We start from the raw sequence: 144,179 nt of genomic DNA on the forward strand, positions 1-144,179 counted from the left end.
TCCGTTCAGGTGACTCGACAATCCATTGCACTCGTCGCGATGAGTGCTAGACCGTAAGCTAGTCCCATCACCGTCAGTGGCATTTATTGAGTGCTTACTGTGTGCAGAGAGGAAAAAAGGAGTGCTAAGTACACTAAGGGCTTGGCAGAGGCCAGTACAACAGAGTTAGTTAACACGTTCCCTGTCTGCAGAGCAAGTCTCTAGACTTGTGCTCATTAATCATTGGGCAGTTGCATCTGCCAACTCAGCTGTGGTGTATTCTTCTGAGCACATAGCGTTCTGCACACGGTGAGAGCTCAGTCCACACCATCGATTGATGGTGAGTATTTTTTTTTCCCCAGTGTGCCTTATGTAGGAGTGAAAAAAGTTGGATAAGACCATTGGCAAGAGAGTGAGGCAGACATTGGGGTTGGTGGTCTAAGGGCCGGCTGAACTAAGGCCGGATGGGAATCAAAGTTTTCCAGCAGAGATAAAAATAAAGAAACGGGAGCCTAGAGAGCCGGTCAGTGAATGGCATTTATCGAGCCCCCCGACCGTATACCGAGCACGTCAGAAGCAAAGGACGTGTCCCTGCCTTCGAAGGGGTTACGATAGAATGGAAATCGAGCGAAGGGTTGAAAGGCTGGGCTGAGGAGAAGCAAAGAGAAGTAGGTGACAGAAGTGGATTCAGGTTGGGGTGAAAGGCAGAGACAAGCGGGGGTGGCGGGCCAACCGCCAGAGCAGAATCCAGCTGGGCGTCGGGGGAGGAGGAGAGAGAAGGGTTGAAACGAAATTCCCATAAATGCTTCACAACATCTTGCCTAGATACTCGGTCATCATCATCAATCGTATTTGTTGAGCGTTTACTATGTGCAGAGCACTGTACTAAGCGCTTGGGAAGTACAAATTGGCAACATACAGAGACAGTCCCTACCCAACAGTGGGCTCACAGTCTAAAAGATAGAAGTCAGATAGGTCATGCCAAAAAAAAAATAAAAAGGTCTGAATCTCTCTGTTGACCTAAGCCGAGAATTTTGAGATGGCTCAGATTCGGTTCCGCTCCGGATGCCCGGCGGAGTTGAAGCTCGCGGCACCCTGATCTGATCAAATGATCTGGCAAATCCAGCACGAACGGATGGTTCATGCACACCGCGCCCATCTCCCCTTCCCCTTGTTTCCAGCCAAGTCATGAAGGGAAGAGGGGCGGATGGGTCCCCAGACGAGGGCCTGAGCGTGTCTCTCCCCTGATTTTCCCGGAAGACCACAGACGAGACTCAGCCCCGTCTAAAAGACCTTTAGAGGAGGGAATCCCATAGCCTGCTTTGGGTAATCCATTCTCATGTTTAACAGTCCTCAGGAAAGTGTTTCCTTGTCTCTCCAAAGCCCCACATGTTGGAATTTAGGCCCGTTTACCCTTGTTCTGTCCGTAGTGAAAGTGGAGAAAAATTGATCACTATCATCTTTCTTCCCCTTTGCAGCAGGCGGCTAGCCACTTGGGAATTTCCGTGAGCCCAAAGATAGGCAGGCAGACAGATAGAGATGTAATCAATAGGCCGAAGGTTGACTGAAAATACCCAAGTATAGGAAATGCTCGGGGCTTCAGTATCCAGAAGTAAGTGTCAAAGGGAAAAATCTATAATAATAGTAATAATAATGGCATTTATTAAGCGCGTACTATGTGCAAAGCACTGTTCTAAGCGCTGGGGAGGTTACAAGGCAATCAGGTTGTCCCAGGGGGCTCACAGTCCTAATCCCCATTTTACAGAAGAGGGAACTGAGGCCCAGAGAAGTGAAGCCCAAGTCACACAGCTGACAGTTGGCAGAGTCGGGATTCAAACCTATGACCTGTGACTCCAAAGCCCGGGCTCTTTCCACTAAAATCTATGGAAGTGTCTCATTTTTAAACTCCTTTTTCAAAAATGTTGGCATTCCAACTTTTTTTCCATTTGTCTTGAAGACAACTGTGATTGTTTCCCCCTGATTTTCAGACTCAAAAGTATTTTAGATCCCCAGCACCTCCCATTTCCCCTCTCTGTAATTTATTGTAATGTTTCTCTCCCTGACTACACGATGAGCAGGAATCATGTCACCTAGCCGTATTGAATTGTACTCTCCCAAGTGCAGTTCTGCTCAGTGGAAAGAGCCCGGGCTTTGGAGTCAGAGGTCATGGGTTCAAATCCCGGCTCCGCCAATCGTCAGCTGTGTGACTTTGGGCAAGTCACTTCACTTCTCTGGGCCTCAGTTCCCTCATCTGTCAAATGGGGATGAATCCTGTGAGCCCCACACGGGACAACCTGATTACCTTGTACCTCCCCAGCGCTTAGAACAGTGCTTTGCACATAGTAAGCGCTTAATAAATACCATTATTATTATTATTAGTAGTAGTAGTAGTAGAGTGCTTGGCACACAGTAAACACTCAGTAAATCCCATTGAGTTAGTAGATTCAGCCTATGTAGAAAGCTTCAGTACCTCGCAAGAACTCACTTTGGTGGCAAATTTGAGATCTCTTCCATAGACAAGATGCTCATGAAGTTAGTCATTCCTTCCACACCGGCCGTCTCCATCGCTTTTTCAGCACGAGATCATCCCAGATCCTTTTCCAACTCCAAATCTCTTCTCGGCTCCCTCATTTAAAATCTTGAGAACATTGGAAAAACTCCCAGCCCATGCCCTCGGTTCTGCTTTAGTTCTCATTTCTCAGTTGTAGCCGAAATGCCCAAGCTTTCACTGTGCATTTTGGTTAGAATGCCATCAGGAGATTAGGGAATGTTTTCCGGTAACGCGAGGCGGTTTGGTGATGATGTAGCCTGGTATTGGAAGACGTGAGAGTGAGCTGGGTGTGCTCATTTATTACAACTTCCCTTTATGCATTCGAGGGTCCTCTACCCTACCCAAATTTTCCAGGTCATTAGTCAATAAATTGTATTTGTTGAGCATTTGCTGTGTGTAGAGCACTGTACTAAGCGCTTGGGAGACTGCAATGTAGGTCGTTATGTTTAGATTTACCAAATTTGGCACTCTTCGTTTGACCATTGGACATTTGATGTTCGTTCCACACCCCACCCCCGCAAACCACAGTGCTTATGTGCATCTCTTTAAATTATCATCATCATCATCAATCGTATTTATTGAGCACTTACTGTGTGCTTAGCACTGTACTAAGCGCTTGGGAAGTACAAATTGGCAACATATAGAGACAGTCCCTGCCCAACAGTGGGCTCACAGTCTAAAAGGGGGAGACAGAGAACAAAACCAAACATACTAGCAAAATAAAATAAATAGAATAGATATGTATAAGCAAAATAAATAAATAAATAAATAGAGTAATAAATATGTACAAACATCTATACATATATACAGGTGCTGTGGGGAAGGGAAGGAGGTAAAATGGGGGAATGGAGAGGGGGACGAGGGGGAGAGGAGGGAAGGGGCTCAGTCTGGGAAGGCCTCCTGGAGGTGGTGAGCTCTCAGTAGGGCCTTGAAGGGAGGAAGATTATTTAAATTATGCACTGTAAGTTATTTGTTCACATTATTGTACATCGCCCCCCTTCTAGACCGTGAGCCCGTTGTTGGGTAGGGATTGTCTCTATCTGTTGCCAAATTGTACTTTCCACGCCCTTAGTACAGTGCTCTGCACACAGGAAGCGCTCAATGAATATGATTGAATGAATGAATGAATGACTGTAAGATCATTGTGGGCAGGGAAACGGGTCTGCTAACTCCGTTGCATTTTGCTCTCCCAAGCGCTCAGTACAGTGCTCTGGGCATAATGAGCACTCAGTATATACGATTGATTGATTTATCGATCTCACCTCCCAGAAACCATCCCAAATCAGAGACAGACACTGAGAGACCTAGACCGAGTCTGCGAGAAACTCTTGAGGAGGAGGAAGGGGCCACACAGCACCTGCCCCTCTCCAGCTGCTCCTTCGCTCCCAAAGTCCCCAAATAGTAAAAATCAAAAGACATTGGTCTGGAGGGACAGATCGGGGAGACCAAGGGCTGAGAGGGAGGGGGAACAGGAAAGGCACGGACCGGGAATTGGGGAGTTGATGCCAGTCGGTTCTTATTGAGCGCTTACCGTGTGCAGAGCTCTGTCCTAAGTGCTAGTGGACACAGTAAACACTCAGTAAATCCCATTGAGTTAGTAGATTCAGCCTATCTAAAAAGCTTCAGTACCTCACAAGAACTCACTTTGGTGGCAAATTTGAGATCTCTTCCATAGACAAGTTGCTCATGAAGTTAGTCATTCCTTCCACGCCGGCCGTCTCCATCGCTTTTTCAGCACGAGATCGTCCCAGATCCTTTTCCAACTCCAAATCTCTTCTCGGCTCCCTCATTTAAAACCTTGAGAACATCGGAAAAACTTCCAGCCCATGCCCTCGGTTCTGCTTTAGTTCTCATTTCTCAGTTGTAGCCGAAATGGCCAAGCGTTCACTGTGCACTGTGTCAGTTTAACAGTAGAAAGACACATTCCCTGCCCACAACAAGCTGACAGTCCAGAGGGGAAGACGGGCATTAATATAAATAAATAAATTGCAGGTATGTACAGTTGGTGTGGTTATCTCCACCTTATCTTATGCGCTTGACATTAATATAAATAAATAAATTGCAGGTATGTACAGTTGGTGTGGTTATCTCCAACTTACCTTAGGCGCTTGACATCCCAAAATCACATCCCAGGTGATAAGCTGAAATGGGATATACATTCAGAGACTTCAGAAGTGTCCTTCGTTGTCGTTGGGACACTTAGTTGTAAGATAAGGGTGTTTGTCGACGTCTCCAAAATCATTTGGTACTTTAGATTAGCGAGTGGGAGGGAATGTGTCTACCAACTCTGTATCGCAGCCTCCCAATCATTTAGTACAGTGCTCTGCACACAGTAAATGCCTAATAAATAGAAAAGCCTAATAGAGAATAGAGAGAAGCCTAATAGAGAAGCAGCGTGACTCAGTGGAAAGAGCATGGGCTTTGGAGTCACAGGTCATGGGTTCGAACCCCGGCTCCGCCACTTGTCAGCTGTGTGACTCTGGGCAAGTCACTTCACTTCTCTGGGCCTCAGTTCCCTCATCTGTTAAATGGGGATTAAGACTGTGAGCCTCCTGTGGGACAACCTGATCACCTTGTAACTTCCCCAGTGCTTAGAACAGTGCTTGGCACATAGTAAGCACTTAAATGCAATCATTATTATTATCATTATTATTAATAAATACCATAGACTGGTAGTTTGTGTCATAAAACATCGGTCAACCTAGTCTAGAAACAAAATGTCATCTTCATTTCTCTCTGCTCACCAACTGAAGGCGGAGGGGTGAAACCCGAATCTATAATGGTGGTTTTGCAATTTTGAATTAGGCCTCTTCTGATTTATCTTGGTTCTCGAGTCAGTGCACGCTACTTCATTTTTCAGATTCTCCAGTTTACCCCGAGGTTCAGAAATCTCAGAATCCTTTTTCGAGAGCAGCTGCTACAGCTGTTCTAAGTATGCGAGATTCTAGAGCACATTGTCAGCTGCGAAGTAGGATAAACAGGAAAACTGGAATAGGGCCTCTTAAATTTCATTACATATGCGATCAAACTATTCATGTCACTGGGAGAGTGCCTGTGGTTGAGTCAACTCAGTTCCAGACCACAGTACTAAAGCAACAAAGCCGCTTTCTAATTATACTCAATTTCTGGAAATCTTACCTGAAAATCTGTTGAGTTGAAGATATGCAATGTAGATTTCCCTCAGTCCTCCCTCCCCCTTGATGCCCGCTCTTGGGGCTTCTGAAGATGGTATCAAACAGTCTTAACCCGCAGGATTATGTAAGTGGGAGGAAGATACCCTTTTTTTTTTTTTGGTTTTAGAACATCTGAAAACTTACACTTTCCTTCCAAGTTGCAGTGGCTGAATTGCCATATTGCCTGCTTTGGCGAGTTCTCCAGCGCTTAGAACAGTGCTCGGCACATAGTAAGCGCTTAACAAATGCCATCATTATTATTATTCTTTAACCTCTGATAATTAGAATGTCAGAAGAACCAGGGAGAGTTTTAGAACATACTTCAGTTTCCTATATTGAGATACGTCAAAGACTATCTCTTTTACAAATCACCCTATGGTTAAGGAGCTCGACATAGTTTAAAACCACATTTTCTTAAATCTCTCTACAGAGCACTACCCAACTTGCTTCTAAAAACCCTTATTTTTCACTAGCGTGTCTGCCCTCCCCGACAGGGATTGTGTCTCTGGCTTCTGTTTTCCCCTCCCCGCAAGCGCTCAGTACAGTGCATTCTGCCAAATTGGTAAATAATAATAATAATGGTATTTGTTAAGCGCTTACTATGTGCAAAGCACTGTTCTAGGTAAATAGCATTACTATTATTAGCCTTACCTGATTAATCCTGTCACTTTCCTGTCCATACCTGTCATCTTAGCTACCTCCCTACTTACCTTTGAAAGTTTTTGTGTGGATTTCTGAAATTTGCCTATGGCAGTCTCTGGGTACTTCTATAATTTGTTATGCACGAGAGTGTCTGTGTCCCTAGTTAAATTGTAGCCTTCTTAAGGACAGGCAGCGTGGCCGGTGGAAAGAGCGCAGGCTTTGGAGTCAGAGGTCATGGGTTCAAATCCCGGCTCTGCCAATTGTCAGCTGTGTGACTTTGGGCAAGTCACTTCACTTCTCTGGGCCTCAGTTCCCTCATCTGTAAAATGGGGAGGAAGACTGTGAGCCCCCCGTGGGACAACCTGATTCATTCATTCATTCAATCGTATTTATTGAGCGCTTACTGTGTGCAGAGCACTGTACTAAGCGCTTGGGAAGTCCAAGTTGGCAACACATAGAGACGGTCCCTACCCAACAGTGGGCTCCCAGTCTAGAAGGGGGAGACAGAGAACAAAACAAAACATATTAACAAAATAAAATAAATAGAATATGTACAAGTAAAATAGAGTAATAAATCATCAATCATATTTATTAAGCACTTACTGTGGGCAGAGCACTGTACTAAGCGCTTGGGAAGTACAAGTTGGCAACACATAGAGACGGTCCCTACCCAACAGTGGGCTCACAGTCTAGAAGGGGGAGACAGAGAACAAAACCAAACATATTAACAAAATAAAATAAATAGAATATGTACAGGTAAGATAAATAGAGTAATAAATACATGCAAAAGATCACTATGGCTTAATTATGAAGTAGGATTTGTGCCCTGCCAAGCACAAAATGAGAGTCAAAGGTCATAGTGGAGAAGCAGATCACCTTGTAACCTCCCCAGTGCTTAGAATAGTACTTTGCACATAGTAAGCGCTTAATAAATTGCCATCATCATTATTATTATGGTGTCTTATTTATTCTTCGTTGCAATTCTCAGTACCTGCCATAGTGATGTGCACAGAATAGGCGCTCAGTTAATGTGACTGATGGCAGTGAAGTGTGATGAGTTAAAAAATGTCAAGTGAAAAAGTAGTTCCCGAAAGTGGGGGAAAAATATGTTGCAAGAGAAAACCCTGCGGTATACATTTTTCCAGGGATGATGCAATTTTTGGCCTGTTCCAGTGACTTAGCACTGAAACTAACTCTGGTAACCCAGCCCCATGTAAGGGTAAGAGTGAGAGGGGTGATTAGGCTGAAGGAGAAGAAAATAAAAAAAATTCTGGGAGTGGAGCAGATCCCATGGGTCCATGTTGGGGAAAGACTCTCCCGTCCGGAATGAGGGCTGGACCTCAGATCTGAGATTTTAAGGCCTGGTGAAGGGTATTGAAGAATATCTCAGGGCGAGCCGAGAAGAACTCAGATCAGTGAATCAGTAGGATTGATTATGTGCAGAGCACTGCGCAGAGCCCTTGGGCAGTGGAGTTAGTCGACAAGGTCCCTGGCCTGACTGAGTCCCTTCCTTCCTCTCCCCCTCGTCCCCCTCTCCATCCCCCCCATCTTACCTCCTTCCCTCCCCCACAGCACCTGTATATATGTATATATGTTTGTACATGTTTATTACTCTATTTATTTATTTATTTTACTTGTACGTATCTATTCTATTTATTTTATTTTGTTAGTATGTTTGGTTTTGTTCTCTGTCTCCCCCTTTTAGACTGTGAGCCCACTGTTGGGTAGGGACTGTCTCTGTATGTTGCCAATTTGTGCTTCCCAAGAGCTTAGTACAGTGCTCTGCACACAGTAAGCGCTCAGTAAATACGATTGATGATGATGATGGAGGAGGAATAGTGGGGAAGGTTGAATTTAGAAAGGTAATGGCCAGCGTGTGGAATCCTGTTGTTCAGCAAATATGTGAATAAAATGGTGCCACTCACTGATTTGGAAATGCGACTTTCAGCCCTATCTTTAATGGGCGTTTATGCACAGATGAGAGAAGCAGCGTGGCCTAGTGGATAGAGCATGGGCTTTGGAGTCAGAAGGACCTGGGTTCTAATCCTCACTGCTCCATTTGTCTGCGGTGTGACCTTGGGCGAGTCACTTCACTTCTGTGCCTGTTTCCTCATCTGTAAAATGGGGATTAAGACCGCGAAAGCCACGTGGGACAGGGACTATGTCCAACCTGATTAGCTTGTATCTACAGTCCCTGGCTCGTAGTCAGCACTTAACAAATACCATAAAAAAAAGAAGAGCATTATTAATCATTAATTCTTTTTGGAGTGTCCACTAGCTCGGGAAGCAACAGGCTAGTGGAAAGAGAGAGCGTGGGCCTGGGAATCAGAGGAACTCGGTCCTAATCCTGGCTCTGCCCCTTGTCTGCCGTGTGACCTTGGGCAACTCACTTACCTTTTCTGTGCCTCAGTCTCCTCTTCTGTAAAACGGGGATGTGAAATTCCGTAAAACCTGTTCTCCCTCCTACTTAGACTGTGAGCCCAGTGTGGGACCTGATGATGATCCTGTATCAATCCCAGCGCTTACTACCGTGCTTGGCATGTAGTAAGTGCCTAACAAATACCGCAATTATTCTTTTTGTATTATTATCTCTATTAACCTTTTAGTTGTGGTTTTTTTGGTTTGGGTTTTTTTTTTTTAATGGTACTTAAGAGCTTACTATGTGCCAGGCACTGTACTATGCGCTAGGGTAGATACAAGCTAATCAGGTTAGACACATAGTCTTATTGCCCATTTTACAGATGAGGGAACTGAAGCCCAGCGAAGTGACTTGCCCAAGGTCACACAGCAGACACGTGCCGGATCCGGGATTAGAACCCAGCTTCTTTTGACTAGCTACTACTGTTAGACAATCACATGCTGTAGCCGAATAGCTATGAAAGAAATTATGACTGATATCAGCTGGGATTCCAGGAATTTGGATCATATTTTTTACCTCTTCTACTGTACAGGGGATGCCGTAATTGGACACATGTTAAAATGATACATCCTGTGGCCTTCTAATGCACTAGGGATCTAGCCTCTTGATAATCCCACCGGGAATCCTGTTTCCCACACTCTTTATCTCCAGAAACATCTTCTGCTGTCCATTTCACTGCATAGAATATGGCTTATGAGACAGCTGCAGAAATGGATTGGCCCACAAAATTTATTACAGCGCAGAGTTTCCCCCCGCCATGTCACCAAGGCCCTAAGGAGCAGCATCGTGTGACAAAAAGAATAGCATGGCCACTTGTTTTCTAAGGGAAAGTTTCTAATCACAGCTCCACCACTTGCCCGCTGTGAGACCTTGGGCAAAGCACTCAACATCTCTGTGCCTTAGTTGCCTCAGGTATAAAATGGGGACTCAGTAGTTGTTCTCCCTCTTCCTCAGACACCGAGTCCCTTGTGGATCAAGGACTGTCTGACCGGATTATCCTGTACCTACCTCAGTGCTGAGTACCGTACTTCATCATCAATCGTATTTATTGAGCGCTTACTGCGTGCAGAGCACTGTACTAAGCGCTTGGGAAGTACAAGTTGGCAACATATAGAGACAGTCCCTACCCAATAGTGGGCTCACAGTCTAAAAAACTTGCCATAGTAAGTGCTGAACAAATGCCACGGTCATTGCTATTATTCCTGTTGTATGAAATTAAAATTTACTACCTCAAAGGCCAATTTTATTTGAGGCCTGCTGTAATTTTTCTCAAACCAGGGAAATATTTGGTACCTACCTCATTTTGCAGATAATAATGATGGCATTTATTAAGCGCTTACTACGTGCAAAGCACTGTCCTAAATGCTGGGGAGGTTACAAGGAGATCAGGTTGTCCCGCGGGGGGCTCACAGTCTTAATCCCCATTTTACAGATGAGGGAACTGAGGCACTGGGAAGTTAAGTGACTTGCCCAAAGTCACACTTCTGACAATTGGCAGAGCCGGGATTCGAACCCATAAAAATGAACTACAGTAGTTAAACATATGTTGTATATATGTTAGACTGTGAGCCCACTGTTGGGTAGGGACTGTCTCTAGATGTTGCCAATTTGTACTTCCCAAGTGCTTAGTACAGTGCTCTGCACATAGTAAGTGCTCAATAAATACGATTGATGATGATGATGATGATTACTCTATTTTACTTGTACGTATCTATTCTATTTATTTTATTTTGTTAATTTGTTTTGTTCTCTGTCTCCCCCTTCTAAACTGTGAGCCCACTGTTGGGTAGGGACCGTCTCTATATGTTGCCAACTTGGACTTCCCAAGGGCTTAGTACAGTACAGCACACAGCACACAGTAAGCGCTCAATAAATACAATCGAATGAATATGCTTTTGTGAAAACGTGCGTTGTGACTCCTTGTTTAGATTGTAATTGTGGGGGCAAATATAAAAGAACTTTCTTTTTTTTACTTTAATCTTTATTTGCTTGCTAGTGTATGAGGTTATCAAGAGGCCATCCCCGACTAAGCCCTCATTACCCCTACTCCCTCTCCCTTCTGTGTCACCCTTGCACTTGGATTTGTACCCTTTATTCACCCCATCCTGTTAATGTCTGCTACTAAACCTGGTGTATTGTCTTTTCCCAGGCCGTTAGTACAATACTTGCACCCAGTAAGTAAGTGCTCAACAAATAGGAACGATTACGAAATAATTCTTGTGGTGTTGGATTCTGGTTAAATCCTGCATTAAGAAAAAAATGTGTTTTACTGATTACCTGATACCATTCTGTGTTCACCGGCATTCCTTATGACAACACACATAAGACAGTCTTTTAGACTGTGAGCCCACTGTTGGGTAGGGACTGTCTCTATATGTTGCCAATTTGTACTTCCCAAGCGCTTAGTACAGTGCTCTGCACATAGTAAGTGCTCAATAAATACAATTGATGATTATGATGATGACCGGCTTGTTGGGGGAAGTGCGGTCCCTGATTCCTAACAGTGTTCTAGTCAAAATGTATAGTGAAATCGTGCATTATGAGAGCACCTAGTGATCAAGCCCGCTGTGCGAGGGAATGTGTCTGTTTATATTGTACTCTCCCAAGAGCTTAGTACAGTGCTTTGCACACAGTAAGCGCTCGATAAATACGAGTGAATGAATATTTTTGGCGGGAGGAGTGCAGAAGCAAAACATGACCAATTGGCATCCAGTGGGCCTGATTGTCATAAGCACATACATATCTGCATATATTTCTGTATATATGTATATATGTTTGTACATATTTATTACTCTATTTATTTATCTGGTACATATCTATTCTATTTATTTTATTTTGTTAGTATGTTTGGTTTTGTTCTCTGTCTCCCCCTTTTAGACTGTGAGCCCACTGTTGGGTAGGGACCATCTCTGTATGTTGCCAATTTGTACTTCCCAAGCGCTTAGTACAGTGCTCTGCACATAGTAAGCGCTCAATAAATACGATTGATGATGATGATGATGATATGTTGCCAATTTGTACTTCCCAAGTGCTTAGTACAGTGCTCTGCCCATAGTAAGCGCTCAATAAATACGATTGATGATGATGATGATGATATTTCAAACACAGACTTTTCAGACTCTACCTCGTATAATCAAACTACTCTGTGTTCAGTCAATCAATCAGTGGTATTTATTGAGTGCTTTCGATGCGCAGAATATTCTGCCAAGCACTTGGGAGAGTACAGTGTAACAGAGGTGGTAGACACATTCCCTGCCCACGAGGAGCTTACAGGCTAGGTTTTTCCCTCTACTGTTGGCACAAATGAACCAAAATCCACAGATTACGTTTTCCCCCATTTTGGTTGTTTTGCTGTTTGCTTCTAATATTTGTAAGCAGGATTGTTAACAATTCATTAGAGTTTATTAATGAATGTTATTTAGGAGAAGCAGCGTGGCTCAATGGAAAGAGCACGGGCTTGGGAGTCAGAGGTCGTGAGTTCAAATCCCGGCTCCGCCAATTGTCAGCTGTGTGACTTTGGGCAAGTCACTTCACTTCTCTGGGCCTCAGTTACCTCATCTGTAAAGTGGGGATTAAGACTGTGAGCCCCCTGTGGGACAACCTGATCGCCTTGTATCCTCCCCAGTGCTTAGAAGCCCACTGTTGGGTAGGGACTGTCTCTATATGTTGCTAGTTTGTACTTCCCAAGCGCTTAGTACAGTGCTCTGCACATAGAAAGCGCTCAATAAATACGATTGATGATGATGATAGTAAGCACTTAACAAATGCCGTCTTTATTATTATTATTACTGAGCACTTACTGGATGAAGAGCACTGCAGTGTACTCACCGGTTGGTAGAACACACCAGAATCGGTTGACATAATCACTGCTCACAGGGGCTGACAGTCTAAAGGAGGAGGAAAACATTAATCAATCAATCAATTGTATTTATTGAGCGCTTACTGTGTGCAGAGCACTGTACTAAGCGCTTGGGAAGTACAAGTTGGCAACATATAGAGACAGTCCCTACCCAACAGTGGGCTCACAGTCTAAAAATAAAATAGAAATATAATATTAATATAAATAAAATAACCACAGATACGTTCACAGGTGCTGTGGGGTCAGGGGGGGCTGACTACCAGTTGCCCAAAGGGGCAGCGCTTAGAACAGTGCATTGCACATAGTAAGCACTTAACAAATGCCATCATCATCATCATCATCATCTATAGATCCATGTGCACAGAATAGGCAGAAGAGCGAGGGAGTTGGGGGGAATAAAGGGCTTAATTGCAGAAGACCTCTCGGAGGAGATGTGATCTTAGGCTTTGAAGGTGGGGTTTGTTTGGGTGGGAACATGTAGTTTTGATAACAAATCGTCGTTTTTCCAGAAATCATTTTCCCCATTTTGTAAGTCTAACACTGCCTAATAACTTTTAAACCCTCCCTCCATGAAAAGAGAAACAGATAACTGCTGCAAAATTGACGGTAGAGGTTCTTAAACCACTTCCTGCTGCATCCTCTTCTCCACTATCTCTCTGGCAATAACCACACTTTTGTGGGACAGAAACTTCTAAGGAGGAAAGCTATGTGGCTGTGGGCACCGACTTTTTTGCTCTTCCACAGTTTCCCATAGCCAGATCATTTCCCCTTTGTCAGAAATGTAGATAATTAGCCTTTTCTCTCTTTCTCTCTTGCCTCTTCCTCCTCACTCACTCCCCCTCCATTCCCTCATTCTATTATAAGGATATAAATGAGGGATTTCTCCTCCACACCTCTTTAATAAAGTAGAGTTTCTTTTCTTCAGCAGTACTTTTCTTCTCATTGTGTGTGGGTTTTTTTTAGATGCACAAAGAAACCATTTAGGAACACTAATCATATTTATTGAGCACCTGTTGTGTGCAAAGTTCTGCACTAAGTCCTGGGGGGAAAAAATACACTTGTGGGAATTGGCTATGGAGTTTAGCTCCTAGGGGTTCACAATCTGAGCGTAATTGGAGGTGAAGGGAGATCGGTGACCAGATGAGACATGGAGAAGCAATGTGGTGTAGTGGAAAGAGCATCCGTCAGAGGAACTGGGTTCTAATTCTGGTCCCACCACTTGTCTGCTGTGTGACCTTAGGCAAGTCACTTAGTTTCTCTGAGCCTCAGTCACCTCATCTGTAAAATGGCACGTAAGGCTGTGAGCCCTATAATAATAGTGGTATTTGTTAAGTGCTCTGTGCCAGGAACTGTTCTAGGCGCTGGGGTGGATACAAGCAAATCGGGTGGGACACAGTCCCTGTCCCACATGGGGCTCACCGTCTCAATCCCCATTTTACAGAGAGAAGCAGCATGGCCCAGTGGAAAGAGCCCGGGCTTTGGAGTCAGAGGTCATGGGTTCAAATCCCGGCCCCGCCGCTTGTCAGCTGTGTGACTTGGGGCAAGTCACTTCACTTCTCTAGGCTTCAGTTCCCTCATCTGGAAAATAGGGATTAAGACCGTGAGCCCCCCATGGGACAACCTGATCCCCTTGTCACCTCCCCGGCGCTTAGAACGCACATAGTAAGCGTTTAATAAATGCCAATATTAATTAATTAATTAATGAGGTCACTGAGGCCCAGTGAATTGACTTGCCCAAGGTCACACAGCAGACAAGTGGCAGAGCCCGGAGTAGAGCCCATGACCTTCTGTCTCCCAAGCCCGTGCACCATGCACTGTGCCGTGATGTGGGACGGGGACTGTATCCAACCTGATTAACTCGTATCTACCGCAGTGCTTAGTTCAGTGCCTGGCACATTGTAAGAGCTTAACAAATATCTTAAAAAAAAAAAAAGGGAAAAAAAACACGAAAGCAACACAGAGGGCAAGGGCAATGATAAATGATGATGGCGGCATTTATTAAGCGCTCACTATGTGCAAAGCACTGTTCTAAGCACTGAGCACTGTTCTAAGCGCTGATAAATGCAATATAATAACCGCTGAGTAGCCTACTGAGGGCTGACTTATGAAATGGGGGTTAGACACAGTGCTGTTGCGTCTGAGAGATTCTCATCTCCGATCACAGGCCCTGTGCGGCCAACTACTGCCACCCTTTTTCCCCTCCCCGCCAGCCGCCCTAAGGGGATTTTGGAGCCTCAGGCAATTTCTTTTTTAATTGTCGTCATCTGATTAGCCAGTGCTCCTCTACTTCATCAGCCTCCTCACTGACCTCCCTGCCTCTTCTCTCTCCCAACTCCAGTCCGCGTTTAAATGTCCAGTGCATTCATTCATTCAATCGTATTTATTAAGCGCTTACTGTGTGCAGAGCACTGTACTAAGCGCTTGGGAAGTACAAGTTGGCAACATACAGAGACGGTCCCTACCGAACAGCGGGCTCACAGTCTAGACAGCTGTGTGACTTTGAGCAATTCACTTGACTTCTCTGGGCCTCAGTTCACTCATTCATTCATTCATTCAATCGTATTTATTGAGCGCTTACTGTGTGCAGAGCACTGTACTATGCTCTTGGCAAGTACAAGTTGGCAACATACAGAGACGGTCCCTACCCAACAGCGGGCTCACAGTCTAGTCAGCTGTGTGACTTTGGGCAAGTGACTTGACTTCTCTGGGCCTCAGTTCATTCATTCAATTGTATTTACTAAGCGCTTACTATGTGCAGAGCACTGTACTATGCGCTTGGGAAGTACAAGTTGGCAACATACAGAGACAGTCCCTACCCAACAGCGGGCTCACAGTCTAGACGGCTGTGTGACTTTGGACAAGTCACTTGACTTCTCTGGGCCTCAGTTCATTCATTCATTCAGTCATATTTATTGAGCGCTTACTGTGTGCAGAGCACTGGACTATGCGCTTGGGAAGTACAAGTTGGCAACATACAGAGACGGTCCCTACCCAACAGCGGGCTCACAGTCTAGAACTCTACTTCCCTCATCTGTTAAATGTGGATTCATTCAGTTGTATTTATTGAGCGCTTACTGTGTGCAGAGCACTGGACTATGCGCTTGGGAAGTACAAGTTGGCAACATACATGACGCTCCTATCCTCAAAAACCTCCAGATCTCCAGGGATGGCCCATCTGTTTCCACATCAACCAGAAACTCTTTACCATTGGCTTTAAATCAATCAATCAGTTGTATTTATTGAGCGCTTACTGTGTGCAGAGCACTGTACTAAGCGCTTGGGAAGTACAAGCTGGCAACATAGACAGTCCCTCCCCAACAGTGGGCTCACAGTCTAGAAGGGGGAGACAGAGAACAAAACCAAACATACTAACAAAATAAAATAAATAGAATAGATAGGTACAAGTAAAATAAATAAATAGAGTAATAAATACGTACAAACATATATACATATATACAGGTGCTGTGGGGAAGGGAAGGAGGTAAGATGGGGGGATGGAGAGGGGGAGAGGAAGGAAGGGGCACTCAGTCAGCTCTCCACCCCCCACCTTTTTTTTTTTTTAATAGTATCTGTTAAGCATTTACTATGTGCCAGGCACTGTACTGAGCACTGGGGTAGATACAAATTACCTTGCTGATTTTCTTAATATAGCCCAGCCGGCTCAATTTGCTCCTCCGAAGCCAACCTACTCCCTGTACCTCTGTCTCGCTGCCAATTCCTTGCACACCTCTTCCCTCTGAACTGGATCGTCCTGCCCCTTGGTGTAGACCATTACTCTCCCCACCTTGAAAACCTTGTTAAAATCCCATCTCCTCCAAAGGGCCCTTCCCCTATTAAGCCCTTTTTTCCCCTACTTCCCTTCCTCTACCTTCTACATCACGTAGGGGCCTGGATCTACTCATCATCAATCATCATCAATTGTATTTATTGAGCGCTTACTGTGTGCAGAGCACTGTACTAAGCGCTTGGGATGTACAAATTGGCAACACATAGAGACAGTCCCTACCCAACAGTGGGCTCACAGTCTAAAAGACTCCCTTTAAACACTCCCTTTAAACACTCAATATTCACTCCACCCTCAGCCCCGCAGCACTTTAGAGGCACATATCTGTAATTTATATATTTACGCTAATTTATGTCTCGCCCCTGTAGACTGTGGGCAGGGAGCGTGCCTAACCAATTGTGTAGTATTGTACTCTCCCAAGCACTTAGTGCTCTGCACACTGTGTCCAACCCGATCTACCCCAAATAAGAAGCAGCGGAAATCAATCAATCGTATTCATTGAGCGCTTACTGTGTGCAGAGCACTGTACTAAGCGCTTGGGAAGTACAAGTCGGCAACATATAGAGACAGTCCCTACCCAACAGTGGGCTCACGGTCTAGCGGAAAGAGCCCGGGCTCTGGAGTCAGAGTTCATGGGTTCAAATCCCGGCCCTGCCAACTGTCAGCTGTGTGACTTTGGGTACGTCACTTCATTTCTCTGTGCCTCAGTTACCTCATCTGGAAAATGGGGATCAAAACTGTGAGCCCCCCGTGGGACAACCTGATCACCTTGTAACCTCCCCAGCGCTTAGAACAGTGCTTTGCACATAGCAAGCGCTTAACAAATGCCATCATTATTATTTTTAGACTATGAGCCCGGTGTTACGTAGGGACCGTCTCTATATGTTGCCAACTTGGGCTTCCCAAGCGCTTAGTACAGTGCTGTGCACACAGTAAGTGCTCAATAAATATGATTGAATGAATGGTGAATAATAATTATTAATGATAATAATATCTTCCCACCCAAACCCTGTCCTCCCCCTGACTCTCCCATCACTGTAGACGGCACCACCACCTTTCCTGTCTCACAAGCCCATAACCTTGGTGTTTCTGTCATTCAACCCATGTGGTCAATCCATCACCAAGTCCTGTCGTTGCCACCTTCACAGCATCGCTAAAGTCCAACCTTTCGTCTCCATCTAAGCTGCTACCGCATCCCAGTCCCGCATGGAGCTCACGATCTCGATCCCCATTTTACAGATGAGGTAACTGAGGCACAGAGAAATTAAGCGACTTGCCCAAGACCACCCAGCAAACGAGGTGGAGCCGGGATTTAGAGCCCTTGACCTTCCAACTCCCAGGCCCATGCCCTAGCCAACTACGCCACACTTAGTACGGTGCCTGGCACATAATAAGCGCTTAACAAATACCACAATTTTTTTATCATTAGTAAACACTCAGTAAATATCCTTTGTGATTGATTGCAGTGGAGTGCTATATTGGGAGTCAACCGTATGCAGATCAATCAATCAATCATATTGATTGAGCGCTTACTGTGTGCAGAGCACTGTACTAAGCGCTTGGGAAGTACAAGTTGGCAACATATAGAGACAGTCATCATCATCATCATCATCAGTCGTATTTATTGAGCGCTTACTGTGCGCAGAGCACTGTACTAAGCACTTGGGAAGTACAAGTTGGCAACATATAGAGACAGTCCCTACCCAACAGTGGGCTTACATTTTAAGAGGGGGAGATAGAGAACAAAACCAAAGATACTAACAAAATAAAGTAAATAGATTAGATATGTACAAGTAAAATAAATAAATAGAGTAATAAATCTGTACAAACATATATACATATATACAGGTGCTGTGGGGAAGGGAAGGAGGTAAGATGAGGGGGATGGAGAGGGGGACGAGGGGGAGATCGAGTTTGGCTTTCCAAAACCCTACCACCATCCTCAGCAGAGAAGTGGGTTTCGAGAGTTCCTTTAATGTCCTAAATCAATGTCAATCGTATTTATTGAGCGCTTACTGTGTGCAGAGCACTGTACTAAGCGCTTGGGAAGTCCAAGTTGGCAACATATAGAGACAGTCCCTACCCAACAGTGGGCTCACAGTCTAAAAGGGGGAGACAGAGAACAAAACCAAACATACTAACAAAATAAAATAAATAGAATAGATATGTACAAGTAAAATTCATAAATAAATAGAGTAATAAATATGTACAAACATATATACATATGTACAGCTGCTGTGGGGAAGGGAAGGAGGGAAGGAGGTAGGGATGGCAAAAATGGAAAGGCTGTAGTGAAAGTAGGGAAGCTCTTTCCTTAGTATACCATTATACTATATTGCTTTCTTACCTGTAATTTCTATCAAGAAAGGAATGGTTCTTTTTCAGGTAAAAGCTGTGTAAGAAATGAGAGATAAGGAGGCCATAGGTGTTGCAAACCTTAGCCCAACAGTACAAGACAGACTTTTTGTGTGCAAAATATGGCCAGGTCTGGGGGTTCCGTATTGACCTTTCCAGCCAGCGGGGCTCAGTGGAAAGAGCCCGGGCTTGGGAGCCAGAGGTCATGGGTTCTAATCTCAGCTCCGTCACTTGTCAGCTGTGTGACTTTGGGCAAGCCACTCAACTTCTCTGCGCCTCAGTTCCCTCATCTGTAAAATGGGGGTTAAGACTGTGAGCCCCACGTGGGACAACCTTGAGTACTTTGTATCCCCCCAGCGCTCAAAACAGTGCTTGGCACATAATAAGTGCCTAACAAATACCAACGTAATTATTATTATTATCATTCATTGATGACTTTCACAGTCAGTGGTGTCTTCAAATGTGAAGAACAACTCGTATACACACTCTTTCTCTCCCCCTCCCCACACACACGCACACACACACACTTTCCCCCTCACCCCCTTAATATGATCATCATCAATCGTATTTATTGAGCGCTTACTATGTGCAGAGCACTGTACTAAGCGCTTGGGAAGTACAAATTGGCAACATATAGAGACAGTCCCTACCCAACAGTGGGCTCATATTTTAGTGTCTGTGTCTTCCTCAACCCCCCCACAAACACACAAACACACACACACACATACCCCACCCCCTACCCCCAGCTTGTGAGCTTCTTGAGGTCATGGATCATGTCTATTACCACTTCTGTTATTTTTCCAAGCATTTGGTACAGTGCTCTTCACGGAATAAATTCATTCATTCCATCGTACTTATTGAGCGCTTACTGTTTGCAGAGGAGAGTACAGTATAACAATAAACAGATAGATTCCCTGCGCACAACAACTTTAGTAAACACTACTGATTGAGAACAGTCTAGTAAACATATCTAGTAAACAGTCCCGTAAACACTAGTGATTGATTGAGAGTAATAATAATGATGATGGCATTTATTAAGTGCTTACTATGTGCAAAGCACTGTTTTAAGCTTTGGGGAGATTACAAGGTGATGAGGTTGTCCCACAGGGGGCTCACAGTCTTAATCCCCATTTTACAGATGAGAGAACTGAGGCACAGAAAAGTTGAGTGACTTGCTGGCCTAGCAGAAAGAGTACAGTCCTGGGAGTCAGAAGGACCTGGGTTCTGATCTGTATATATGTATATATGTTTGTACATATTTATTACTCTATTTATTTTACTTGTACATATTTATTCTATTTATTTTATTTTGTTAGTATGTTTGGTTTTGTTCTCTGTCTCCCCCTTTTAGACTGTGAGCCCACTGTTGGGTAGGGACTGTCTCTATATGTTGCCAACTTGTACTTCCCAAGCGCATAGTACAGTGCTCTGCACACAGTAAGCACTCAATAAATACGATTGATTGATTGATTGATCCCGGCTCTGCCACTTGTCTGCTGTGTGACCTTGGGCAAGTCTTGGTTTTAGAGTCTTTTGCTAATCTTTTCACTTCACTTCTCTGTGCCTGTTTCCTCATCTGTCCTCCCTCCTGCTTAAAGTGTGATCCCCATGGGGGACGGGATTGTGTCTGACCTGCTTATCTTTTGTCTGCCCCAGTGCTTAGTGCAGGGCTCGATATATAGTATGCACTTAACAAATGCCATAATTATTATTCGTAGTTTTCCTGAGAAGCAGCATGACGTCGTGGAGAGAGCATGGGCCTGGGACTCATTCATTCATTCAGTCGTATTTATTGAGCGCTTACTGGGTGCAGAGCACTGGACTAAGCACTTGGGAAGTACAAGTTGGCCACATATTCATTCATTCATTCAATCGTAATTTATTGAGCACTTGCTGTGTGCAGAGCACTGGACTAAGCACTTGGGAAGTACAAGTTGGCCACATATTCATTCATTCATTCAGTCATAATTTATTGAGCGCTTGCTGTGTGCAGAGCACTGTACTAAGCACTTGGGAAGTACAAGTTGGCCACATATTCATTCATTCATTCATTCAATCGTAATTTATTGAGCACTTGCTGCATGCAGAGCACTGTACTAAGCGCTTGGGAAGTACAAGTTGGCCACATATTCATTCATTCATTCAGTCGTAATTTATTGAGCGCTTGCTGTGTGCAGAGCACTGTACTAAGCGCTTGGGAAGTCCAAGTTGGCAACCTATAGAGACGGTCCCTACCCAACAGCGGGCTCACAGTGTAGAAGGGGGAGACAGACAACAAAACAATACATATTAACAAAATAAAATAAATAGAATAGTAAATATGTATAAGTAAAATAGACTAATAAATCTGTACAAAATATATACAGGTGCTGTGGGGACGGGAAGGAGATAGGGCAGGGGGGATGGGGAGTCAGAAGGTCTGGGTTCTAATCTCGGCTCCACCACTCATCTGCTGCGTGACCTTAGGCAAGTCCTTTCATACTTGGTTTTAGAGTCTTTTACTTATCTTTTTACTTCATCATCATCATCAATCGTATTTATTGAGCGCTTACTGTGTGCAGAGCACTGTACTAAGCGCTTGGGAAGTCCAAGTTGGCAACATATAGAGACAGTCCCTCCCCAGCAGTGGGCTCACAGTCTAAAAGGGGGAGACAAAGAACAAAACCAAACATACTAACAAAATAAAATAAATAGAATAGATATGTACAAGTAAAATAAATAAATAGAGTAATAAATATGTACAAACATATTTACATATATACATATTACTTAGCTTCTTTTTGCCTCAGTCACCTCATCTGTAAAATGGGGTTTGGGACTGTGAGCCCCACATGGGACAGGGACCGTGTCCAACCCGATTTGCTCGTATTCCCCCCAGCGCTTAGTAAGTGCCCGGCACATAGTAAGCGCTTAACAAATACCGTAATTATTGTTACTACTTGACTTCTCCGGGCCTCAGTTACCTTATCTGTAAAGTGGACATTAAGACTGTGATCCCCATGTGAGACAGGGACTGTGTCCAACCAGATTTGTTTGTAGCCACCCCAGCGCTTAGAACAGTGCCTGGCGCATAGTGAGCGTTTAACAAATGCCACAGTTATTATTACTCATTTTTGGTAATAGAGAAGAGAAGGACGTAAATGAGATATTTTTAAACAAGGCAAGCTTCATGTATTTTTTTAAAAAATTTGCTTTCAATTAGTTTTTCAGTCCATATTTAGAATTTATTTGTGGAAAAATCTTGGTTTGGAATACGAACTGCCTTCAACATGGGTATAGAATTCAGCATTGTAGTGTTGATGGAGATTGGAAGCCAGCTGCAATCTTCAGGTTTAGACTGTGTCATGGAATACGGAGAGCTGTGGTTTAAACTGAATGTTATCAATGAAATATTTAGTAGCAACTGTTATTTTAGAAGAAATGCTTTAGATAATTACAGTTATCTTCTAATACGCACACACCCAGCTGTCAGCTTTTTCCTTTTTCTGCCATTTTTTTTAAGAGACTGAAACCTTTGGAACGGAAATCGGAAAATTTAAGGATATGGTGAAGTATTGAAAATTGTATTTTACTTTAAATAATCCCAACAGACCCCAATATGCCTCCAGAAAGCTTCAAAATGTTAACTCGGGGGATTAAAACGAAACAAAAACAATAGTATACTTTATCCAAAAAACTGTCTGATATAAATAATCGTGATAATTGTGATGTTTGTTAAGTACTTACTATGTGCCAAGTGCTGCATTAAGTCCTGGAGTTAATATGTTTTGTTTTGTTCTCTGTCTCCCCCTTCTAGACTGTGAGCCCACTGTTGGGTAGGGACCGTCTCTATATGTTGCCAACTTGTACTTCCCAAGCGCTTAGTACAGTGCTCCGCACACAGTAAGCGCTCAATAAATACGATTGATTGATTGATATAAGCAAATCAGCTTGGACACAGTCCCTGTCCCACTTGGGACAGGAAAGCAGCGTGGTTCAGTGGAAAGAGCCCGGGCTTTGGAGTCAGAGGTCATGGGTTCGAATCCCGACTCCACCACATGTCTGCTGTGTGATCTTGGGCAAGTCACTTTACTTCTCTGGGCCTCAGTTACCTCATCTGTAAACTGGGGATTAAGACTGTGAGCCCCACGTGGGACAACCTGATCACCCTGTATCCTCCCCAGCGCTTAGAACAGTGCTTTGCACATAGTAAGCGCTTAACAAATGCCAATTATTATTATTATTATTATTATTATTACTTGGGGTTCACAGTCTTAATGCAGATGAAGTAACTGAGGCACAGAGAGGTTAAGTGACTTGCTTAAGGTCACACAGCAGACAAGTGGAGGAGCTGGGTTTAGAACCCAGGTCCTTCTGACTCCGAGGCCTGTGCTCTATCCACTGGGCCACACTGCTAAATGATCCAAACTAATTTAAGTTTATGTTAAATAATTTTAAAAGGACAAATTTGCAGGGTTCCGTAGATTCCTGAAGAGGTGAAATTTTTAAAATGGAGATTTTGAGACTAAATGAAGGACTAAGGGTTGTAACCTTTGTTTTGTATAAATCTGTTCCTTCTTTGCTTTTGCAGATTTTAATCCCTTTTGTGGTAAAATTTAATTAAGGCACTTCATAAATGTGTTGTGAGAATTAGCTAATATTTAGCTGAGCCCCTTCCTTCCTCTCCCCCTCGTCCCCCCTCCATCCCCCCATCTTACCTCCTTCCCTTCCCCACAGCACCTGTATATATGTATATATGTTTGTACATATTTATTACTCTACTTATTTATTTATTTTATTTGTACATATCTATTCTATTTCATTTTGTTAGTATGGTTTTGTTCTCTGTCTCCCCCTTTTAGACTGTGAGCCCACTGTTGGGTAGGGACTGTCTCTATATGTTGCCAACTTGTACTTCCCAAGCGCTTAGTACAGTGCTTTGCACACAGTAAGCGCTCAATAAATACGATTGATTGATTGATTGATTGAGTGAGTGATTTATCAACTGCTTTTTTTAGAATTTATTGTGTTCCTAGTGTGTGCAAGGACACTGCTCTACCCAGTTCAGAGAGTAAAATAATCAGTCAAACAGTGGTATTTATTAAATGCTTACAGTATGCGGTATACTAAGCAATTGTGAAAATACAACACAACTGTGTTGGTAGATGTGAGATTAAGGATAGGGGAAATAGGAGAAATAGTAGAACATTGGCATATCTATTGTGGGGCTACGGTGAGTATCAGAGTTTTTAAAGGGTACACAGTCCAATCCATAGTCAGTGCAGATAGGAGGACAGATGGGAGAAATAAAGAGATTAATCTGGGAAGGCCCTTTGGAGGAGGTGTGATTTTTAGGAAGGTTATGAAGCTGGGGAGAGTGGTGGGTTGTCAAATATGAAGGGGGAGGGAATTCCAGGACCCAGGGAGAACCCGGGCAAGGGATCGGTGGTGGGCTAGAGGACATTGAGATACAGAGAAATGATTTGGTGAAGCTGTTTACTATCATTTGCGTGCCCCCTTCATTCTTTCAGTCATATTTATTGAGCGCTTACTGTGTGCCGAGCACCGTACTAAGCGCTTGGGAAGTACAAGTCGACAACATACAGAGACGGTCCCTGCCCAGCAATGGGCTCTGGGTGCTGTTGAACACATGCATTTGTATGTAGCAATTCCCAAATCATCATCATCATCAGTTGTATTTATTGAGCGCTTACTGTGTGCAGAGCACTGTACTAAGCGCTTGGGAAGTCCAAGTTGGCACCATATAGAGACAGTCCCTACCCAACAGTGGGCTCACAGTCTAAAAGGGGGAGACAGAGAACAAAACCAAACATACTAACAAAATAAAATAAATAGAACAGATATGTACAAGTAAAATAAATAAATAAATAGAATAATAAATAAATGACTATCTCTGGACTTAACTTTGAGGAGCAGTGTGGCCTAGTGGAAAGAGCGTGGGCTTTGGAGTCAGAGGTCATGGGTTCAAATCCCGGCTCCGCCAGTTGTCAGCTGTGTGACTTTGGGCAAGTCTTATCTGTGCTTGAGTTCCCTCATCCGTGAAATGGGGATTAATCAATCAATCAATTGTATTTATTGAGCGCTTACCGTGTGCAGAGCACTATACTAAGCGCTTGGGAAGTACAAGCTGGCCATATAGACACAGTCCCTACCCAACAGTGGGCTCACAGTCTAGGATTAAGACTGTGAGCCCCCCGTGGGACAACCTGATCACCTTGTGTCCTCCCCAGCGCTTAGAACAGTGCTTGGCACATAGTAAGCACTTAATAAATGTCATTATTATTATTATTATGCTTGACAGTTCGTTGAGTTGAAAGAATTTCCCAGAGGAACAGAATTACATTCTAACCCTTCATCCAGGCCCCTCCCAAGCTCTGATCTGGCCAGCTGTGCCGACCTGAAGTAGACTCAGAATCTAAGTGAACTTTTCAGGGCAGCCGTATTTGCTTAGTGATTCTCAGTATTCAGGTCAACTGATTCATTCATTCATTCATTCAATCGTATTTATTGAGCGCTTACTATGTGCAGAGCACTGTACTAAACGCTTGGGAAGTACAAGGTGGCAACGTATAGAGGCGGTCCCTACCCAACAACGAGCTCCCAGTCTAGAAGGGGGAGACAGACTACAAAACAAAACATGTGGACAGGTGTCAAGTCATCAGAAGGAGGCCTTCCCAGATTGAGCCCCCTCCTTCCTCTCCCCCTCACCCCCCTCTCCATCCCCCCCACCTTACCTCCTTCCCTTCCCCACAGCACCTGTATATATGTATATATGTTTGTACGTATTTATTACTCTATTTATTTTACTAGTACATATCTATTCTATTTATTTTATTTTGTTAATGCGTTTGGTTTTGTTCTCTGTCTCCCCCTTCTAGACTGTGAGCCCCCTGTTGTGTAGGGACCATCTCTATGTGTTGCCAACTTGTACTTCCCAAGTGCTTAGTACAGTGCTCTGCACACGGTAAGCGCTCAATAAATATGACTGATTGATCGATTGATGATTAACAAAATAAATAGAATAGTAAATATGCTCAAGTAAAATAGAGTAATAAATCTGTACAAGCATATATACAGGTGCCGTGGGGAGGGGAAGGAGGTAGGGCAGGGGGGGTGGGGAGGAGGAGAGGTGTCAGAAGTCTGTGAAACCATATAGCGCTGGGGTGGGTACAAGCAAATTGAGTTAGGCACATTCCCTGGCCCACCTAGGGCTCACAGTCTCAATCCTCATTTTACAGGTGAGGTAACTGAGGCCCAGAGAAGCCAAGCGACTTGGCCGGCGTCACAGAGCAGGCAAGCGACAGAGCCGGGATTAGCAGCCTTGACCTTCTGACTCCCAGGCTGTGCTCTATCCACTTCACAGGCACCATGCTGCTTACCGTGTGCCACTGTGATAGGTCACACCCTGGCCAGGCTAAGGAGCTTAGCTCTCCAACACTGGAGTGGCTGTCAGCAGGGGAGAAACATTAACACTTCCCATATCTGGAAGTGTCTGGAGCCGGGTGAGTGATAAAGCCGGAAAATTAGACCCGGAATGAGAAAAGGGCAATGGGTTTTGTCCCAGGGTCTTTTTTCCTCCGCAGTATGGTCAACAGAAGCAAAGAGGATCGGGAAGTAGCAGGGTATATCTGGGGAAGGGGCTCCACGAACTCTTGGTAGGAGGTTGGAGCTCTGTCACACCGATGTGGCGAGTCACCAGAGTCAGGGACGCCCACTCTGTCGGCCCTTGTGTGGTGCCGAGTGACCGATTGGACCGCCTCGTTGGAGCTAGAAGGAATGAGGATTCCAGGAACTTGACCCGGGAACATGAAAGAAAGCCCTTTTGGGGTGGTTTGAGAGGTAGCCCCTTGGCTGTTACTCGAGAGGAAGCCCATTTGGGGTGATTTGAGAGGTAGCTCTCGTGGCTCAGTGGAAAGAGCACGGACTTTGGAGTCAGAGTTCAGGGGTTCAAATCCAGCCTCCACCAATTGTCAGCTGGGTGACTTTGGGCAAGTCATTTAACTTCTCTGTGCCTCAGTTACCTCATCTGTAAAATGGGGATTAACACTGTGAGCCCCCCGTGGGGCAACCTGATCACCTTGTAACCTCCCCAGCGCTTAGAACAGTGCTTTGCACATAGTAAGCGCTTAACAAATACCATTATTATTATTATTATTATTTTTATTAAAATAAGCCCATTTGGGGTGGTTTGTGAGGTGTCTCCTTCCCACTTTTACCAGCGCTAGAAGTTGGGTACCGTGCCGATCAGTGTACTTATTGCTTATGATCCCAGCTCCCCCACTTGTCAGCTGTGTGACTTTGGGCAAGTCACTTCACTTCTCTGGGCCTCAGTTCCCTCATCCGTAAAATGGGGATTAAGACTGTGAGCCCCTTGTGGGACAACCTGATTACCTTGTATCTACCCCAGCGCTTAGAACAGTGCTTTGCACATAGTAAGCGCTTAACAAATACCAACATTATTATTATTATTAGGAGTAGCTCTGTTCCTGAGGGTTACCTATCGCGGGTTCTTCGGGCTATCTCCTTAATAAACCTGCTTCCGTTACCCATAGCCCTCGAGTCTGTGAATCCATTTCCAGTCCGACGCGTGAGCTCCCGAGTTACCCGGTGTCTGGTTCCGCCAGGTGACGGCCAGGCACTGTACTAAGCGCTGGGGTAGATAGATACAAGGCAATCAGGTTGGACACAGTGCGGGTCCCACATGGGGCTCCCAGGTGGTAACTGAGGCACAGAGAAGTTAAATTCATTCATTCATTCAATCGTATTTATTGAGCGCTTACCGTGTGCGGAGCACTGTACTAAGCGCTTGGGAAGTACAAGTTGGCAACATATAGAGACGGTCCCTACCCAACAGTGGGCTCGCAGTGTAGAAAGTTAAATGATGTGTCCAAGGTCACACAGCAGACAGGCGGCGGAGCCGGGATCAGAGCCAGATCCTTCTGATTCCCGGGCCCATGCTCTATCCACTAAGCCATGCTATTTGTCTACAGTTGACAAATTGGTATTTAAGTGCCATCGAATATTTATTAAATATTGAAAATTCATGAACTATCACATACCGTTGATTAGTATTTATTGAGCACTGACTGTGTGCAGAGAACTGGAATAAGTGCTTGATAGCGTTGGAAGACCCGGTCCCTTCCCACGAGGAGCTTATAGTCTATAATAATAATAATAATAATGGCATTTGTTAAGCTCTATGTGCAAAGCACCGTTCTAAGCACTGGGGAGGATACAAGACGATCAGGTTATATTCACAAGGGGCTCACAGTCTTAATCCCCATTTTACAGGTGAGGTAACTGAGGCCCAGGGAAGTGAAGTGACTTGCCCAAAGTCACCCAGCTGACAAGCAGTGGAGCCGGGATTAGAACCAGTGACCTCTAGGCCTTGTCAACTGTAAGCTTTATGTACGTGTCTTGTACCTAACGCCAAAGGACAAGACATAGTCACAGCCATCTGGAGGAGATACAGAAAGCAAAACTGTTTGGAACTGTACAAAAGCCCTTGAGGACCTACAATTAAGCCAGCACATTGTAGGATAGAGATTAGGGCTGGGAGACTTTCCCAAAATGTTTCTAGGGATTACTTAACATTTTTTAGCACTGAATATTTTCACAGTGAGCATATTTTACAGTGTGAATTCCAATAAGAATAATACTAATGGCACTTATTAAGCGCTTACTATGTGCAAAGCACTGTTCTAAGTGCTGGGGAGGTTACAAGGTGATCAGGTGGTCCCATGGGGAGCTCGCAGTCTTAATCCCCATTTTTACAGATGAGGTAACTGAGTCACAGAGAAGTTAAGTGACTTGCCCAAAGCCAGGATTTGAACATGTGACCTCTGACTCCCAAGCCCGGGCTCTTTCCACCGAGCCACGCTGCTTAGGAATTACGCCTGCGTCCAATCTGATTATCCTGTAGCGACTGTAGTAGGGTTTAGCACAAGGCTCTGGCCATAATAGCTTAATAAATGCCATAATTAAAATGAATCTTAGTCTTTGTTAAAGGATAAAGTCTTGAGTGACAACGTGGCCTAGTGGACAGAGCGCAGGACCGTGAGCCCTTGTGGGGCAGAGGCCGTGTCCCTTAATAATAATAATAATAATAATGGCATTTGTTAAGCGCTTACTATGTGCAGAGCACTGTTCTAAGCGCTGGGGGTGGATACAAGGTGATCAAGTTGTCCCACGTGGGGCTCACAGTCTTCACCCCCATTTTACAGACGAGGGAACTGAGGCCCAGAGAAGTTAAGTGCCTTGCCCAAGATCACACAGCAGACATGTGGCGGAGCCGGGATTCGGACCCATGACCTCTGACTCCAAAGCCCGGGCTCTTTTCCACTAAGCCACGCTGCTTCTCTTGTGCTTATGTTGTCTCTACTGCAGTATTCCTTAGGAAGTCCTTGGCACAAAGTAAATGCTTAATAAATTATTATTATTATTATTATGATAATATCACATACCTACCCCAGCGGTGTAGTCACACAGAAGGGTGCGTCTTCAAGACGTACCCTAATTATTACTCACAGCCAAACCTCCTCCCTACGAGAACGTCTATTGTTTGGGATATTCCCGAGTGCCTCTCTGCACATCATCTTGCTTTCTCTCGTGCATCTCCACTTCATATCACCAGAATGCAGCTAGCATGTGAGAAACTGAAATTAGAGGAAACAAGATATATTATGGAAATAGTCATCTGCGAATGACTCACAGATCTTTATCGCTCGGTGACTGTTGGTCCTAATTGTAGAGTCTGCAGTTCTTTGCCACTCTACCAACTTGACTTCCTGAGCCACTCGACGTATTTACTCAGACTGAGCCTATCCGTGTGTCATTTTTCCCCTGATTCGTGCTTCTTCGCCTTCAGCTAGCCCTCGTGACTCTTCGGATCCAAAGAAAGATTTTATTTCTCATAATGCAGTAGTTTGACACTGCTAGTTTGTACACTGGTTGAGTTTTATCGTAGGAGAAGAAAACGAGGTAGGTGATTATCACCAGAAGGATGGCATTATGTCCTTGCTAAAAAAAAAAAAATTAAAGTTTTTTTAAATCCAGTTTCCACACTACTGTATGCCTAGAAAATGACGCAGCAGTCCAACTCAAGTAGTTTTTAAACCTAACTACCTAAACAAGTACTAGACTAACTGATAGACTGTGAGCCCACTGTTGGGTAGGGACTGTCTCTATATGTTGCCAACTTGTACTTCCCAAGCGCCTAGTACAGTACTCTGCACACAGTAAGCGCTCAATAAATACGATCGATGATGATGATGTAGAAGTGTATAAATAGAAAGGAAAATGGTTTTTCAGAGCTCAATCCTTGAGATTTTGCTTTGTTTAAGGACATCAGAGAAAAAAAATGTTTCACAATAACAGATGTTAATGCATAAAATGGGTGTGGTCGACAGTGGACGTTAGAGAGTAAGCTAAAATAAAATGAAGTTTTAACGTAGTGAGCATGCTGTGCTTTGTATCCACTTGTAAAAATGCCAGTATATCAATAGATATGGTCTCAGGGAAAAGAATGCTGCAGGAGACTACATTAATAGCCTCTAAGAAAGGAAATCAGTTCAAGGACACAAGCTGGGATTGGGACAAAAGGGGAAAAAACAAGGGTGGAGAGAAAAAACTAGACAGAAATAATGGCAAGGAATTAGGAAAAAAAAACACTCCCTGAGACAGTATGCATGCTTTGAGCTGACTTGTTGGTTTTTAAACCACATCCTAGTATTCAGGCCGTTTGGATCGGTGTATTAAGCTCCGATGCCCACAAAAATTCTGCCAGGCCAGAATAGTGCCTGCCTGACATGGGAACGTAGTGAGGCAAGTTTGTAACAAACTTGATCTGGTCAGCTTCCAGATTGGACCCAGATTTCAGGCAGGATCCCAAGGGATGCCAGAGATCCCGGGAGAGGCCAGGTTTGTTGCTCCGGCCCCCTGGCCATTTGGCATGCCCCGTTCCAATGTACCCCGGTGTTCCCAAAGCCGTCTCTGGTTATCCCACGAGGGAATGTAAGCCCCTGATGGGAACTTGTTCCTTGTCTGAGCTATCCACGTTGGGCAGTGGATTAAAATTAAACCGGGCGTGAATCGTACCGTGGTACGGAATACTCAGTTCTGCCGGTACAGTTTGCCAAAGCGTTAAAGGGAACGGAGGGCAACTCTCTTGATTATGTGCCCATACTTGGGGCAATTTGTACACCTACTAGCTGTACACCTCCTGACTTCAAAAAAAAAAAAGGAATGCAGCTTCTGAAGGAACCAAAATTATAACCGGAAAAAGTTCCTTAAAGTACATGAAATTCTCAGTGCTTTCCAGAAGCAGAACTAAAATGTGGTATTTGAGCGTTCTTGTGTTTCTGAAATCCTGTTAAGTTATTCATATACTGTTATAAGTGGTTCCAGAATGCTACTTTGTGTGCCTCCCTTCATCACCGTTCCTTCCCCTGGTGCGTACCGCTCCCCTCCTCAATAACTCTTCATAAGTTAAGCGCTTAGTACAGTGCTCTGCACACAGTAAGCGCTCAATAAATACGATTGATTGATGATAAGTTAATGCTGAGCCCACTTTCAAGTCTTCCAGTGTTTAATTAAACACGTTGAAATTTCACAAACCTCTTCAGCTGCTCACAGTGAGAATCAGGGATCACTAACATATGTCTGCAGAATGAATGAATGAATCAATCAATCAATCAGGGGTAGACTGTAAGCTTGTTGTGAGCAGGGAGTGTGTCTGTTGTATGGCACTCTCCCAAGTGCTTAGTACAGTGCTCTGCACACAGTAAGTGCTCAATAAATACTGTTGACTATTAACATTGAACATTTGGGTGCAGAACGTTGTATTAATCTCTCGGAAGAATACTGTATGGCAGAATTGGAAGACACAATCCCTGCCCTCAAGGAGCTTACAGTCCAGTGGAACTGTCTTATTAAACTTGGGGCAAAAATCCGCCATATGGGGAACTTCTCTTTCCCAGTTTACAGAGCTCTGGTTAGTAATGAATAAAATTGCAATTGCAGGATTAAAAAAAAAATCAGATGTCCAATTCAAAGTAGGTATTTGGTATTTAGTATTTACTTTTCAGATTTTGGCAATGCCTTCAGACTTTTTGTCCCTTTAGATTCTTCCTCTTTCCAATATCTTCCTCCCCAAAGAGATGGTATGTTTCTTTGACAGACTACTGAGCTTTTTTCTAGTGAATCTCACCCCTTTGCCCTATGAAGTGTATGTCTGTCATTTCTCAGGGTTCATTCATTCATTCAATCATATTTATTGAGCGCTTACAGTGTGCAGAGCACTGTACTAAGTGCTTGGGAAGTACAAGTTGGCAACATATAGAGACGGTCCCTACCCAACAGTGGGCTCACAGTCTAGAAGAGATTTAGAAGGGTTTTAATCGCCTCTCCCCTCCTGTAGACTGTGAGCCCGCTGTGGGCAGGGATTGTCTCTCTTTATCACTGTATTGTACTTTCCAAGCATTCAGTACAGTGCTCTGCACACAGTAAGTGCTCAGTAAATACGATTGACTGAATGAAGCATGTGGGTATATGGGGGTATGTTGCGGGGGGAATGTGGGGAGGAGGAGAGGGGCAAGTGAGGATGTTTGCCAGGCTTCATCTTTTTTTTTTAATGGCATTTATTAAGCGCTTACTATGTGCAAAGCACTGTTCTAAGCGCTGTGGAGGATACAGGGTGATCAGGTTGTCCCACGTGGGGCTCACAGTCTTAATTCCCATTTTACAGATGAGGTAACTGAGGCACAGAGAAGTGAAGTGACTTGCCCAGAGTCACACGGCTGACAAGTGGCGGAGCGGGATTTGAACCCTTGACCTCTGACTCCTGAGCCCTTGCTCTTTCCACTGAGCCACGTTGCTTCTCAGGAGCATCTTAGGCTCCGTATCCTTTAGACTACAATTCTCCAAACCGGGTGGCCACCAGATCAGACCATAGGGTGGTCTCTTTCTTTGCCCCGTTCATCTTCTAGACTGTGAGCCCACTGTTGGGTAGGGACCGTCTCTATATGTTGCCAACTTGGGCTTCCCAAGCGCTTAGTACAGTGCTCTGCACACAGTAAGTGCTCAATAAATACGATTGATTGATTGATCAGGGTCATTCTTAGCCTCTCTGCTGACTGGAGCCGTTGAGACTGTGCCCTTACTGCTCTTCATCCCTTTTGCATTGACAGTGAGCAATCGCAACAGGTAGCTCCACTGTTTGTTTAGTTAGGTATGCTGTTTATTTAGTGCTTAGCTTTCATCATTTGCAGATGTTGGAAGGAGTATTATTACTTACGAAGCACAGAGGTTGGATATACATCAGTAAAATTAAAGCCCAAGGAAGACTCCAGTTTCTAAAATGTAAACTCAATTTTTATTTGTCAAAAAGGTCCTCCAAATTATACTGTATTTTCCACACCCAGATATCTTTGTAAAAACACTAGTTGATTAATGATGTTACTTGTTCATTCATTCATTCAGTCAGTTCAGTCAGTAGTATTTATTGAGCGCTTACCGTGTGCAGAGCACTGTACCAAGCGCTTAGAAAGTACAGTAGATGGAGAAGCAGCGTGGCTTAGTGGGAAGAGCACAGGCTTGGGACTCAGAGGTCGTGAGTTCTAATCCCAGCTCCACCACTTGTCTGCTGTGTGACTTTGGGCAAGTCACTTAACTTCTCTGTGCCTGTTACCTCATCTGTAAAGCGGGGATTAAGACTGTGAGCCCCTTGTGGGACAACCTGATAACTTTGTATCTACCCCAGCGCTTAGAGCAGTGCTTGGCACATAGTAAGCGCTTAACAAATACCATCGTCATTATTACAATTAAGCAATAAAGAGAGACAATCCCTGCCCACACCGGGCTTACTATCTAGAAGTCTGCAGTTTTGAGACAGACATCAAACAAGCAAATAGGCATCAGTGTAAATAAATAGAATTACAGATATATACATGTCAAAGCAAGTAAGCAGACATTAATAGAATTATAGATATGTACATATATACATAAGTGCTGTGTAAGGGGAGGGAGCAAGTCGAGGCGACGCAGAGGGTGGGGGAGCTGAGGAAAAGGGGGTCTTAATCTGGGAAGGCCTGTTGGAGGAGGTGAGCCTTCAGTAGGGCTTTGAAGGGGGGGAGTGTAATTGTTTGGCGGGTTTGAGGAGGGAGAGATATTCCAGGCCAGAAGGCAGGAGGAGATGCGAACCTGGAGGGAGTGAGGGAGGGACAACAGGGGAGGAAATAGAGATTTGGGTGCATTCCACCTAGAGATGATAGTTGCAGCCATGGGAGTGAATGAGTTCACCAAGGGAGTTAGCATAGATGGAGAACAGAAGGGGACCAAGAACTGACCCATGGGGAACCTCGACAGCTGGGGGACGGGATGGGGAGGAGGAGCCCGCGAAGGAGACTGAGAATGGACGGTCAGGGGGCTAAGAGGAGAAGAATGGCCAGAGAGATGAGAGGAGAAAAGCGCTTACTAAGTGTCAAGCACTGTTCTAAGCGCTGGGGTAGATACGAGCTAATCGGGTTGGACAGAGTCCCTGTCCCACATGGGGCTCGTAGTCTTCATCCCCATTTTGCAGAGGAGGTAACTGAGGCCCAGGGAAGTGAAGTGATTTTTCCAAGATCACACAGCAGACAAGTGGACTGGTTCCCGGGTCCTTCCAACTCCCAGGCACGTGCTCTATCCACTGGGCCGTGCTGCTTCCCTTTCTTCCCACCCTCCGAGCTCCCTGGACAGTCTTTTTGGTGTCACCTACTCCATTCCCTCCCTTTCCCTTTCTTCCCACCCTCTAAGCTCCCTGGACAGTCTTTTTGGTGTCACCTACTCCATTCCCACCCTTTCCCCCTTCCCTTCCCTCTTCTGTATTTGTTGGGTTCAAATTCTTGAGGCGGCTGGGTGTCTCTCCCGTCAGTTCTACTTCTGCCCTTTCCTCCGGTTTCAGCTGTCCTCTCCAGGTAACTGTAACCTTTCTCCCCACGTTAATTGCATTTTATTGTCCTCTTGCATGCTTTGCTTCCAGGCCCCTGTTCAGCCTTACGGAAAGCAGCTAACTGTAAAATAGTAAGAGTGATAGTAGAATCAGAACAGTCAGAATTCCTCAAAAGTCTCCATTGGTTCCTCCGTCCTTGTGGTATATGATGAAGGCCCTCAACCGCCGTTAGTTGGTTCCCTGTTAACACATCTAACTGTCCTGTCTAGTTGTCAGCGTGGCTCAGTGGAAGGAGCGCGGGCTTGGGAGCCAGAGGTCCTGGGTTCTAATCCCGGCTCCGCCACTTGTCAGCTGGGTGACTTAGGGTAAGTCACTTCACTTCTCTGAGCCTCAGTTCCCTCATCTGGAAAATGGGGATTAAGACTGTGAGCCCCATGTGGGGCAACCTGATCACCTTGTATCTCCCCCAGCGCTTAGAACAATGCTTGGCACATAGCAAGCGCTTAACAAATACCAAAATTATTACTATTATTGTTGTCCCCCAATTCATGATCTACACTTTTTCCAAACAAATCTTCTCATCATTTCTTACTTACAAATTTCTTTTATCTGACCTGTTCCTTGAACTCTCTCTCCCCCCTTACCTTCACCCCAGCTCCTGGTGTGCCATCTCAATCAGTGGTATTTATTGAACACTTACTTGTACTTCCCAAGCGCTTAGTACAGTGCTCTGCACACAGTAAGCGCTCAATAAATATGATTGATTGATTGATTGATACTGTGTGCAAAGCATTATACTAAACACTTGGGAGAATAATAATAATGATGGCATTTGTTAAGCCCTTACTATGTGCAAAGCACTGTTCTAAGTACAATACAGTGGAGTTGGTAGACATATTCCCTGTCCTCACATTCAGTGGATTACTATTGCTGATGGTGGGAAGCAGAGTGACCTAGTGGAAAAAGCATAGGGCTGGAAGTCAGAGGACCTGGGTTCCAATCCTGACTCTGCCTGGTGTTTGTTGATTCATTCAATTGTATTTATCGAGGGCTAACTTTGTGCAGAGCACTGTAATAAGCACTTGGAAGAGTACAATGCAACAGTAAACAGAATTAATTGCCCCCAAAGAGATTGCAGTTTAGAGGGGGAGAGACAGACATCAGTACAATTAAATAAATGACAGATAAGTACATAAGGGCGAAGAACAAAGGGAGCGAGTCAGGGCAGTGCAGAAGGGAGTGAGAGATGAGGAAAGGGAAGTCTGGGAAGGCCTCCTGGAGGAGATGTGCCTTCAATAAGTCATTGTCGGATTTGCGGAGGGGAGGGTGTTTCAGGCCAGAGGCAGGACGTGGGCCAGGGGTCGGCAGGGAGACAGGTGAGATTGAGGCGCAGTGAGAATAATAATAATAATAATGGCATTTATTAAGCGCTTACTATGTGCAAAGCACTGTTCTAAGCGCCGGGGAGGTTACAAGGTGATCAGGTTGTCCCACGAGGGGCTCACAATCTTAATCCCCATTTTACAGATGAGGTAACTGAGGCACAGGGAAGTGAAGTGACTTGCCCAAAGTCACACAGCTGACAACTGGCGAAGTCGGGATTCGAACCCAGGAACTCTGACTCCAAAGCCCGGGTTCTTTCCATTGAGCCACGCTGCTTGCGCAAGCCACTTGACTTCTCTGTGCCTCTATTTCCATAACTGTAAAATGGGGGTTCACTACGACCGTGAGCCCCACGTGGGACAGGGACTCTGACCACCCTGATTAACCTGTTCTACCCCAGTGCTTAGAACAGTGCTTGATGCACAAGTAGTGCTTAACAAGTACCATAAAAAGGAACTTATTGTCTGGAGCGCTCACCGTCTCCCACCAGTTTCACCAGACCATGGTAGATACAAGCTAATCAGGTTGGACAAGGTTCCTGTCCCACATGGGGCTCAGTTTTAATTCCCATTTTACAGACGAGGTAACTGAACCACAGAGTAGTAAAGTGACTTGCCCAAGGTCACACAGAAAAAAAAAGGTGTCTAAAAAGCTCATTGCTCCACAGGGCATTCCCTAATGGTCCTTTCCGACATCCCAGGTCAGGGGTGCTTCAGGACACACACATTTATCTATCATTGACTGATTTTATAATAATAATAGTTTTTACAATTACTAATTCTATCTAGTTTCATACTCTTAAGAAGTGAATATTGTTCAATATATATTTGCTTGTCTTCTTGCCATTCCTGCTCTTGAGGTGTTCTCTGTTGGCCCTTTCCCATTTGGATCTGTGACCTCTGTACATTTGATATTCACCTCACCCCCAACTCTGCAGCGCTGGTGTACATGTCTTTAATATATATGTAATATATATTATATATGTGTAATATATGTGTAATATATATTATATATGTGATATATTACACATTATTTATATTAATGTCTGTCTCCCCCTCAAGACTGTAAGCTCATGGGCAGGGAACATGTCTACTAATTCTATTGTATTGTAGTCTCCCAAGCACATAGGACAGTGCTTTGCACAGTGTAAGCACTTAAGTACAGTGCTTTGCACACACTAAGCACTCAGTACAGTCGAATGAATAAATAAATACCATTGATCGATTGTTGTTGTACTCTCCCAAGCGCTTAGTATAGTGTCCTGCACAATCCTGCAACTGGTCTTTGGAGTGATTGACTTGGCATCTAGTAGGAGGTCTCCAGGCCCCAGCTGGAACCTGTCTAGCAGGCAGCCAATCAATCGGTAGTATACATAATCTTTATTATATATAATAGATATAATTTATTTATAATTAAATAAATAATTATTTATTTATTTATTTTACTTGTACATATCTATTCTGTTTATTTTATTCTGTTAGTATGTTTGGTTTTGTTCTCTGTCTCCCCCTTTTAGACTGTGAGCCCACTGTTGGGTAGGGACCGTCTCTATATGTTGCCAACTTGTACTTCCCAAGTGCTTAGTCCAGTGCTCTGCACACAGTAAGCGCTCAATAAATACGACTGATGATGATGATGGTAGTATTTATTGACTGCTCTTTGTGTACGCAGAGTTTGGGGGAAATGCAGTAGAGTTAGAAGACCTCATCCACTGCCCTCAGGGAGTTTACAGTCCAGAAACAAAATCACCGAAAGGAGGAAGAAGGTCGGAAAGATGGACGGGAGGATGAGTGAGGGCTTAAATATGGGGCACGCAAGTCAGCGTGTACAAGAAATGCTGCAAGTGATTGTGAGTGTAGGAGGGCGGAGGTTTTGGTTGGGAGGATCTGACCTAGGGAGAAAGAAAACTCACCGGAGAAGGCTTTGAGGTGGGATTTCAGAGAGAAAGAGAGATTTCTAGTGACACAATCCAGATAGTGTCTGAGCAGGGCTTCACTCACAGTAAGCGCTCAGTAAATGCCATTGATTGATGGATGGACCTGATGATCTTTTATCTACACAGCGCTTGGCACAAAGTAATCGTTACATCAGCTCCTCCACATGGGGTCTTGGTTCCAAAGTCAAAGGACGAAGGCTCATCTGTTGTTCTCGCTGGTGAACGATCATCATCAAGTCTTCAGTTAATACTATTTCCGAGCAGCAGCATGTCGTCACGCGTAAAATCGTGACTTTGAAATTGCAAACACTGTTAGGGTAAGGATCGTGACCTTCTGTTAGCTGTTCCACGATATTCTTGGCACGTGTTCTGTGGCCAAATATTATTTTGATGTACTGTTTGTCAAGGCACGCATGTACCCCAGGGCCCTTAATAGATAACTGGAATGAAAAGAGACTTGCTAATTATACCAGAGGAATTTTAGTTTCCAATATCCCTGGGATGCGAGTTGGCCTTTCCGTTCTGGAGAGGTATTCTGTGGCCTTGCTCCGGATTCAGAGCCAGATGAATGAACTGTAATAACCCAGCCAATCTGCCAGAGCACCATGAGAGAATGAAATCTCCTGGTCAGCAATCAGGGCTTTGTAGAGCCCTGCAATTGAACGGGAAAGGAAATGGGGTGCCTCAGTCAGCGGGATTGATTGATTGGTCCCAGGGTATTTATTCATTCAGTCGTATTTATTGAACACTTACTGTGTGCAGAGCACCGTACTGAGCACTTGGGAAGTACAATTTGGCAACATGTAGAGATGGTCCCTACCCAACAGCGGGCTCACAGTCTAGAAGGGGGTGACAGACAACAAAAGTAGACAGGTGTCAATACCGTCAGAATAGATAAATAGAATTATAGATGTGTACACATCATTAGTGAAGTAGAGTAATAAATATATACAAATATACACAAGTGCTGTGGGGAGGGGAAGAGGGTAGAGCAGAGGGGGGGGGGAGTGGGGGCAATGGGGAGGGGCGGAGGAGCAGAGGAACAGGGAGGGCTCAGTGTGGGAAGGCCTCCTGGAGGAGGTGAGCTCTCAGTAGGGCTTTGAAGGGAGGAAGAGAGCTAGCTTGGCGGATGGGCAGAGGGAGGGCATTCCAGGCCCGGGGGATGACGTGGGCCAGGGGTGGATGGCGGGACAGGCGAGAACGAGGCACAGTGAGGAGGTTAGCGGCGGAGGAGCGGAGGGTGCGAGGTGGGCTGTAGAAGGAGAGAAGGGAGGTGAGGTAGGAGGGGGCGAGGTGATGGAGAGCTTTGAAGCCGAGGGTGAGGAATTTTTGCTCATACGAAGGTTGACAGGCAACCACTGGAGATTTTTGAGGAGGGGAGTGACATGCCCAGAGCACTTCTGTACAAAGATAATCCGGGTAGCAGGGTGAGGTGTAGACCGAAGCGGGGAGAGACAGGAGGATGGGAAATCAGAAAGGAGGCCGATGCAGTAATCCAGTTGGGATAGGATGAGATATTGAACCATTAAAGTAGCGGTCTGGATGGAGAGGAAAGGGCAAATCTTGATGTTGTGAAGCTGAGACCGGCAGGTTTTGGTGACAGATTGGATGTTTGGGGTGAATGAGAGAGCGGAGTCAACCATGACACCAAGGTTGTGGGCTTGTGAGATGGGAAGGATGGTAGTGCTGTCAACAGAGATGGGAAAGTCAGGGAGAGGACAGGGTTTTGGAGGGAAGATAAGGAGCTCAGTCTTTGACATGTTGAGCTTTAGGTGGCAGGCGGACATCCAGGTGGAGATGTGCTGAAGGCAGGAGGAGATACGAACCTGGAGGGAGGGAGAGAGAACAGGGGAGGAGATGTAGATAATAATAATAATAATGGCATTTATTAAGCGCTTACTATGTGCAAAGCACTGTTCTGAGTGCTGGGGAGGTTACAAGGTGATCACGTTGTCCCACGAGGGGCTCACAGTCTTAATCCCTATTTTACAGATAAGGTCACTGAGGCACAGAGAAGTTAAGTGACTTGCCCAAAGTCACCCAGCTGACAATCGGCGAAGCCGGGATTTGAACCCATGACTTCCGACTCCAAAGCCCATGCTCTTTCCATTGAGCCACGCTGGGTGTCATCTGCTTAGAGGTGGCAGTTGAAGCCGTGGGAGAGAATGAGTATACCAAGGAAGCGAGTATAGATTCATTCATTCATTCATTCAGTTGTATTTATTGAGCGCTTACTGTGTGCAGAGCACTGTACTAAGCGCTTGGGAAGTAGAAGTTGGCAACATATAATGTGAAGGGTATGTAAAGCATAGCAGGGGGTATTAGGTATCTTTCATGGAACCAGTGTAATTAGTCAATCGGTGGTATTTATTGAGTATTTATTGTGCAGGGCACTGTACTAAGCACTTGGGAGAGTACAATTCAACAGATTTAGGAGATGCCTTCCCTGCCCACAAGAAGCCTAGAGTCTAGAGGATACAGGTGTCCCATTTGACCTTGGTCCGGAACATTCATTCATTCAGTCAGTCGTATTTATTGAGCACTTACTGTGTGCAGAGCACTGTACTAAGCGCTTGGGAAGTACAAGTCGGCAACATATAGAGACGGTCCCTACCCAACAACGGGCTCACAGTCTAGAAGGGGGCTCACAGGCTAGAAGGGAAAACATTTGGGCAAGTACTCATACCGGATTGCAGCCTAAAGAAAGAAAAGCAAGTTTAGTGACCCTGCCAAGAGTTTAGAAGTTTGCCCTGTCTCTCTGTGAGTAGTAGGTTATATTTGAAATATGTATATATGTATATATGTTAGTACATATTTATTACTATTTATTTATTTATTTTACTTGTACATATTCTATTTAATTTATTTTGTTAGTATGTTTGGTTTTGTTCTCTGTCTCCCCCTTTTAGACCGTGAGCCCACTGTTGGGTAGGGACCGTCTCTATATGTTGCCAACTTGTACTTCCCAAGCGCTTACTACAGTGCTGTGCCCACAGTAAGCGCTCAATAAATATGATCGATTGATTTGAAATGCCTAATTCTAAGTTCTCTTTTGTGCCCACTCCCAGAATGTTTCTGCCATCCGCGTAAGTCCGTACAGCAGCAGTCTCCCTTTTTCTCCAGATGCTCTCTCTTACTGATGGAGTGTTTGGGAATGAGTGCTGGATTTGAAGGCTTTTTTACTTGGTTTCCTGTCTCTTCTGCTCAGTGGAAGGCGCTGGGGCTCGGTAACACTGATTCCCCAAAATGGGATGGGGAATGATTTCCCAAAAAGAAAACCAAAGTTAACGGTTTGCAGTCTGAAGAGCCTCATTTTCAATTCTCCTTCAAGTCTGCCAGTTCTCTCAATAGCCGGAGGTCAGCCAACTGAGCCTAGTTTATTGCATTTCGGATTTACTCTGGAGCAGTCCGTGCAGTCCTGACGGTGATTAACCGATCGACGGTATTTATCGACCACTTGATGTGTGCAGAGCACTGTTCTAAGCGTTTGGGAAAGTAATAATAATGATGATGGCATTTAGTAAGCGCTTACTTTGTGCAAAGCACCGTTCTAAGCGCTGGGGAAGTTACAAGGTGATCAGGTTGTCCCACGGGGGGGCTCACAGTCTTAATCCCCATTTTCCAGATGAGGGAACTGAGGCCCAGAGAAGTTAAGAGACTTTCCCAAAGTCACACAGCTAATTGGCGGAGCTGGGGTTTGAACCCATGACCTCTGACTCCAAAGCCCGGGCTTGTTCCACTGAGCCGCACTGCTTCTCTAAGTACTGTACAACAGAATTGGTGGACACAGTCCCTGCCCCCAAGGAGCTTACAGTCTACAGGGGAAGACAGGCTTTAAAATCGATCAGGGGTAGGATAAATACCTCCTTCCCTTCCCCACAGCACCTGTATATATGTATATATGGTTGTACATATTTATTACTCTATTTATTTATTTATTTATTTATTTTACTTGTACATTTCTATCCTACTTATTTTATTTTGTTGGTATGTTTGGTTCTGTTCTCTGTCTCCCCCTTTTAGACTGTGAGCCCACTGTTGGGCAGGGACTGTCTCTATGTGATGCCAATTTGTACTTCCCAAGTGCTTAGTACAGTGCTCTGCACATAGTAAGCGCTCAATAAATACGATTGATTGATTGATAAATAGTGGAGTGCAGGAGTATTTAAGGCAGTACCGTGGGCCTGATCTGAGCATCAGAGTGCATAAAGAGAAGCAGCGTGGCTCAGTGGAAAGAGCCCGGGCTTTGGAGTCAGAGGTCATGGGTTTGAATCCTGGCTCCGCCACATGTCTGCTGTGTGACCTTGGGCAAGTCACTTAACTTCTCTGAGCCTGTTACCTCATCTGTAAAATGGGGATTAAGACTGTGAGCCCCACGTGGGACAACCTGATCACTTTGTACCCCCCCCCCCCCCGCTTAGAACAGTGCTTTGCACATAGTAAGCGCTTAACAAATGCCAACATTATTATTATTATTATAAAGGGGGTACACACCAAGTACATGGTCGAGCGGAGGAGAAGTGGGGATAGGGTCGCAAGTGATCACTGGAAGAAGCAGTATGGCCTACTGGATACAGCACGGCCTGGGAGTCGGAAGGACCCAGGTTCGAATCCCTGCTCTGCCACTTGTCTGCTGTGTGACCTCGGGCAAGCCACTTCTCTGTCAAATGGGGATTAAGACTGTGAGCCCCATGTGGGACAGGGACTGTGTTCAACCTGATTACTTTGTATGTATCCCAGCGCTTACTGTGTGCCAGGCACTGTACTAAGTGCCTAACAAGTACCATTTAAAAAGATGACCTTTTCAAGTGGCCCTAGAGAAGTAGCGTGACCTAATTCCTTCATTCATTCATTCATTCATTCAATCGTATTTATTGAGCACTTACTGTGTGCAGAGCACTGTACTAAGCTCTTGGGAAGTACAAGTTGGAAACATATAGAGATGGTCCCTACCCAGTCAATCAATCAATCAATCAATAGTATTTATTGAGCGCTCACCGTGTGCCAGGCACTGTACTAATTGCCTAACAAGTACCATTAAAAAAAACGATCTTTTCAAGTGGCCCTAGAGAAGTAGCGTGACCTCATTCATTCATTCAATCGTATTTATTGAGCACGTACTGTGTGCAGAGCACTGTACTAAGCACTTGGGAAGTACAAGTTGGCAACATATAGAGATGGTCCCTACCCAGTCAATCAATCAATCAATAGTATTTATTGAGCGCTTACTGTGTGCAGAGCACTGTACTAAGCGCTTGGGAAGTACAAGTTGGCAACATATAGAGACAGTCCCTTCCCAACAGTGGGCTCACAGTCTAGAAGGGGGAGACAGAGAACAGAACCAAACATATTAACAAAATAAAATAAATACAATAGATAAGTACAAGTAAAATAAATAAATAGGGCTCACAGTCTAGAAGGGGGAGACAGAGAACGAAACAAAACATATTAACAGAATAAAATAAATAGAATAAATATGTACAAGTAAAATAAATAAATAATGGAGAAGCAGCATAGCTCAGTGGAAAGAGCCCGGGCTTTGAAGTCAGAGGTCAGAGGTTCAAATCCCGGCTCCACCAATTGTCAGCTGTGTGACTTTGGGCAAGTCACTTCACTTCTCTGTGCCTCAGTTACCTCATCTGTAAAATGGGAAATAAGACTGTGAGCCCCCTGTGGGACAACCTGATCACCTTGTAACCTCCCCAGTGCTTAGAACAGTGCCTTGCACATAGTAAGCACTTAGTAAATGCCATCATTGTTATTAATGGACAGAGCACCGGCCTGGGAGTCTGAAGGACCTGGGTTCTAATCCCGTCTCCACCGTGTGTCTGCCATGTGACCTTGGGCAAGTCATGCACTTTTCTGTGCCTCGGTTATCTTGTTTGTAAAAGGGGGATTAAGACTGTGAGCCCCATGTGGGGCATGGATTGATTACCCTGTATCTGCTCTGGCACTGAGAACAGTGCCTGAAATATAGTAAGTGTTTAAAAAATACCATTAAAAAAAAGACAAATTATATGTATTCTTTATAAGCTACCCTGCCTTTTCACCCATCCCGTGTCTGCCTCGAAAATACTTCTTTATGTAATTTTATGATTCCTTTTGTATGTCACAGCAGCACCCTGGTTTTGAATGAGTGATTTACATTCATTGTATTCTGTGTTGGGTTGCAAGCCAAATTGTTTTCCTCATATAGACTTTACCGTAAGAAAAATCATGAAAAGATGTAGGGGAGGGAAATATCAGTGTAAACACATATCGGATGTTATGCGATACTTTTCTTACTACTAGGTTTTTCAAGTCCTTCACAACCCTTACTTTAGTCTCACTAAAGGCATACCCCACAATGTAGCCAGATTATGCTCCCTGAAATCAATCAATCGTATTTATTGAGCACTTACTGTGTGCAGAGCACTGTACTAAGCGCTTGGGAAATATGGTTATGTCATTGGGGAGGTATTCCTTAGCTATAACTGTTATCAATTAGAATCCTTCCAAAACCTCTGGAGAAGTAACATGAAATTCCTTCAAATAGAGCCTTTATTGAAGTAATTCAGATTATAACCTCACAGTATTATATGCAGGAAGAGTTGAGGTATGATTCTGAGTGTTGGCAGGAAGCTGCACACGGAGAAATGTATTCTGTGGTAGTGGTTTTTCAACTTGAGGGAAGAACTTGGCCAACTTGGGTTGAATAGCGGCAGCCTTTCTTAAAGCATTTTATAGCAGGCTCACGTCTCCTGAACCCTAATCAATCAATCAATCGTATTTATTGAGCGCTTACTATATGCAGAGCACTGTACTAAGCGCTTGGGAAGTACAAATTGGCAACATATAGAGACAGTCCGTACCCAACAGTGGGCTCACAGTCTAAAAGGGGGAGACAGAGAACAAAACCAAACATACTAACAAATAAAATAAATAGAATAGATATGTACAAGTAAAATAAATAAATAAATAAATAGAGTAATAAATATGTACAAACATATATACATATATACAGGTGCTGTGGGGAAGGGAAGGAGGTAAGATGGGGGGGATGGAGAGGGGGACGAGGTGAACTCCTCTGTCCGTTATAGTGTTCAGTCACCTTTTTGTTTGCCTCCCACCCTTCGATTGTGGACTCGAGGGCCTGGCATATGTGTTTTGTAACTGGTTTGTTGCTTCCAAACGCTTCGGCAGGGTGCTTAACTCTCAGGAGCTCAGTAAATGTTACTGATTGATCCACTTCCCTGAGAATAAATGGCAGACTCTGTAATCCCAAGATTTTGGCCGGCAGGGAAGAAACCATAACTACTTCAACCATTTCGGCAGCTGACGATGATGCATTTGAATTGGCCAAACTCAGCGAGGTCCTCGCTGGACACCGATTCCTCTGAATGAGGTGCAGTTAGACTAACCCTTTGACAGCTGCATCACCCAATTCTAAATTGCCATCTCTTTCGCCCAGTAATCTCTTTGGATATCCGCTCAGGGGTCTTTTCAGTGATTTCCAGTTGACACAACCCTTGGTCAGAATTTCTTCCAAGGTCGTCATCATCATCAGTCGTATTTATTGAGCACTTACTGTGTGCAGAGCACTGTACTAGGCGCTTGGGAAGTACAAATTGGCAACATATAGAGACAGTCCCTACCCAACAGCGGGCTCACAGTCTAAAAGGGGAAGACAGAGAACAAAACCAAACATGCTAACAAAATAAAATAAATAGAATAGGTCCATTCATCGTCGATAACTTGATCTCAGCCGAGGCGACGAGGAATTTACCAGACGGTCTGCAGTGCCGAGGCGGACTATTGAGGCCGGTAGGCCGTGACAATCACGGGCATTTATTGGGCACTCTCTGAGTGGTAAGAGCTTTAATCAATCAATCGTATTTATTGAGCGCTTACCGTGTGCAGAGCACCGTACTAAGCTTTAATGCGGTGGTCGGGCGACTTCAGGGGTATCAAGGATCGTATCAGGTTGGGTAGATAGAGATTATTTACAGAGCATGAAATAGGTCATCGAACTGTAGATATCGTTTCTCTGCACAGTTAGATCTTGAGATGCCTGTACCTTAGGATTTACCTGTAACGTTAAGGACAAATAAGCCATTTTATGATAGTTCTGTTGTACTCTCCCAGGCGTTTAGTACAGTGATCTTATCAGGTGGGTAGACAAAGAAACGTCGAGAAGCAGCGTGGCATAGTGGAAAAGAGCCCGGGCTTGGGAGTCAGAGGTCATGCGTTCTAATCCTGGCTCCGCCGCTTGTCAGCCGTGTGACTCTGGGCAAGTCACTTCACTTCTCTGGGCCTCAGTTACCTCATCTGTAAAATGGGGATTAAGACTGTGAGCCCAGCTTGGGACAACCTGATAACCTTGTATCTACCCCCCCCCCCCCATCTTACCTCCTTCCCTTCCCCACAGCACCTGTATATATGTATATATGTTTGTACATATTTATTACTCTATTTATTTATTTATTTTACTTGTACATATCTATTCTATTTATTTTATTTTGTTAGTATGTTTAGTTTTGTTCTCTGTCTCCCCCTTTTAGACTGTGAGCCCACTGTTGGGTAGGGACTGTCTCTATATGTTGCAAACTTCTACTTCCCAAGCGCTTAATACAGTGCTCTGCACACAGTAAGCACTCAATAAATACGATTGATGATGGTGATACCCCAGCGCTCAGAACAGTGCGTGGCACATAGTACGGGCTTAACAAATACCATCTTTATTATTAGACAAAGATTATTTACAGTGCATGGGATAGGTTATTGAGCTGTAGAGATCATTTCTCTAAACAGTTGGATCTCGAGGTGGCTGTTCCTTAGGATTTATCTGTAACATTAAGGACAAATAATCTATTTTATGATAGTTCTGTTGTACTCTCCCAGGCGCTTGGTACAGTGCTTTGTACACGGTAGATGCTCAAAAAATACCATTGTTATGTTTGGTTTTGTTCTCTGTCTCCCCCTTCTAGCCTGTGAGCCCACTGTTGGGTAGGGACCATCTCTATATGTTGCCAGCTTGTACTTCCCAAGCGCTTAGTACAGTGCTCTGCACACAGTAAGCACTCAATAAATACGGTTGGTTGATTGATTAGATAGGTGATGAGCTGTGAGAAATCAGGTGGTAATGGAAAGCCAGGTCTCCCCCAAAGGGCTGTTGTGTCCACTGGGCTTAGTTGTCTTGAATGTGTGACTTTTTGCAAGCGTAATTATTCAATCCCTTTCAAACCTATTTTTATCCCTTATCACCCACCATTGTTTCTATGCATTTTGAGTTTAGTACTGCTACGGCACTTAATACCATCCAGGAAGACGTGGGGGCAAAATTATGGGAACGATTCAAGGTGGGTGGTGATAGTTTTTGTTTTCCTCATCCTCATTTCTCTGTCAAATGTATATTGAGCCACTATTCTGTACTGACATATGTAGATTATTCATGTGGGAAATGTAAAAATTCTTGCTGCCCAGGAATCTAAGGTATGAAGTCAATCCCTTGATTTTTTTTTGAAGCCTGAACCTAGCCCAAATTTCACTTTTCCTGTGCAAACCTGACTGCCAATTTTATCCCAACAAAGTGGACTTTTTATGAGTAAATGTAAGTTGAGCAGCCACATGGATTTCCAAGGAAATGTCAAACTCTTGAAGGCAAAAATAAGGAAGCACGGGTGCCATCCTGTTCTCTGAATCAATTCATTTTTCTTCCAGCTAATGTAAAATGCTCAATGAGAGTAGATTGAAAATAACCCTCAGACTTTTCTTATCTGTGGATTTCACTTTCCTCCTCTTCCCCCCATCCCTAGGAACAATCAGGAGTCACCAACAGTAATATTATATTAGATTTTCAAGGACATTTGTATTTGGGGGGAATTAGCTGCAAATAGATTATAGCATTCTCATCGTCTAGTGATGCAGATAGAAGATTAAATGGATAGATGGCCTGAATGGAGAAGCATTTCAAAGGGTGGATGCAATGCATATTTTTTGGGCTAATGATCATTTTTTGACATCCATCAGGCTAAGTGTTTGTTTTCAAACTTTTGAAAACATCAGGAAAGGAAGGGGAAATAGGAGATTGAAGTCCTTCGGCATTGTTGTGTCTGTGTCGTAAGATCCAGATCTAAGGCCCAGAACATGGAGGGACGTAAACGATTCTGTGCTGAGCACGTTCGAGACAGCGGTTCTGTGAAAGACAGTTAAGCTATTTCAGGCAGGACAATCCCAATTCTCGGAAATGTGTATATTTTTCCTCAGACTCCCCAGGAAAATTTCAGGAATCCAAGACTGACCCCATAAAATTGGGACAAGTGACCAACTGAATTATGGTGAATGTGCTTCGCGGGTACTTTATTCTAAATGTGTGTTTTCTGTCTTGAATTTAGGTCTCCCCTTTGTGTCAACGGCACATTTAGTGGCTTGAAGTATTTTATATCGTGAAACTACCACAATATTTTGAACAATGCCTCCAAGACCATCATCAGGTGAACTATGGGGCATCCACTTGATGCCCCCAAGAATCATAGTAGAATGTCTACTACCGAATGGGATGATAGTGACTTTAGAATGCCTCCGTGAGGCAACGTTAGTAACTATTAAACATGAACTGTTTAAAGAAGCAAGAAAGTACCCCCTTCATCAACTTCTTCAAGATGAATCTTCTTACATTTTCGTAAGTGTTACCCAAGAAGCAGAAAGAGAAGAGTTTTTTGATGAAACACGACGCCTTTGTGACCTGCGGCTTTTTCAACCTTTCCTCAAAGTCATCGAACCAGTGGGCAACCGAGAAGAAAAGATCCTCAATCGAGAAATCGGTAAGAGACATTTGTAATGAGATTTCTCACCCTCCACGGGGCTTTTTCTTTAGGCAGAGTGTGCAGGAGTACCCTTAAAGCAGGTCAGTAGTTTTCTTCTCAAGTCAGAATTTTTCTGAAGACGAGCCTGAAGGGAGGGGTTAAAAAGCAAACAGAAGGTAAACATTTATTTGGGGAAACGGGCACATCTTTTTTGGTACATGTTGATTCGAAGAAAACGTGGATTTTGTACTTTTTCAGGTTTCGCGATTGGCATGCCCGTCTGTGAATTTGACATGGTCAAGGACCCAGAAGTGCAGGACTTTCGAAGAAATATTCTTAACGTTTGTAAAGAAGCCGTGGACCTTCGAGATGTTAACGCGCCCCATAGTAGAGCATTGTATGTCTATCCTCCAAATGTAGAGTCGTCGCCCGAACTGCCAAAGCACATATATAATAAGCTAGATAAAGGTAAGAAAAACATACGTGGAATCCGGAGGGTTTTAATTCCTTTAACTTGATCGTTAGAGTGAGGTTGAAGTAGCTTTGATTGTGGGGAGGCCAAATTCAGCTCCCTTTTGGAATGGTTGTTCTTTTCTTTAAGTACATTGATCAGAGAGTGAAAGTCAATTTAAGGTTTGCATAAACTGATCGGTTGTCTTTTTTCAGGTTCAGACTCGGGAGGGTGGGGTGGTGCTTCCAGGGGAAGGAACTTATTGGTCTAAACATGGTCCAGGAGGAGGGTTAGGGGGAACAGGTAGGGGGGAAAAGAAAACGGGAAGTGGTAGGAAGGAGCAAAAAGCAAACCCATACAGAGCCAGCCAGGGAACTTGCTCTGCCATCTCAGCTCCGACCTTTCTTCTGGCCAGCTATCAATCAATCAATCAATCGTATTTATTGAGCGCTTAACGTGTGCAGAGCACTGTACTAAGCGCTTGCTACCAGCCTGGTGAAGCAGTGAGGCAGTGGAAAGATCATAAGCCTGGAAATCAAAGGACTTGGCTTCCCCACTTGTGTGCTGAGGGACTTAACTTATCTGTGCCTCAGTTACCTCATCTTTAAAATGGGAATTAAGTCCTACTCTCTCCCAGTTAAACTGGTGGATCATGAGTATCATTCATTTAGTCTTATTTACTGAACGCATACCCCGTGCAGAGCACTGTTCTTAGCGCATGGGAGAGTACAATATAACAACAAACAGCTAGATTCCCTGCCCACGAAGAGCTTGCAGTCTAGAGGGGGAGTATCATCTCTCTTAGACTGTGAGTCTCATGTGGGACATGGACTATATCCAACCTGATTAACCGGTGGTCAGTACAGTGCTTGGCACATAATAAGCGTTTGACAAATACCATAATTATTATTATCCCACAACCATAGCTGTCACTGTGATTCATCACCTCCTCGCACATTCTGACGCTCACTCTCCCTGCCTAACTATTGTTTTCCTGTAGGCTCCACGTAGATAATATAAATCAATCAATCAATCAGTCGTATTTATTGAGCGCTTACTGTGTGCAGAGCACTGTACTAGGTGCTTGGGAGGTCCAAGTTGGCAACATGTGGATTCAGTCCCTACCCAACAGTGGGCTTACAGTCTAGAAGGGGGAGACAGAGAACAAAACCAAATGTATTAACAAAATAAAATAAATAGAATAGATATGTACAAGTAAAATAAATAAATAGAGTAATAAATCTGTACAAACATATATACATATATACAGGTGCTGTGGGGAAGGGAAGGAGGTAAGACGGGGGGGATGGAGAGGGGAATGACAGATATGGATGTGTGTGGGGCTGGGAGGGGGGATCAATCAATCAATCAGTCGTATTTATTGAGCGCTTACTGTGTGCAGAGCACTGTACTAGGCGCTTGGGAAGTACAGGTTGGCAACATATAGAGACAGTCCCTACCCAACAGTGGGCTCACCGTCTAAAAGGATGAATGATGAATAAAGGGAGCAAATCAGGGTGAATCAGAAGGGAGTGGCTCAGTGGAAAGAGCCCGGGCTTTGGAGTCAGAGATCATGGGTTCAAATCCCGGCTCCCCCACTTGCCAGCTGGGTGACTTTGGGCAAGTCACTTCACTTCTCTGGGCCTCGGTGACTGCGTCTGTAAAATGAGGATTAAGACTGTGAGCCCCCCCCCCCGTGGGACAACCTGATCACCTTGTAACCCCCCCAGCGCTTAGAACAGTGTTTTGCACGTAATAAGCGCTTAATAAATGCCATCATCATCATCATCAATCAGCGAGCGGTATTTATTAAGTGCTTCCTATGCCCAGAGCACTGTTCTCTGCACTTGGGAGAGTACAACAGAATTAGCAGAAACGTTCCCTGCCCGTAATGAGTTTACAGTCTAGCGTTAGCCAGTGTAGTTTCAGTCTAGTTTAGCATCTTATATTAGAGGTGAGTACCTACTTCACAGGGCGCGGGAAAGGGGCGGAGGCAGGGAGAGGCGCTTAGGGACAAATGAGGAATTACTGTGTGGTCCCAGAATTTAGGCAGGAAGTGCACGGAGGTTGAGACTGGAAGCAGCTGTTCTCACCAGACAAAAATGGGGAAGTGTGTTTGGAGCCCACAGGACTCCACCTCCTCTGCCACCAGAATGGCCTCCTTGTCCCCTAGCAACTTGGTAGAGCCAACTCATTCATTCATTCATATTTATTGAGCGCTTACCGTGTGCAGAGCACTGTACTAAGCGCTTGGGGAAGTACAAATAAATCAGCAACAACTCAAGGCAGTGAGCAAAATACCAAGATAGTCCAACCATAGAAGGTCCCTCTGAATTTTGGGGAGGTTCACATTTCCTCAGGATATTTTGTACTGTCCCAAAGCTCTTTGTACAGGACCAAGATATACCGTCCAATCCAAGAATGTCCCTCTGAATTTTGGGCCGATTCACATTTCCTCAAGACATTTTGTATTCTCTCAAGTGCTTAGTAATAATAACGGTAATAATTTTAGTATTTGTTAAGCACTTACTTTGTGCAAAGCACTGTTCTAAGCGCTGGGGAGGACAAAGTGATCAGTTTGTCCCATGTGGGGCTCACAGTCTTAATCCCCATTTTACAGATGAGGTAAATGAGGCACAGAGAAGTTAAGTGACTTGTCTAAAGTCACACAGCTGACAAGCGGCGAAGCTGGGATTAGAACCCATGACCTCTGACTCCCAACCCCGTGCTCTTTCCACTGAGCCATGCTGCTTCTCTAGTACAGGGCCCTGCACACAGTAAGCAAACAATAGATGTGATTGATTAAAAAAAATTAGAATCAATGATCATATTTTTATGGAACTTGTTAAGCGCTTACTATGTGTCAGACACTGTTCTAAGTGCTGGGGTAGATACAAGTAAATTAGGCTGGACACTGTCCCTGTCCCGCATGGGGCTCACAGGTCTAAGTAGGAGAGAGAAGAGGAGAAGGGAGGCACAGAGAAAAGTGACTTACCCAAGGTCACACTGCAAGCACTTGGCAGAGTCAGGATTAGAACCCAGGTTCTCTGACCTCCGGGCCTGTTCTCTTTCCACTAGGCCTTTCTGCTTTTACTTGTAATGAGTGCAAAATTAGTATAAATTTCTAAACTCCTTAAAAATCTGCACCTTTTCCTTGTCATCTCTTATTCAAGTGACTATTTGAATTCAAGTTGAGACCTTGTGTAAATCAAAAATTCTGTAGTTTGTAGAACGGTTTTTTCCCTTAGCACTCCTTCCCACCTTTTTTTTTCCTTAGTGTATGATTCCTCCCACTAGATTGTAAGTTTCTTGGGGCAGGGATCATATCTACTAATTCTTTGGTACTCTACCAATCATTTATAATGGCTTTGTGCATACATTAGGTGTTCAGTAAATGCCAGGCACTATCTCTTAGAATTTTGCTACAACGTTATTAAAAAACATTTAATAAATGTGGGTAGCTCACATCCCCTCCAAATTGCACAGTCCTCAAATTTTATGCTTCTGGTAATGACCTCCATTATCGATAGGAGATTATTTTTTGTGAACAAAAAGAAAACACACTAATCCTAACCTGGAATATTTTTGAACGTTTATGCAAGTTACATTTGCAGACCTACCAGTGATCCTTGTTCTCTTTCAGTTTGGTAGGGATTAGGAAATGGAGATGCAGGATTTGTTTGTGGATTCCTTTTTTTATTTCCTTGAGTCATTTAGATTGTAAATAATTTACAAGTGTAATTGAATTACTTTGGAGACTTGTCTCTTCAAAAATAAAGTACAGATCATTACGTGCGTATCTAACTGTGTTTCATGTTGTTATAGGGCAAATAATAGTGGTGATTTGGGTGATAGTGTCTCCAAATAATGACAAGCAGAAGTACACCTTAAAAATCAACCACGATTGTGTGCCAGAACAAGTGATAGCTGAAGCAATTAGGAAAAAAACACGAAGTATGCTGCTGTCGTCTGAACAACTTAAACTCTGTGTCTTAGAATATCAGGGCAAGTATATTTTGAAAGTATGTGGCTGTGACGAATACTTACTCGAAAAGTATCCCCTGAGCCAATATAAGGTGAGTTATTTGTTTTGTATCAGGATATCTATAAAAACGATTGGGAAAACTCAACTCTTAGAAAAGTCCTATTTGAAAAGGTGCTTCCTTATTTCTTAGAATGAAATAGCTGGAATTAAAAAACGAAGCAACACCACTAGTAAATTTACCTAATCTCCTTTGCCCTTTAACTTCAGAGGCGGAAAATCTTAACCACACAAACTGTGGGTGTGAGCGTAAAGTGCCGTCTTTTCATTTTGCACGCAGGGATGTTTAGGTGATAGATTAGGGTGTTTGGGGTGGGGACACGTTTCAAAGAGCCAACATTTGAGGTCTTTCAAAAAGACCGCATAGTCTCATCTCTTGTCCAAAATTAAGTGGGTAGCATCGCCTCCGTTACCTCCGTGGGGTTGGCGTCTATGGGTGTGAGAACTGTTCAGTAAATTTTTCTTGTACTACATTTTGGCATTGTTTCTAAAGGAAAAGCGTATAAAAAAAAAACCCTTTCCCCCTCCCCACTCCTCCCAATCTCTTGCAGTATATAAGAAGCTGTATAATGCTTGGTCGGATGCCCAATTTGATGTTAATGGCTAAAGAAAGCCTTTATACCCAGCTGCCATTGGATACTTTTACAATGCCATCTTATTCCAGACGCATCTCCACAGCGACACCATATATGAATGGAGAAGCTTCGGCAAAATCTCTTTGGGTCATTAACAGTGCATTACGGATAAAGATTCTGTGTGCAACCTATGTAAATGTAAATATTCGAGACATTGACAAGGTAAAGTCCTGCCCTGCTTCCTAAACTTAAGTATTTTAAGTAGAGCCAAATTTCTGTTTTACACCTGCACTAAAATGCCTTGGTTTTCAACAGCCCAGATGTGTGTTTTAGAGCTAGTAAGGAGAGCGGAAATCCTTTATCGCATATCCAGAGATAGGGTCCCACCTCCGCCTTCAACAGAGGTTAAATTTGAAAGTGTTATTAGATGAGTGTGATGAAACTGACAGTTGACGGACTGATCTGTGGTCAAAATCTCTTTCAGTGCCATATTTTTGACTGCTTGTTACGAATTAAAGAGGCCTGAATGGCAACATTTCCCATTGACCTCAGGGGACATGATTAAGGCTTCTCATAGCCAGCTTTGCATTGTTCCAGACAGCAAAGAAAGGGCTTGTACTGCATTACTTTTGTGTTTTTCATAAATTTATTTGGGTATATTTGCAGAGAAAGGCAATGTGTTACATCATCTGGCATCAAAGCCCCTGCAGATTCAGTATTTCAATACATTCCCGTAAAATGGTTAGAACTAAAAAACAGAAAAATCCTAATCCTTGGATTTAGTCATGGAGAAGGAACACCCCTAGGTATTGATATAGTATTCACGTAACAGATTCCTTTTTAAAATAGTACACTGCCCACACTCTATGAAGTAATCGTACTTTCAGCACCCTCATCTCCTTGACTCGTTCAGAAGCAGGGCAGTTGCCTCAAGCCTTGCTGTGATTCCATCACCCCCAACTTTGTGGACGAGGAACTTGAATGAAAGCCTTCAAATTGAATACAGGAGAAAGTTTCAGCAGAAAGTATTTTGTGTTGAGAATTGGGTTTGTTAATCAAATGAGCAATTACTTCTGTACTATTTCAACCTTTAACTGTTTGCAGATTTACGTTCGAACGGGTATCTACCATGGAGGAGAACCATTATGTGACAATGTAAATACTCAGAGGGTCCCTTGTTCCAATCCCAGGTAAAACAGTATATTCTATTTCCAGGTGTTATTCGTATACTCATTGCTTTGCACAGTAATTCTAGTATCTTGAAATCTTTAGCTGTAAATCAGTCATATAAATAACCGGGCCCTTCATGCTTGGGCAGCAAGACTTTTCTGTAAGGTAACTATTAAGGACAGCTATGCTAATAATACCTTCTCCTGTCTTAAGTTATTATTATTATTATTATTATTATTATTATTATTAAGGATTTTGTAGGGAGTAGGATTTCTTTGCCTTGTCCCTTTAAGTTGGCCAAAGGGAGGTAAAGGAAGAGGAATCCTTCCCATAAACTTAGTGTCTTGCTGGAAGTGAAATTTTTATGTACTCCCATTGCCCTATCCCCAAGTCTGGTAAGGAGAAAGAAGTTGATCAGTTAATCGATCACTCTTTGATTCTCCCATCCTTCCAAGCAGTATCACAAGCTTCTTCTTAAAATCTACCCTCTGCACGTTCACCTCAAACCCTATCCCTTTGCACTTTATCAAAACATTTGCCTCCTTCCTTCTTCCCTCCCTGACGTCCGTCTTCAACCACACTTGCTGTCCAGTGGCTCCTTCCCTACTGCTTTCAAACATGCCCGTGTCTCCCGTATCCTTAAAAAAAAAATAAAACTCCCTTGACCCCACGGCACCCTCCAGTTATCGCCCCATCTCCCTCTCATTATTCCTTTCCAGACTCATCAAACAAGTTTTTTACACCTGCTGTCCCCATTTCTGTCTTCCAAATCTCTCCTTGACCCTCTCCAATTTGGCTTCCATCTCCTCAGCTCTATGGAACCACCCTCTCTAAAGTCACCAGTGACCTCTACTCCATCCTAATCCTCTTCCAGCTCTTAGCTATCTTTGACTTATGGCCCATCCCCTTCTCCTGAACACATTTTCCAACTTTGGCTCACTGACACTGTCCTCTCCTGGTTCTCCTCCAGTCTTTCTGGCCACTCTTTCTCAGTCTTTCGCTGGCCTCTCCTTTGCCTCCCACTTCCTAATTCTGAGGATCCCTCAAGGCTCACTTCTGGGTCCCCTTTTATTCTCCATCTGCACCCATTCCCTTGGAGAACTCATTTGTTGCCAAAGCAGTTGAAGCCATGGCTAAGCAGATGATTCCCAAATCTAGGCAGGCTGGCCTAGTGATTAGAGCACAAGCCTCAGAGTCAGAAGGACTTGGGTTCTAATTCCAGCTCCTCCTCATGTCTGCGGTGTGACCTTGGGCAAGTCATTTAACTTCTGTGCCTCAGTTACCTCATCTGAAAAATGGAGGTTTCACTGTGAGCCCCATGTGGAACATGGACAGTATCGTACATGATTAGCTTGTACCTATCCCAGTGCAGAGACTGCCTGACACATAGTAAACACATATCATAAAAAAAAAATTCTGTTTCTCTAGCCCTGACCTCTCTCCTTTGCAGTCTTAAATTTCCACTTGCCTTCAGGACATCTCTACTTGGATGCCGCACGGGCACCTCAAATGTAAAAGGTCCGAAACAGAACTCCTGGTCTTCTCCCCCAAACCCTGTCCTCCCTCTGACTTTCCCATCACTGAACGCCACCGCCGTTCTCCCTGTCTACTGTGCTGACCTCGGCGATACCCTCAACTCATCTCCCTCATTCAACCCACATATTCAGTCTGTCACCAAATCCTGTTGGTTCGACCTTTACAGCATCTCTAAAATCTGCCCTTTCCCCTCTATCCAAATTGCGACTACTCTGATCTTCTGTGCACTTTTACTGTCCCGCTTTGATTACTGCCTCACCCTCCTTGCTGACATCTCCACCTCCTCCCTCTCCCCACTCCAGTCCTGACTTCACTTTGCTTCCCAGGTGATTTTTCTGAAAAAAGTGTTCAGTCCGTGTCTCCCCACTCTTCTGAGCAACGCCTTACATCAGCTTTAAGGCACTCCATCAGCTCTCCCCCCTCTAGATCTACTGCAACCCCGCTCTAATGCGAAGCCCACGTACTATACCCTTATCTCTTTTTGCCTCACCACTGACTCCTTTCCCGCATCCTCCCTCTGACCCAAAACTCCCTCCTCCATTCATATCTGACAGTCCACCACTCTCCCCACATTTAAAGCCCTTCTAAAACACACCTCCTTCAAAAGGTCTTTCCTGACTAAACCTTCATTTCCCCAGTGCACTTTGATATACCCCTTAAGCACTTAACACTCAGTGCTTGATGCAGCCCCACAGCACTTTTGTATCATCCATTTCTCCTGTCTACAATTTTTTTGAATGTCTGTGTCCCCCTCTAGACTGTAAGCTCTTTGGAGGTAGGGATTCTATCTACCAACTCTAGTTGTACTCCTCCAAATGCCGTAGAGTGTTTGACACACAGATTCCGGAGCGTAGTTCACTGCACAGCATTGGAACCCTCAAACGGGAGAAGAGCTTCCTGGGTATTTCTGCATTAAAAATAGGAAGTTAAAACATTTTTATTTTCCTGTCACGTGAATCAGTATTTTTTTTTTGATGATTAAATTTCACTGTGCACGCACATTCTCTCTAAAGCATGATTAGATGTTAGATAATTCAGCCCCACATCTAACTGCAAATATATATAGTTAAACACAATTGTACACTTCTGAGTTGTAATACAGCTTTACTACGGAGCTGATAATAGAGTTAGGCTGAAATAATATACAGTGGTAATGGAATGACTGTCACTGTAACAACCGGTTTATCCGGTTCTTTTCAAGAGAATCATGAACGAAATGTAAAGAAAAGATTCCCTAGTATTGACAGGAACCAATGTTGCTATTCAAAATTCAGACTTGGTTTATATCGTTGTAAAAATTGGGCAGATTTTTCTCTAATAATCTCCTACCTCATAACATAGCGACCGTTCTGAGAGGAGAAATTACCACCTCCTTCCTGTGTCAGGCTGCTCAAAGGCCACTTCTTCACTTAAAAGAAATTAGTTATTCCAACAAATCGTTCCATCAAGAGGCTGCTGAAGTGGGGACCTAATGCATTTTCCACTTTTCTCTCATCAGTTAATGTTGACAACCCTTATCTCCAGTGTAATCAGAAGGAGTTCAAGAAATGTCTTAAAAGGAGGCAGTGGGGAAGAAAGAAAAGCGTTAGGAGAGAAAATAGACATTTCTGTCCTAGTAGTCTGGGTGGTTTGCATTATCTTTTGAACTGTATTTGATTGTACACCTACTTTGTATAGAGCACTAGGGAGAATGCAATATAATTAAGACACCGTCCCTATTCTCAAGGTTATGGGGGTGGGAGGGTGGGAGGAGCGGGAGAGATGGGAAGTAGACCTAAATTATATGCATATAATAGGGCCAGGAGAGAAATTGTACATACAATTGGTAGTAGTAAGAGTCCAGAAAACTTGAAGTAAATGGAGTACAAACATTAGTAAAATATGCATGAGTTAACCGAGACTATATACATAAGTATATAGTCTTATGTATACTTATAAATACTTATATATACTTATACATACTTATGTGTATACTTATGTATATACTTATATACAAAGGAAGCTAACATAAGTACCAATTGCTTAGTGCAGTGCTCTGCACACAGTAAGCGCTCAATAAATACGATTGAATGAACGAATAAGTTCTGCTGTGGATGGCAGTGGGGAGAAAAGCCCAACTGATGAGTTGCTTTCTCGGGGAGGTGGATTATGAGGGTGGTTGATTGGGGTCCCGTTTTAGTATTTTATTGGAAGAGCTCTAGTCAGCCCAAATTTACACTTTGTTGAATCAAATATGGTAGCAATAAAAACAGTTTTGGTGTTTTAGTGAGCAAAAGCGACCTTCAAGGATTTAAGCATTTGTAATTTGATGTAAAAATAAAACAGCATTTTTCTGGTATAGAGGAATCGATTCAGAAGAGAGAAGAAGCGTAGCGTAGTGGAAAGTGGCTGGGCTTGGGATTCAGAGGACCTGGGTTCTAATCCTGGCTCCTACTGGGTGACTTCAGTCAAGTTACTTCACTTGTCTGTTCCTAAAATACCTCACCTGTGAAATGGGAATGAAGTTTTATTCCTTCCTACTTACACTGTGAACCCCATGTGGGCACAGTGTTGAACATGATTATCTTGCATCTACCCCAGTGCTTAGTATAGTGCTTGGCATACAGTAAGTGCTTAATAAGCACTATAAAGAAAGTGTTGAACACTTTCTCTTCCTCCCTTCAAGGCCCTACTGAGAGCTCACCTCCTCCAGGAGGCCTTCCCAGACTGAGCCCCTTCCTTCCTCTCCCCCTCGTCCCCCTCTCCATCCCCCCATCTTACCTCCTTCCCTTCCCCACAGCACCTGTATATATGTATATATGTTTGTACATATTTGTTACTCTATTTATTTTACTTTTACATATCTATTCTATTTATTTTATTTTGTTAGTATGTTTGGTTTTGTCGCCTGTCTCCCCCTTTTAGACTGTGAGCCCACTGTTGGGTAGGGACTGTCTCTATATGTTGCCAACTTGTACTTCCCAAGCGCTTAGTACAGTGCTCTGCACACAGTAAGTGCTCAATAAATACGATTGATGATGATGATGATTATCTTGCATCTACCCCAGTGCTTAGTATAGTGCTTGGCACATAGTAAGTGCTTAATAAGCAGTGTGGCTCAGTGGAAAGAGCCCGGGCTTTGGAGTCAGAGGTCATGGGTTCAAATCCCGGCTCCACCACATGTCTGCTGTGTGACCTTGGGTAAGTCACTTAACTTCTCTGAGCCTCAGTTCCCCCATCTGTAAAATGGGGATTAAGACTGTGAACCCCACGTGGGACAACCTGATCACTTTGTATCCCCCCAGCGCTTAGAACAGTGCTTTGCACATAGCGCTTAACAAATGCCAACATTATTATTATTATTATTTTAGTGCTTATTGTGTGCCCAGTACTGTCGGGGAAGCAACGTGGCTCAGGGGAAAGAGCCCAGGCTTGGGAGTCAGAGGTCATGGGTTCTAATCCTGGCTCCACCACTTGTCAGCTGTGTGACTCTGGGCAAGTCACTTAACTTCTCTATGTCTCAGTTCCCTTACCTGTAAAATGGGAATGAAGACCGTGAGCCCCACGTGGGACAACCTGATCGCCTTGTATCCTCCCCAGTGCTTAGAACAGTGCTTTGCACATAGCACTTAACAAATGCCATCATTACTAAGCTCTTGGGAAAGTAAAATAGAACAGAGTTGATAGACGCCATCCCCGCCCCCCCGCCCCAGTTAGTTTACTGTCTCCCCAGGGAAAAAGTCCGGTTATCTTGGCCTAAAGTACCTAAAGGAAGCTAACAGTGTTGTGGAGGCGGGCGGCGGGGATGGGGTGGGGTAATTAGCTCAATAATCCAAGGTTGGAAATATTCTATTTTTGATTAACCTTCAATACAGAAGTTTTCAGACTCAGTTCACTGAAGGATGAAATCCCCTGAGCAGTACAGCGTTAGGAGATTTACCCCAGCACTTAGAACGGTGGTTGTCAGATAATAAGCACTTAACTATACCATTATTATTATTATAGTAAGCGCTTAACAAGAACCATAATTATTATTTAACTTCTCCGTGCCTCAATTTCCTAAGTGGGGCTTAGATTTCCATTCTCTTTCTTTAGACTATGAACCCCAGAGAAGCAGCGTGGCCTAGTGGATAGAGCTCGGGCCTAGGAGTCAGAAGGACCTGGGTTCTAATCTGCCACTTGTCAGCTGGGTGACCTTGGGCAAGTCACTTCACTTCTCTGAGCCTCAGTTCTCTCAACTGTAAAATGGGAATTAAGACTGTGAGTCCCACGTGGGACAAGCTGATCACCTTGTATCCCCCCAGTGCTTAGAACAGTGCTTTGCACATAGTAAGCGCTTAACAAATGCTATTATTATTATTATTATTATTATTATTTATTTTACTTGTACATATTTATTCTACTTATTTTATTTTGTTAATATGTTTTGTTTTGTTCTCTGTCTCCCCCTTCTAGACTGTGAGCCCACTGTTGGGTAGGGACCATCTCTATAGGTTGCCAACTTGTACTTCCCAAGCGCTTAGTACAGTGTTCTGCACACAGTAAGCGCTCAATAAATACAATTGAATGAATGAATAATGATATATGATACATTTATTTGTAGCTTTTAAATTGGTGACATTAACAATTAATCACTTTGTGGGAAAATACTGAAAATTTCTTTATGCTGTGGTCTTTGAATGTACTTCTGAGAAATTGTAAAAGTTGAGTTTTTCTATCAGCCTTTGCTCTTTAATTGCTTTGGTTCAGTCTTTCATTGGGTCCACACTGACATTTTGAGACGAGAGAGAGAGTGTGTATGTGTTCTTCTGACCAAAGCTACAGATTATCATTCATTTCTGACATTCAAGTGCATAGGGCACGCCCTCCACAATACTAAGTGCTGGGGAAAGTTACGAGAATATTGAATCAGGCACAATCCCCGTCCAACAATGACGTGCGCAGTCTAAAAGACGGAGAGAAAACAGACATATCGGGAAAGTAACCGTAAATTCAGATAAATAAATCAACACGGAGAGCTACCAAAAAGTCACAGTTCATCTGGGCTCGTTGCTCCGGTCAAGGCCATGTCACAGCCAAACCGTCACACTCTTTTAAAATTGGCATGGCTGGCTTCGGCCCACTCTGCTCAAGCAGCAGTGTAGCCTAGTGGATAGAGCCCAGCCCTGACAGAGGACCTGAGTTCTAATCCCGGCTCTGCCACGTCCCTGCTGTGTGATCTTGGGCAAGTCACTTCACTTCTCTGTGCCTCCGTTCCCTCGTCTGGCTCCCCCTTTCAGACTGTGAGCCCACTGTTGGGTAGGGACCGTCTCTATATGTTGCCAACTTGTACTTCCCAAGCGCTTAGTACAGTGCTCAGCACACAGTAAGCGCTCAATAAATACGATTGATTGATTGATTGGGGAATCAGTACCTGTTCTCGCTCCTACTTACATCGGGAGCCTCTCGAGGAACCCGTTGATCTTGTATGTATCCCAGCACTTAGTACAGAGCTTAACACCTAGTAGGCGCTTCACAAATAACCACAATCATCATCATCATCATCATTATTATAATGATGGTATTTATTGAGCGCTTACTGTGTGCAGAGCCCCGGATTAAGCTCTTGGAGTTTACAGTCTTGCGGGGAGGAGAGAGGCTCTCTGAGGCCAGGGTGGACGGAGAGGGAGGGGAAGGAGTCGGCTCTCCCCGGTTGACTCCGAGTTCGTATAAGAGCGGCAAAAATCGGATACAGTAGGCACGGCGGAAAGAATAGATCAGCTTTTTCTGGTTTCATTTATTAGCTCTCCGGGTGTAAACATCCCGTTATTTTTAACCGCTGTCTTTAATTCCGTAGATGGAATGAATGGCTGATGTATGACATGTACATTCCTGATCTTCCCCGTGCGGCTCGGCTCTGCCTTTCCATTTGTTCCGTTAAAGGCAGGAAGGGTGCAAAAGAGGTAAAATCCTTATGTAAGAATGAATATTTTCTTCATTTTAAACGCCCAGTGTACGACTGACCTATATTTTGCCTACAGGATGTAGCACGCGGCAGAACTGTAAAAAGAAATGATCTATTTGTGTTTCCTGAGTGATTTGAAATGTGACCGTTTCTTTCCAGCTCCCCTTAAAAATAGCCTTCACCATCATATTTGTGTGTGTAATGCGTATCTAAGGGTGACACGAACTGCTTTCTCATGTTCCGTTTAAAATACCTAATTTATAAGTGGTGGAAATAAGCACATTTGCATTGATGCCTACTTCTTGATTCTTGCATTTATTTCAAGATATTTCTTGCTTAACTCAAGCTATGTTTGTGGGTGTTCTTTTCTTCCAAGGAACACTGCCCTTTGGCTTGGGGAAATATCAACTTATTTGATTATACCGACACTCTTGTATCTGGGAAGATGGCTCTGAATCTGTGGCCAGTACCTCATGGATTGGAAGACTTGCTCAACCCCATTGGCGTTACTGGCTCAAATCCAAATAAGGTGAACTGGGCATTGGAATATTCCCATTTTGTTACTGAAAGGAATGCATTTTTTGCCCGTTTTCATTGTGTTGTCCAATGCGGTCAAGCCATAAGTCCCAGCCATAAGTCCCATAATCCCAGCTCCTCCACATGTCTGCTGTGTGACCTTGGGCAAGTCACTTAACTTCTCTGAGCCTCAGTTACCTCATCTGTAAAATGGGGATTAAGACTGTGAGCCCCATGTGGGACATCCTGATCACCTTGTATCCCCCCCAGCGCTTAGAACAGTGCTTTGCACATAGTAAGCGCTTAACAAATGCCATTATGATTGATGATGATGATAAGTAATTAATAGCTCATCCTTGTTTTAGGAAACTCCATGCTTAGAGCTGGAATTTGATTGGTTCAGCAGTCCTGTGAAGTTTCCCGATATGACAGTAATTGAAGAGCATGCTAATTGGACTGTATCACGAGAACTGGGATTTAATTACTCCCACGCCGGACTGGTAAGGAATTGTAGTTTGACCTTGGCTTGAATGAAACAGAAAACTGTGGTAGAGTAAGTGGATGCGCTTTCCAATCAATCAATCAGTCAGTCAATCAGTAGCATTTATGGAGTGCTTCTATATGCAGAGCACTGTACTGAGCACTCGGGGAGAATACAATTAGAATTTGTAGACAAGATCTCTGCCTTCGAAGATCTTAGAGTCTTGTGGGCAAGACAGACAATAAAACAAATCAGTAGGGGAAGCAACAGACTATAAGGGTGTGTACACAGGTGCTATGGGGGGAGAGAAGGGTGAGTACGTATATACATAAGTGCCTAGAGGTGGGACTAAATGCAAGGAGAAGGTAGTGGAAAGGGAAAATGGAGTGGTGGGCGGATGGAAGCTTAGTCAAGGAAGGCTTCCTGGAAAAGAGGATTTCATTAGGGCATTGAAAATAGGGAGCCGTGTGGCTCAGTGGAAAGAGCCCGGGCTTGGGAGTCAGAGGTCATGGGTTCGAATCCCAGCTGCACCACTTGTCAGCTGTATGACCTTGGCCAAGCCACTTAACTTCTCTGTGCCTGTTACTTCATCTGTAAAATAGGGATTAGGACTGTGAGCCCCACGTGGGGCAACCGAAGCACCTTGTATCCCCCCCACCAGTGCTTAGAACAGTGCTTCGCACATAGTAAGCGCTTAACAAATACCATCATCATCAATCGTATTTATTGAGCGCTTACCATGTGCAGAGCACTGTACTAAGCGCTTGGGAAGGACAAATTGGCAACATGTAGAGACAGTCCCTACCCAACAGTGGGCTCACAGTCCAAAAGGGGGAGACAGAGAACAAAACCAAACATACTAACAAAATAAAATAAATAGAATAGATATGCACAAATAAAATAAATAAATAGAGTAATAAATATGTACAAACATATATACATATATACATCATTATTATAGGGACAGTGATAGTCTATCATATGAAGTGGGAATGAGTTTGAGGCGGGGGGGTGAACAAGGGGTCAGTGGAGAGCGGGGAGAGAGAAATGAGATAAGCACAGTGAGAAGATTGGTGTTAGGGAAGTGTGCGCTTCCCGATTTTAGCGGGGAAGAAGCAAGGCTAGGTGGGGAGAAAGCTGATTGAATGCCTTAATCAGGTGACAAGTTTCTGTTTAATGCAGAGAGGGTGGGTGACCTCTGTAGGTTTTGGAGGACGGGGAGGGTTTGTGCTGAGCAATATTTTTTTTTTTAAGAAAAATGATCGGGGCAGCAGAGTGAACTGGAGAGGGGAGATGCTGGAGGTAGGGAGGTCTGAGAGTTGGAGAGGGTGGTGGTGTTTTCGGCAGTGAAGGTTTTTGGAGAGGGTTTGCATAGGAAGATGAGGAGTTCTCTTTTGAACCTTTTAAGTTTGAGGGGTTGTCAAGACATCCAGGTAGAGATGTCCCGAAGGCAAGAGGAACGTGTGCCGGCGGCGAAGTGGGAATTGTCCATTAGAAATGGTAATTGAAGCCATGAGAGTGAATCAAATTCACGAAGAGAGCGAGGGAAGAGAAGGGACTCAGTACTGAGGGACACCCACAGTTTGGGAGTTGGAGGCAGAGGTGGCGAAAGGGACCGAGAAATATCAGCCGAAGAGGTAGGAGAAAAACCTGGAGAGGACAGTGTCAGTGAAACCAAGGTGTTTCCAGGAGAAGGGGGTGCCATAAGGTCATCGCTTCTAATCCCAGCTCCACCGCTTGTCTGCTGTGTGACCTTGGGCAAATCACTTCTGTACCTCAGTTACCGCATCTGGAAAATGGGGATTGAGATTGTGAGCCCCATGTGGGACAGGGACTGTGTCCAACCCAATTTGCTTGTATCCCCCCAGCACTTAGTACATTGCCTGGTACGCATAATATAATATAATTTAGGTACTTATTAAGTGCTTACTATGTGCCAAGCACTGTTCTAAACACTGGGGGAGTTAGAAGGTAATTTTGTATTAGCACCACGTGGTGCTCACAGTCTTAATCCTCATTTTGCCGATGAGGTAACTAAATACCACAATTATTATTATTATTATTAAATAGCCAGCAGACCACTTAGGTATTTTGTACAGAAAGGCCTTCAAGCTAGGCATCGCATATGGTTAAATATACAGTTGGTGTCACTGTCAGCTGCAGGACAACTATTTTAATCCATTAAGGATGTTGGTTGGTTATCAGAAACTCCTGAGCAGGCACAAGGAGATTAGAGGTTGGCACCTAGGACGTGCTTAGTAAATTCCACTTTTATCATTATTAGCAGGAGTTTCTGATGGACCGGCATCCAACTTCACAAAGGCCTAGAGAGAGCCCATCCAAAGAGGAACTTGTACTTCCCAAGCGCTTAGTACAGTGCTCTGCGTACAGTAAGCGCTCAATAAATACATAAATAATCTCTTGGAAACTTGTCAGCAATAAGGGAAATGGGCGGAATGCTTCCAAATTGTCACAAATTGAGGCTTTTAATTCTGTGATTAGGTAAAGGACGGTTCTGGGGTGTTGTATTTCGCCTGTGTACACAGTTTGGGAATCATGAATGTCATTTTATAGATACGCTGTTGTGCTTTCCCAAAAATGGTTATGCAACAGTTCTTAGTAATCATTTGTTTAATTTCTACCCAGTGAATAATTATATATTCAGTTTTTAATATTGGCTTTCTCCTTTGGAGGCTAATAATAGCACTGGAATGTTTTTAACTGAATTTGTGAGGTTTGATTTTGGACGACTAATTCTTCTTCATCAAGCTTGACCATTATAAAAGTTATTAGATGTTTTCCTGCAGGCTATCCAAGGAGTAATTAGACCTCAAAGAAAGATTTAAGAAATCTATTGACTCTGCCACCAAATAAACAGTCTCTTTTCTTTTCTCTATCTCTCCCGCTTTCTATAGTAGAAGTCCTTTAGTCTACACAATTACATTCCCACAGCAGATCCTTTCTGTTGCCTCTTTCATGCACTTAGCCCTATCCCCTAAAATTTAGGTACTCCTTCCCGGCCCCCCATCACCACCCCTCTGCACTTACGTATATATCCTTATGCTCCATTGTGTCCTCTATCTGAAACTTATTAAAATAAGTAATAATAACTTATTATTTTAATACCTTCCCCCCATGTTAGACTATAAGGTCCTTGAGAGCAGGGACCGTGCCAACCGACTGTATTTTACTCTCCCAAGAGCTTAGTACACTGTTCTGCACATAAAGTAAACACTCAATTTCATTAATTTCATTTTCATTGATTTCAGTTGATTTCAAACACTCAATTTCATTGATTTCATTTTCACTGATTTCAGTTGATTTCATTAATTGATTCTTTCACACAACGTGCTATTTCCCTTTCACCTATCTTCAGCGCTTAGAACGGTGCTTGGCACCTAGTAAGTGCTTAACAAATACCAAAACGTTCTTATTGTTATTATTATTCAGGTGTTCTTGTTTAGTAAATTCATTCATTCAGTCAGTCAGTCATATTTATTGAGCACTTACTGTGTGCAGAACACTGTACTAAGCGCTTGGGAAGTACAAGTTGGCAACATATAGAGATGGTCCCTACCCAACAACGGGCTCACAGTCTAGAAGGGGGAGACAGACAACAAAACAAAACATGTGGACAGGTGTCAAGTCATCAGAATAAATAGAAGTAAAGCTAGATGCACATCATTAACAAAATAAATAGAATAGTAAATATGTACAAGTAAAATAGAGTAATAAATCTGTACAAAAATATACAGGTGCACTGGGGAAGGGAAGGAGGTCAGGCAGGGGGATGGGGAGGAGGAGAGGAAAAAAGGGGCTCAGTCTGGGAAGGCCTCCTGGAGGAGGTGAGCTCTCAGTAGGGCTCACTGAAATCAATCAGTTGTATTTATTGAGCGCTTACTGTGTGCAGAGCACTGTACTAAGCGCTTGGGAAGTACAAGTTGGCAACATATAGAGACAGTCCCTACCCAACAGTGGGCTCACAGTCTAAAATGACATTTCAGTAGTAAGAAATTGGAAGCACCGTCTCAGCCCCATATTTGGAGCTGTTATGGTGGTGGGGGCGGAGGTCTCTTGCTCCAGGATAACATTTTTGTGCTGATTTAAAAATAAAATAAAGACTTGGGCCAGGCTTTCTGAAGCATAGCTAAATGAGTATTAGGGCAGTGTCACTGCCTTTTCCATGTTTTCCAAAGACAAAGGATCTCAGTTTGCCCCCCAGTCATGACTTTCTAGACTGTGAGCCCACTGTTGGGTAGGGACCGTCTCTATATGTTGCCAACTTGGACTTTCCAAGGCTTAGTACAGTGCTCTGCACACAGTAAGCGCTCAATAAATACGATTGATTGATTGACTGTTGAATGTCTCCCTTCCCTTTTGAACGTGGGGCAGGCAGAAATGCCTGCTGGGGACACTGAGGCAGGGAGGGCCAGTGGCAGGCTGGGAACCGAGTGACGTCTAGTGGGAATTCTGCATGGCTGAGCTTGCATTACTTCACCTGTTTGGTTTCCCAAGCGATTGTTCTGGATGCCAAACCTTTGTTTCTAAAGTAATGATGGTGACCAAGAGACTCACGTTCGAAATATTTACTGATCTATCAGTGGTGATCACTGAACATTTACTGTGTGCAGAGCACTGTACTAAGAGAGTATACAATATGGAGAAGCAGCCTGGCTCCGTGGAAAGAGCACCGGCTTGGGAGTCAGAGTTCATGGGTTCTAATTCCCAGTCCACCACTTGTCAGCTGTGTGACTTTGAGCGAGTCATTTAACTTCTCTGGGCCTCAGTTACTTTGTCTGTAAAATGGAGATTAAGGCTGTGAGCCCCAAGAGGGACAACCTGATGACCTTGTTTCTATCCCTTGTTGCCGACTTGTGCTTCCCAAGCGCTTAGTACAGTGCTCTGCACACAGTAAACGCTCAATAAATATGATTGATGATTGATTTAGCTTCTGTGGGCCTCTGTTACTTCTTCTGTAAAATGGAGATTAAGGCTGTGAGCCCCAAGAGGGACAACCTGATGGCCTTGTTTCTATCCCTTGTTGCCGACTTGTGCTTCCCAAGCACTTAGTACAGTGCTCTGCACACAGTAAGCGCTCAATAAATACGATTGACTGACTGATTGATTGATTATCCCAGCACTTAGAACAGTGCTTGGCGCATTAGTAAGCACTTAACAAGTACCATTGTTGTTATTATGATAGTGTCGGTAGACCCGATACCTCTCTACAAGGAGCATACAGTGTTGAGGGGGAGGCAGACATTAAAATCAGTTACAGGAGGATATGTTCTTAAGGGCCCCTGGAATGGAGTGACTAGTTGCCTCATTTGGAAAATCAATCGTATTTTAATATATATATATATATATATATATATATATATATATATATATTTTTTTTTTTTTTTTTTTTATATATATATATAAAATGGGGTTTGAGACTCTGCGCCACACGTGGGACAAGGGACTGTGTCCAACCCGATTTGCTTGTATCCACCCCAGTACAGTTCCTGGCACAAAGCAAGTGCTTAACAAATAACATTATTATTATCAGAGCATTTAAGGGGTACACACCCAAGGGCATAGGCAATGTAGAAGGGAGGGCTTAGACAAGGAAATGAGGGCTTGGTCAGATTGTAATTGCCCTTGGCAAGTTAAGAAGTGATGTATCTCCATCTTTCTCTAAGGTATTAAATACTAAATTTAAAATTATTGCTCTAAATTATTTACTAGTGCTAAATGAACTAATACAGAAACAGTTCTTGGTACATTACCTTCGTTGCTTGGATAAAATAGCTGCACTGACAATTCCTAAAATATCTGTGTGATCCTCCTTTCCCTCATAGAACAGAGACAGTCCTACTCAGAATCAGAATGCAAAGGCATCAGTATCTAAAGTGAAGAGTACAAGTGTTAAATGTGATACCATACAGTATTTTGAAAGAAAAATTAAATCCGTTGTTTTTGTGGGGAGTGTGTAGCACAGATCATCATGGCCTAATGAACAGAGCATTCATTCGTACATTCAATTGTATTTATTGATCACTTACTGTGAGCAGAGCACTGTACTAAGCGCTTGGAAAGTACAATTCAGCAGCAAATAGAGACAATCCCCACCCAACAACGAGCTCACAGCCTAGAAAGCGGGGAAGCAGACAACAGAACAAAACTAGTAAACAGGCATCAATATAAATATGTAGAATTATAGATATATACACATCATTAATAAAATAAATAGAATAATAAATACGTACATATGTACACAAGGGCTGTGGGGCAGGGAGGGGGTAGAGCTGAGGGAGAGCGTCCGGGCGATGGGAAGGGGAGGAGGAGCAGAGGAAAAGGGGGACTCAGTCTGGAAAGGCCTCTTGGTGCCTCAGTTATCTCATCTGTAAAATGGGGATTAAGACTGTGAGCCCCCAGTGGGACAACCTGATCGCTTTGTAATCTCCCCAGCGTTTAGAACAGTGCTCTGCACATAGTGAGCGCTTAATAAATGCCATCATTATTATTATTATTATTATTGGAGGAGGTGAGCTTTCAGTAGGGCTTTGAAGGGGGGAAGTATGCTAGTTTGGCGGATGTGGGGAGGGAGGGCATTCCAGGCCAGAGGTAAGACGTGAGCCAGGGGAGAGGAGAGAACGAAGCACAGTGAGGAGGTTAGTGGCAGAGGAGCGGAGGGTGCGGGCCGGGCTGTAGAAGGAGAGAAGGGAGGTGAGGTAGACGGGGGCAAGGGGATGGTAGACGGCACTACCACTTAGAACAGTGCTTTGCACATAGTAAGCGCTTAATAAATGCCATCATCATCATCACTACCATCCCCTCTTCATCCCCACCGTCTTACCTCCTTCCCTTCCCCACAGCACCTGTATATATGTATATATGTTTGTACATATTTATTACTCTATTTATTTTACTTGTACATGTCCTATTTATTTTATTTTGTTAATATGTTTGGTTTTGCTCTCTGTCTCCCCCTTCTAGACTGTGAGCCCACTGTTGGGTAGGGACCGTCTCTATATGTTGCCAACTTGGACTTCCCAAGCGCTTAGTACGGTGCTCTGCACACAGTAAGCGCTCAATAAATACGATTGATTGATTGATTGATTGATCCTTCTCGTCTCACAAGCCCGCAACCTTGGTGTCATCCTTGACTCTGGTCTCTCATTCACCTCACCCATCCAGTCCGTCACCAAAATCTGCCAGTCTCACCTCCACAGCATCACGAAGATCCACCCTTTCTTCTCCATCCAAATTGCTACCTTGCTGATTCAATCTCTCATCCTATCCCGACTGGATTACTGCATCCGCCTCCTCTCCGATCTCCCATCCTCCTGTCTCTCCCTGCTTCAGTCTATACTTCACTCTGCTGCCCAGACCATCTTTGTACAGAAACGCTTTGGGCATGTCACTCCCCTCTTCAAAAATCTCCGGTGGTTGCCTGTCAACCAAGCATCATCAAGCAAAAACTCCTCACTCTTGGCTTTGAGGCTGTCCATCACCTCACCCCCTCCTACCTCACCTCCTTTCTTTCCTCCTGCAGCCCAGCCCGCACCCTCTGCTCCTTTGCCGCTAAACTCCTCACTGGGCCTCGTTCTCACCCGTCCCGCCGTCGACCCCTGGCCCACGTCCTTCCCCTGGCCCGGAATGCCCTCCCTCCGCCCATCCGCCAAACTAGCTCTCTTCCTCCCTTCAAAGCCCTACTGAGAGCTCACCTCCTCCAGGAGAGCCTCCCTGACTGAGCCCCCTTTTTCCTCTCCTCCTCCCCATCCCCCCCCCGCCCTGCCTCTTTCCCCTCCCCACAACACCTGTATGTATTTGTACAGATTTATTACTCTATTGATTTTACTTAGACATATTTACTATTCTATTTATTTTGTTAATGATGTGCATATAGCTATAATTCTATTTATTCTGACGATTTTGACGCCTGTCTACATGCTTTGTTTTGTTGTCTGTCTCCCCCTTCTAGGCTGTGAGCCCGTTGTTGGGTAGGGACCGTCTCTATATGTTGCCGACTTGTACTTCCCAAGTGCTTAGTACAGTGCTCTGCACACAGTAAGCGCTCAATAAATACGTTTGAATGAATAAACGAATGAGAGCTTTGAAGCCAATAGTGAGGAGTTTTTGCTTGATACAAAGGTTGATAGGCACAGGCTTGGGAGTCAGAAGACCTGGATTCTAATCCTGGCCTTGTCACTTGGCGGCTCGGTGACCTTGGGCAAGTCACTTAAAGTGTCTGTGCTTCAGTTTCCTCATCCAAAAATGGGAATTCAATATCTTTCTCTCTCTTACATAGATCGTGAACTGTCTGCCTCAGGGCTTAGCACAGTGCATGGCATATAGTAAGTGCCTAACAAAAACCAGAGGTATTATTAAATAAACAGATAGGGTTGCAGGCCCATGATATTCAGGGAGAGCCCTGTGACTATTAAGACCCTGGACAGAACCTTAACCATCCCCTTTTCCCTATCTTACCACTGTCGTGGTCACTTTCCAAGCGCTTAGTACAGTGCTCTGCACACAGTAAGCGCTCAATAAGTACAATTGAATGAATGATAGGAATGTGGAGAAACATGTAACGTAAGGGTGGAGGTGTCATGCCTTTGTTCGGGTGACAGAGTTTGGCCCCAGGACAGTTTGAACCTGTTTCCACCCCAAAGCCTTTAGAATCCACAAAGTAGAATTTCTGTCACCTACAAAAGATGGGAGGAACTCATTCATTGTTATTACAAGTACATTTTTCTGGGCATTAATAAATAGTAGATGGAAATAAAGATCAATCGTGATCTTGAGGAAGATAGACAAGATTGGGCACCACGAGCAAGGTGGCTGTAGAGGAGGGAAGTTTGTGGGCTGAAAATAATAATAATAATTATGGTATTCAACTCTTAGTATGTGTCAGGCACTGTTCTAAGCACTGGGGTAGATACAAGATAATAATAATAGTGATGGCATTTATTAAGCGTTTTCTATGTGCAAAGCACTGTTCTAATCGCTGTGGGAGTACAAGGAAATCAGGTTGTCCCAAGGGGGGCTCACAGGCTTCATCCTCATTTTACAGATGAGGGAACTGAGGCCCGGAGAAGTGAAGTGACTTGCCCAAAGTCACACAGCTGACAATTGGCGGAGCCGGGATTTGAACCCATGACCTCTGACTCCAAAGCCCGGGCTCTTTCCACTGAGCCATGCTGCTGCTCAATTGGACTGGATGCAGTTCCTGTCCCACACCGGACTCCCAGTCTTAACCCCCATTTCCCAGATGAGGGAATTGAGGCACAGAGAAGTTAAGTAACTTGCCTAAGGTGACACAGCAGACAAGTGGCAGATACCAGGTTTAGAACCCATGACCCTGCAGCCCAGGCCCGCGCTAATCCATGAGGTTGGCGGTATTGAGGTGAATATAAAAGTGGGAAAGTTCTGGAGAAGATGGGATTTCAGAAGGGCTTTGAAGACTGGGGGAGCCGTGGTCCGTCAGCTGGGAAGGGAAAAGGAGGGCAAGGGCAGTTTGGCAGTAGAAGAGGTGAGAATGAGATCCAGTGAGTAGGTTAGCTTGAGAGGGACAAAAAGTGCAAGCTTTATCATCAACCATCATCATCAATCGTATTTATTGAGCGCTTACTATGTGCAGAGCACTGTACTAAGCGCTTGGGAAGTACAAATTGGCAACATATAACATATAACATAAGCTTTAATGGGAGAAGAGCGTATAAGTAGGAGAGGGAACTAAACAAGTGCTCGAAAGCCGGTACAAGTTTCTTCTCCTCCCCACCATGCCTCATTCTGCTCATTCCTTTCCTCCAGTCACATTGGAAGAGTCCGTGCTCAAGTCAGCCAAATGCCTAATCAATCAATTGTATTTATTGAGCGCTTACTGTGTGCAGAGCACTGGACTAAGCGCTTGGGAAGTACAAGTTGGCAACATATAGAGACAGTCTGTACCCAACAGTGGGCTCACAGTCTAAAAGTAACAATGAACATTCAGAAAACAAAGGTTTGGGGTTAAGTAGGGATGTACTCTACTAGTATTAAAAAGGAGACCTTTCTAATGGAGAGAATAATATTCTTCAGGTTCGGGGTAAAATTTTCGAGTGTTTTGATATACTGAATATAAATGAGTCCAGAAATAAGTATTTCAAGGGACCGTGAAATGACGGTTTGTTTTGCAGAGTAACAGGATAGCTAGAGACAATGAGTTACGAGAAAACGATAAAGAGCAGCTCCGGGCAATTTGTACAAGAGATCCCCTTTCTGAAATCACTGAGCAAGAAAAGGACTTCCTTTGGAGCCACAGGTAAGCATTAATTGACAAGCGCTTTTCTCGGATCTAAAATATATTTTAACTTGTGGATTGAGTAGTGACGTATTTTACTGAAAATCCTTTATTCAATCTTAATTTCACTGCCACCTAAAAATTACACACTAGGAGAAGTCACTGCTGAGTTTCATTTTTGTAGTTGTCTTTCCAAAAGGTCACCTTTCGTGGTTGGGATAAATTTGTCTAGCATTACAGTACTATTCAGAAGCTGCCCTTGGCTTTTCCGCCCTACTTCTTGATTGCCTTGGATAATCTCTTTGAGGTAAAATCAAGGAGGTCAGTTTTGCTACTTGTTGGAAGTTCTGGAAAAGATTTAGGGGAGATAAATTTTGAAACCGTTAGCTGGAAAGAGATCTGTTAACCAAATGTGAATTTCATGTATCTGTGTTCTTAGTATCCCCTATCAGAAGGGATAATTTAACTTAAAGCAATATGATTAGTGGATAAGACCAATGAGCCATCCCCAGCCCATTACTCTGCCTCCAACAGTGGTGAAAGGATACTTGAAAGGCCTTATACTGTTGCCTGTCTTAACCTTCTATTCTAAATCTTAGGTATGTCCTCAATTTTCTCTCCCTCTGTTTCTTTCCCCCTACCCTTTCTCTTTCTGATAACCTTTGTGGGCCATTAATTCATCCAAACCCTTCTTGAAAATGCTAATATTTGGGGCCTGTCAATCTTACTGTGTAATGAGTCCCATATGCTTATCCTATGTTTTGAATGTGTTTCCTTTTATTTATTTTAAAGCAATAAATTAATGGTATTTATTGAGCAGTTACTATGTGCCCAGCACTGTACTAAGAGCTTGGGATAATATAATACAGTATAGCAGAGTTGGTTGATATGTTCCCTGCCCACAAGAAGTTTACCATCTATTACCTAGCCTCTTGCATTCAAACTGCAATGGTGTTCCCTTACTTTGCTGAGCAGTGAGTCTAGGTTAGCCCTGCCCACATCCATCATGCTTTAGTAAATTTAATTATGTTTCCTCCCTGCCTACATCTTTCTAGAGTAAAGACTTCTATTTTTTTCTATATATCCTTGTGTGGGAGCTTCTCTACCCCACCTTCACCATTCCCAGTCGTCTTTGTTGTCTTTTTCTATATCTTTTCCAGATAAATTTTTATGTTAAATTTCAGTTTTGGGCTAACGGTGATTTTATATGGTGGCAAAACTCTGCATTTTGTTTTTGGTCCCCAAGCAGATGAGGTCCCGCTTTCGATTGACTTTTTTAACTGCTGCTGCATATTAGACTGATGATTATTTTTAACACAGTCATCAGTAAGACCTTGATCTCTTTCCTTGGTCATGAATGATAGCCCATCATCATGTAGTTGTAATTTGGATTTTTTTTATGGTATTAAGTCAAAACTCACCCATGCTGGGCAGCAGCGGCAGGGGAGAGAGTCAAGGGCCTTCTACTCGAGTTTACTGCTCGGAAGGTGGCAATGGTAAACCACTTCCCTATTTTTTCCAAGAAAACTCTATGGATCCGCTACCAGAACGATTGCAGATGGAGAGTGGGGCATTCTGGAAGAGAAGTATCCATGGTGTCACTGTGGGTTGGAAACGACTCAACAGAATGAGACAAGACAAGATTAGTCTTAGTAAATGCCTGGCACTGTCCTAAGTGCTGGGGTAGATACAAACTGAACGGATTGGACACGGTCCCAGTCCCACACGGGGCTTTCACTCTTAATCCCCATTTTACAGGTCAGGTAACTGATCGTACTTCCTTAGGCACATTATTACCTTTCCTGTTGACACCGTAGCCCATCAGCTATTTTTCAGTCCACTCTTTCTGCGGTGCATTCCACGCTTGGGTGGTAAAATGTTACCATCTCAGTTTTTCAGAAGTGCTTAGTGTCAGCTGCACGCTTGGAGGTTGCACTGAACACCCGTCCTCCTTTCAGACCTTCTATGAAGGTGTTAAACAAATTTGCTCCTTGCTCAGTTCCCCGGTGGGCCCCACTATTTACATTTCTCCATTCCGAAAAATGACAGTATAATCCTCCCTACATTTCTTGGCAGTCCATAGCTGAATCACCCCTGGAACTCTTCTTGTATACAACAGTTTTCCAATATAGTGCTCATTGGTTATCATAGGTTATGCCCCAATACCAGGAATTTTTCCACTTTCCCTTCACATTCTTTCGGAGCTCTAGAGTAGCCGTAATCCTCTCCTGGTGATTTGTTCTGCCAACTGAAGCAGCGTGTTGTCACGATTTGATCAAATACCTCAGGCTTGTCTGCTACAAAAAAAAAATATTGGCATATGGGAGTCTCTATAACATTTTCCTTGGTAAAACGTGAAGTAAGGAATTAAGCCTCCTGGTTGTGTTTTTCATCAAGTTCATCCTTTACTTCATGATTATCAAATGGCCCAGTGGGGTCTGGGGTGAAATTTTACCATGGGATCTAAAATGGTGATTTGTTGTTGTATTTTTAACGGACTCGGGATTTCGGACAAGGAAATGTGTTTGATGTGAGGGTGATGAGCTTATGCTTTTATACATATTGAGCCTATAGTTTCTTATGTAGAAAATGAATTTTGAATGAAAGGAAGAAGGCAATTTAGGAATTTGAAGTGGGATGTGGTTTCCATGTTTAAGGGCATGCTTTTGTATATACACATAAATAATAGTGATATATTGTTATTTTATTTTAGTGTTTGTTGTATTTAATGCTGACAGCTCAAGTAAATTAAAATATTTTCTGTAAAATAGTCTTCCCATGGAATCTCTGACAGCGAATTTTAGAGCTAACTCCTTTGAATAACGTGCAATAAATTCAAAGTCTGTATTTGTTTTTTCACACAGACATTATTGTGTGACTACCCCAGAAATCCTACCAAAACTGCTTTTGTCTGTTAAATGGAATTCTAGAGACGAAGTAGCCCAGGTAACCAACCGTATGATCAAAAAATGCTTAACGGAGAATTAAATGCAATTGTCCCAGGTTGTTGGTAATCTCTTTTCTGGAACAGGTTGCATATGTAAGCCGTGGTTGACTTTAAAACTGGGTTTGCTGTTTGGAGTTAACTGTTGGGGATGAAAATACCTTTCTCTTTTTGAAAGCTGGTAAAATTTCGAACTTTCAAGTTTAACCACTTTATGTATAGCATGAGCTGCTGTCTAAATGATTTTCAATGTAGAACCAAATAGAGATGTCCCTGCTCTCTTAGCTGTTTAAATACTCATTTCTGTCTTCACCTAGATGTACTGCTTGGTAAAAGATTGGCCGCCGATCAAACCCGAACAGGCAATGGAACTTTTGGACTGTAACTATCCCGACCCGAGGGTCCGGGCCTTTGCAGTTCGTTGCCTGGAAAAATATCTGACTGATGACAAACTCTCTCAGTACCTCATTCAATTAGTCCAGGTATGCTAATGTCTTTTTTTGACTGCACCCCTGCCCCCCCCAAAAAAAAAAAAATTTTGCTTTCATTAAACTCTGTACCAAAATCCATTCGGACAAAATACCGAAACTCCTTAGTAATTGAATGTCTGTGGGAAACAAATGAGCTCTGTCCCTGATTCACATATAAAACAGGCATAATGAAAATGATGACGATAATTAAAAATTGGGGGTTTTAAGTGCATACTGTTTGCTAAGCACTGTACTAAGTCCTGGAGTAGGTGTAATGTCATCTGAACTGACACAGTCCCGGGCCCATGTAGATCTTACCAAGCAGGGAGCGAGAACACGTCTGGTTTTCCGCTGCCTAAAATGGGAGTCCAAATCGATTGCTAATGCACGTCAACACTGTGGTGCCTCCTAAAGCATCTCTTTGTAGCGGACTAGCAATTTATTGAGCACCCACTTAGTGTGGTGCACCGTACTAGATGCTTGTGAAGTAGAGCGCAGCAAAGTGACACATTCACTGTGCACAAGTAGCTGACACTACAACAGAGGAGACAGACAGAAAAAATGAGTGGTCAAAATAAATAAACGGAGCTGGCATGTCTACCCAAATGCTAGGGCGAGAGTGATCAAGTGATTTGGTTTTGTTCTCCGTCTCCCCCTTTTAGACTGTGAGCCCACTGTTGGGTAGGGACTGTCTCTATATGTTGCCAATTTGTACTTCCCAAGCGCTTAGTACAGTGCCCTGCACACAGTAAGCACTCAGTAAATGCGATTGATTGATTGATCAAAACATTGATCAGAGACAGCGGCAGAGACTCAGGTTTTTACAGCGTGGAAGGAGGCAATGGTAAACCACTTCTGTGTCTCTCCCAAGAAAACTCTGTGGACACACATATCAGAACGACTTTATTACAGAAGATGAGACGGCAAAAGGGATAAGACATATTTACTATTCTGTTTATTTTATTTTGTTAATATATTTTGTTTTGTTGTCTGTCTCCCCCGCTTCTGGACTGTGAGCCCGTTGTTGGGTAGGGACCGTCTCTGTATGTTGCCAACTTGTACTTCCCAAGCGTTTAGTACAGTGCTCTGCACACAGTAAGCGCTCAATAAATACGATTGAATGAATGAATGAATAAGACAGCTCAGGGTGCTGGAACGTGAATCAGGGAAAGCGTCTTGGAGGAGGAGCAATCCTAAGAGGGATTTGAATTTGGGGACAGTTGTGGTCTGGCCAGTGTGGTGGGGGAAGGCGGGAGTTCCAAGTTAAGGGAACATTCTGGGAAGGAGGATGAGACAACTGTTTCCATTCCTAAAACATTTCTTGACGTATTGAACAATGTAGAAAACTTGCTCTGACATGGTGGCGTTTGTTTATTACTAGGTTTTGAAATACGAGCAATATTTGGATAACTTGCTTGTGAGATTTTTACTTAAGAAGGCACTGACCAATCAAAGGATAGGACATTTTTTCTTTTGGCACTTAAAGTAAGTTGTACTTCTGTTTCAGACTTATTTTGCAGTTGGTTACAAGTATTGTGTGACCATTTAATAGTTATCAGTTGTGTTTTATTCAGCTTCATTTTTTATTGTCCATTAGCAATTTTATGCTGTTAAGGAAAGAATTTTGCTTTCTCTGTTTCACCCAAGAACTACTTTCTGCTAAGTAAAAGCACAAATGCCAAGATTTGAAATTGTGAGGTGAGGTTTCGAATACACTTAGAGATGTATATGGACCCCAGATCATCCCTGAAAGAGTATGTATTTTTTCTTTTAGAAAAATGCCACCTGTTGCTTGATTGCAGAAAACAATACAAGGCTTTCATAAATGTGAATTGTCATCTTTGATTATTAAGCACTCATATAAGCATTCACAGGAGGTTAAATACTTCTTAAATACTCAGTCTTCTACAATGTGAGCCCACGGTTGGGTAGGGACCATCTCTGTATGTTGCCAACTTGTACTTCCCAAGCGCTTAGTACAGTGCTCTGCGCACAGTAAGTGCTCAATAAATACGATTGATTAATTGATTGAAATGCTAACTAGTATGATATTTAGTAAATGGTTGTTATGGGCTAAGCACTGTGCTAGGCCTTGAGGTAGTTACAAATGTAATCAGATCAGACACAAACCCTATTCTACGTAGAGCTCATAATCTGAGAGCATATAAAGATAAAAATTGTGCCGCACCTGTTTTAATATGTTACTGTTATACCGTTATTTTAGGTCTGAAATGCATAATAAAACGGTCAGCCAGCGATTTGGTTTGCTTTTGGAGTCCTATTGCCGTGCATGTGGAATGTATCTAAAACACCTGAACAGGCAGGTGGAGGCTATGGAGAAATTGATTAACCTTACGGATATTCTCAAGCAAGAGAAGAAGGATGAAACTCAAAAGGTATTTTTACAATCTTCCTGAAATTAGTTATCACATGATTTATGTATTTATTCTTAACGGCATACCTGAGCTAGATCAGTGGTGGTATCTGTCTGTTTGAGAGAGGAAAGTGAGGACCCTTGGGTTAACCTGAGATCTATATCCAAAATGGACTTTGAGTCATTCACTGTCTCTTCTCACATCCTACTCTCCCTCTCTGAAAAAGCTTTCTGGGGAAATATTCAAATGATTTTAACACTGTGACATACTTTCGTGAAATACATTTTAACAAAGATCTCAGATGCCCATTCAACAGGGAGCAACAGCATTTATTGAGCGCCTCATTACTTGACTCCTTTGAGATGAGTTACAGGAGAAAAATCACGAGCCCAGTTTTATTAGTGAATAACTTAAGATTAGATGAAAGAAATTAACCAACAGTGATATAATGCAAGAGACGCTCTAGATTTGTGACTTGTGTACTGGCCCCCGGTTGCATATTGGTGGTTCTACCCTGCATAGTTTTATCATTAAAATGAGTAAAGAATTTAGAATAAAATGAGGACAGTATTCAGCAGCTTTGAAAAATATTCCTTTGTATTCACGTATATTTCCAAAATTTCCATTGCTGTTATTGATCCAAAAATGTATGCTCTTCAGGTGAAAGCTGTTATTAAAAAAAAAAAAAGGTGCAGATGAGTTTTGCCGTACCTGGGCTTTTCTAAGCTAATTGCATTTCATCGCGAAGCAGTTGCAGCATTTAGTTTAATGGTAGTGGTATTTGATGAGTGATAGAAGCACAAGACACAAGTTTCTTAAACTCTAATGATGGGGTAGATACAGAAATATACATTACGCATATCTACACAAGAGCTGAAGACGGGCGTAAATAAATGCAGTAGCGTAAGAGGGAGCTGGAAGGTTAATAACAGTCCAAATGGTGCCAGTCGGGGAAAGTTATTGGAGGATATAAACTTCTGGGAAGATGTCAAATCAGGAGGACTGGAGACGTACATATCTATTCTATTTATTTTATTTTGTTAGTATGTTTGGTTTTGTTCTCTGTCTCCCCCTTTTAGACTGTGAGCCCACTGTTGGGTAGGGACTGTCTCTATATGTTGCCAGCTTGTACTTCCCAAGCGCTTAGTACAGTGCTCTGCACACAGTAAGCGCTCAATAAATACGATTGATTGATTGATTGATTGACGTGAGCAAAGGATCGGGGGTGGATGAGACTAGAACGGACTACGGCCAAGAGGCGGGTAGACCTGGAAGGAGCAGCGTATGTTAGCCAGGGTGGGACCGGTGAGGAGAGCCATTAAGAAAGCTGGAGAGAGCCTTAAAGACAGTGGTTAGGAATCTTTTCTTGATGCAGAGGGTGATGGGCAACTATTACAGGGTTTTGCGATTAATCAGGCAGCACTGGACACCTCGAAATGTCCATTTCTCTTAAATACTTATAGGTGGAACTAAACATAGTTAACATACCGTGGAACTAACTGAATATGTAGTAATTACTAGAAATACGTGTCAGAGTGTGAACAGATTTATCTTTGACATTAATGTTGGATCTGCTTTTCAGACAATCCCACATGCCACCATTATGAAAAAAAACCTCCCTCAGCCCAGCTGCACCTTTCAGCCATCGCTAGAGCTTTTTCCTAACCTTCCTGATCAAACTCCTCAAACAGGTTTAAACCTGTTGCCTCCCCTTCCTCTCTTCCCACGCCCTCCGTGATGCTTTACAAGCCATCTTCCACCCTCTGTCCTGAAACTGCTCTCAATCTCTCATCCTGTCCCGACTGGATTACTGCATCAGCCTCCTCTCTGATCTCCCATCCTCCTGTCTCTCCCCACTTCAATCTATACTTCACACTGCCGCCCGGATCATCTCTGTGCAGAAACGCTCTGGGCACGTTACTCCCCTCCTCAAAAATCTCCAGTGGCTACCAATCAACCTACGCATCAGGCAGAAACTCCTCACCCTGGGCTTCAAGGCTGTCCATCCCCTCGCTCCTTCCTACCTCACCTCCCTTCTTTTCTTCTACAGCCCAGCCCGCACCCTCCGCTCCTCTGCCGCAAACCTCCTCACTGTGCCTCATTCTCGCCTGTCCCACTGTCGACCCCCAGCCCACGTCCTCCCCCTGGCCCGGAATGCCCTCCCTCTGCACATCCGCCAAGCTAGCTCTCTTCCTCCCTTCCAAGCCCTATAGAGAGCCCACCTCCTCCAGGAGGCCTTCCCAGACTGCGCCCCTTCCTTCCTCTCCCTCTCCTCCCCCTCCCCATCCCCCCCGCCTTACCTCCTTCCCCTCCCCACAGCACCTGTATATATGTATATATGTTTGTACATATTTATTACTCTGTTTTACTTGTATATATATACTATTCTATTTATTTTATTTTGTTAATACGTTTTGTTTTGTTGTCTGTCTCCCACTTCTAGACTGTGAGCCCACTGTTGGGTAGGGACCGTCTCTGTATGTTGCCAACTTGTACTTCCCAAGGGCTTAGTACAGTGCTCTGCACACAGTAAGTGCTCAATAAATACGATTGAATGAATGAATGAATGAATGAAGGTGACCGATGACTTTCTTTTCACCAAATATAACGCCCTGTATTCCATCCTAATCCTCCTTTACCTCTTGGCTGCCTTTCACGCTGTGGATTATCCCCTTCTGGCAGAAACCTTGGTTTCTCTGCCATCGTCCTCTCGCCTTCTCCCTCCAAACTCCTCTGCCCATTCTTTTGCCAGCTCTTCTGCGTCTGTGCCATATGTGTGAACTCTGGGTATCCCTCAAGGCTCACTTCTTGGTCCCCATGTATTCTCAATTGCACTCACTCCCTTGGAGAACTCATCCCCTCTTTGATTTCAAGACCCAGATCGACCTCACTGGCCTCATGGAAGCAGCATGGCCTAGTGGGTAGACCACGAGCCTGGGAGCCAGGTAGACCTGGGTTCTAATCTCGGCTCTGCCGCTGGCCTGCTCTGTGACCTAGGGCCAGTCACGTAACTTTTCCGTTCCTCAGCTTCCTCGATTACATTGTGGCCCTGTTCTCCTTCCTACTTTGACCGTGAGTCCCATGTAAGACAGGGTTTGTATTTAGCCTGGTTAACTTTTATCCACCCCAGCGCTTAGAACAGTGCTTGATGCCTAGAAAGCATTTACCAAATACCATAAAAAACGCTATCAACTCCTGCCTTGAGGACATCTGGATGTCTGGCCAGGACCTCAAGCCCAACGTGTCCAAAACTCAATTCCTCAACTTGCCTCTACACTGTAAGCTTCTTGAGGGCAGGGATTGTGTCTACCAACTCTTTGGTACTGTACTCTCCCAAGCACTTAGAACAGCGCTGTGCATACAGTGAGTTCTCAACTGACTGATTCCCTCCTTAATCCTCGTTCTCTCCCTAACTTTTCCATCCTGGTTGATACCACCACCCCCATCCTCCCTGTCACTCAAGCCTGCAGTCTTAGCACTTTCCCTGGGAAGAAGCCTTCCTGGACTAAGCCCCCATTGCCATGCTTACTCTCCCCTCCACAACACCTACGCTTTTGGATCTGTACCCTTTAAGCACCTGACATTCATCCCACCCTCAGTCTTACAACATTCACGTACATATCTGTAATTTATTTTAACATCTGTCTCCTCCACTGGACTGTAAGCTCTTTGTGGGCAGGGAACGTGGCAATCAACTCGGAATTGTACTCTCCCATGTACTTAATAATAGAGTGCTCTGCACACAGTAAGCACTAAATAAATAAAATGATCCCCGACTCTTCTCTCTCTGTCTCTCTCTGTCTCTCCCCCTCTCTCTCTCTCATTCAAGCTCCACATTAGTGAAGCACCAAATCCTGTCACATCTTTCCTCACAACAACTTCTTCCAAAGCCGGCCCTTTCTCTCCATGAAACCATCACCACGTTGGTCGAAGCACTTGTCATAGCCCACCTGGACTACTGTATCATAACTTGTACTTCCCAAGCGCTTAGTACAGTGCTCTGCACACAGTAAGCACTCAATAAATACGATTGAATGAATGAATAAATCCTTTTCACTGAACTTCCTGCCAGATCCTGGAATTTCTTTCCTCACAACAACTTCTTCCAAAGCCGGCCCTTCCTCTCCCTGAAACTGTCACCCTGCTGGTCCAAGCACTTGTCATAGCCCACCTGGACAACTGCATCATCCTTCTCACTGATCTTCCTGCCTCCAGTTTCTCCCTTCTCTTAATCCTACTCCATTGGGCTGCCTGGATCACTTTTCTAATTCTCTTCATTCCTCCAAAATCACCAGTGGCTGCCTAGTCCTCTCCGCCGCAAACAGAACCTTGGAGAGACACCCAAACAATTCTGGTCCCTCGCTACTTAACCCCACTTCTCTCCCACTCCACCCCAGCACACATGTTTCTCTCCTCTCCAGCCAACGGACATACCATGCCTCGTTCTTGTCTCACCATCAACCTCTTGACCATGCCCTTTACTCTAGCAGACCACTTCTCTCCCTAACCTGGCCTTCTGGAAAGAGCATAGGCCCGGGAGTCAGAGAACCTGGGTTCTAATCCTACTCTATCCTAATCCTCCTTGACCTCTCAGCTCCCTTGGACGCTGTGGACCACCCCCTTCTCCTCAACACGCTATCCAACCTTGGCTTCACAGACTCCATCCTCTCCTGGTTCTCCTCATCTCTCCGGCCATTCATTCTCAGTCTCTTTTGCGGGCTTCTCCTCCCCCTCCAATCCCCTTACTGTAAGTGCTTAGTTCCCTTCAGTTCTCGATCTACACTCACTCCCTTGGTGACCTCATTTGCTCCCACAGCTTCAACTATCATCTCTATGCTGATGACACCCAAATCTACATCTCTGCCCCTGCTCTCTCTCCCTCCCTTCAGGCTTGTGTCTCCTCCTGCCTTCAGGACATCTCCATCTGGGTGTCTGCCCGCCATCTAACACTCAATATGACCAAGACTGAACTCCTTCTCTTCCCTTCCAAACCCTGCCCTCTCCCTGACTTTCCCATAACTGTAGACGGCACTACCATCCTTCCCATCTCGCAAGCCCGCAACCTTGGTGTCATCCTCGACTCTGCTCTCTCGTTCACCCCTCATATCCAATCCGTCACCAAAACCTGCCGGTCTCACCTCCGCAACATTGCCAAGATCTGCCCTTTCCTCTCCATCCAAACCGCTACCCTGCTGTTTCAGCACATCCTGCCCCGACTGGATTACTGCATTAGCCTCCTTTCTGATCTCCCATCTTCCTGTCTCTCCCCACTTCGGCCTATACGTCACACTGCTGCCCGGGTCATCTTTGTGCAGAAACGCCCTGGGCATGTTACTCCCCTCCTCAAAAATCTCCAGTGGCTACCAGTCAACATACACATCAGGCAAAAACTCCTCACTCTCGGTTTCAAGGCTGTCCATCACCTTGCCCCCTCCTACCTCACCTCCCTTTTTTACTTCTCCAGCCCAGCCTGCACCCTCTGCTCCTCTGCTGCTAACCACCTCACTGTGCCTCGTTCTCACCTGTTCTGCCATCGATCCCTGGCCCACGTCCTCCCCCCGGCCCGGAATGCCCTCCCTCGGCACATCTGCCAAGCTAGCTCCCTTCTTCCCTTCAAAGCCCTAATGAGAGCTCACCTCCTCCAGGAAGCCTTCTCAGACTGAGCCCCCTCTTTCCTCTCCCGCTCCCCATCCCCCCCGCCCTACCTCCTTCCCCTCCCCACAGCACCTGTATATATGTCTGTGCAGATTTATTACTCTATTTATTTTACTTGTACATATTTACTATTCTATTTATTTTGTTAATGATGTGCATCGAGATTTATCTCTATTTATTCTGATGACTTGACACTTGTCCACATGTTTTGTTTTGTTGTGTCTCCCCCTTCTAGACTGTGAGCCTGTTGTTGGGTAGGGACCGTCTCTATATGTTGCCAACTTGTACTTCGCAAGTGCTTAGTACAGTGCTCTGCACACAGTAAGCGCTCAATAAATACGATTGAATGAATCCCGACCCTGCCACTTGTATGGCCGTGGGCAAGTTACTTAGCTGTCCTTTGCCTCATTTTCCTCTTCTGTAAAATGGGGATTCAGTGCCTGTTCTCCCTCTTCTTAAACCGTAAACTAAGTTACGGGGACTGACTCCAATCTGATTATCTTATATTCCAAACACTTAGTACAGTGCTGTGCACACAGTAAGCGCTCAGTAAATACGATTGAATGAATAGGTAACTCAGCGCTTAGTACAGTGCTTTACACATGGTAAGCGCTAATAAATGCTATTATTATTGTTCAAAGACCTGCTATAGGCCCAACTTTTTTTTTTCCGGTACCTTGTTAAACGTTTATTATGTATCAGGCATTCTAATAAGCACTGGGGTAGACATAACGTTGTCAAGGTGGACACAGTCTCTGTTCCGCATGGGGCTCACAGTCATAATTTCCATTTTGCAGGTGAGGTAACTGAGGCACAGAGGAAATGAAGTGACTTGCCCAAGGTCAGGCAGGAGAGAAGTGGTAGAGCCGGGATGAGAACCCTGTCCTTCTGACTCCCGGGCACAGCCTCTCTCCACTAGGCCATGATGCTCCGTCCATGATAAATCCCATATAGCCCAGCCCTTCCTTTCCCCCCACCTCCATATGAGCATTTCCACCTCACCAAGCCACTTAATTACTCCTCTCCCTCCCTGTAGCAGTAACATGCATGTCTTTAAGCTCTGTTGCTTTCCCCTTCCTGTAATTTACTTTAATGTTGATACCCCCCACTAGATTGTAAGATCATTGAGAGAAGGGATCGTGCCTACCAATTTTGTCGGGCTCTCCCGTGCACTTAATACAGTGATCTTCACCGAGTAAGCCCTCAGTAAATGCTATTGATCAATCATCTCTCAATAAAAGGTCCCCTCTTCTCAAGTCGCTTTTTTAAATTCAAATAAAACTGTTCACCAGGTGCAGATGAAGTTCCTAGTTGAACAGATGAGACGGCCCGATTTCATGGATGCTTTACAAGGCTTTATCTCTCCTCTTAACCCTGCCCACCAGCTGGGAAATCTCAGGTAGGTTTCCCGAACTGGGCCTCCTGTCCGGTTGAAGCCTTCTTCGGAAATGTTTGCAGTTAGTGGAGAGCTTTGATATTTTTCTGACCAGACAGAAGCCCCTCAAAAGAGTAGATACATGCAGGCCCGGACTTGAGGAAACCTGTGAGGTTTCCAGCCTTTTGGGGGGTCAGTATTTGTGCTGTCAGAAAACAGCACTCAGCTTCTAAATCACTATTTCTAGCCCGAAAATAGCATATTTCTGGAGAATTTCAGAGGAAAGTTTGAAAATGCAGATGGCTGAAATCTTGCTGTCTTCCTTTACCATATGCCTTAGAAAAGAAGCCTATCAACAAGAGGGATAAATTAGTAAAGATGGTTAATGTGCAAACTGCGTCTCTCCGAGAGGTCAGTTAACTTTCCTGGTGATTATCTTTTCTTTTTTTAAAAGGCTCGAGGAGTGTCGGATTATGTCATCTGCAAAACGGCCACTGTGGTTAAATTGGGAGAACCCAGACATCATGTCAGAGTTGTTGTTTCAGAATAACGAGATCATCTTTAAAAATGGGGATGGTAAGGAAAAATATGAAGTGGTTCATAAACAATGCCCAGAGCAAACACTCTCTCAAAAACTGTTTTCAGGATGACACCGATGAACACACAAAAATGTGAATGAGTCCTTAACTCTCATCAGAAAGGCTAAGACTGGAACGTGTATTTCTGCCAGCATAACTTCATACTGCCTGCAACTTTTGGATCCGTTTTGGTTTTCTCTGACAGTTTAATTCTGATCAATTTTGACAGTGACAGACATTTTCATGGGATTTATTTATGAAAACCTGTTCATACTGTGTCCAACCCGATTGTCTCTTGTCTACCCCAGCGCTTAGCTTGGTGCCTGGCGTGTAGTGCTCAATAAATACCATTTAAAAGAAAAATTTCAAGTGTTCATCATCAGGGACGTCTATCAAAATATTTTTTATTTAACGCATTCTGAATTATAGACCAATTATCCTAGGTCACGTTAATGATATGATTGTTACAGTCTTAAAACAATATAACAGAAGATAAATCGTGTTTTGGAAATATTTTCCGGGGAAAATGAAGTTTTATTTATTGAGTTCTGTGTAGATGACATGGAATAATTTATTCAATTTGTGTGTTTCAGATTTACGTCAGGATATGTTGACACTTCAGATCATTCGAATTATGGAAAACATCTGGCAAAACCAGGGTCTTGACCTCCGGTAAGCGGCTATAAAAAGACTAAACAATAACGTGGCCAAGCCAGAACAGGCTTCTCAGGAAATACTAAATACTCTGAAAGCATCTGGGAAAGTAACCTGCCAGACCAAAATAGCACTTGATTTTCAAAGATTACTCTGTGCTTTGCCATGGTTAGTTAAACCCAACAGTATCATTTCGCATGCAGGGCCTGTCTCTGTAAGATTTTCCAGGTAACCCCAGCCTAGATGGATGAGTGGGTCGGTGGTGGAGGAGAACTCAAAGAGCACAAGCTTTTCTTTTTTCCGTACAAACTATAAGGAGTTTGTAGCCCGTAAAGGCAGCAAAAGGTTCATTTTCTCCCAACATCTCCCTAGCCATTCATGTGGCCTGGCACGGTTTCCCCGGGACATCCATCAGCCAGCCATGATTTGCCTGTTGGCATTTTACTCTTTTTGAGCAAGTGCGGCATAACTCCTTCCTAATCCCTACTCATACATAGCTCTAGTCAGATCCTTCACGGGTATTTATTGAGCACTTTCTTTGTGCAGAGCGCTGTATTCTGCACTTGGGAGAGAACAGTACAACAGAGTTCATAGACACGCTCCCCATCCACAAGGTGATTCCTCATTCTAACCATTCCCTCTTTTCCTGGGCTCGCTCTCCCTTCCGCATCATCTGTGTACTTGGGTCTGTGATCTTTGGACATTTGCTATTTGCCCCAACCCCATAGCGCTTATGTAGGTATCTTTAAATTATATATTATAAATTGCTATTTGCCCCAACCCCGTAGCGCTTATGTAGGTATCTTTAAGTTGCATATTATAAATTGCTATTTGCCCCAACCCCATAGCGCTTATGTAGGTATCTTTAAATTATATATTATAAATCATTTACGTATATTAATGTCAGCCTCCCCCTTTCTACTGTAAGCTCGTTATGGGCCGAGAACGTGTCCTCTAATTCTGTTGTGTTGTACTCTTTTTTATGGTGTTTGTTGCTAATAATAATAGTGGTATTTAAGTGCTTACTATGTGCCAGGCATTGTACTAAGCGCTGGGGTGGACACATGTTAAGCACTTACTATGTGCCAGACGCTGGGGTAGATAGAAACGAATCAGGTTAGACCCAGTCCATGTCCCACGTGGGGTTCACCGCTTTAGTCCTCGTTTTACAGATGAGGTAACTGAGGCACAGAGAAGTTAAGTGGCTTGCCCTTAGTCACACAGCAGACAAGTAGCAGATCTGGGATTAGAACCCAAGGCCTGTGTTCTAGCCACTAGGCTACATCTTCCAAGCTCTTAGTCCAGTGCTGTGCACACACATAGTAAACGCTCAGTACATATATTGATTGATTGTATTTCTCTTCTCCCGCCAACCAAATCCCACCATAGCACCTTAACAAACCCGCAGCAACAGAACGCAGATTCCTGCCGTTTTTTCTCTTAGCTTCAGTTTCTCGGCACAGACCCTAGGCTGAAAATACATCTCACGTCCAGCAACTAATTACACGTAGCTGTCTCTACCCCCATCCCAGTGTCCTGCCTCAGGAGTGTTCTCTACTGCACCCCCCAGCTCCTAACCACAGAAGGAATGAGCGACTTGGCACCAACACTGACGGCCGCGATGCCTAATGGAGAGAGCACGGTCCTGGCAGTTAGTGGTCCTGGGTTCTAATTCCGGCTCTGCCACTTGCTTGCTATCAATCAATCAATCAATCATACTTATTGAGCGCTTACTGTGTGCAGAGCACTGTACTAAGCGCTTGGGAAGTACAAGTTGGCAACATATAGAGACAGTCCCTACCCAACAGCGGGCTCACAGTCGAGAAATTTCCCACAGGGAAATGATAGCGAGCTGGGGCCCGGCTTCATCTGGAATGTCCACACCTCTCCCGGTGACCTCTGGCACGTAGATCCCAGGCCTGGGGTCTAATCCCGGCTCCACCTCTTGCCTGCTGGGTGACCTTGGGCAAGTCACTTCAATTCTCTGGGCCTCGTCTGTAAAATAGGAATTAAGGGGGTGAGCCCCACATGGGACGGGGACTGGGTCCAACCTGGTTACCTCGTACCTAGAACAGGGCTTGACACATATAGTAAGTGCTTAACGAATATATATGTTCGTACGTATTTATTACTCTATTGTATTTGTACATTTCTTCTAATTATTTTATTTTGTTAATATGTTGTGTTTTGTTCTCTGTCTCCCCCCTTTAGACTGTGAGCTCACTGTTGGGTAGGGACCGTCTCTATATGTTGCCAACTTGGACTTCCCAAGCGCTTAGTACAGTGCTCTGCACACAGTAAGCGCTCAGTAAATATGATTGAATGAATGAATGAATAGAAATGTGACATTGGACAAGTAACTTCATTTCTCTGGGCCTCAGTTCCCTCAACTGCAGATTGATTGATTATGGTATTTGTTGGGCGCTTACCCTGTGCCAAACACGGTTCTAAGTGCTGGGGAAAGTACAAGTTAATTACGTCGGACGTGGGCCTCAATACCTGTTCTCCTTCCTATATAGACTGTGAGCCCCATGTGAGACAGGGACTGTGTCGGATCGACAAAAACCTGTACTTACCCCAGCGCTTAGAACAATGTTTGACAGATAATATGCCCGTAACAAATGCCGGTTAAAAAAAATAGGCCATTCCAGTTTGGGATTGGGTTTTGGACAACTTCGAGAATTTTGAGTTGCCCAATTCCCAGGTTTCTGCCTAACTGTTGTGGGTAGCAACATCCGGAAAAATCTGGGATCTTCCTGGAGACTGAGATGCCCAAGGGGCAGGGAAAAGGTGCAGGTGATATCAGGAAATGAAGTTGGAGTGTCAGACAGTTGGCAGTGTCCGTTAGGGCTGTGCCTGGCATCCAGGAACCAGGAGTGGCTCAGCAGGTGCTACTCCAAGCTTCAGGGAAATAGCCACTTACGAGCACGTCTTTGGGATTCAAGCACTTCTATTTTCAAGTACAAGTGACAGCTTTAAATTTACAATTGCGTAGTTCTTTTTTTTTCTTTTAGAAGCCTATAAAAAAACGCATTTGAAAAATGGAGATATCGAAATGGCAGGGTGAACAAACTTCAGGAAACCCTTCAATTAAGTAAGCAAGCAAATGAAAATCGGATTTGTCACCCTGCCTGGAATTCGTTGTCTGGATTAGTTTTCTAAATCATCTTCAGTACACATCTCTCCATTCTTCTCCACATCAAGCAGAAACCCCTGTTCTAGTTCTTCTCCACTCTATCTCCCCTATTCTCCCACATACCCCTTCATTCCTCTCACGCTCACCTATTCACTCTACTTCATTCTCACCTCTCCTACCAGTCAGTCAGTTGTATTTATTCGTTGTCAGTCGTATTTATTGAGTGCTTACTGTGTGCAGCACTGTACTAAGCGCTTGAAATGCACAATTCAGCAATAAAGAGAGACATTCCCCGCTCACACTGGGCTTACATTGAAAGCTTGTTGTGTGGTGAGCACTGTAGCAAGTGTTTGGGTGAGTACGTACAGTAGAAATAGCAGACGTGTCCATGCCACTACCACTGACTTCTTGCTCCCATCCCTGCGTAGAATTCCCTCTCCCTCCATATACACCCAACCGTAGCTCTCCCAATCTTTATTTAGTCATATCAGTGTCTCTCTCCCCCTCTAGACTGGAAGCTTGTTAAAGGCAGGGAACATATCTGCAAATTCTATTGCGCCGTACTCTCCCAAGTGCTTAGTACAGTGCTCTGCACATAGTAAGTGCTCAACAAATAAGATTGATTTGTTCAAAGTCCTTCTGAAATCACATCTCTAGTAGGCCAAAATGATTTCTAATCTTTTCAAACTGTCACTTCAGTGCCCTGTCACCAGCTCTACATTTGTGTACTCAAATCCCGGCTCCACCAATTGTCAGCTGTGTGACTCTGGGCAAGTCACTTCACTTCTCTGTGCTTCAGTTCCCTCATCTGTAAAATGGGGATTAGGACTGTGAGCCCCCCGTGGGACAACCTGATCACCTTGTAAACCTCCCTAGTGCTTAGAACAGTGCTTTGCACATAGTAAGTGCTTAATAAATGCCATCATTATTATTATTATTACTCAACAGCCACCCACAGTAGCACTTATGTGCACAATTTACAATTTAGGTGGGAACTGAGTAAATGCTACTACTGTTACTAGCTATTACACCTCAGCACTAATTCATTTAAATATTTCTTTGAGCAATGTGGGGGAAGAGCTGCCCCTTTTCATATGGATTAGCGTAAATAGCCCAGTTTAAACAAGTGCATTCAAAAGGACTAAGGGAAATACAGAATGGTGGCAAAAAGAAGATTAAAATGGAGATCTGAAACAACACATGCTAAGAGAGAGAAGCAGCATGGCTCAGTGGCAAGAACCCGGGCTTGGGAGTCAGAGGTCATGGGTTCTAATCCCGGCTCCACCGCTTGTCAGCTGTGTGACTTTGAGCAAGTCACTTCTCTTCTCTGTGCCTCAGTTCCCTCATCTGTAAAGTGAGGATTAAGAATGTGAGCCCCACGGGGGACAACCTTGATTACCTTGTATCCCCCCAGCGCTTAGAACAGTGCTTGGCACATAGTAAGCGCTTAACAAATACCAGCATTATTATTGATTGCCTGATCAATCAATTAGTGGTATTTATTGAACGCTTGCCCTGGGCAGAGCACCGGAGAGAATGCAATAGAGTCAGTAGTGGTGGTTCCTGGCCTCAGGGAGTTTACAGTCTGGCAATGGAGACAGTTGGGAGAAGCAGTAAGCCACGGGCTTGGGAGTCAGAGGTCGTGGGTTCTAATCCCGGCTCCGCCACTTGTCAGCTGTGTAACTTTGGGCAAGTCACTTCACTTCTCTGTGCCTCAAGTCCATCATCTATAAAGTGGGGATTAAGACTGAGCCCCAGGTGGGGCAACCTGATTACCTTGTATCCGCCCCAGTGCTTAGAACAATGCTCGGCACATAGTAAGCGCTGAACAAATACCGTCATTATTGGCATTATAAGAGTATAAAAATGTGTACCAAAGTGTAATGGTGGCCCTAAGTGCTTAGGTGATGTGGAAATCCTGAAGTGGCAGGCTTTTTATGGGGGAAGGGGATTAGGATAGGGAGAGGTGAGATTAATCAGTCAAGCACCGTCCTGAGCATTTGGGAGACTACAGTGCGACCGGGTTGGTAGACACATTCCCTGCCAACAAGGAGCTTGCAGTCTAGAGATTAATCAGGGAAGCTCTTCACCAGGTTCTTTCATTCAGTCGTATTTATTGAGCGCTTACTGTGTGCGGAGCACTGTTTTAAGCACTTGGGAAGTACAAATCGGCAACATATAGAGACGGTCCCTACCCAACAATGGGCTCACAGTCTAGAAGAGGGAGACAGACAACAAAATAAAACATGAGGACAGGTGTCAAGTCATCAGAACAAATAGAATTAAAGCTAGATGCACATCATTAACAAAATAAATAGAATAGTAAATATGTACAAGTAAAATAAATAGAGTAATAAATCTGTACAAACATATATACAGGTGCTGTGGGGAGGGGAAGGAGGTAGGGAAGGGGGATGGGGAGGAGGAGAGGAAAAAGGGGGCTCAGTGTGGGAAGGCCTCCTGGAGGAGGTGAGCTCTCAGTAGGGCTTTGAAGGGAGGAAGAGAGCTAGCTTGGGTAGTGAAGCAGCGTGGCTCAGTGGAAAGAGCCTGGGCTTTGGAGTCAGAGGTCATGGGTTCAAATCCCAGCTCCGCCACATGTCTGCTGTGTGACCTTGGGCAAGTCACTTCTCATCCCCCCATCTTACCTTCCATCCCCCATCTTACCTCCTTCCGTTCCCCACAGCACCTGTATATATGTATATATGGTTGTACATATTTATTACTCTATTTATTTATTTATTTTACTTGTACTTATCTATCCTATTTATTTTATTTTGTTAGTATGTTTGGTTGTGTTCTCCGTCTCCCCCTTTTAGACTATGAACCCACTGTTGGGTAGGGACTGTCTCTATGTGTTGCCAATTTGTACTTCCCAAGCGCTTAGTACAGTGCTCTGCACATAGTAAGCGCTCAATAAATACGATTGATGATGATGATGACATCATCACTTCTCTGAGCCTCAGTTACCTCATCTGTAAAATGGGGATTAAGACTGTGAGCCCCACGTGGGACAACTTAATCACCTTGTATCCCCCCCCCCCCCGAGTGCTTAGAACAGTGCTCTGCACATAGTAAGCGCTTAACAAATGCCATCATTATTATTATTATTTACTTGGGGCCCGGCCCTCATACTACGTAGCCACCGTTCCTCTAGGGCTTAACGGCAGCTATGGAAGAGGCTGACAACTGACACAACCTGAAGTTAGATGCCTCAAGAAGCCTCTTTTACCACAGCTGTCGTTTAGGCAGAGAGAGAGAAAAATGTCACCACACGCCTGTCACAGAGCAGAGCAGAATCTCAGCTTCTTCCGGCAGGGTCGGAAGGCCGGCAGACGCAAAGAGCAGAGCGCCGCAAACGCTGAGCAGGGTTTGCCTTCAGGGAACTCAACCGGATCGAGCCCTGCCCCAGAGATGGGTGTAACCTCCCCTTGACAGTGAGGGCAAACCCCTCCCAGGACGCTCCGATGACCTGAAGGAACATAGGCAGCCAGTTCGCGTGCTCCCGGGAACGTGTAGCTGGACACCCCTTTCCTTCCCCTGTTATTCCCTTCCCAGCTTTGGACAAAGACCTGACTTGGGGGGTTGAAAAGCACACTGCTGTAGCCAAGAGATCGCTGTGCCCCTGCCGTCTAGCAATATCCATGATTTCTCCTTCCAGTTCTCTCTCAGCTACTTCAGTGTCTGTCTCCCCGACTGGACTGAAAAGCTGCTTCAGAGCGGCAGTTATGTCTGACAATAAATAATTGTGGCATTATGTGCTTACTATGTGTCAAGCGCTAGGGTAAATACAAGTAATCAGGTCAGACGAAGCAGCAGTTATGTCTTACAATAAATAATTGTGGCATTATGTGCTTAGTATGTGTCAAGCGCTAGGGTAAATACAAGTAATCAGGTCAGACGAAGCAGCATCTGGAAAGAACCCGGACTTTGGAGTCAGAGGTCATGGTTTCAAATCCCGGCTCCGCCACTTGTCAGCTGTGTGACTTTGGGCAAGTCACGTCACTTCTCTGTGCCTCAGTTACCTCATCTGGAAAATGGGGATTAAGACTGTGAGCCCCCCAGGGGACAACCTGATCACCTTGTAACCTCCCCAGTGCTTAGAACAGTGATTTGCACATAGTAAGCACTTAATAAATCATCATCATCATCATCAATCGTATTTATTGAGCGCTTACTGTTAATAAATGCCGTTATTATCATTATTACTATTATTATATGGGGCTCACAACCTTAAGGGGAGGGAGAATGGGTGTTTAAACCACATTTAAAGGAAACTGCGGCACAGAACATTAAATGACTCTCCCAAAGTCACAAAGCAGCAGGCAGGCAGCGGAGCGAGGATTCGAATCCAGGTCTTTTGATTCCCAGGCATGTGTTCTTTCCTCTAGGCAGTCTAACACACTCTGTAAACCCAGTTTAGTGCTCTGCACACAGTAGGGGCTCAGGGAATAGGGTGGATTGATTGAATCGATAAGGAGCTAATTTCGAGATGAGATTTCGAGATGAGATTAAGGGACAGTTAGGGGAGCAAGGTGTACTTGGTTGTAGTGGGAGCTGAGAGAGGCCAAGTCACAGGGGGAGCGCTGATTGAGCGCCTTAAAGCCGACGGTACAGAGTTGCTGTTCGATGTGAAGTTGGGTGGGCAACCATTAGAGGTTTCTGAGAAGTGGGGAGACGTGTGCCGAACAAGATTTTTAGAAAAATGGTCTGGGCAGCAGAGTGAGGTCGGGACTGGTGTGGGAAGAAAATTGAGGTAGGAAAGTGAATGAGGAGACTGAAGCAGCAGTCAAGGCAGAATATTAGGGGTTGAACCAGTTTGGTGGTAGGGTGGGGGGAAAGGATTCATATCCCAGGGCCAATTTGAGTTATTTTTTCCCTTTCCTATTTGACTTGGCTATCAATCCATCAATTAATTGTCTTTACAGAGCGCTTACCATGTGCAGAACACTATACTAAGTGCTTGGATTACTACAGTGTAACCCTGCCCACAGAAACCAACTGGAGAGTTTGAGCAGACAGCGGAGGCTAAGCCTTTTGGCCACCAAACTGCTGCTTGCAAGCCTCGGGTGCCCCTTTGATCCAGTGGAGCTCATGGGGCAGTGGCCACCCTTAGTCAATCATTTATTGAGGGCTTGCTCCTTGCAGAGCACTGTAGTAAGTGCTACCTAGGAATATGGAACTTTGGACTTTTCATCTGTGGCTCATAATGGGACATTTTGGCTTCTTTACAAAAAGAGAAAATGCCAAGATCGTCCCTCAGGGGACAGCAAATAGTACACGGCGGGCGTTCTCCAGGTTTTTTCTTGGTATATTTTTGTGATTTTAACTCGATCCAGTTAAAATTACCGCCACTGGTGGTCTCCATTGGAGAAGAGTTACTGTATAAAATGGGTATGTATTTTTTTTAAGGGTTTTGATTTATAAATTTAAAACGTTGCCTTTTTTTAATCCACCTGTTTGATTGTAAGCTCCTTTCCTCGCTCTTTTCAAGACCTTACTCTGAGCAAAGGAGGTCCTCAATAAATCTGATGAGGTTTGAGTGTTTCATAAGCCCACTGCTTTTTTTCTTTTTCAGAATGTTACCTTACGGATGTCTTTCAATTGGAGACTGCGTGGGGCTTATCGAGGTGGTGAGAAATTCCCATACAATTATGCAAATTCAGTGTAAAGGAGGCCTTAAAGGTGCATTGCAGTTCAACAGCCATACATTGCATCAGTGGCTCAAAGACAAGAACAAAGGAGAAATGTGAGTATACCTTAGTTTGTTTCTACACGAAATAAGAAATGTATTTCAGTTGCCAGTTACTCAACATTTGACCTGGTTTTATGTGAAGTGCTCTCAATCCTTTATCTCGAATAGCAATGAAAAGCTTGGTAGTTAGTTCTTATTTCCATTGAATTTAATCCGTAAAGTACTATAAAAATCAGTCTTGTTTTAATGTTTTAAAACTACAGTGGGAATTATGCTGTTGTTACACATTTATCTCTGTTGTAACTGTCTAGTCCATGGGCTCTTGGGAAGCCGCGTGGCTTAGTGGCAAGATCACGGCTTGGGGAGTCAGAGGTCGTGAGTTCTAATCTTGACTCCGCCACTTATCAGCTGTGTGACTTTGGGCAAGTTCTCTGTGCCTCAGTTATCAAATCTGTAAAACAGGGGTTAAGATTGTGGGCCCCACGTGGGACATCCATGATTACCTCGTATCTACCCTAGCGCTTAGAATAGTGCTTGGCACATATAGTAAGCGCTTAAAAAACACCATCATTATTATTATTATGACCATTTCAGCCGAGATGGTTTACTATTAACGGACTGCCGTGCTGTTTTTAGTGTCTTAATACGGGAGAAACAGTTCAGGGCTGTGAGCTTCCTTATATTTGGAAAAGAACCATTCATCTTTGAACTCTTGATGTCAAAAGAGTTAGACGAGGTTATTGGTTTGGCATAAATTCATGATTTTCAGCCCTCTAAGAAACGTAGGGATCTTTACAATATCATTGTGACTCCCCCGCATACCTGAGTACTTCCAAAAGATCTGGTTGTCCAAGCTCATTTATTTTTTCAATTTAGTTTTGTTGTCCAAGTGGTAAGCAAATTAGAGAAGTAGCTGGGCTTAGTGGAAAGAGCACAGGCTTGGGAGTCAGAGGTTGTGGGTTCTAATCCCAGCTCTGCCACTTGTCAGCTGTGTGACCTTGGACAAGTCACTTAACTTCTCTGTACCTCATTTACCGCATCTGTAAAATGGAGATTAAGGCTGTGAGGTCCACGTGAAGCTTGTGTTGAAACCAGAGAAAAGCATCAGAGTGTTTACAAACTGAGTAATCGGAATAAATCATTGAATGCACAATTGAATAAATGTATATATCTAAGTTCTGAGAGAGAAATAAACACACAAATGCTGTAGATGGCTTATACGGGTATTCATTTGGCTCTTTGTAGGTACGATGCTGCCATTGATTTATTTACACGTTCTTGTGCTGGATATTGTGTTGCTACCTTCATCCTGGGAATTGGGGATCGCCACAATAGTAACATCATGGTAAAAGATGATGGACAAGTGAGAAACGATTTTTTTGAAATTTGGGGCATAAATTAACCCTTCATAAATTGGATTATGAATGTAACAATTTCCTTCTCTTTAAAGCTGTTTCATATAGATTTTGGACACTTTTTGGATCACAAAAAGAAAAAATTTGGTTATAAACGGGAGCGTGTGCCATTTGTCTTAACACAAGACTTCTTAATAGTGATTAGTAAAGGTGCCCAAGAATGCACTAAAACAAGAGAATTTGAGAGGTAAGAGTAATTCAGCATACTAGTAGGAAAAAAATGTACCGCACCAGTAAGAAAATACTCAAGTGTTATGTATAATGTGTATTTTTCATGTAAACACAATAAATTAATTGCCCTCTACTTTTCTAATCTTTGTAAGCTTGCGGTGATCTTAAATGTTTTCATCTGATTCAAAGCAGGTGTAACCGTAAAAACTAAATTTTGCATTCTGTTACAGAAAAATCTAAAAATAAATTTATTTTATAAAGTGCCCCACCCCGAAAAGAAACTCTTATTTGAACTTTAACACTTATTACATTTATTGTGTTTACTTTTAGGCAGTGTACATGGTAAGAGCCATTTTTTAAAAATACATATCTTTACTGGAAAAACAACGATAATTGATGAGAACAAAACACACCGTAATCTCTAAGAATAAGATTATAAATCAGTCATCTATGTTGACTGTTATGTAGTCATCCCATTTCCCACTCAATATAATTGATTGTAGCTATTTAATTTTGGGCACGAAGCATACTATTTAAGCCAAAAATTTAAGCAGATTTAATGGTAACATGTGATAGCTCCTTGTACATGTTTCTTCAGATATTTTTATTTTTTTCCTTTTCCTGAATAGGTGGGTCTGCTGCTAGACCACCTGAGTGAATAGGATTCAATATGTGGATTACATACTTGTGACTTTTAATGAACTAAAGGATGCCCATGCTGATTGCTTTTGAACTAGTAGAGCAGTGCACACCCTCAACACATTATGGTTCATTTTACTTTGGAGAGCAGGGGTTTTGTTGTAGAAGCTCCGTGATTGGGGATCATTTTGTTTTTGGTTGTGGGGGGAATAAGACTGCGATTTTTAAAACATTCAGTTAATTTTAGCTTTCAGCTGTATCTTCACATGCAATAACGTCTGCTTGGAAAGTATTTCTCTGGTAATAGCAAGTCTTTCCCACGTGCAAACGAGAAGCAGCGTGGCCTAATGGATAAAGCGTCAGAAGGACCTCGGTTCTAATCCCTGCTCCGCCACTTGTCTGTGCCTCAGTCACCTCATCTGTAAAACGGGGATTGAGACTGTAAACCCCACGTGGGAAATGGACTGCATCCAACCCGATTGCGTGTATCTACCCCCCAGCGCTTAGTACAGTGCCTGGCGCATAGTAAGCACTTAACAAATACCATTAAAAAGTCAATAGACCTGTAGGGCTATTTGTGGTGATATTATCATCAATCGTATTTACTTATTAAATAAATAATAATAATAATAAATGTATTTATTTATTTATTAAATCGTATTTAATCGTATATTACCTTTTGGCATTCACAAATGAGCCAGTAGAAAAACAGACACTCAACCCCACAGCTTCCTGTTGGCTTACGTGTCAACGATAAAGTCGTCTGGTGTCATTCAAGGTACCAGGCTTCCGTGTCAATCCACAGTTGAACAATATCCTAATATTTATTTTGCTGTAGAAGCTTTATATTGAAGGACAAGGAGAATGAAACTTACCCAGGACTGGGTGCTACTTACTTAGAAGAACTTTGAATCCCTTACTACTGAGTGGAGAGACCAGACATTATCCAGGAAAAAAATATATAATTAGAATGCATTTTTAAATGATCCAGTCAGCCTCACATTGAAAATGACCTAGGGACAGATCTCAGGTGGGTAGTTAAAACCTGAAACTCCATACTTTGATATAATTATAATGATAATGATGATGGTATTTGTTAAGCGCTTACTATTTACCAAGCACTGTTCTAAACAATCAATCAGTCGTATTTATTGAGCGCTTACTGTGTGCAGAGCACTGTACTAAGCGCTTGGGAAGTACAAGTTGGCAACATATAGAGACAGTCCCTACCCAACAGTGGGCTCACAGTCTAAAAGGGGGAGACAGAGAACAAAACCAAACATACTAACAGAATAAAATAAATAGAATAGATATGTACAAGTAAAATAAATAGAGTAATAAATATGTACAAACATATATACATATATAAACACTGGGGTAGATTCAAGGTAATCAGGTTGTCCCACTTAGGGCTCACAGTCTTCATCCCCACTTTACAGGTGAGGTAACTGAGGCACAGAAAAGTGAAGTGCCTTACCCAAAGTCACACGGCTGACAAGTGGCAGAGCCAGGATTAGAACCCATGACCTCTGACTCCCAAGCCCACGCGCTTTCCACTAAGCCACGCTGCTTCTCAGTATTGGATATTGAAGATTGCATGGTCTCTCAGGACACACCATTCCCGAAGCCATATGGGAAAGCAGAAAATACCACTTGGTGCCGGTCGTCTAGAAAGAATTTAACTGAGGCACGGATTTCAGCATCCCAAAGTTTGGTTCAGATTCATTCACGAGGATCCAACTCTTTCCTCTGCAGGTTTCAGGAGATGTGTTACAAGGCTTACCTAGCCATTCGCCAACACGCCAATCTCTTCATCAATCTGTTCTCGATGATGCTCGGCTCCGGAATGCCAGAACTCCAGTCCTTTGATGACATCGCCTATATTCGGAAAACCTTGGCCTTGGATAAAACAGAGCAGGAGGCTCTGGAGTATTTCATGAAGCAAATGAATGATGCACACCATGGAGGCTGGACAACAAAAATGGACTGGATCTTCCACACGATAAAGCAACATGCTTTGAACTGAAGTGGCCGCGGAGAAACCGATAGCCCGATACCTGGGTCAATACGCAGCACCGTTAGTGACTGGCAGCAGGCAAAAGACTGGTTGCATAGGAATTGCACAAACCATGAACAGCATTAGCATTTACAGCAAGAGCAGAAATAAAGTATACCGTTTAAGTGATGTAAACAACGAACAGGGTTTAATAGCACTAAAATAGTACATTTCAAAATTAAGCTTTACTTAAAAATGCGCAATTTCATGTTATGCCTTAAGCCCCAAAAGGTAAACTTTGAAGATTGTTTGTATCCTTTTTTTAAAAAAAACAACAAAACAAAAAATGAAATATATAGAAATGGAGGAAGTTAAGGAAAAAGAATCATGTTCTCTTATTTTGCAAGTGGTGTTTTGAAATGGACAAGCAACAAAAAGTCTATCACTACAGTGAGGTATAAATGAAATCTGAGAGTGATTTGGAGTTGCAAAAAAATGGAAAATATAGGACCTATTTTCACTGCTACTCAATTAGTCTGAAATGTTTTGACTCCCAGTTCTAAAGAAGAAAAATGCTCTTGGGGTGGGAAGGAATCTTAAAATTCACCTGAGGATTTTTTTTTTCTTTTCAATAAATCAAACCTTTCTATGACTTGGAATCTTATCTGCACAATTTGGGGAGCAGTAAAAAAAAAAATGAGACCAATTATGGATGTTCTTCCTGGGCAATGGGCAACATTTAGAGGGATCAGAATGTTAATTCGAGACCTCCCCCAGGAAAAATCACAATGAACAAGGAACGAGGAGGATTTGGACCCAGATAGTGCAGTATTCACCTGAAGTTTTATTTTTTTTTTCCATTTGCAAGTAAATGGAATACATTTTTCCTGCATGTTTTTGGAAATATCAAAGTGAGTATTAAAGTTATTCAAAATGTATTTTTTTGAGAAAAAGGTATTTATACTATAGAAGCTGATTAATATATACCCATTATCCCACAGTCTGTCCCATATTCACACATTTATTTTGCGTCCCAATTTTTTGTCAGACTCTATAGGGACACTGAGGTTGGCCACTTTTTTCTCCTGCTCTTTCAGAGACGTTTGGACAATATTCTTCGGCACATCAGTGGATAGGATATAATTAGTAGAGCGACTTTACTCATACCCCATTCCTGGGGCTTCTCCCCCCTATGTGGCTTAATCTCATTAAATCAATTTGCCAGATGGACATTGTTTGGATTCTCTTCCTGATCACTGTAGTCCTCTAATAGGTTGTAAATGAATTGCACATGGCAGAGAAAGCAAAATGTAAGTTTAATATAAACTCAATATCCATGTCTATATCCATATATATATATATATATATATAGATATATATGTCTATATATAGAGAGATGTATATATATACTATATATATATATACTAAATGCAACGTGGTCCATTAAGGTTTGTTCCAAATGTGGAAGTGGTCATGACTGTCCACAATTATTGTAAAGACATTTAAATACAATTACGGATGAAATATGGGGTTGGTTTTTGAACATTGAATTCTATATTCATTTGGGAAAATAGCCTAACCTGGAATTTTGAGGTTCTTCACCTGAGAGTTTTCACTTGAGAGCTCAGTATTTGGAAGAAATGCCTGGTGCCTGGGCAGTTTCTCACACTCTTGTGGAGCTTAAGAGGCAGAAAGGGTCATACTGGTAATGTGCTGACAATTTCCTAAAGGAAGATTTTGGACTATCTTTTTTTTTTTGAAACTGTACACTGTGTAGTTTTTAATTGGTTAAAAAGGTGGAATCAGTTACAGAATGTGAATACATGAAATGCTGTAAAATTGAAAAGACTCAATCATTGGTCGTTATTGAGCACTTACTATGTGCAGAGCACTGTACTAAGCACTTGGGAGAGTGAAATAGGGACCGCATTACCGAGACTTTTTTTTCCTCTTTGGACATTTTAAAACATTTGGTGATAAGTACCCTCTGGTGTAGGGATGAAGGTTTAGCCACTTCACTAAAGTGTCTCGATAATACTGTTTTTAGGGACAGCTACCAAGAAAAATCAGTTTGGAAAGTTTGAGCCATTTTCCTTTTTTCTGCCGTGTACCTTGGAGGATCTCAACAGGATTCAAATCTCTTGCTTTACTAAATAGCTCGCTTAGCCCGTTTAAATTTGGATGTTTTCACCACTAACACGCTTCCGTGCACCACCTGTGGAAAACAATCACCATTTTGCATTTTTATTAATCTACAGCTGGCATACTAACTATCCAACATTTTCTAAGAGATTGTAAGAAAATTATATTAAATGGAGCATCTGAAACACTGTTGATAATAACTAAAGATTAAACAGAAAACTGTGTTTTACCCCAGCTCAGTAGCAGTATGGAAATCACTAAAGTGTGATCTTTATAATTTCCTGGCACAAAAATTTTCTAGGTCCATTCCCTGCATCAGTGTAGATCACTCTTTAGATCCAAATTAAAATTAACAATCTACATAGTTTATTTCACGTTAACTCCCAGATTTTCCCGCAAGCCCTATTCTGTTTAACGTAGCTAAAGTAGCTTCGAGAATATTCTGTATAGGAGGGAAGTCCATTAAAAACAGGCCAAAAACAAGATGTTTTAAAAAAAGGTTAAGCAGAAGAGAAGCGAGGCAATGTTAGATGAAGATTAGGAAAGGAGACTTGGTGGCGTCGGAAGGGCAAAGTAAAACTGGAATTTGTAGTTCCGAATGGTTGGAATCAGTTTTTAAATGAGTGACCACAGGGACACTTATAAAACTTCTACAACAAAACAAAAATAAATGTTCAAAAATCTGATTGGAGGTAGGGCCGAGGTTAGGTAATGGATTTTTTGCAGTTTGAATGTGCTGATCCATTAATTGTTGGGAATTTGTTTATAGTACCATCTCTGGAATTACAGCAATGTAGAGAATAATCTTTGTCAAAGCACATGAGACTGTAACATTTGACATTGGCTTAGTCCAGTGTTTCCAGTTTATAAAAAATCTGAATAGTAATCGAAGTCCGATTTTTAAAGAATTTAAAAGCATATGTTTCCCTGAGCTACAAATAAACATTCACCTTTCAGATTTTGAGGCTTACATCTGTAATTGAATGATAGATTGTGGTAAAGAATGTATTCAAAGGGTTGGGTTTCTTTTTTCTCTCTTTTTTTTCTTTTTCTTAAGAACTGTGGATTTCACTTGACATTTTACCTTGGAGATGAAATTTCTTTTGACTCTCAGTATCCTCTGTAAAACTGAGCTTATTCAAATCTGAGGTATTTCCTGCTCAGTTGACTGGTATGTTTACTAAGGGACCTGATGAATTATATAATGAATTGTAAAATATTTTGATGTATTTTTTTTGAACTGTGAAATTGATTATTGGTCTTTTTGACAAAAACAGGCTGCTGATAAAGTATTTTTGTGTAAAGTGTAGTCCTTCCTTTCCAAAAACAGGAATTTGATATATGGATTAGAGAGTGTATACACTCTTTTTTAAAAAGTGGTTCTCATAGGTAAAACACAGCCCATCTGTATAATCCTTTTTCATTAAACTTTTAAGTGATCTGGTATCTTTTAAAGGGCCTGCCTAATTTAAGAGCACCCTACGAACTTCACGGCATGTAGGTGATTTCAGACAGGATTGCCTTAACTTACATCTCAGTATTTTTCTAAGTCATTTTTAATTCCTGATGTCAATAGCTCATGCTTGCTAACTCTTTGAAGTAGTTTCCTTTGCTTTACTTTATAACCTGCATGTCAATGTTTGCTCAGAGTATTGTAATTTCGCTTCTGTTTTCGTGTCTGCACAGGCTGCAGGCCTGGGCCGGACCCACTGAAAGGACGAGTCCATTTAAAATGCTTATATAATTGTGATGTGACTATGACATCTCGGAAATACTACAACTGACAGAAATTAGTGCTGATTTAGCAAATTATGCACTATGACTACTACTTCGGTTTAAAACCCGCTGTCACATTTCCAGGTTTTTTTTTTATGTGAATGAAGAGTCACACTTTTTATAACAATGCACAAATCTGACAACACCGAAGGTCGGTAGAGTACATTTTCCATTTGAGTAGCGACTATTAATTCTTTAAGTAAATGGTCTCAGATAGTTTCTTTTATCTGATTTGCACACCGCCTCCCCCAATTTTTTAGGATTCCATACTTACATATTACTGCTTTTTGGAAACCATTTTCTGTGCATACTCTGCTATGCTGTCTCCATGGGGTTTGTGAAATTTAAAAAGTCATTGTTGATGGGTCCCCAACGGCCAATTGAGTATGACTGAGTTTTTCTTTCATTTTTAAAGTGTGTGCACAAAAATAAGCAGTATTCTTTTGTTAAAAGCTAAATCCTTAAGCCTTGCATAATTTGAATAGCTATCTAAATTGGATTGAAAGCTTTCCTACCATGGTTGGGCAAGGAGGAGAAAATGCCGCAGGGCATAAATTGAAAATTCATCATAAAATTAGGGCTGTTTTGCAAAGCAGCAAACATAGATTCAGTTTGCCCACAGTGTTCAATTCCAGGTAGTTATTTTTTAGGATTTAGGATTTACATAAAGTTTGCCTATGCTGTCACTATTTTTAAAGATCCAATATTATAGTTTTATGGGTTCCAAAAACTAGGAATTTGAATTTCCCACTGTGAAGTTTTGCCTTACTTTGCTCTTTGATAGATAGTATCTTCAAGGCTCTTGAAGCATGATTTGTGGCCTCTGTCAGGAAGCAAATTAAACTGATGACAAGTATTTATCATAAGAGTTCCTTTGAGGGGGATGTCTATATTTCTATAGACTTGCATTTTGGGTTTGATTTCCCACAGGTTGAATCCGTTCTGACTTTCTGCAGTGCTACTTGAAGTTGGTTTTTTTTTCCAAATTATTTAATCCTTCTATGCAAATTAGAAGGATCCTAAAGGCCCAGCGCTTGAATGAAATGAAACCAAATTTAAAACCAGCCTAACTGGGGCAAATCTTATAAAGGGGTAGGAAAAAGAAAAACAATGCAGCAGCTCAGAAATGCTAGTTTCCATAAGGCATCTGATACCTACAGGTGGGTCATCGCTGTCTTTCATCGGTAAGTGTGAGGAGAGCAAGGGAGATCTTAAATGTTATCTGTATTTCACCTATTACTAAGATGAATCAGTTTCAACTCGAACGGCCCACACAGCCCTGCCGGTGTAGATTTTTTTCATTTATCCTGCGTTTGCAAAGGGCAAGGAGTTTTCAGCCTTTCCAACAATGCTCATTCTACTGGCCTCATGGTTCTGTATTTTCTCCTAACAAAGCAGTCAGAGGTAAGTAAGATTAAGGGTTAATTTCCAGGATATGATGGCTCTGTGTTTATTCACTAAGAGGTGGCCCTGTGCCATAAATGATTTTTTTTTTCAGATTTCATTTCTGATCTTTTGTTCAGGGAAGCTGTGAGGAGCTCTTGCTCATGGTCTAAATTATATTCATTCATTCATTCGTATTTATTGAGCGCTTACTGTGTGCAGAGCACTGTACTAAGCGCTTGGGAAGTGCAAGTTGGCAGCATATAGTGATGGTCCCTACCCAGTAACGAGCTCACAGTTTATATCGTTGTTCAGCTCTGAATGTCTAAAGCCTGAATCACTGAATCACAGCCACTCACAGGTAGAGCAGTTTGGGTTGACAAGAGCCACAGGATAGATGTCTAACTCACAGAGAAATCCTACTCTAACCTCGAGAGAATCCTTATATCCCAAATAAATTCAATAGACACAATGAGCCACCTTATGAGACAATTAGCAAACTTATTGCTATATATCAATCGATCATTCTATAGGCTAAAGTCTTGTGATATAGTGTGCATTATTAGGCTTTCAAGATTTATATGATTTTAATGGGCCAAAAAGCATTTTAAAACACAGCAAGATGCATGTGTTGTTGTATTGAGACCAGGATATTCCAGTATCATTAAACTGCATCTTTTCTCAACCTTTTAATTCCTTGAAAAACAGAAAAATTTGGGCACAACTACACCCGCTGTAGTTTGTGTTCCTCATAAACTTACTGTCTGCTTTTTTTTTTTTGAATTTGCAGTCTGTAGCTCACCATGTTGCTTATTAAAAAAGAAAAGAAAGATTACTTTGTGCTTTTTTGTCCACCCATGTCTGTTTAAAAGATACACTGAAGTAAGGTGGTTCTTAAAGTGTGTGAGCTGGACTGGGAACTGCTTTTTCTCCCAAGGCGGCTGAAGGCCATGCCACCTCATCCACCGTGGATTCCTGGAGAATTTAGCCCTTTAAACCTCAAATGCTTAGAGATCTGAATTTCAGATCTCAGGTAGGTATCAGCATCTGGTCCCATAGAGATCTCAAGCAGCCAACCAACCAGTCGATCGGTCCAGGTCAGTTTCTTCCAGATTATCCAGCTTAAAGACATTAGAGCACTATTAACCCACCTCCTCCTTAGCTTCTCCCTCTGGACTGTAAGCTCCTTGTGAGCAGGAAACGTGTCTATCAACTCTGTTATATTGTACCCTCCTGAGCGCTTAGTATACTGCTCTGCGTCCTGTAAGCACTACATATGATCAATTCATTGATGAGGAAACACCAATTACAGATTCACACGTATGAGCAACAAACGTATAGATCTATGCAGTGCGGGCTGCCTCGTTTAACCTGTGGAGGGGAGTTTGGTCAATTACAGTTAGCAGTAAGAACCCCCATTCCTCCCAATGTGGCTAGAAGGTTAAATATTCTTCGCATTAACTCTCTTTGGCTCACCATCGTAGTTAGAAAAGTGTGACTTCCTCCTCTTGGATGGGGGGGACAAACTTTCACTGAGAAAAGATGCCCAGAGTACCAGAACACATTTACTGTTTGAATGCTGGGGTGATGGTTTATATGGAACCAGTTCACTGCTCTGCATTGATTGATTGCTCTACATAAGATTTACTCCACGTAGTTGTCAGTCACGGAAGAACTATAACCTCGTATCTACCCCAGCGCTTAGAACGGCGTCTGGCACACAGTAAGCACTTAACAAATACCTTAAAATATTACACTGAAAAAGATCACTTCAAAACGTGCCTTGACGCGGCTAAATCAAGAGAATTTCTAGTGACGTGGTATCCTTCAGGCCTGTCTGGCTAGAACGATTGCATCTTGGAGTTACGAGGAGAGTGATGTGCAATTTTTAGGTTCTAAGGAGACATTGTGGCTACTTGCTCTTCAGAAACACGATCTTAAAGACGCGGAGGATGCCGAAATTAAACTGCAAGCAGGTACAATGAAGCACTGACTCAGAGAAGTGGACTGTGGTGGCTGATTTGTGAATTGAGCTCCCATCCTAAAATTCCCTTATCCCCTCTTTCCTTCTTCCTAGACAATTTATATCTACGCGGTTCTGCTTGGAATGCGAGGCAGTTAGTCTCCTTTATTGCCACTGGATATTTGTCACGGAGGAATGATAGGTGCTGGGTTAATTTAACCATGCCAACAATCAAGGCCCCACCTAGCAGAGTTAACGAGGGCCAGAATAAACAGTGGAAGATGGCCATTTTGTCATTCTTTTGGGTCAAAATGACGACATCTTCCGATTTGCTGTCTGACCTGTAGAAGCAGGAGAAAGGAGTGCCATTTTTTTGATCAAAGAAGTTCTTTAGGTCCAGAGCACTGTCGAGTAAATCATTCCTAGCCCGATGGCACTTCGGTGTGTAAAAACACTGCAAGCGGGGAGGAGACAGAGAAATAGGCAGCACACTCACTTAAAAGTATTTGGGCTTGTTTGTAGGATAGAATGCCGCTCCAATTCTGTGACCCTTCTACTCTGAAAGTATAAAAATGGTATTTATTGAGCACTGACTGTGCAGAGCACCGAACTAAGTGCTTGGGAGTACAATGCAACAGAGTTAATAGACACGATCCCTGCCCACAAGGAATTCACAGTATAGTGGCAGAGCAGACGTTAACATGTATTATGGATATGTATTTAAGAGCCGTGGGACTTAATGAATAGGAAGGTTAATAGCTACTGCAAAGTGAGAATTTTACCCAGGCATATGATGAGAGAACGGCAGAGTACACAATACTGTGGAATTGTGGTGCAGTTGGGACAGTGGGAGCGATTCTGGAAATCGTATTTATTGAGGACTTACTGTGTGCAGAGCACTGTACTAAGTGCTTGGCAGAGTACAATATAACAGATTTGGTAGACATGTTCCCTGTCCACATTGAGAATTGTGACCTCAGAATGAATGGCCTGGATAGAGATTCATTCATTCATTCATTCAATCGTATTTATTGAGCGCTTACTGTGTGCAGAGCACTGGACTAAGCGCTTGGGAAGTACAAGTTGGCAACATATAGAGACGGCCCCTACCCAACAGTGGGCTCACAGTCTAGAAGAAGAACAACTCCACTTGGGTTCTTGTATGCTATGCACTGAGATGCACTCTGTGTGTAGCACAGTGCTTGGCATGTAGTATTCATGTAGAAGCAGTGTGGCTCAGTGGAAAGAGCACGGGCTTGGGAGTCAGAGGTCATGGGTTCGAATCCTGGCCCCGCCACTTGTCAGCTGTGTGACTTTGGGCAAGCCACTTAACTTCTCTGTGCCTCAGTTCCCTCATCTGTAAAGTGGGGATTAAGGCTGCGAGCCCCACGTGCGACAACTTGATCACCTTGTATCTTCCCCAATGCTTAGAACAGTGTTTTGCACGTTGTAAGCGCTTAACAAATGCCATTATTATTATTATGCACTTAATTCCATAATTGATCATTGTTCTTGCCCAGGGATAATCCTCTCACTCAGTCAATCAATCAGTCGTATTTATTGAGCGCTTACTGTGTGCAGAGCACTGTACTAAGCGCTTGGGAAGTACAAGTTGGCAACATATAGAGACGGTCCCTACCCAACAGTGGGCTCACAGTCTAAAAGTCTCCTCGGGGGTGTGTGTGTGTGTGTGTGGGGGGTGTGTGTGTGTGTGTGTGTGTGTGTGTGTGTGTGTGTGTGTGTGTGTGTGTGTGTGTGTGTAAATCTCCAGTTCATCTTTCTCCATAATATGATTCCGCAGCTGGCTGATTTAAAAAAAAGATATCTGTAAACTCCATGTAATAATAATAAAGGTGGGGCTGGTTAAGCATTTACTATGTTTCAAGCGCTGTGCTGAGCGCTGGGGTAAATACAAGATAATCAGGTCCCACATGGGGCTCGCAGCATTTGTAAGAGGGAGAAAAGGTATTGAATCCTCACCCTGGGCTTCAAGACTGTCCATCCCCTCGCCCCCTCCTACCTCACCTCCCTTCTCTCCTTCCCCAGCCCAGCCCGCACCCTCCGCTCCTCCGCCGCTAATCTCCTCACCGTACCTCGTTCTCGCCTGTCCCGCCGTCGACCCCCGGCCCACGTCCTCCCCCGGGCCTGGAATGCCCTCCCTCTGCCCATCCGCCAAGCTAGCTCTCTTCCTCCCTTCAAGGCCCTGCTGAGAGCTCACCTCCTCCAGGAGGCCTTCCCAGACTGAGCCCCTTCCTTCCTCTTCCCCTCGTCCCCCTCTCCATCCCCCCCATCTTACCTCCTTCCCTTCCCCACTGCACCTGTATATATGTATATATGTTTGTACATATTTGTTACTCTATTTATTTATTTATTTTACTTGTACATATCTATTCTATTTATTTTGTTAGTATGTTTGGTTTTGTTCTCTGTCTCCCCCTTCTAGACTGTGAGCTCACTGTTGGGTAGGGACTGTCTCTATATGTTGCCAACTTGTACTTCCCAAGCGCTTAGTACAGTGCTCTGCACACAGTAAGTGCTCAATAAATACGATTGATGATGATGTAAAAGTCCTTTTTATGTTGAATTCGATTCCTCTTTCACCATCTTTCCTTAGCAAGGTAACAAGTTGGATCAGGCCAGACTGGCCCCTGCCTCCCACTCAGTCATTTAATAATAATAATAATAATAGTGGTATTTGTTAAGTGCTTACTATGTGCAAAGCACCGTTCTAAGCGCTGGGGAGGTTACAAGGTGATCAGGTTGTCCCACGGGGGGCTCACAGGCTTCATCCCCATTTTACAGATGAGGGAACCGAGGCACAGAGAAGTGAAGTGACTTGCCCAAAGTCACGCAGCTGACAGTTGGCGAAGCGGGCATTTGAACCCATGACCTCTGACTCCAAAGCCCGGGCTCTTTCCACTGAGCCACGCTGCTTCACTTTGGAACAGGAGGAGCCTGGCTCGGGGCCAATAGACTGTAAAGTCCTTCCCCATCCTCCCCTAAGAGGCCTCCCCCACAACTGGGGTCAGAACTGAGTGCTACTGGGGACTGAACTAACTGTGCAAGTTCCACAGGTTTGGTTCTGGCCTAGAATTCCACTCTACATTTATCTATTTATTTATTTTTAGACTGTGAGCCCACTGTTGGGTAGGGACCGTCTCTATATGTTGCCAACTTGTACTTCCCAAGCGCTTAGTACAGTGCTCTGCACACAGTAAGCGCTCAATAAAAATGATTGATTGATTGATTGATTGATTGAACTCCCCTCCCTGAAATCCAGCCAGGCCCTCGATTTGATCCAAGGAAGGAAAGCCCCCCACCGGACTCTCGCATCTTTCTTCCGTAAACATCGATTTTTATCCCAGCTCTGCCACTTGTCAGCTGTGTGACTTTGGGCAAGCCACTTAACTTCTCTGGGCCTCGGTTCCCTCATCTGTAAAATGGGGACTAAGGCTGTGAGCCCCACTTGGGACAACCTGATAACCGTGTATCTACCCCAGCACTTTGAACAGTGCTTTGCACATAGTAAGCCCTTAACAAATTTAAAAAAAAAAAGAGTAAGGGACACGGTGACGCCCAACCAGTCTTTGCTCATCTGAACTCCAGAAGGCCGCACTTTTACGTTACCTTGGGGTTGATTTGAACAGCTTCTTCATTGTAATACAGAAGAAGTTTCTGGGCAGAACAGGAGAGGGTAACAAGCACCTGAAGACACGGGTACGTCTCCTGCTGCCGGCAATTGGCCGCGCAGATGGAAGGGCAGTCCAGCCGAACATCCACGACACGCACTTGGATGGCGGTGCAGTTTGACTCTTCTCTCTGAGTGCTTGAATTGGGAAAGGCAAGTGATCCTCACCTTCTCTTACTAGCATTCCGATGTTCTCATTGATGCATATCCATAGTTCATTATATCAAGCAAAAACTCCTCACCTTCGGCTTCAAGGCTGTCCATCACCTCGCCCTCTCCTACCTCACCTCCCTTCTCTCCTTCTCCAGCCCAGCCCGCACCCTCCGCTCCTCCGCCGCTAACCTCCTCACCGGGCCTCGTTCTCGCCTGTCCCGCCGTCGACCCCCGGCCCACGTCCTTCCCCTGGCCTGGAATGCCCTCCCTCCAAATATCCACCAAGCCAGCTCTCTTCCCCTCTTCAAAGCCCTACTGAGAGCTCACCTCCTCCAGGAGGCCTTCCCTGACTGAGCCCCCTTTTTCCTCTCCTCCTCCCCATCCCCCCGCCCTACCTCCTTCCCCTCCCCACAGCACCTGTATATACGCTTGTACAGATTTATTACTCTATTTATTTTACTTGTACATATTTACTATTCTATTTATTTTGTTAATGATGTGCATCTAGCTTTACTTCTATTTATTCTGATGACTTGACACACCTGTCCACATGTTTTGTTTTGTTGTCTGTCTCCCCCTTCAAGATTGTGAGCCCGTTGTTGGGTAGGGACCGTTTCTGTATAATAATAGTAATAATAATGAAATAATGACATTTATTAAGTGCTTACTATGTGCAGAGCACTGACGGTCTCTACATGTTGCCAATTTGTACTTCCCAAGCGCTTAGTACAGTGCTCTGCACATAGTAAGCGCTCAATAAATACGATTGATGATGATGATGGGGAGGTACAAGGTGATCAGGTTGTCCCACGGGGGGCTCACAGTCTTAATCCCCATTTTACAGATGAGGGAACTGAGGCAGAGAGAAGTTAAGTGGCTTGCCCATATGTTGCCTACTTGTACTTCCCAAGTGCTTAATACAGTGCTCTGCACACAGTAAGCACTCAATACATACGATTGAATGAAAGAATGAATATCCATAATTTATTTCTGTATATTAAAATCTGTCTACCCCTCTAGACTGTAAGCTCATTGTAGGTAAGGAACGTGTCCATCAACTCCATTTATATTGTACTTTCCCAGGTGCTTAATACATAGTGCTCTGTACGCAGTGAGTGCTCACTAAATACGATTGATTGATGGTGATTTAACTCCCATCTAATAAAAGTCTTGTTGGGACGAGATAAGGCCCTGCCATGGATTTTAAATGGCCAGAGACAGACAGCAACAGAAAGATCCTCGCCACTTTTTTACCGGTAAAAAAAGATCTAATTTTTTAGCATTTAATGTTAGGAAACACAGCACCTGTTGGGCATGCAAAATCAAATGATTTATTGAGCACCCACAAATTTATGCTGAGGATCTGGGAAGAAAAGTTATAACCCTGCTATTCTGATTTTTTTTAAAAAATGCTTCAGCTCCATTGTTGAGCTAAGGTAGTAGAGAAGCAGTGTTGCCCAGTGGATAGAGCACGGGGCTGGGAGAGAGAGGGACCTGGGTTCTAATCCCGGCTCCACCACTTATCTGCTGTATGACCTTGGGCAAGTCGCTTCACCTCTCTGGGCCTCAGCTACCTCAACTGTGAAATGGGGATGAAGACTGTGAGCCCCTTATGGGACAGGGACTCTGTCCAACCTGATTTGCTTGTATCCACCGCAGCTGTTAGCATAGTGCTTAAAACAGTGCTTTGCATGTAGTAAGCGCTTAATAAATGCCATTATTATTATTATTATTATTATTATTGTTACTACAGTGCCTGGCACAGAATAAGTGCTTAACAAATGCCACTTTTATTATCTCTCTATTTTAACTTATATAATCTGTACCTAATAAACTTTCCCATTTAAAGCATTTTAATTTTGCTATTTAGTTGGGCTGCAAGGAACATGAATTAAGTTATATTGGGCAAAAAAATGTTAAAATAAGTATGCTATGCATATGTAAAATAGCGGATATTGAAATTCTCATTTTCCCGTAATGCAAGCAGTCCTACTTGTAGGATATCATGGTAATTTTTGGGAAAGTCTGTTTTTACCATTTCCAGTGACTAATGAACAAGTCATTCCCGAGGACGTTTATACTTAACGAGACTTCAAGAAGATTTTGAGTTAAAACTGCAGCACATCCACGCCTTGTACTACCAACCTTGTGAGTATTTTTGAAAATGAAATTGGTTAAAAACACTTCTGACCTTGTTTTCTTGCCAAAATGTATTAAGAATTAAGTGGCTTTTTGTGCAAATAGTTATATGTAGCTGCCACGCAAAGAAGTAGAGGCTCACAGGCTTACAAGAAATTAAAGTGATTCATATAAGAACTGAGGCTGGGAGCAGGGGAAAATATTAGAAAATAAATCCGAGAACTTGTTTAGTCCGTAATTTCCCAGGTGCGTTGTCATATTGTCTCTGACAAGTTTGTAAAGGGCAGATAGTGTGTTGGGAGCTCACCTACAGCTGTGGTTTACAGAGTTCTCTTCTGAAGAAAACATTTACAGTTATTTAAGCCATTCATTCATTCATTGTCGTATTTATTGAGCGCTTACTGTGTGCAGAGCACTGTACTAAGCGCTTGGGAAGTACAAGTCGGCAACTTATAGAGACGGTCCCTACCCAACAGCGGGCTCACAGTCTCGAAGGGGACCGACTGAATGTTCTGATGCTTTGATCTCTAATATCCCTCCCTGACTGACGGACACTGAGTGACCTTGACAAAGAATATTTGCCATTTTTCAGAAAAAAAAAGGGAAGGGTTCGACTCTCCGAAACACTGAATTCACAAACCAAATGGGAGAGTTCCTCATTCCATATACTCCATACGTTAAGCGTTTAGTACAGAGAAGCAGCATGGCTCAGTGGAAAGAGCCCGGGCTTTGGAGTCAGAGGTCATGGGTTCAAATCCCGGGTCCGCCAATTGTCAGCTGTGTGACCTTGGGCAAGTCACTTCACTTCTCTGGGCCTCCGTTCCCTTATCTATAAATTGGGGGTGAAGACTGTGAGCCCCGCATGGGACAACCTGAACACCTTGTAACCTCCCCAGTGCTTAGAACAGTGCTTTGCACATAGTAAGCGCTTAATAAATGCCATTATTATTATTATTAATGAAAACCACATGTTTTAGCAGAACTGACTGTACCAAAACTTCAGGTGTCTGGATCAACTGAATGCGCAATGAATATATGATTTTCTGGACCAATAAATGATGGCGCTTAATAAATGCCATCACTATTATTATTATTATTACAGTGCTCTGCACACAGTAAACGTGCAATAAATGCGATTGAATGACTGAAATGTGTTTTCTGGCCTCATCCACAAACTGGGTTTTCGAAAAAGCTATTTAGTCTGAGCAGGATACACCAAAGAGGCCCACTCATAACCCATCCCCAAGAATAGCGCTCAATAAATACGACTGAATGAATAGTCGTTTCAGGAAAAGATGGCATATTGAAAATTATGTGGGTGAATAGCGCTCATATATACGATCGAATAAGTAGTCATTTCAGGAAAAGATGGCATATTGAAAATCATGTGGGTGAATTCCAAGGCCGAATATCCTCGTTGTCTTGTCTTATGCTGTTGGGTCATTTCCAATCCATGGGGGCTCCATGGACACATCTCTCCCAGGATGCCTCACCTTCATCTAAAATCATTCCGGTCGTGTTTTCAGAGGGTTTTTCCTGGTAAAAGTACGGAAGTGGTTTACCATTGCCTTCTTCCAAGCTGCTGCCCAGAACAGGGGAATTTTGACTTGTAGTAGATTGCCTTCCACCCCTTCGCCATTGCCCAAGCTAGGAATGGAATGAGTAGGCCTCTACTTGACCCTCCCTCCTGTAGCCGAGACTGGTAATAATAATAATAATAATAATAATAATAATGTTGGCCTTTGTTAAGCGCTTACTGTGTGCAAAGCACTGTTCTAAGCGCTGGGGGGGGGATACAAAGTGATCAGGTTGTCCCATGTGGGGTTCACAGTCTTAATCCCCATTTTACAGATGAGGTAACTGAGGCTCAGAGAAGTTAAGGGACTTGCCCAAGGTCACACAGCAGACATGCGGCGGAGTTGGGAACTCTCCAGGTGTGATCCTGAGAGGGGCCCGAAGATCCTAGGGTTCCGTTTTTAAGAAAATATATACCTATCTATTTGGGTAAAACTACTCGATATCATGAATTCACGGATCAGAAATATAAAGATTAACCACCACAGCGTGTTGCAGTGGATACTGTGAGCCCACTGTTGGGTAGGGACCGTCTCTATATGTTGCCAACTTGTACTTCCCAAGCGCTTAGTACAGTGCTCTGCACACAGTAAGCGCTCAATAAATATGATTGATTGATTGAGGCATTGATTGATTGATTGATTGATTGGGCAAGTTGCTTCACTTCTCTGGTCCTCATTTCCTTACCTGCAAACTGGAGATTGAGACTGTGAGCCCCATTTGGAACAGGGACCGTGTCCAGCCCGATTCGCTTGTATCCACCCCAGTGCTTAGTACAGTGTCTGGCACACAGTAAGCACTTAGCAAATATCACAATTATTATTCCTCCAGGAAGAGCATGTCATATTTCATGTCATCTCCCCACCTCATATCCCCACAACTGTCACTTCAGCACTTCCATGCCACCAGCATGTCTGTGCTATCTTTTACACTTATCACTTTTACTCTTATCACTCTTATCCCCCCCATTTTACCTCCTTCCCTTCCCCACAGCACCTGTATATATGTATATATGTTTGTACATATTATTTCTCTATTTATTTATTTATTTTACTGTACATATCTATTCTATTTATTTTATTTTCTTGGTATGTTTGGTTTTGCTCTCTGCCTCCCCCTTTTAGACCGTGAGCCCACTATTGGGTAGGGACTGTCTCTATAAGTTGCCAACTTGTACTTCCCAAGCGCTTAGTACAGTGCTCAGCACACAGTCAGCGCTCAATAAATACAATTGATTGATCACTTTATATAATAATGATGGTATTTGTTAAGTGCTTACTATGTGCCAAACACTGTTTTGAGCACTGGAGTAGATACAAGGCTCTCAGGTTGTCCCACGTGGGGCTCACAGTCTTAATGCTTGTACATATTTCTTACTCTATTTATTTTACTTGTACATATCTATTCTATTTATTTTATTTTGTTAGTATGTTTGGTTTTGTTCTCTGTCTCCCCCTTTTCATCAATCGTATTTATTGAGCGCTTACTGTGTGCAGAGCACTGTACTAAGTGCTTAAAGACTTTTAGACTGTGAGCCCACTATTGGGTAGGGACTGTCTCTCTATGTTGCCAACTTGTACTTCCCAAGCGCTTAGTACAGTGCTCTGCACACAGTAAGCGCTCAATAAATGTGATTGATTGATTGATTGATTAATAGACTTCTAGACTGTGAGCCCGCTGTTGGGTAGGGACCGTCTCTATATGTGGCCAACTTGTACTTCCCAAGCGCTTAGTACAGTGCTCTGCACACGGTAAGCGCTCAATAAGTACGATTGAATGAATGAATGAATAATCCCCATTTTCCAGATGAGGTAACTGAGGCCCGCAGAAGTGAAGTGACTTGCCCAAAGTCACACAGCTCAGTGGCAGAGGTGGGATTAGAACCCATGACCTCTGACTCCCAAGCCTGTGCTCTTTCCACTAGGCCACGCTGCTTCTAGAACAGTGCTCAGTGCTTAGAACGGTGCTTGGCACGTAGTAAGTGCTTAACAAATACCATCATTATTTATTATTATTATTATTATTATTAGGTAATTTATTTTAACATCTGTCTTCCCTATTAGATTTTAGGCTCCATGAGGGTTGTCTGCTGATTCTATTGTACTCTTCCAAGTAGTTGTACAGTGCTCTGCATGCAGTAGATATTAAAATCATATTCATTGATTGACCTTGCTTTCTGTGCTGTCTGTTGCCCCGGTGTCTGGCATAGTGGATAGAGCACCGGCCTGGGGTCAGAAGGTCATGGGTTCTAATCCCGGCTCCGCCACTTTTTTTTTAAAATGGCATTTATTAAGCGCTTACTATGTGCAAAGCACTGTTCTAAGCACTGGGGAGGTTACCATAATAATAATAATAATAATGTTGGCATTTGTTAAGCGCTTACTATGTGCAAAGCACTGTTCTAAGCGCTGGGGAGGTTACAATAATAATAATAATAATAATGATGGCATTTGTTAAGCACTTACTATGTGCAAAGCACTGTTCTAAGCGCTGGGGGGGATACAAAGTGATCAGGTTGTCCCACGTGGGGTTCACAGTCTTCATCCCCGTTTTACAGATGAGGTAACTGAGGCTCAGAGAAGTGAAGTGACTTGCCCAAGGTCACACAGCAGACATGTGGCGGAGCCGGGATTCGAACCCATGACCTCTGACTCCAAAGCCCGGGCTCTTTCCACTGAGCCACGCTGCTTCTCTACAAGGTGATCAGGTTGCCCCACGGGGGGCTCACAGTCTCAATCCCCATTTTACAGATGAAGGAACTGAGGCCCAGAGAAGTGAAGTGACTTGCCCAAAGTCACACAGCCGACAGTTGGCAGAGCCGGGATTTGAACCCATGACCTCTGACTCCAAAACCCGGGCTCTTTCCGTTGAGCCACGTTGCTTCTCATGTATTGTCTGCTTGTCTGCTGTGTGACGTTGGGCAAGTCACTTACCTTCTCTGTGCCTCAGTTACCTCACCTGTAAAACGGGGATGAAGACTGTGAGCCCCACATGGGACAACCTGATTACCTTGTATCTACCCCAGCACTCAGAACAGTCCTTGGCGCATATTAAGTGCTTAATAAATACTACTATTATTATTATTATTTTTACTATACTCTGTATGCAGAAGCTTAATGGAGTTCAATTCCTTTTCTATTGTTGCTACTGATAAACCAAGCATTTCCTCTGCGCAGAACACTATACTAAGCACTAAGCACTTGGGAACAGACACCAGAAGGAGAAGAAATAGTCCCTGCCCTCCAGGAGGGCTTTGCTAACCCAGTATTAAAGAGTTTAATGTTTGAAGTGAGCCAAACTCATTCGTTCATTTATTCAATTGTATTTATTATATCTATTATATAATTTATTTACTATATAATTTATATATTGCATATCATATATAATATATAATTATAATATATTATCATATATTATAAAGTGTAATATATAATATTATATAACTATATTATACAATTTATTTATGTAATTTATTTATTATAGCTATTACATATCTATTCTATTTATTTTATTTGGTTAGTATGTTTGGTTTTGTTCTCTGTCTCCCCCTTTTAGACTGTGAGCCCACTGTTGGGTAGGGACTGTCTCTATGTGTTGCCAACTTGTACTTCCCAAGCGCTTAGTACAGTGCTCTGCACACAGTAAGCTCTCAGTAAGTATGATTGATTGATTGATTGATTAAGCACTTACTGTGTGCAGAGCACTGTACTAAGCTCTTGAGAGAGTACAATATGACAGTAGACTTCTAGACTGTGCGCCCACTGTTGGGTAGGGACCGTCTCTATATGTTGCCAACTTGTACTTCCCAAGCGCTTAGTACAGTGCTCTGCACACAGTAAGCGCTCAATAAATACGATTGATTGATTGATTGACACAATCCCTGCCCATAGCAGCGTGGCTCAGAGAAGCAGCATAGCTCAGTGGAAAGAGCCCGGGCTTTGGAGTCAGAGATCAGGGGTTCAAATCCCGGCTCCGCCAGTTGTCAGCTGCGTGACTTTGGGCAGGTCACTTAACTTCTCTGGGCCTCAGTTCCCTCATCTGTAAAATGGGGATTAAGACTGTGAGCCCCCGTGGGACAACCTGATCACCTTGTAACGTCCCCAGCGCTTAGAACGGTGCTTCGCACATAGTAAGCGCTTAATAAATTCCCTCATTATTATTATTATTATTATTATTGCGGGGGAGACAGACAATAATATAAATAAATAAATTACAGATACGTACATAAGTGCTGTTAGGCTGAGAGGGGAAAAACAAAGGGAGTGAGTCATGGCAACGCAGAAGGGAGTGGGAGAAAAGGAAGGGGGAGTTTAGGGAAGGCCTCTTGGAGGAGATGTGCCTTCAATAAGGTGAGCCCACTGTTGGGTAGGGACCGTCTCTATATGTTGCCAACTTGTACTTCCCAAGCGCTTAGTACAGTGCTCTGCACAAAGTAAGCGCTCAATAAATACGATTGATTGATTGATTGAAGGGGGGAGAGTAATTATCTGTCAAATTTGGGGATGGAGGGCATTCCAGGCTAGAGGCAGGGTGTGGGCGAGGGATCGGCGGCGAGATAGACGAGATGGAGGCACAATGAGAAAGTTAGCATTAGAGGAGCAAGCTGAGGGACAAGGTGATTGCTTTGAAGCCAATGGTGGGCAGTTTTTGTTGATGCGAAGGTGGACATGTGACCTCACTTCTCAAAAAACTCCAATCAATCAATCAATCAATCGTATTTATTGAGCGCTTACTGTGTGCAGAGCACTGTACTAAGCGCTTGGGAAGTACAAGTTGGCAACACATAGAGACAGTCCCTACCCAACAGTGGGCTCACAGTCTAAAAGGGGGAGACAGAGAACAAAACCAAACATACTAACAAAATAAAATAAATAGAATAGATATGTACAAGTAAAATAGAGTAATAAATATGTACAAACATGCATTCCTTCATTCACTCAATCATTCACTCAATTCACTCAATTCATGCATTCATTCACTCAATCGTATTTATTCACTCAATTGTATTTGCGGAGCGCTGACTGTGTGCAGAGCACTGGAATGAGGACTTATTCATTTGTTCATTCAATCGTATTTATTGAGCGCTGTGTGCAGAGCACTGTAGTAAGCGCTTGGGAAGTCCAAGTGGTCCACATCTAGAGACGGTCCCTCCCCCACAATGGGCTCCCAGTCTAGATGGGGAAGACAGAAAACAAACAGAACATGTATTCCTTCATTCACTCAATTGTATTTATTCATTCAGTCATATTTATTGAGCGCTTACTGTGTGCAGAGCACTGGACTAAGCGCTTATTCATTCATTCATTCAATCGTACTTATTGAGCACTTACTGAGGGCAGAGCACTGGCCTAAGTGCTTATTCATTCAATCGTATTTATTGAGCGCTTCCTGTGTGCAGAGCACTGTTATAAGCGCTTGGGAAGTCCAAGTCGGCCCCAGATAGTCCAAGTCGGCCCAGTGGTTCCGCATGTCCTTCCTCACGAGGGTGCTCTATTGGAAGCATTCTGCCTCCGTAATGAATGATTTTGCTCTTCTGTCATTTTAGGGAAAAGTTGTTAGCTGGGAATGACCAGTGTGGCACATCAATCAATCAATCAATCAATCGTATTTATTTAGCGCTTACTGTGTGCAGAGCACTGTACTAAGTGCTTGGGAAGTACAAGTTGGCAACACATAGAGACAGTCCCTACCCAACAGCAGGCTCACAGTCTAAAAGGGAGAGACAGAGAACAAAACCAAACATACTAACAAAATAAAATAAATAGAATAGATATGTATAAGTAAAATAAATAAATAGAGTAATAAATATGTACAAACATATATACATATATACAGGTGCTGTGGGGAAGGGAAGGAGGTAAGATGGGGGGATGGAGAGGGGGACGAGGGGGAGAGGAAGGAAGGGGCTCAGTGTGGGAAGGCCTCCTGGAGGAGGTGAGCTCTCAGCAGGGCCTTGAAGGGAGGAAGAGAGCTAGCTTGGCGGAGGGGCAGAGGGAGGGAGGGCATTCCGGGCCCGGGGGATGACGTGGGCCGGGGGTCGATGGTGGGACAGGCGAGAACGAGGCACGGTGAGGAGATTAGCGGCGGAGGAGCGGAGGGTGCGGGCTGGGCTGGAGAAGGAGAGAAGGGAGGTGAGGGAGGAGGGGGCAAGGGGATGGACAGCCTTGAGGGCCAGCGTTCAGGCCTATGTTGCTCACAGTATCGGGTGCTACTTGTTTGGGTGTTTCCTTTTCTTCACTTCCCTTCTGCATTGCCCTGACTTGCTCCCTTTTACTCATCCCCCACCTCCCAGCCCCACAGCAGTTCCGTGCATATCTGAAATTTATTTTTTTATAATGGTGTCTGTCTCCCTATCTCTCAGGGTCACACCTGGAAAGCTTCCAGTCCTCTACCAGTCTCGGCTAGGGGAGGGAGAGTCAAGCAGAGGCCGACCCATTCCATTCCTAGCTTGGCCAGGGGCTAGCGAGTGGAAGGCAATCTGCTACAAGTCAAAACTCAACCGTGCCTGGCAACGGCGGCATGGGAGAGAGTCGAGGGAAGGGACTCAAGTTTATTTCACAGAAGATGGCAATGGTAAGCCACTTCCATATTTTTTTTACCAAGAAAACTCTGTGGATCCACTACCCATTAGAGAAGCAGGATGGCTCAGTGGAAAGAGCCCGGGCTTTGGAGTCAGAGGTCATGGGTTCAAATCCCAGCTCCGCCACTTGTCAGCTGTGTGACTCTGGGCAAGTCACTTCACTTCTCTGTGCCTCAGTTCCCTCATCTGTAAAATGGGGATTAAGACTGTGAGCCCCCCCCCCCCCCCGCTCCTTGGGACAACCTGATCACCTTGTAACCTCCCCAGCGCTTAGAACAGTGCTTTGCACATAGTAAGTGCTTAATAAATGCCATCATTAGCAGAACGATTGCAGATGGAAAGCCGGGTGTTCTGGGAGAGATGTGTCCGTGGCGTCGTTATGGTTCCGAAACGACTGGGTGGCATAAGACAAGTCTGTCCCCTCCTCTGGACTGTAAGCTTGTTGTGGGTAGGGAATGTGTCTGTTATATTGCTACACTGTACTCTCCCAAGCACTTAGTACAGTGCTAGGCACACAGTTAACACTCAATAAATACGATTGAGTGGGAGCAAAATGCTACACGAATAGACATAACAGACCTAGGTGAGTCGGGGGGGGCTTCAGTGGGCAATGACGTCTCAGAACCGGGTCAGAGATAGCTATTGCGTGAGCATTTCCTTGGACAATTTATTTCTACTTTTACCTGAGCATAAACGGCTGTAGGATGGTGATTCCGAGCAAGAAAAACAAAAGGACTGAGAAGCCCATCATTGTAAATCCAAGGAGCACAGCTCTTGCTTCTCCGGCACTTGATGGCTGCTTCTTGTTTTTTTCTGGTGTTTTGTCCCCATCACTGATTTTACTTTTCTTCTCAGGAGCAGCAGAAAAATGTCCCCTTTGGCCAAAAATAAACAAATAAGTTTATTTGTTAAAAATATAGTGCTTTGCACTCAATAAAGACAATTGAATTAATAAAATTTTGGAATTTTTTGCTAAGTAGTGCAAGAATTTGCCTTCCAGCACCTCATCCCAATTCTCCCTTCCCTCTCTCCATGCCCCCCACGACACACACACACACACACACACACACACATGCCTACTTGTAACTTGTATTATGCTGTCAAGTCGCCTCCGATTCATAGCAACACTGTGGACACATCTCTCCCAAAATGCCCCATCTTTAATTCATTCATTCATTCAATCATATGTATTGAGCGCTTACTGTGTGCAGAGCACTGTACTAAGCGCTTGGGAAGTACAAGTCGGCAACATATAGAGACGGTCCCTACCCAACAACGGGCTCACAGTCTAGAAGGGGGAGACAGACAACAGTACAAAACATGCAGACAGGTGTCAAAATCGTCAGAACAAATAGAATTACAGCTATAATGCCCATCATTAACAAAATAAATAGAATAGTAAATATGTACAGGTAAAATAAATGGAGGAATAAATCTGTACAAATATATACAAGTGCTGTGGGGAGGGGAAGGAAGTAGGGCGGGGGGGTAGGGAAGAGGAGAGGGAAAAGGGGGCTTAGTCTAGGAAGGCCTCCTGGAGGAGGTGAGACCTCAGCATTGAGATCTCAATGCAATCATTCTGGTAGTGGATCCGCAGAGTTTTCTTGGTAAAAACACAGAAGTGGTTTACCATTGCCTCCTTCTGCACTGTAAACTTCTAACTACAAATATAAATTATAGCGATTAAGTTGACTGAACTACTACTAACTGCAGTGGGAATCTCTGTAGTGATACAGAAGTTGAAAAATCAATCAATCAATCAATCGTATTTATTGAGCGCTTACTATGTGCAGAGCACTGTACTAAGCGCTTGGGAAGTACAAATTGGCAACATATAGAGACAGTCCCTACCCAACAGTGGGCTCACAGTCTAAAAGGGGGAGACAGAGAACAAAACCAAACATACTAACAAAATAAATAGAATAGATAAATGCCCTCCCTCCTCATGTCAGACAGATCAATCAATCAATCAATCGTATTTATTGAGCGCTTACTGTGTGCAGAGCACTGTACTAAGCGCTTGGGAAGTACAAGTCGGCAACACATAGAGACAGTCCCTACCCAACAGCGGGCTCATGATTGCTCTGCCCCACTTCAAAGCCTTGTGTGACTTTAGGCAAGTCACTTCACTTCCCTGGGCCTCAGTGACCTCATCTGTAAAATGGGGATTAAGACTGTGAGCCCCCCGTGGGACAACCTGATCACCTTGTAACCTCCCCGGCACTTAGGACAGTGCTTTGCACATAGCAAGCGCTTAATAAATGCCATTATTATTACTATTATTATTATTATTTCCTGACTAAACCTTCCTCTCCTCCCACTCCCTTCTGTGTCGCTCCAACCTGTTCCCTTCATTCATCCTCCCTCCCAGCCATAAGGCATTTATGTAGATATCTGTATATATATGCAATTTATTCATTTATGTACATTAATGTCTGTCTCCCCCTCTAGACTGTGAGTTTGTTGTTGTTATATTGGACTCTCCCAAGTGTTCAGTACAGTACGTGGCCTAGTGGCAAGAGCACGGTTTGGGAGTCGGAGGACGTGGGTTCTAATCCCGGCTCCACCACCTGTCTGCTGGGTGACCTTGGGCAAGTCACGTCACTTCTCTGTGCCTCAGTTACCTCATCTGAAAAATGGGGATTAAGACTGTGAGTGCCACGTGTGACAACCTGATTACCTTGTATGTACCCCAGTGCTTAGAGTAGTGCTCGGCACAGAGTGAGCGCTTAACAAATACCATTACTACTATCAATCAATCAATCAATCGTATTTATTAGATTTAAATCGTATTTTTTAGACTGTGAGCCCACTGTTGGGTAGGGACTGTCTCTATATGTTGCCAATTTGTACTTCCCAAGCGCTTAGTACAGTGCTCTGCACATAGTAAGTGCTCAATAAATATGATTGATGATGATGATGATTGAGCGCTTACTATGTGCAGAGCACTGTACTAAGCGCTTGGGAAGTACAAGTTGGCAACATATAGAGACAGTCCCTACCCACAGTCTAGAAGGGGGAGACAGAGAACAAAACCAAACATACTAACAAAATAAAATAAATAGAATAGATATGTACAAGTAAAATAAATAAAGTAATAAATATGTACAAACTATTATTATAATTACAGTGCTTTGCACACTGTAAGTGCTCAATAAATGATTGAGTGAATGAATGACTAAATTTTAAGTTCCTGGGATGCCCCTTTGTGTCGATTTCAATTTTAATTTTGCAACTTTTCTCTCCATTTGACCACCAAAGTGTCTTTAAACTTCATCTTTAGCCTTCACCCACTTTTCCATGCCCCAAATAGCTTATGTCCACTCAGTGCTGTTATTATCACTTCCCTGCCACCTAGCACATATGTACATATTTTTGTACTCATTACTTCCTTATATCTGTCATTCCTTTTAGCATCTTTCTCCCCTGTTAGATTGTAAACATCTCAAAGGATCCTAGGTCTGTTTTAATCTTCCAAATGCTTAGCGCAGTGCTCTGAGGGCTCACCTCCTCCAGGAGGCCTTCCCAAACTGAGCCCCCTTTTTCCTCTCTTCCTCCCCATCCCCCTGCCCTACCTCCTTCCCCTCCCCACAGCACCTGTATATATGTCTGTACAGATTTATTACTCTATTTATTTTACTTGTACATATTTACTATTCCATTTATTTTCTTAATGATGTGCATCTAGCTTTATTTCTATTTATTCTGATGACTTGACACCTGTCCACATGTTTTGTTTTGTTGTCTGTCTCCCCCTTCTAGACTGTGAGCCTGTTGGTGGGTAAGGACCGTCTCTATATGTCGCCAACTTGTACTTCCCGAGTGCTTAGTACAGTGCTCTGCACACAGTAAGTGCTCAATAAATACGATTGAATGAATGAATGAAAGGCATTTTGAGTCATGATAGATAACATTAGATCATGAGGCACAAACAGTGGAGGAGAGACAGATGAGAGCCATAGGGAAACCATTTTAAAAGGTGCCATGGAGGGGAAAGTGGAGAGAGCTTAAAAAGGGTAATAATAATAATAATGTTGGTATTTGTTAAGTGCTTACTTCACAGCACCTGTATATATGTATATATGTTTGTACGCATTTATTACTCTATTTTATTTGTACATGTTTATTCTATTTATTTTATTTTGTTAATATGTTTGGTTTTGTTCTCTGTCTCCCCCTTCTAGACTGTGAGCCCGTGGTTGGGTAGGGACCGTCTCGATATGTTGCCGACTGGTACTTCCCAAGCGCTTAGTCCAGTGCTCTGCACACAGTAAGTGCTCAATAAATACGATTGAATGAATGAATGAAAGGCATTTTGAGTCATGATAGCTACATTAGATCATAATTTGCATCCTTTTTATTGGGTTCCTGGATTCTGTCAGCCTTGTTTGACTTGATCCTCGCAGAAGCACTGTACTATTCAATTGGGGTCCCGGCCTTCTGGATTGTAAGTGGCTCTTCGTGGCTCGGCTCGGTTTAGGGCCGCGTGAATAGGGGTGGGTGAAAGGGTTCCTCTGCCCAAGCGTCAAGTGTTAAAAATGATTTGAGCTTTTCGGAGGAAGTAAAATCACCCCTCGTTTTCAAGGGGTGCCTGCAGTGAAGTCTGGGGAGCAGTGCCAGGCTTTCTGTTGCTTCAAGCTGTTGATCTCTCTGAGGGACTGGGTTCTGCAGTGGGGCCCTCTCCCCTCCCCACAGCACCTGTATATATGTATATATGTTTGTATGTATTTATTACTCTATTTTATTTGTAAATATTTATTCTATTTATTTTATTTTGTTAATATGTTTGGTTTTGTTCTCTGTCTCCCCCTTCTAGACTGTGAGCCCGCTGTTGGGTAGGGACCGTGTCTAGATGTTGCCAACTTGGACTTCCCAAGCGCTTAGTACAGTGCTCTGCACACAATAAGCGCTCAATAAATACGATTGAATGAATGAATGAGTCATGAGGCACAAACAGTAGAGGAGAGACAGATGGGAGCCATAGGGAAACCATTTTCAAAGCTGCCATGGAGGGGAAAGTGGAGACAGCTTAAAAAGGGTAATAATAATAATCATCATCATCATCATCAATCGTATTTATTGAGCGCTTACTACGTGCAGAGCACTGTACTAAGCGCTTGGGAAGTACAAATTGGCAACATATAGAGACAGTCCCTACCCAACAGTGGGCTCACAGTCTAAAAGGGGGAGACAGAGAACAAAACCAAACATACTAACAAAATAAAATAAATAGAATAGACATGTACAAATAAATTAAATAAATAAATACATAGAGTAAAAAAAATATGTACAAACATATATACATATATACAGGTGCTGTGGGGAAGGGAGGGAGGTGAGATGGGGGGATGGAGAGGGGGACGAGGGGGAGAGGAAGGAAGGGGCTCAGTCTGGGAAGGCCTCCATAATGTTGGTATTTGTTAAGTGCTTACTATGTGCTTACTTCACAGCACCTGTATATATGTATATATGTTTGTACGTATTTATTACTCTATTGTATTTGTACATGTTTATTCTATTTATTTTATTTTGTTGATATGTTTTGTTTTGTTCTCTGCCTCCCCCTTCTAGACTGTGAACCCACTGTTGGGTAGGGACCGTCTCTATATGTTGCCAACTTGTACTTCCCAAGCGCTTAGTACAGTGCTCTGCACACAGTAAGCGCTCAATAAATATGAGTGAATGAATGAATGAATGCAAAGCACTGTTCCAAGAGCTGGGATAGATACAAGGTGATCAGGTTGTCCCACTTGGGGCTCACAGTCTTGATCCCCATTTTACAGATGAGGTAACTGAGGCCCAAAGAAGTGCCCAAAGTCACATCCCGGCTCTGCCCCTTGTACTCCCGGCTCTGCCACTTGTCAGCTGCGTGACCTTGGGCAAGCCACTTAACTTCTCTGTGCCTCAGTTACCTCATCTGTAAAATGGGGATTAAGATTGTGAGCCCCACATGGGACAAGCTGATCACTTTGTATCCCTCCCAGCGCTTAGAACAGTGCTTTTCGCATAGTAAGCGCTTAACAAATACCATCATTGTTATTATTATTATTAAGTGGTGGAGTCGGGGGTGGTACTCAAGAACTGAGGTCACCTCCAAGATTACCTCCAGCAGGTCTTTCCTGAGTAGTCTCTATTCCCCCTTCTTTATATTCCCAACTGCCATTTTGGCCCCTTCACTCATGTAAGCCTTTAAGTTACTATAATCCCCGTAGTATTCATTCATTCATTCAATTATATTTATTGAGCGCTTACTGTGTGCAGAGCACTGTACTAAGCACTTGGGAAGTCCAAGTTGGCAACATATAGAGACGGTCCCTACACAACAGTGGGCTCACAGTCTAGAACAATAGGACAGAAATAGTCAGGGTATTAATCAGCACCTCTGCAGTGGTCTTCCACCCTCCCTGGGTTCTGCGACCCTCCAATCAATCAATCAGTCGTATTTATTGAGTGCTTACTGTGTGCAGAGCACTGTACTAAGCGCTTGGGAAGTCCAAGTTGGCAACATATAGAGACGGTCCCTACCCAACAGTGGGCTCACAGTCTAGAACAATAGGACAGAACTAGTCAGGGTATTAATCATCACCGCTGCAGTGGTCTTCCTCCCTCCCTGGGTTCTGCGACCCTCCAATCAATCAATCAGTCGTATTTATTGAGCGCTTACTGTGTGCAGAGCACTGTACTAAGCGCTTGGGAAGTCCAAGTTGGCAACATATAGAGACGGTCCCTACCCAACAGCGGGCTCACAGTCTAGAACAACAGGACAGAACTAGTCAGGGTATTTAATCACCACCGCTGCAGTGGTCTTCCTCCCTCCTTGGGTTCTGCGACCCTCCAATCAATCAATCAGTCGTATTTATTGAGCGCTTACTGTGTGCAGAGCACTGTACTAAGCACTTGGGAAGTCCAAGTTGGCAACATATAGAGACGGTCCCTACCCAACAGCGGGCTCACAGTCTAGAACAACAGGACAGAACTAGTCAGGGTATTTAATCACCACCGCTGCAGTGGTCTTCCTCCCTCCTTGGGTTCTGCGACCCTCCAATCAATCAATCAGTCGTATTTATTGAGCGCTTACTGTGTGCAGAGCACTGTACTAAGCGCTTGGGAAGTCCAAGTTGGCAACATATAGAGACGGTCCCTACCCAACAGCGGGCTCACAGTCTAGAACAACAGGACAGAACTAGTCAGGGTATTTAATCACCACCGCTGCAGTGGTCTTCCTCCCTCCTTGGGTTCTGCGACCCTCCAATCAATCAATCAGTCGTATTTATTGAGCGCTTACTGTGTGCAGAGCACTGTACTAAGCGCTTGGGAAGTCCAAGTTGGCAACATATAGAGACGGTCCCTACCCAACAGCGGGCTCACAGTCTAGAACAACAGGACAGAACTAGTCAGGGTATTTAATCACCACTGCTGCAGTGGTCTTCCTCCCTCCCTGGGTTCTGAGACCCTCCAATAACCCCAACAAGGCAGAGTGGCTTAGAAGCCCTAAACCGGGCCAACTTTCTCCAGGATTCCCTGAAGGGGAGATTACCCAAAGCTAGTCAGACTCTTCACGCCGGCTGCTAAATGGAACAGAAGCTGGAACCGACCAGTCCAGATCCTAATTCCAAGAGCTGGACACGCTTCAGACATATAACGGAGCGAAATGCCGTTTGACTCATTCTATTTTTCTGCACTATCATCCTCTGCCAGGGGAGCAATCCTATCCACAGAAAAGTCGGCTTGGCATTGAAAGAGAAGTCAAATGCCATGAAAATAATAAGACACAAATAAGCTCCTGCTAGATCCCTCTCTGAGCCCAGATTCCTGACTCTTTCCCTTCTCTCCCGCCCCGATTCCCGTCGTACGGAGTTTTTTGTTTAACCTGAGGCCGGCACGGCCTAGTGGATACAGCGTGGTCCTGGGAGGCAGGAGGATGTGGGTTTTAATCCCGGCTCCACCACTTGTCTGCTGCGTGACCTTGGGCAAGTCGCTTCACTTCTCGGTGCCTCAGTGACCTCATCTGTCAAATGGGGATTAAGACTGTGAGTTCCATGTGGGACAGGGACTGTGTCCAACCTGATTAGCTTGTACCTACCCCCAACGCTTATAACAATGCCTGACACATCGTAAGCGCTTAAATATCATCATTATTACAGCCTGCATAGTTCATAAAAGCCAATTCAATGGAAGGATGCAATTGGTATCATGTAACAAAATTATAATAATTGTGGCATTTAAGTACTTACTACATGCCAGGCACTGTACTACTAGAGGTGGATAGATTTGTAAATCTGTTTTCTAGATAGAAGACATTATAAAAGTTAATAGTTATGCCACTATTACTAAATATTTGTTTGGTGGATGGATACTAAATATTTGGTGGATGGATCCGGTAAACATCATACTGTAAAGTTTGGTTACAGAGTTCCTGAAGCCGAAGTGATGAAATCATCATCATCATCATCATCAATCGTATTTATTGAGCGCTTACTGTGTGCAGAGCACTGTACTAAGCGCTTGGGAAGTACAAATTGGCAACATATAGAGACAGTCCCTACCCAACAGTGGGCTCACAGTCTAAAAGGGGGAGACAGAGAACAAAACCAAACATACTAACAAAATAAAATAAATAGAATAGATAGGTACAAGTAAAATAAATAAATAAATAGAGTAATAAATATGTACAAACATATATACATATATACAGGTGTTGTGGGGAAGGGAAGGAGGTAAGATGGGGGGATGGAGAGGGGGACGAGGGGGAGAGGAAGGAAGGGGCTCAGTCTGGGAAGGCTCCCTGGAGGAGGTGAGCTCTCAGCAGGGCCTTGAAGGGAGGAAGCGAGCTAGCTTGGCGGATGGGCAGAGGGAGGCCATTCCAGGCCCGGGGGATGATGTGGGCCGGGGGTCGATGGCGGGACAGGCGAGAACGATCAAGTCGCTCCCTGAGTTGTATGATTAATGCAGCACACAACCTATGAAACTACAACAAATATTGCTTTCAAGTAGAAATTCAAGAATATGATTATAGTAGAAAAGCCTTTGGGTTTTTCAAAAGATGAAAATTTATTTTGAAGCCGAAGAACGGGGACATTATTTTCACACTCAGAACACTAGATAGACCAGTTTCAAAACCAGGGAGACTTGTTGTGGGAGACGTGGCAGAACGTGAGAAGCAGCATGGCTCAGTGGATAGAGCACGGGCTTTGGAGTCAGAGGTCATGGGTTCGAATTCCGGCTCTGCCACTTGTCAGCTGTGTGACTTTGGGCAAGTCTAAACTGTGAGCCCGCTGTTGGGCAGGGACCGAGTCTCTATATGTTGCCAACTTGTACTTCCCAAGCGCTTAGTACAGTGCTCTGCACACAGTAAGCGCTCAATAAGTACGAATGAATGAATGAATGAATAAATGAAAGTCACTTCACTTCTCTGGGCCTCAGTTACCTTATCTGCAATTGGGGATTAAGACTGTGCACCTCCCGTGGGACAACCTGATCACCTTACAACCTCCCCAGCGCCCAGTACAGTGCTTTGCACATAGTAAGCGCTCAGTAAAAACCATTATTATTATTATTATTATTATAACAAGAAAGGAAAAAGAACCGGTAAAGCACACCAAGCTCTATGCCACTACTTTTTGCTGACAAACCAGTTTCAAAGGTTCCCAGACTAAGCCCCCTCCTCCCAGACTGAGCCCCCTCCTTCCTCTCCCCCTCATCCCCCTCTCCATCCCCCCCACCTTACCTCCTTCCCCTCCCCACAGCACCTGTATATATGTATATATGTTTGTATGGATTTATTACTCATTTATTTTATTTGTACATATTTATTCTATTTATTTTATTTTGTTAATATGTTTTGTTTTGTTGTCTGTCTCCCCCTTCTAGACTGTGAGCCCGCTGTTGGGTAGGGACTGTCTCTATATGTTGCCAACTTGTACTTCCCAAGCGCTTAGTACAGTGCTCTGCACACAGTAAGCACTCAATAAATACGATTGAATGAATGAATGAAAGGCCAGGATACTTGCTGTGGAAGACGTGGCAGAACAAGAAAGAAAAAAGAACTAGTAAAGCACACCAAACTCTATGTGTTTATTAGAACACTTTTTATTATGAGAGTTCACCTCCTCCAGGAGGCCTTCCCAGACTGAGCCCCTTCCTTCCTCTCCCCCTTGTCCCCCTCTCCATCCCCCCCATCTTACCTCCTTCCCTTCCCCACAGCACCTGTATATATGTATATATGTTTGAACATATTTATTACTCTATTTATTCATTTTACTTGTACACATCTATTCTATGTATTTTATTTTGTTAGTATGTTTGGTTTTGTTCTCTGTCTCCCCCTTTTAGACTGTGAGCCCACTGTTGGGTAGGGACTGTCTCTCTATGTTGCCAACTTGTACTTCCCAAGCACTTAGTACGGTGCTCTGCACACAGTAAGCACTCAATAAATACGATTGATTGATTAGAAACTGTCACCACCGTTTAACTCACAATACCCCCATCATGTCACTCCAGCCTCTACACTTAGATTCTTTATTCTTAATCTCAGCATTTATGTTTCTATGTCTATTGAGTTTAATTAACTACTTGCTATTTCTGTACTACTACAGTTAAATCAATCATCAAACGATGGCGTTTATTGAGTATTTACCATGTGCGGAGCACTGTACTAAGTACTTGGGAGAGTACAATACAGCAGAATTAGCAGACACTTTCTCTGCCCATAACGAATACGAGCTTCCTCCTGCTATATACCCACATATCCTAAATACTGTTATTAGTCTTCCATCTGTAATTTTAAGTGTCTGCCTCTCCCACTAGACTCTTTGAGGCACAGATCCTGCCTTCCGATTTTCTTGTACTCTCCCCAGTCCTTATTACGTTGCTGGGTATCCAGAAGGGTTGGCCTGTTCATTCATTCATTCATTTCATTCAATCATTCATTGAATTCAATCATTCATCATCATCATTCATCAATCCATTCTTTTTTTCAATCAGATTTATTGAGTGCTTTCTGTGTGCAAAGCGCTGTACTAAGCACTTGAGAGAGTATAATACGACAACAGATACTTAGAACAGTGCCAGCGCTTAGAACAGTGCTTGGCACATAGTAAGCACTTAATAAATGCCATCATTATTATAGATACATCCCCCGCCCACAACGAGCTCACCGTCTAGAAGGGGAGATGGACATTAATACACATGAATGAACAAATCAATAAATTATAGATATATAGATGTGCGCTGTGGGGCCGGGAGGGATGATGAATGAAGGGAGCAAGTCAGAGTGACACGGAAGGGAGGGGGAGAAGAGGGCTTAGTCAAGGAAGGCTTCTTGGAGTTGATGTGCTTTCAATAAAGCTTTGCAGTGGGGGAGAGCGATTATTAATCAATTGTATTTATTGAGCGCTTACTGTGTGCAGAGCACTGTACTAAGCGCTTGGGAAGTACAAGTTGGCAACATAGAGAGACAGTCCCTACCCAACAGTGGGCTCACAGTCTAGAAGGGGGAGACAGAGAACAAAACCAAACATAGTAACAAAATAAAATAAATAGAATAGATATGTACAAGTAAAATAGAGTAATAAATATGTACAAACATCTGTCCGATATGAGGAGGAAGGGCATTCCAGGATGTGGGCGAGGGGTCGGCGGTGAGATTGAGGTACATTGAAAAGGATAATATTAGAGTAACAAACTGCGCAGGCTGGGTTAGAGCAGGGAGGTGAGGTAGGAGGTGGGAGGATGATTGTGTGAGGAGTAAAGCCAAAGGTGAGGAGTCTTGGTTTGATGTGGAGGTGGATTTTACTCCCATTCTTGTGAAATTTGGCTACCCCCATCGTAGAACTTAGCTTTATTACTCATCTGAAATAGATTTAGCCCACAGTTCCAAGTAATTTTGGTACAAACTAAGGTATCTGACTTCCACGGAGGAATCGATCGCCCATTTACAAGGTTATGCCTTTGAAAAAATTGGTTCCGACTTTGATGTTTTGACTTGAGACCTATCTTTGAGGAGCCAGTTGTGTCGTAAGTCTTCTGTTAGAGTCCTCTTGAATAGTCTCTGATTATTAGGCAGCTGTTAATTCAGGCTCTTGGATTTCCTCTTGTCTCTAGTATTGTAGTAATAGTATGCATTAAGCACTTTCCGTATTCAACGCACTATGCTAAGTGCAGGGAAGGACTCTACAATCCTGGTTCCGCCACTTTTCTGCTGTGTGGCTTTGGGCTAATCGCTTAACTTCTCTGTGCCTGTTACCTTTCATTCATTTATTCATTCATTCAATCATATTTATTGAGTGCTTACAGTGTGCAGAGCACTATGCTAGGCACTTTACCTCCTTCCCTTCCCCACAGCACCTGTATATATGTATATATGTTTGTACATATTTATTACTCTATTTATTTATTTATTTTACTTGTAGAAATCTATTCTATTTATTTTATTTTGTTAGTATGTTTGGTTTTGTTCTCTGTCTCCCCCTTTTAGACTGTGAGCCCACTGTTGGGTAGGGACTGTCTCTATATGTCGCCAATTTGTACTTCCCAAGCTCTTAGTACAGTGCTCTGCACATAGTAAGCGCTCAATAAATATGATTGATTGATTGATTGATTGATATTTATTGAGTGCTGACAGTGTGCAGAGCACTATACTAAGCACTTGGAAAGTACAATTCTGCAACAGAGACAGTCCCTAGCCAACAACGGGCTCATGGGGGGGGGGAGACAGACAACAAAACAAAACAAGTAGACAGGTGTCAATACCAACAAAATAGATAAATACAATTATAGATATATACACATCATTAAGAAAATAAATAGAGTAATAAATATGTACCAATAGACACAAGTGCTGTGGGGAAGGGCAGAGGGAAGGGGAGGAGGAGCGGAGGATAAGGAGGGGCTCAATCTGGGAAGGCCTCCTGGAGGTGGTGAGCTCTCAGTAGAGCTTGAAGGGAGGAAGAGAGCTAGTTTGGCGGATGTGTGGAGGGAGGGCATTCCAGGCCAGGGGAAGGACGTGGGCAGGGGGTCGACGGCGGGACGGGCGAGAACGAGGCCCGGTGAGGAGGTTAGCGGCGGAGGAGCGGAGGGTGCGGGCTGGGCTGGAGAAGGAGAGAAGGGAGGTGAGGTAGGAGGGGGCGAGGTGGTGGAGAGCTTTGAAGCCAATAGTGAGGAGTTTGTACTTCATGAGAAGGTTGATAGGCAACCACTGGAGATTTTTGAGGAGGGGAGTCACATGCCCCGAGTGTTTCTGTACAAAGATAATCCAGGCAGCAAAGTGAAGTATAGACTGAAGCGGGGAGAGACAGAAGGATGGGAGATCAGAAAGGAGGCTGATAATAATAATAATAATAATGATGGCATTTATTAAGCGCTTACTACGTGCAAAGCACTGTTCTAAGCGCTGGGGAGGCGACAAGGTGATCAGGTTGTCCCCCAGGGGGCTCACAGTTTTAATCCCCATTTTACAGATGAGGGAACTGAGGCACAGAGAAGTGAAGTGACTTCCCCAAAGTCACACAGCTGACAGTTGGCGGAGCCGGGATTTGAACCCATGACCTCTGACTCCAAAGCCCGGGCTCTTTCCATTGAGCCACGCTGCTTCTCTGATGCAGCACCTCATCTGGAAAATGCGGATTGAGACTGTGAGCCCCATGTGGGACAGGGACCACGTCAAACCCATTTTGGTTGTATCCACCCCAGCGCTTTGTACAGTGCCTAACACACAGTAAGCACTTAACAAGTACTACAATTATCATTATTATTACTACTGGGGAGGATTGCTCTGCACACAGTAAGCGCTCAATAAATATGATTGAATAAATGATTAAAGTCCTGGCTCCCAGGGGGAGTATCTGGCCCTAGTCAGAAGCAGCATGGAAAGAGACAGTGCTCCTGAGAGTCAGGGGACCTGGATTCTAATCCCGACTCTGCCACTTGCCCTTTGTGTGACCTTGGGCAAGTCACTTAACTTCTCTGTGCCTCAGTTACCTCATCTATAAAGTGGGAATTAAACGCCCTATGTGGGACAGGGATTGTGTCCAACCTGATTTGCTGGTATCCAACCCAGTGCTTAGTATCCAACCCCCTCTCCCCCTCATCCCCCTCTCCATCCCCCCATCTTACCTCCTTCCCTTCCCCACAGCACCTGTATATATGTATCTATGTTTGTACATATTTATTACTCTATTTATTTATTTATTTTACCTGTACATATCTACTCTATTTATTTTATTTTGTTAGTATGTTTGGTTTTGTTCTCTGTCTCCCCCTTTTAGACTGTGAGCCCACTGTTGGGTAGGGACCATCTCTATATGTTGCCAACTTGTACTTCCCAAGTGCTTAGTACAGTGCTCTGCACACAGTAAGCGCTCAATAAATACGATTGATTGATTGATTGATAGTACAGTGCCTGGCACATAGTAAGCACTTAACAAATACCACAGTTATTATTATTAATAGCAACAGTAGTATTCTTTGTGCCTCCGTTTCCTCATCAGTAAAATGGGGATTCAGTAACTGTTCTCCATCCCAATTAGCCCGTGACCCCATGTGATAAAGGGACTGTGTCATTCACTCAATCATTCACTTGTATTTATTGAGCACTTACTGTGTGCACAGCAGTGTACTAAGTACTGGGGAAAGTACAATACAATAATAAACAGACACAGTCCCTGCCTACAATGAGCTTACAGTCTGGAGGCGGGGAGACAGACATGAATACACATAAATAAAATTAGAGATGCGGACATAAGTGCTTTAGGGCTGGGAGGGGGCAAGAGAAAAATGAACACATCCGTGTGATACAGAAGAGAGAGGGAGATGAGGAAAGGTAGGGCTTAGTCCGGGAAGGCTTCTTGGAGGAGATGTGCCTTCAATAAGGCTTTAAAGAGGGGGAGAGTAATTGTCTGTCCGATTTGAGGAGGGAGGGCATTCCAGGCCAGAGGCAGGGTGTGGGCCAGAGGTTGTCAGTGAGCTAGATTCATTCATTCATTCATTCAATCGTATTTATTGAGCGCTTACTGTGTGCAGAACACTGTACTAAGCACTTGGGAAGTACAAGTTGGCAACATATAGAGACGGTCCCTATCCAACAGTGGGCTCACAGTCTAGAAGGGGGAGACAGAACAAATCATATTAACAAAATAAAATAAATAGAATAAACATGTACAAATAAAATAGAGTAATAAATCTATACAAACATATACATAGGTACGGTGAAAAGGATGCATTAGGTGAGCGAAGCGTGCGGGCTAGGTCGTAGTAGGAGAGTAGTGAGGCGAGGGAGGAGAGGGAACGGTGATTGAGTGATTTCAAGCCAGTGGTGAGGAGTTTCTGTTGGACGCGGAGATGGATGGACAGCTACCGGAGTTCTTTGAGGAGCGGGTGACATGCGCTGAACATTTTTAAAGAAAAATGATCCAGGCAGCAAGGTGAAGTATGGACTGGAGTGGGGAGAGACGGGAGGCTGAGCGATCAGCAGGGAGGCTGAGGCAGTGAATCACGCAGGATAGGATGAGTGATTGTATTAACATGGGGTCCAATCTGATTATCTTGCATCTTAGGAAAGTGCTTGCCACATGGTAACCACTTAACAAACACCATAATTAAATACCATCACTAATCTTCGGTTTTTCACTTGAGAGTGGACAGAAGGAAATGAAGATGGTCTAACTCAAGCAGATCTGATTGTGCTGGTAGTTCAAATTAAATGACTGGAGGAAAAGAGATTTAAACGATTGCCTAAAATAATATATTTGGGATATCCATTAACCCAGTTAGCAAGCATTGTTTTTAGATGAGCGCTCAGTTTCCTTTATTAATAACCTGGAAGTTGTGGTTCTACTTCACACTTTTCTGAATGTTTTATCCAGTAATCTCAAATCTTTTTTTAGTTACGGAGCTGAAATCGGTCTCTCTGCCTAGCAGGCAGTGTTGTCCCTCCAGACTGTAAGGTCCTTGTGGGCAGGGAACATGTCTACCAACTCTGTTGCACTGTACTCTCCCGAGCACTTAGTACAGTGCTCTGCACACAGTAAGCGCTTAGTAAATACGGTTGAATGAATGAATGAAGTCCAGCATGGCTTAGTGGCGAGAGCACGGGTTTGGGAGTCAGAGGACGTGGGTTCTAATCCCAACTCTGCTACTTGTCTGCTGTGTGACTTTGGACAAGCCACTTAACCTCTCTGTGTCTCAATTACCTCATCTGTAAAATGAGGATTAAGCCTGTGAGCCCCACATGGGACAACCTGATTAGCTTGCATCTACCCCAGCGCTTAGAACAGTGCTTGGCCCATAATAAACGCTTAACAAATACCATTATTACCATTATTATCATACCTAGATGGATACCTAATCTGGGGGTAAGTGAATCAATCAATCAATCAATCAATCAATCATATTTATTGAGCGCTTACTGTGTGCAGAGCACTGTACTAAGCACTTGGGAAATACAAGTTGGCAACATATAGAGACGGTCCCTACCTAACAGTGGGCTCACAGTCTAGAAGGGGGAGATGGAGAACAAAACCAAACATATTAACAAAATAAAATAAATACAATAGATATGTACAAGTAAAATAAATAAATCATTCCCTTATTAATCTCTCATCTCCCTACCTTAATTTCCCTCCCTACTGTGTTACCTATTCAGTGGTTTTAACCCCTAAATACTTAGCTATGCATCATATCTTCTCCCCACATCATAATAATAATGATTTTGATATTTGTTAAGTGCGTACTATGTGCAAAGCGCTGTTCTATGCACTGGGTTGGATACAGGGTGATCAGGTTGTCCCATGTGGGACTCACAATCTTAATCCCCATTTTACAGATGAGGTAACTGAGGCATAGGGAAGTTAAGTGACTTGCCCAAAGTCACATAGCCGACAGTAGATAAGCTCGTCCCTGGCATGGCTGTGTTGGGACCCTTTCATCAAGTACACTCAGTAGTATTTGATGTAGTATTTATTAAGCACTTGCTGTGTGCAGAACACCGGGAAAGAATACATAGGTGGGCACAACTCCTGACTCCCAAGGGATTCACAATCTGTGAATCTAAGTAGGGGAGGGGGGTCCGGAAACAGATGCATCAGGAGTGATGAGGCCGTAAAATACTAAAGCAACACAAAAGACAAGGACAGATTCACAAAAATGACCCCAGACTGAGCCCCCTTTTTCCTCTCCTCCTCCCCATCCCCCTTCGCTACCTCCTTCCCCTCCCCACAGCACCTGTATATATGTTTGTACAGATTTATTACTCTATTTATTTTACTTGTACATATCTACATATCTACTATGGGAGCCCCTTCCTCCCAGACTGAGCCCCTTTCTTCCTCTCCCCCTCGTCCCCCTCTCCATCCTCCCCATCTTACCTCCTTCCCTTCCCCACAGCACCTGTATATATGTTTGTACATATTTATGACTCTATTTATTTATTTATTTATTTTACTTGTACATATCTATTCTATTTATTTTATTTTGTTAGTATGTTCGGTTTTGTTCTCTGTCTCCCCCTTTTAGACTGTGAGCCCACTGCTGGGTAGGGACTGTCTCTATATGTTGCCAATTTGTACTTCCCAAGCGCTTAGTACAGTGCTCTGCACATAGTAAGCGCTCAATAAATACGACTGATGATGATCTACTATTCTATTTATTCTGCTAATGCTGTGCATCTAGCTTTATTTCTATTTATTTGATGACTTGACACCTGTCCACAGGTTTTGTTTTGTTGTCTGTCTCCCCCTTCTAGACTGTGAGCCCGCTGTTGGGTAGGGACCGTCTCTATGTGTCGCCGACTTGTACTTCCCAAGCGCTTAATACAGTGCTCTGCACACACTAAGCGCTCAATAAATACGATTGAATGAGTGAATGAATGAAAAATGAGTAAGGTGCTGCAGCTGGAGGATCAGAATCTCAGGTTCCTCTGAGGATCCGAGAGTCCGAGGCATAGCCAGATCTGTGGCTTAGTGGATAAAGCACAGGCCTGGGAGTTAGAAGGTCATGGGTTCCAATCCTACCTCCACCACTTGTCTGCTGGGTGACCTGGGGCAAGTCACTTCTCCGGGCCTCAGTACCCTCATCTGTAAAATGGGGATTAAGACTATGAGCCCCACTGGGACAACGTGATAGCCTCGTGTGTATCCCAGAGCTTAGAACAGTGCTTGGCACATAGTAAGGGCTTAACAAATACCATCATTATTATTATCCCCGGCAATCATCATCATCATCAATCGTATTTATTGAGCGCTTACTATGTGCAGAGCACTGTACTAAGCGCTTGGGAAGTACAGATTGGCAACATATAGAGACAGTCCCTACCCAACAGTGGGCTCACAGTCTAAAAATCGGCTTTCTTTAGTCTTTGTGGAGACCTCAAGCTGCAGGTGTTGTTGTTTTTCCAGTCGGGGTGGAGGAAGGCAGGATGGGATAAAGTTCCCTTGATCAATCAGTCATATTTATTGAGAGTTACTGTGTGCAGAGCATTGTACTAGATGTCTGGGAGAGAAACAGCATAGCCTAGCTGATAGAGCACGGACCGGGGCATCAGAAGGTCATGGGTTCTAATCTCTGCTCCACCACTTGTCTGCAAGTTACTTCGCTTCTCTATGCCTCAGTTACCTCATCTGTAAAATGGGGATTGAGACTGTGAGGCCCACATGAGATAGGGACTGTGTCCAGCCTGATTTGCTTGTATCCACCCCGATGCTTAGTGCAGTGCCTGGCACATAGTAAGTGCTATGCCCCCCTTTTTCCTCTCCTCCTCCCCATCCCCCCCACCCTACCTCCTTCCCCTCCCCACAGCACCTGTATATAGGTTTGTACAGATTTATTACTCTATTTGTACATATTTACTATTCTATTTGTTAATGATGTGCATCTAGCTTTATTTCTATTTATTCTGATGACATGACACCTGTCCACATGTTTTGTGAGCCCTTTGTTGGGTAGGGACCGTCTCTATAAGTTGCCAACTTGTACTTCCCAAGCGCTTAGTACAGTGCTCTGCACACAGGAAGCGCTCAATAAATACGATTGATTGATTGATTGATTATTGTTTTGTTCTCTGTCTCCCCCTTCTAGACTGTGAGCCCACTGTTGGGTAGGGGACCGTCTCTGTATGTTGCCAACTTGGACTTTCAAGCGCTTAGTCCAGTGCTCTGCACACAGTAAGTGCTCAATAAATACAATTGAATGAATGAATACAGTGGAAGGGAATTGGTTCGGGGAGAGAAGAAGGTTAATGACCACCAACCACGGGCAAGCTCACTGTGGGCAGGGAATGTGTTTGTTAATTCTGTTGTATTGTACTCTCCCAAGCGCTGAGTACAGTGCTCTGCACATAGTAAGCGATCACCAAATGCCACTGGGGAATTGTCTGACTGAAGTCCACTGCCAGAAAAGAAAGTGAATGTTTTGAAAGTAAGCGGAGAATCTCTGCACAAACATGGTAAACCACAGCATAGTAGTTCACGCTGGCTCATTCAGGCAGATCTGATCGAAGCCTACCCCTCTTTCTCCACCCAATTTCTCCTTTGTTAGAAAATGGGGAGGCTAGGGAAGCCACCAGAGAGGAATCAAAAGGAACTTATTTGGCAGGCGAAAAATAGGAATCCTTGTCAGTCAGTCATTTGTATTTACTGAGCGCTTCCTGCGTGCAGAGCACTTTCTTTTGGGTGTTACCAGGGGTTCAGAAATGTCGGGGTACGGGGTATCCTCTCCTCTCTGTAGCTCCTGAGAGGACAACTACCTTTTACTTGTACATATTTATTCTATTTATTTTATTTGGTTTACATGTTCTGTTTTGTTGTCTGTCTCCCCCTTCTATGCCGTGAGCCCGCTGTTGGGTAGGGACTGTCTCTAGATGTTGCCAACTTGTGCTTCCCAAGCGCTTAGTACAGTGCTCTGCACACAGTAAGTGCTCAATAAATACGATTGAATGAATGAATGAATGAATGAACTACCTCTTGGGGCAATCAATCAATCAATCAATCGTATTTATTGAGCGCTTACTATGTGCAGAGCACTGTACTAAGCGCTTGGGAAGTACAAATTGGCATCACATAGAGACAGTCCCTACCCAACAGTGGGCTCACTACCACCCTTCTTTGAAAGAAGTACACAGAAGAGTCCAGCTTTGAGCCGCTCTTCGTGGGTCAGGGGGAGGCAGTTTGTTTCCATTCCTTTCTACCACACTTTATTTGGCTCTGGCATCTAGGCTGAGCGCAGAATGCTGGGGGAAGCAGCGTGGCTCAGTGGAAAGAGCCCGGGCTTTGGAGTCAGAGGTCGTGGGTTCAAATCCCGGCTCCCCCAATTGCCAGCTGTGTGACTCTGGGCAAGCCACTTCACTTCTCCGGGCCTCAGTTACCTCATCTGAAAAATGGGGATGAAGACTGTGAGCCCCCCGTGGGACAACCTCATCACCTTGTAACCTCCCCAGTGCTTTGGACATAGTAAGCGCTTAATAAATGCTATTATTATTATTATTTTAGGAGCATATGCTTGGCTCTTCCCCTCAGCCACGTGTGCATCCCTCCCTCTATCCCTCCCCTGCTCCCAGGGACCTTCCCCATCACCCCAGAGGGCCTCTGCTCCCGACATGTACTTGTGCAGATTGATTCTATTTATTTTATTTGGTTTATATGTTTTGTTTTGTTGTCTGTCTCCCCCTTCTAGACGGCGAGCCCGCTGTTAGGTAGGGACCGTCTCTATATGTTGCCAACTTGTACTTCCCAAGCGCTTAGTACAGTGCTCTGCACACAGTAAGCGCTCAATAAATACAACTGAATGAATTGAATGAATGACATGTCCCTTGTGCACTGGCTGCGGGCTGTTGGTCCCCTCGCCAGCTCCTAGCCACACCAACTCCCCCCTGTGCATTTGTCACTGCGGGCCGGGAATGTCACCGTTTGTGGTTGTACTTCCCCAAGCGCTTAGTACAGTGCTCTGCACACCTTAATTGCTTAATAAATATGACTGAATGACTGAAAAAATCATCATCATAATAATAATAATGATGGTATTCGTTAAGCACTTTCATTCATTCAATCGTATTTATTGAGCACTTACTGTGTGCGGAGCACTGGACTAAGCGCTTGGGAAGTACAAGTCGGCGACATATAGAGACGGCCCCTACCCAACAGCGGGCTCACAGTCTAGAAGGGGGGGACAGAGAACAAAACAAAACATGTGGACAGGTGTCAAGTCGTCAGAATAAAGAGAAATAAAGCTAGATGCACATCATTAACAAAATAAATAGAATAGTAAATATGTACAACTGTACACTGTATCTCCTCTACCACACCACCCCCTGCGATCTGTGGGAGCAGGCCCATCTGAGAAAAGCGCTCCATGGATTTTTCATATTTTGCTTTATCCGTGGCGGTGGATTGATTTGGATTTAACTAATTATACTTTCTGTTTAATTTTTACAATCCAGGAAAGGGCTCCCTGATTGTTTTATGTAGCTATATCATTTTTATTATAAAAATATTATTTTTTTTAAAGACAACTGACGCAAGATAAAATCAGTACCATTTATCAAGCTGGACAGGGAAAAGTGTGATTGTTAAAGTGTTCTTTCGAGCCACGAGGATGGAATAGTGATTGCCTTGGGACCATTTGACCATTAGAGAAGGAGCATGGCTCAGTGGAAAGAGCATGGGCTTTGGAGTCAGTGGTCATGGGTTCGAGTCCCAGCTCCCCCACTTGTCAGCTGTGTGACTTTGGGCAAGTCACTTAACTTCTCTGTGCCTCAGTTACCTCATCTGTAAAATGGGGATTAAGACTGTGAGCCCCACGAGGGACAACCTGATCACCTTGTATCCCCCCCAGCGCTTAGAACAGTGCTTTGCACATAGTAAGCGCTTAACAAATGCCATCATTATTATTATTTGACCACCCTCATTAGTTCGATAACTGTTCAGTGGACTTTCTCT

The 144,179-nt window shown here is 43.7% G+C and overlaps 1 protein-coding gene and 1 non-coding gene across 3 annotated transcripts; both read left to right on the forward strand.

Moving 5' to 3' along the window:
• The first annotated feature begins 48,388 nt into the window (after positions 1 to 48,388).
• PIK3CA (phosphatidylinositol-4,5-bisphosphate 3-kinase catalytic subunit alpha) lies at positions 48,389 to 101,734 on the forward strand. Of its 2 annotated transcripts, XM_038772946.1 has the most exons (20): positions 48,389 to 48,811; positions 49,052 to 49,261; positions 53,070 to 53,320; positions 53,838 to 54,083; positions 54,966 to 55,051; positions 62,383 to 62,488; positions 62,867 to 63,019; positions 63,372 to 63,506; positions 73,654 to 73,778; positions 76,622 to 76,703; positions 77,019 to 77,183; positions 78,553 to 78,656; positions 79,396 to 79,567; positions 86,494 to 86,600; positions 87,031 to 87,152; positions 87,748 to 87,826; positions 96,520 to 96,690; positions 97,882 to 97,999; positions 98,087 to 98,238; positions 100,617 to 101,734. In XM_038772946.1, exons 1-20 carry the CDS (start codon positions 48,460 to 48,462, stop codon positions 100,885 to 100,887), a joined length of 3,207 nt encoding a protein of 1,068 aa, XP_038628874.1. In that variant the 5' UTR covers positions 48,389 to 48,459; the 3' UTR covers positions 100,888 to 101,734. The 2 variants fall into 2 exon arrangements, with proteins under 2 accessions (XP_038628874.1, XP_038628962.1); XM_038773034.1 differs by lacking the exon at positions 63,372 to 63,506.
• Positions 101,735 to 122,027: 20,293 nt separating this feature from the next.
• On the forward strand, positions 122,028 to 122,165 carry LOC119938726. Its single transcript, XR_005454495.1, has one exon. It is a non-coding gene; the product is annotated as a small nucleolar RNA SNORA7 (small nucleolar RNA).
• Positions 122,166 to 144,179: the final 22,014 nt, after the last annotated feature.

The sequence above is a fragment of the Tachyglossus aculeatus genome, chromosome 1, assembly GCF_015852505.1.
Source record: "Tachyglossus aculeatus isolate mTacAcu1 chromosome 1, mTacAcu1.pri, whole genome shotgun sequence".
Classification (NCBI taxonomy): domain Eukaryota; kingdom Metazoa; phylum Chordata; class Mammalia; order Monotremata; family Tachyglossidae; genus Tachyglossus; species Tachyglossus aculeatus.

Bases quoted from the DNA above. Each gene is read 5' to 3' on its own strand.
- PIK3CA (XM_038772946.1), top strand. From the start codon at position 48,460: ATGCCTCCAAGACCATCATCAGGTGAACTATGGGGCATCCACTTGATG. The intron at 63,507-73,653 runs GTAAGGAATTGT...TTTGTTTTGCAG, and splicing joins ATTACTCCCACGCCGGACTG to AGTAACAGGATAGCTAGAGA. The intron at 98,239-100,616 runs GTAAGAGTAATT...TTTCCTCTGCAG, and splicing joins AAAACAAGAGAATTTGAGAG to GTTTCAGGAGATGTGTTACA.